This window comes from Pygocentrus nattereri, chromosome 8, assembly GCF_015220715.1.
Source record: "Pygocentrus nattereri isolate fPygNat1 chromosome 8, fPygNat1.pri, whole genome shotgun sequence".
Taxonomy (NCBI): Eukaryota; Metazoa; Chordata; class Actinopteri; order Characiformes; family Serrasalmidae; genus Pygocentrus; species Pygocentrus nattereri.
The window spans coordinates 13,743,190-13,880,013 of record NC_051218.1 but is presented as its reverse complement, the minus strand read 5'-3'; the positions used below and the strand labels follow the sequence as shown (position 1 = coordinate 13,880,013).

Genomic DNA, 136,824 nt, shown 5'->3' with positions numbered 1-136,824 from the left:
GTGTAATTTGCTAAACCTTGGGCCCAATGATCAAATATCATCAAATATGGCATTACAAACAAAAAAAAGGTGAAACTTAACATATGGTCAGTGGAAGCATTTCAAGTCAAGCGTCAACAAAGGATGATGATGGATGAAGTGCACTTGCAGGACGACACATGAGTTTGATCATAAATTCAGCGGCTGAGAATGCTTTGTGTGACGAATGTTTAGATCTTTGGAGCTCCTCTTACAAGTATCAAATGGTCATCAGGGTGCATGTTAAGGGACATTCTGTCCATTTGTGGCTGAATAGAGGATACGCATCATGGTGCAACTTAAAGGATCCATATCATATGTTCTTTCTCGCATTTAAATAAGATCCACTCATAATATTTGTGGGATTCTATGTCCCAAAAACATTTTCAAGTGAACATTTTCCACCCTCTCATTTTTCTTTACAGCTCCTGTTGTGTTTTAGATGCTGTTATGCTGATCAACCAGCATGACTATTCTGGGTGATCAGCTAAACCAGCACCAGACCAGCTTAGATCAGCATGGAATTAATGCCGTTTTTTCTTTTTCAGCTGTGAAAAGCAAAGAAAATCAGTTTTCTATAATACTGGTCATTTATGTGACTCGAAATTCAGCCGTAGCGCAGCGAAGGGACTCAGGTTTCGTGATGTGCAGTGCTTTTTCTCCTAGTGCCATAACTGCCTCCTGCTGTCTGGTGGCTTTTCTCCCTCACACCTGGGACTGTAGCACACGCATTAAGCAAGGAGGTGGCACTTCAGGTGCAGAGAGAGCGGAGCTGAGGAAGCCGGGGACGTGTTGTTTTTTTCAACCCGTATTCCCCTAAGCCACGCCCTTCCGCGCTTGGATTAACAAGGAGAGTCACGCTTGCTGCGCTACTATTGGCTGGTAGTATCGCCTGCTGCGCTATTATTGGCTGGTAGTAACGCCTACTGCGCTATTATTGGCTGGTAGTAACGCCTACTGCGCTATTATTGGCTGGTAGTAACGCTTGCTGCGTTACTATTCGCTGGTAGTAACGCTTGCTGCGTTACTATTCGCTGGTAGTTCCACACAAGCAGTCCGCTGAAACGGTGTTAGCCAATCGTAGTGAGAGAGGCCAATTCCTACTAGCCAATCCTCGTTCAGGAAGGCGGTGCTTGTCAGAATACGGGCGGGAAAAGACAAGTAGACTTCAGGCGCGCGGCCGGCTCTCTCTCTCTCTCTCTCTCTCTCTCTCTCTCTCTCTCTCTCTCTCTCTCTCTCTCTCTATCTCTCTCTCTCTCGCTCTCTCTCCTTCTCTCTCTCTCTCGCTCTCTCTCCTTCTCTCTCTCTCTCTCTCTCGCTCTCTCTCTCTCTCTCTCTCTCGCTCTCTCTCCTTCTCTCTCTCTCTCTCTCTCTCGCTCTCTCTCTCTCTCTCTCTCTCTCTCTCTCTCTCTCTCTCTCTCTCTCTCTCTCTCTCTTTCGCTCTCTCTCCGCTTTAAGTGGCGGTGCAACAGATGTGAAGAAGTTTTTTCACTCTCCGACTCCAGCGGTTTGGCAGCCGTTATGCGCGAGCAGCGATGAAAGAAGCACAGCTGCACTTCTATGAAGACAAAAAACGGACTTATGGACGAAGGGCTGATGACCATTCGAGGCAGAGGTTTACTGAAGTAACCGAGACGCTAACGACAAATACCATCTCCCGTGATTCTGGAGCGAGCTTTAATTTTGCTTTTAACGCTCAGATTTTTTAAAGTGTTTTTAAACATTTATTTATATTTTATGACAGAGAACGGGCATTTCTGAGCTCCACTGTCCCTGTGCGTAACCGTGCGCTTCTGTATAATCACTGCATGTCCATTTGTCGTGGAGCAGTGTCACAATAAAAGCCCCGCGCAGCGCTCGCGCTGCTCCAGAGCGCGTGTTTTGTGCGGGAGATGTGGCGCGCGGCGCGGCTGCAGCGTCTCGTGCCACTGAGCGTCTCCGATGAGAGCGGCGCGGCGCCGGAGGCTCGAGCTACCAGGCTGCACGCTCGCGCTCAATGCACGCGCGCCTCACTTCATGCCGGTGGCACGCGGGGCCGTGCCACTTCCCTCTGTCCCATGGCGCGGAGGACGCAGTGAGCATGGTGGAGGCGACGGACGGAGCTCTGAGGAACGCTTCAGTTGGAGAGGGGCGCAGCAAGAGCCTGCCTTTCCCCTGGGTGGTCACGCTACTGTCCAGCGTGCTCATCACCACCATCGTCGTGGACGTCCTGGGCAACCTGTTGGTCATCGTGTCGGTGTTCCGAAACAGAAAACTCAGGAAAGCAGGTAAATGGCAGGTGTGCGTTTTGCTTTGGGCCATTCTGGATACTGTTTACTCTTAATCCACAGGGAGCTAAAGGGGGTCTCTGCTGGCCTGCTGTGTGTCCACGCGTGTGGCGTGCCCACATTGTCTGTCATCTGGACACATCACATGAGTGCAGCACAGTCTGACCTTTCCCCATCGAGGTTTGGGTCTTGTTATTATGCCTGAGCAGCTATGACTGACATTTGAAAGATACAACCTGAGTGAAAGAGACAGGTGTAAAAAGGTAACTTTCTGCACCCAAATGTCATGTCAGGTCTTCCATATCAAGAGTGCCTCTCTCTATGTAATATGTGATTACTCTATGAATGTAACATCCAAGTCCATGCATTTCTTTGGAAGTATTTTGCCTGATGGTGAAGCTTCTGAAGGCAGTGTCCACTTTTGGTTAACTTTCAGAAGATTTCGATGCTCCTCCTGCTTCTGGTTTCTGAAGGTTTTAAAACTCAACATTCTTAAAAACAAAGGTGTCACAAATGGTAACTTGCGGTTCCCTAAAGAACACAGAAAATATGCAGCCTTTAAACTTATAAAAGTAAGTAACAGTGTTAACTTGAAATGAACGCTGAATTAATGGAATTTCATACAATAAGTTAACAAATGTACATCACAGACTAATTTCTGTTACTAGTTCAAGTTTAATGAACTCAAAATTTCATGTTAACCAGGTTATTTACTGTTTTTTTAGTGTAAAAGCTGCCTAATTTGTTTTAAAGTGAACTTTTTAGTGGATGTTGCTCCTCAATTCTCAATTCTCAGTTGAGACCACTCAATTGAAAGGTCCTTTAGGGAACCAGAAGTGGTTCTCCTGTTGTATCGCTCCCTTCATTTTTAAGCATCTCTGAAATGGAACTTTACAGGAGAAGGTTCAGGTTCTTTCAGTGCAGGTTAATGTAAAGAGATTTTATTTTTTTCATTTTCACTTGCCCAGTCATCATGGAATTTCCACAAAATGTGGACTGTATTCAAATGATGTAGTGAAATAAAGATACATTTTTATGACATTTTTATCACAGCTATTTAGATTTTTTTGACAGTGATGATGTTCAAGGAAGTTCTTTGGACAGAGACATTATCATATTCCAAAAATGTGCTTTGGGGCATATAAATCAGCAGCTTCTCCAGTTTCATCTCTTGCTCGTACAAGATTCTGTTTTAAGGATCAATACTAAGTACGCCCTTCAAATATTCTTCTGAACAGAGATCAGATTTTATGTTGTCAAGAGTCCAGCTCATATAGTTGGTGCAATCAGCACTGTTTGTTCTCCACAACGTGGAGTTCAGTCCCCCAATCAATGCAGTGCCCAAGCTATGTTTTAATCTAAATTGACCTTTAAAGCTATGTGGATGTACAGCAGAAAGTCATGGCTGATGCCTGCAGGAACGCTGCTCCTCAGACAGTGATTGATCATGTCTGAGATAGAACATAGGTCTACTTATTGGAACCATAATAATTACTAACGACCCTGGCAGGTGTTAAGTTCAACACATTATAAGTTAACACATATTTCAGTGATGCATGTTTAATACTCATCACATTCAAGATGACGTCATTTTTATTTTTACTGATCAGTTCCAGATTAAGGTAAAATGAAATATGTCATTTAAGGCTGGGCAATAACATGATGTAATGATATATTATTATTCTTTTTTATTACAAAACTAGATTAGATCCAATTTCAAATATATTACAATATATAATATTATTAACAAATCTGCATCACATTATGCATATGAATATCACATATGAATCCTTAATCGATTGCTATAATATTCAAGTCTTATTGATCATAGTTCATGATGGAGAGCATGAGTTGCAAAACTGTGCGAAACTACATGGAAAAGCAGGGCAAAAACACTGCTTTACCTAGAAGTGTTACATATGGTGTAATCTGTACACAGAAGCCTCAACAATTGAATTTAATATCTAATTTTTCAGTATTTAGAGCAGCTTCCATTCTTTTTGGAATATTTTTTTTTTCACTTCCCCAAAGTCCAGTTTTAGAAGTTGGTTGTATTTTTTGCAGTCCATTTTTCTGAGAACACCAACAGCTTCTTTGGTTGATTTGCAAGTTTTCTTTTTTGGTCTATTTTCTTTTCTCAGTAAGAGCTTCTTGACAGCTTCTCATCCTTTCAGATGCATAGTTTTGAGTTGTCTTCTCACAGTGGAGGGATGAACCGAATCTTTTTACAGATCTGAAGCAAGAGTGGAGTGTGATTTTGTCTTCTTTCTCAAAGAGGAAAGCTCAAAGTGCTGTTTATCTGATGGGGACAGTTTTGGTCTTGCACTTTTTTTAAATATTTAAAAATGTATTTTTTTATCCAGTTTTGTAAACTCTTTTCAAAACTATTTTTTCATTTATTTCCCTTCGTTTTTCGCTGTCCTTATGCAAGTGGATTGTCATATCTACTCTCCTGAGAAATATCTCCCGAAAAATGAATAACTTACTTAATGACTGCTTTGACTAGAACTTAATTAAATGATGTCTGGTCTCTGACTTTTGCACAGTACTGTATTTTGTAAGAGTATTTCAAATCTAGAAGTAGAATATATTTTAATATATTTTCAATGTAATATGTTTTGTAATAAATTGTGTGTTTTTATCTTCTGCCCTGATAAAAGACATTACAAAGACATTCACACTGTAATGTGAATTCTAACTAGCACACACTGAGTTCATAGAGGCTGTGAAAGTGGCGACTGGCCGCATTATCTAATGTGTGTCATGGTCACAAACTTGACTGACTCAATGTGTAGCACACATAGACAGAGAAGATGTTTCCTATTATTATTAGCACTGATTCCTACGCACGCCCCTGTTTTTTTTTTCAGTCCAAATGACGCACAACTTCTGAATTTAATTTGTGGCCCAAAGTGAGAAAACCTGCTTAATGTGAGATGACTTGAGCCCATTCATCAATTTCCACCAGATCGATTTAACACAAATGGGTTTATCAATAGGTTTGCCCTTCTGTGGGTACATTAAGGGTACAGAAGTAGTCCACATGACTGTCTGTCTAATCTCTGATAAAACTATGAACCTTACTTTATATCCTTCATTGGCTCATGATTAATACTAATGTAAACAACGCCTTTATGCCAAAATTCGTGTCAAGGTTAAAGCTACACAATTACAATGAGAGGATGAATGTTTATGACTAAAGCATGCATTGTCGAGAAAATCTGCTGATTATTTCTCATCTCCAGACAAGTCAACTGTGACTTTACTGTAGAAAGAAGATTACTCCAACACAGAGCTCAGCTATAAGTCAGTAGTCAATGCTGGCACACTTGTAGGGCCAGAACTTCATGCCTTCACCATACTAAAGTTGAGTTCCTTCAGAGCCTATGCCAGGCCTAATTTACAACACTCACATGAGAAATTTCTGTCCCTGGCTAGTCAAAGATAAGTGCAGCCTTGCATACTCAGTGTCTTGCTGTTCATACCAGAGACGGTGAAGTCCATTCCCAGCCGAACTATCTCTACTGTACAGCACTTCAACCATGAACCTTCTCGTTTACTCATTCAGTTGACCTCAGGCAGTGCATTAATTCTATGAAAAATTCACAGCATGGCTCAAAGATTTTCCCCAAGATGATTCTCTTAGGGTTCTATTTCAAGAACAGCACCTTCTCTCCTCTCTGCTGGTTGCCTTTTTATACCAATGTGGTATAGACAAGTTGCATTATAGCAAACATTCTGCTAATGCTGCTAATTTAGTACTAGCTGAGCAAAGTAATGGCTATGAATTAGTACTAAGCTAACAACAGCCAAGACAACCACTCTTGCTCCTTCATGAGGAGTATTTGTCAAGCTGTTCAGTGTTGTACGCGAACTAGCTAGCTAGCTTTCAGTGACCCAGCTGAGGAGACAAATGCACTGAGAGCTCTGTTACCTCAACTTTGTTTGAATGTAAAGGGCAACTGCTGCAAGATGATCTTCCTGTTTCTTTTTGTATGTGCGCCAAGATCCCCCTCAGTGTACTGTGTCTATCACGTTAGCGATGTAGTCCACGTAGCAGTCCAGCAGGCTCATATTGAAGGATTAGCTGCTGCATGGCTGGGTGTGAAATGTATGCTCAATAATTCTGGAAATTCAAAGCATTGCCTCCGGTCACACAGTTGGGCACCTGAGCCACAGCAACACTTTGTTTTCATCAGGCAAGCAGAAGAAATACTAATCTAAGAGGGATGGGAGAAATCACTTTGAAATTGAAAATGTTCTAATTGAAACAGTTATTTTAACGCACTGACATTTTATTTCTATCTAGGTGAGTGGGCTCAGGAAAGACTTTTAATTTCTGAAATTGAAACTCTGCGAGTGAACAGTACTGATCACTAGAGTTCCGCTTAAGTGATTTTCCTGCAATTTCACATACTTGTCAGTTGCTCACACGAGGCAGCCAAATCCCTTCTGGCTGAACAGGTGGGTTGTTCCTCTACTGTGTGTGTTGAAAGTATATCTGAACCTGTAGCTAAATACATCATTTCAGTACATAGCCCATGCAAAGTCTAATAACACAGAGACTTACTAATAGCCTTAAGCTTCCTTTCATCCCTTTCCAAGCAATCTTATTCATTTACAACTCCCAAAATCCCTCTGTTGATATGTATATCATATCAAACACAGCCTCTTCATCTTCAGATTCTTTCTCTAGCAATTCAAAATGTATTAATTTGTTCATGTGTACATGATATAAATGTGTATATTTTTACAAGTGTACCACAGAAGTTAATGATAGAAGGTATGCAGTATACAGCCTTCACAACCTTAGAGTGGCAGTAGGTTCAGGTCATGATTCATGTCATTTGTATGATAATAATGAACTTCTTAATCACGCCTCACTCAATGAGATTTGATTACAAATAATTTTGGACCATTTCCATTCATTATGAAATGTTCAGACTATAAAGGGCAGATGACATTTTCATGTTATGTAAAACAACAGAAATCGTTGCAAGGTTTTGATATGAGAAAGACAAAAAAACAAAATGACACGAAATAAAAACAATAAAAGAATACAAAAATACCTAGAGTGCACAAATCGTTTGTTTTTAAATCTTGAGCTGCTGGCAGTGAGAACAATGTGTGAAAGACAGAAAGAGCCCTTAATGATGTTTGGAGCCTTGTGGTAGACATCTTCCGTGGTGGAGGATCAGTCTGTGAGTTTCTGAGCAGCTCTGATAATTCTCTCTACAGCTTTGAGGTCCTGTGCTGTGCTATCCACACTAAATAGATGTGAAACCTGGTGGACTGGGTAAAACATGATAAGAGCTTTTTTGCACAGTCTAAATTTCTCTAAGAGAAAATAGACGCTTTTTAGTTTTAATGATAATGACCACAGAAAACTAAAGTTGTCCACGCCGTTCACAGGGGATGTAGGCTTTCCCAAAAGTCCATATTATGTTACTTGGTTTTAATGAATTTAAGAGCAATATTATTTTCTTGGCACTGCACTCCAAGATCCTGTACCTCTTAGCTGTCGACCATCTCATTTTCATCTCATATCAAGCCAGGCATGGTGGTGTCATCTGCAAATTTTATTATGATCATGAGCAACGAAAGAAGACAGCAGATGATTTAAAAGCCTTGAGGTGGACCAGTATTAAGAATTAATATAGTTGACAGAGCATCATCAATTTCATGTTGTGAGACACAATAAAGACTGTTCATGACATTCTCTGCAGTAAAAATATCTATATATTTAAATTAGCAAAAAAAAAAAAGGTTAGTAAACAAATACAAAATTTTCAAATAACCTGAACTTTCTAACTTATCTGGCCACATCTGAAACTATCACTAATTAACAGCAAAACTATTATAGATATATTTCAAACAAAAAGAAGATGAACTTGTACAGTGTAAGATACAGTGTGAGTTATTGTTCTATAGGCCAACTGTTGGTATGTTAAATTGCATATGCCTAATTACAAAGACAGCTAATCAAATCAAGGGGCCGGTGATTGAAAAATACTTGTTTAAAATGTGGATATTCAAACAGCAAAAATGGTTAATGCCCATCCATGATTAGGATCCATACAGAATTGCTGTGTCTACACAACAAGGGTTTGTGTCTGCACAGCGGGAGTTTTGAAAAGAAGACCATATATTCTAAGTATCCGCCCTATGCAAAGATCCCTCTAGGGCTACACTGGCATGTACTGATATCAACTAGTGTGTAATTTTGAATCTTTTTTCATTCTTTCTTTTGTAGGGAATGCCTTTGTGGTGAGTTTGGCTGTAGCAGATCTAGTAGTGGCCATCTACCCTTACCCACTGGTCTTGACTGCTATCTTCAATGACGGTTGGATTGCAGGTAACATCCATTGCCAAATCAGTGGCTTCCTGATGGGGCTCAGTGTTATTGGCTCTATTTTCAACATCACTGGCATCGCCATCAACCGCTACTGTTACATCTGCCACAGCCTTAAGTACGACAAGCTCTTCTCCAGCAAGAACACTGTGTGCTACGTGATCCTGGTCTGGTCACTAACCATCTTGGCCATCGTGCCCAACTGGTTTGTGGAGTCCCTGCAGTATGACCCACGGGTGTACTCATGCACCTTTGCCCAGTCGGTCAGCTCACTTTATACCATAACGGTGGTGGTGGTGCATTTCATCCTGCCCATCAGCATTGTCACTTACTGCTACCTGCGCATCTGGATCCTGGTCATTCAGGTTCGCAAGCGGGTCAAGCCCGACATCAGGCCTAAGATCAAGCCGCATGACTTCCGTAACTTTTTGACCATGTTTGTGGTGTTTGTGCTGTTCGCCGTGTGTTGGGCGCCGCTGAACTTCATCGGCCTGGCAGTGGCCATCTACCCTAGACTGGGCCAGGCCATACCTGAATGGCTTTTTACAGCCAGCTACTTCATGGCTTACTTCAACAGCTGCCTGAATGCGGTTATCTATGGTGTCCTCAACCACAATTTTCGAAAGGAGTACAAAAGGATTGTGCTTGCTGTTTTCAAGTTCCATTGTTAAGGATTTTTTCAAAGAGGAGACAAGCACTGTGACTTAACTGGACAAAGAGAACAGTATTCAAACAGACAGGCACTGACTGAAAGAGAAGTAATGGTGCAACTATTGACAGCGGTGTTTGGGATGGGTACACCCCTGTCAAATAACTTGTTTCGCTGTTTGCTTTTTATTACAAAATATTACAAAATACATGGACACATACAGTCTTATGTTTGAGTGTGTTCCTTGTACATCCTTATGTTTGCACAGAGTGATTAATGTATGATTCAAAAACGTATATTTGGCAGATTGTCATGATAACCATCTAAATGTGCAAGAGAACTCATCCTTATGATAAATGCTGCTGGAATCTCTGAGGAAAAGGGCTGGGTATCGGCAAAAAATTTCAATGTCAATACCAGTACCAATATCTTGAGTACAATACCGGTGCCTGAATGCTACTGTTTTCAGTACCTTCTTTTAAATTACAAAGCAGGTATGGCTTAAACCAGAAATTAGTGTAAAATGCTAGACATGAGCATATTAACTAAAAAGATTGAGGGGTTCACTTTACTGTAAGGCATTGTTCATAAGGCTACATTACACCCACAAAAACACATCATGACAACTGCCATAAACTTATATAAACATTTAAAGTGTTTGTATATCTTTTGTATACATAATGCTACTGATGTGACATGACATTTCGCCCCAGAAAAACCTAATGTCTAAGGTCAACGTCACCTGATTTAGATGTTACGACTTCAAATCTGGCAATGAATCCTTTATGACAAATGATGCTTACTGGAATAAGTGTTTTATGTCAGTTGTCATAAAATGCTTATGTAGGTATCAGCCTTATTAACACTACCCTGCAGTAAAGTGTCACCTTGCAGGGTTGCCTACGGGGCCTATCACAATCATTCGTTTTTAGCAGATGTTTAATTATAAATAAATGTGATTGACAACTTAATTGTCTTTTTGGTTAACTGTACGCAACTATTAGTACAGCCTAAAGTGGCTAGATTGGCTGATTAGTTAGGTCACTTAATCAGAGGTATCAAATCCAGGTTCAGAAAGTAAAAATCCTTCCCAGGATTTTGTTCCAACAGGCTGGACAGCTCTGCTGGTGGTGTGATCTAACTAGAGAAGCCAGCCTGTTGGAACAAAATCCTGGGAAGGACTTTTACTTTCTGGACCTGAATTTGACACCTCTGAAGCTGTCCGTACTTCCCAACTGACAACAGACACAGCTCAAGCTCAAAAAAAAAAAGAAATTACTCACTGCTGCCCTCTAAAGGTGTTATAACACCAATCAGAAGCTCCATGGTCTGTCAAATGTCATACAGATCTTTTGTATCTCTTTTTGCATATTATTTATCTCAACCCAACTGCTAAAAACACATTCTGTTTGTTTGTTTGTTGATGTATTCATAAGATTGTGAAAGCTAACAACTGTGGAAAATAACGGTGGCCGTCTTAAATAATTGTGATCAGCTCAAATAAGTGTGATCGGCTCAAAACCCGTGAACAAGTGGTTATGTAGTGATTGTGGCAGGCCTAGTTACCAAGAACATGCTTACAGACTGTAACTGAATGACATTTGATCACTCATTTTAAATGTGCATAACCAAATAGCAAAAATGGTTAAACGCCTAGCCCTATGCAGAATCCAGTCACAGAATTGCAGAAACCCGAAGCCCACAGTGTGATGAGCAGTTGCTGCTGCTATGCAACACGTATATTCAGCAGAGGTTTTGAAATGAAGACCATGTATTCAACATATCTGTCCTGGGCAAACAACACTCTTAGATTTGTCTAAAACTTTGATTGGGCCTATTTTGCAGTATTTGCTATAATGGTATATACTGGTCAGTGTGCCATTTAAATTGCAACCTAAAGGGAAACATGCAACAGTCTATGATTCAAAAGACTGTGATGAATCTTTAGTTGTTTTCTTTCTTTCTTTTACAGAAAATACCTTTGTGGTGAGTTTGGCTGTAGCAGATCTAGTAGTGGCCATCTACCCTTACCCATTGGTCTTGACCACTGTCTTCAATGCATTGCAAAGTGGGCGGGGCACATGAGAGTGAGGTGCTGGAGGTGGGTATATTTATTCATTGAAAGGAACCGCAGAGCAACCAAGCGCTAAAGTTAATAACATGCTTGTAAAATGTAATTTAGAAAGCCAATCACAGCTTGCTTACTCATCCTACTAAATTTGGTGTTCTATAAAATGGAATGCTTTTCAATTGTCAGTAGTATTGAAATAATGGAGGACCTTAAAAATTAAATATTGAATTTTGATACCCAGCCCTCAACAGAAACAGCAGCTGGCTCTTTTTGTTCTGCCTGTTTCTGTTAGTGTGTTATTTAGCCCAGTCCATCTGGGCGTCACAAATAGACGGCTCGTACATCTGGGATTTTATCAGTGCAGTCAGAGTAGGACAGAGCAGCAATTTTCTAAACCAAGAGTGGCTTGAAACAAATTATCGATCCGCAATTTTCCAAATGACTCTTGAGATGATATGTTTACTCATAATTGGTTTGATCCTATTTGAGGATGATTTCTCAGATCAGTCCGAGAAGTTGTGATCTTCATTTTTGTCTGATTTTACCTCCTCCAAGCGCACACTGCAATTACATGCATATTGTCATTAGACATACGTACATAGGCCAGGACCTAAGTGTCCAATGTAATATAAAGAACATACACACAGTATATTGGAAGATGTTTTCCACTTTGCACTATCTTCAACTAAGCAATTTAAAATATTTAATGTAAATAAATCAAAACGGATATAACGTAATACCTTTGAGAACATATTTTGTTGAATGAACCTTGTGAAACACTGTAATACCTCAATTGAATATATGATTGTATGCTTTACTGATGAAAACCTTTCATATACATTTAAGCATAATCATAATTTGTTCTTAAAGGAAGTAATGGCAGGAATGCATATCAGAGCCCACAGGCAAAATGCCCATTTAACCATCTTTCCATAAAACCACTAGGGTGATGCTAAATGTATAAGAAAAATGATCTAAAATGAATGTTCTGTTTGTTGAAAGGCGCAAGGAATGTTTCATTATTTTGCGTGTTTGCTTGTGTGCCTAAACCCTTACAGGCATAAAAGAACTGTGTGAGTGTCTGTGAGCGAGAGAGCCATGGATGTATTTAAAAGAACATAAAAGCGCTACTCCATTTTCCACTCTTTGCACATTTCAGGATGGTTAAGTGTTTATGAACAATCACATTTTTTAAAATGTAGATAATGCTATGACCAGAGGTCGAACTCGAGTGTTACATCTATAAAATATTGTCTTAATAAAGATCGATCACTGTGCTTCTCCTCTTGTACTGTTGCAATGTTCATATTAACTCACAAATGTGAAATGTTTGCCATGCATGGCTAAATGTAGATATGTTTATTTCACCACTTTCCCTTAATCTATAAAGGACAACAATTGTGGTAAATGATTGCTGTGAAAACTTACTTTCTACCATTTTCTTGACCATTAGGGGCCATAAACATCAGTAGCTGTTTGCTATCTTAAAAACAACCCATGCATCAATACCTTTTTGTCAGATCAAGTATGACTATGAATACATGTTTTAGTACTCCCTGATACTAATACCAGGGTCAAAGCACCAAACCTCCCAAAAAAACATAAAGAAAAGAAAAATCAAGGGTGTACTTCATAATGAGACTGTTTGATATGCATTTAAGGGTAAAACAGCTAAAAATCAATAAGGTAAGTTGTGCTTTCACTGCAAAAAAAGTGGTATCAGTGACACTCTGATAACCAGAGGGAATCCGTGGGTGAGCCTCAATGAATGAAGGTGTCTTTCATCAACACTCAACAGCAGTAATCACATCCGGAGCTAATTTGAGGAGCTAACATTTCAAGTTTTACGTTTTGTTGGGAGTCTTTTTGGCAGATTGAGCTGTAGCTGAATGTCCTCTAAAGCCTGACATACACTGTGTGAATTTAGAGATGCTTTTTTTCTGGTGACTCACACTGTAGGCAAGCAAGCAAGCAAGCAAAGTTTTATTTATATAGTGCTTTTTACAACAGGTGTTGTCACAAAGCAGCTTTACAGAACAATCAGTATTACAGAAAGAAATAAAAAAAGAAAAATCTGGGTCCAAGCCCCCATGAGCACAGCCAGTGGCAACAGTGGCAAGGAGAAACTCCCTAAAAGAGGAAGAAACCCTGAGAGGAACCAAGACTCAGAAGGGGAACCCATCCTCCTCTGGTCAACACCAGATAGCAAACACTGTTACTATGAAGTATTATAGAACAAAGTGGGAAAAAAAGAAAGCAGTGGCTAAATTGATTAGTTTATGATTATGCTGCAGCAGCAACAGCGGTGGTCAAGCCGATGGCTGGTGAGCAGTGGCACACGATCAGGGCAGAAGGGCCAACAGCATCAGATGCACAGGATGTGCAGCTGTTCAACTCAGCAAAGAAAAGAAGAAAACAAAGAGTCAGTTCTGTGAAGAGTGGCTGACCACAGATTACAGTATAACAGAGCAGCAAAGACTCCGGCTGGCCTAGATCTGACAGGGAAGACTATTCACCAAAGGCTTGACTATACAAGTAAGTTTTTAGCCTAGACTTAAAGACTGAATCCCGAACATTAACAGGAAGATTATTCCAGAGCTGGGGGGCTTTGTATGAGAAAGCTCTCCCCCCTGATGTAGCTTTATTAATTCTAGGTACCAGTAGTAAGCCAGCACCTCGTGATCTAAGTAGGCGTGATGATTCATAGTAGGAGAGAAGTTCACTCAGGTACTGAGGGGCGAGTCTGTTTAGAGCTTTATAGGTCAATAATAGAATTTTATAATCAAATTAACTGGTAACCAGTGCAGGGTTGATAAAACTGGGCTAATATGGTCAAATGTTCTGGTTCTTGTGAGGACTCTGGCTGCAGCATTCTGAATTAGCTAAAGCTTGTTGAGGCTTTTGCTGAGACAGCCAGACAGCAGGGCATTACAGTAATCTGGCCTTGGAGTAATAAAAGCATGAACTAGTTTTTCTGCATCCTGTAGAAATAATGCATTTCTTAATTTAGCAATATTGCGGAGATGCAGGAAGGCTGTTCTAGTGATATTAGTTATATGTGCATTGAAGGACAGATCAGGGTTCATCATGACACCAAGATTTTTAACAGATGAGCTTGATGCAACTGAGAAATGTTTAAGTTTAAGAGGTAAGTTAGAAAGTTTTGTTTCTAGATATTTTTGGACCAAGAAGAAGGAGCTCTGTTTTATCCGAGTTAAGTAGGAGAAGGTTACTCAACATCCAGTCTTTTATGTCTTTTACACAGTCCTCAATCTTGCCAAGTTTGTTTTTATCATCCAGTTCGCTTGATATGTATAACTGAGTGCAGTGGAATAGCAGTGGAAATTTCAATTTATATTTAATGTGTTTACTGATAATGGTGCCCAATGGTAACATATCAACTATGAATAGTGGTTGGATAGTGTAGTGGTTAACACCTCTGCCTTCTACACTGTAAACTGGGGTTCAATCCCCCACCAGGGCAAGCACCCTACACTATACCAATAAGAGTCCTTGGGCAAGACTCCTAACACTACCTTGGCCTACCTGTGTAAAAATGATCAAATTGTAAGTCACTCTGGATAAGAGCGTCTGCCAAATTCCGTAAATGTAAATGAAATGAATAATATAGGCCCTAAAACAGAGCCTTGTGGAACACCATACTTTACTTTTGTAAGGACAGACCCTTTACATTAATGAAATGATAGTGATCAGTGAGGTAGGACATGAACCAGAAAAGAGCTATTCCTCTTATCCCTGCAGGGTTTTCCAGTCTATCTAGTAAGATAGTGTGGTCTATTGTGTCAAATGTAGGCCTAACTAAATTTGAGTAGACCATCATGTACAGACAAAGCCTTTGATTTAAATACTCACACTGTATGAAAACACGTTCAAGTGAAATGCCAAGTAAAACGCAGCCTCTGCATACGGAATTATCAATAAATCTGTTTCATTCAAAAAAGCATGCTATGCACCCACATAACAAGCAAACACACTAAGAAACTGAGTTACAGCAGCTTTGCTAACTTGTACCACACTGTGCACTAAAACAAAAATCAGGCAGTGATATAGAAGAGTAGGAAAATACAGACTCTCAGCAGCCTGTTTTACAAAGATGATAAAAAAATCAATAAATCAGCATTTATACTTTGCAATTCCATTCAGTCAGAGTAAAGACTTAGACAGGCTTTACTGTCATTCAAATTTACACCATACAGTGCACATTAGAACAAAATTACGTTGCATTGGCTCAGAGTAGATCGGGGAGAAAAGAAAAAGAATAATAAGTAATACAATTTAGTGCAAAGTGCAATGTAGTGCAAAGTGTAGTGCATATGTAAACGTTTCATATGTTACAAAGTCAGCACACACTTTACCTCAAATATGGAGTTTTTGCTTCTGTTTTGCTGGCCTACATTTCTCCACCTGCTTTGGGGAAGTGACTGGGATTGTGTAAAATGAGCTAAATGAGCTACTATCAGCATATTCCTGATAATAATTAACCAAGGCAGAATACACTATATTGCCAAAAGTATGCGCGCACTTGTGAGGTCAGACACTGATGTTGGACGAGAAGGCCTGGCTTGCAGTCTCCACTCTAATTCATCCCAAAGGTGTTCTATTGGGTTGAGATCAGGACTCTGTGCAGGCCAGTCAACTTCTTCCACACCAAACTCGCTCATCCATGTCTTTATAGACCTTGCTTTGTGCATTGGTGTGCAGTCATGTTGGAACAGGAAGGAGCTAATCTGAACACCACATGAAGTTTGGAGGTCTGTAGCGATTGACTCTGCAGAAAGTTGCCGACCTCTGCAAACTATGCACGTCAGCATCCGCTGAGGTGTCATTCTACGTGGTCTACCACTTCGTGGCTGAGTTGCTGTCATTCCCAATCGCTTCCACTTTGTTATAATACCAATGACATTTGACTGTGGAATATTTAGTAGCAAGGAAATTTCACGACTGGACTTGTGGCATCCTATCACGGTACCACGCTGGAATTCACTGAGCTCTTGAGAGTGACCCATTATTTCACAAATGCTTGTAGAAGCAGTCTGCATGCCTAGGTGCTTGGTTTTATACACCTGTGGCCATGGAAGTGACTGCAACACCTGAATTCAATGATTTGGATGGGTGAGTGAATACTTTTGGCTATATAGTGTATTTCAAGTGACCAACAACTTTGTGTCTGACTATGGCGTCAGCAATACTACTCTGTGAGAGCAGACCCTCAATCACTGCCAGCTTGAGTCATTTCTTTATTAGCGCAGCAGCATAGACTCAACTAGGTATCAGGTGGTATCGGATGTTAGTATCGTGCATTTTTATGAATTTTATGAGAAGTGGTATCATTGCATCTCTTTAAGGATAAATGCTAGAAATCAGTCAGTAAACTTGTAACTCTGTTTCGGTAGAAACAATTGCAAAGGAATTTTGAAGTTTGCCTGTGGCTATTCGCTCGTAACATTGCCCCGGGTCATCGTTAGCCTTTCAGAGCAGGTGAAGCACATAGAAAAGCAAATTTTTGACATGGAACTTTTCAGGTCAGTGGAATGGCTTGGGCGGCAGATTTATGCCTCAGGAAAGGTGCAGACACTTCATCCAGATGCTGAGGTTATTGCAAAGGGACTGTTAATGCTGATCACACACAGCAAGCCTTCTTTAGGCTAATGCATTTAGCACACACACACACACACACACACACACACACACACACACACACACACACACACAGTGAACAGACATCAGCAATTCTCTTAAAGTGATAGTTTGCGGAAAACAAAATGTAATTTACACAGTGTCCCTCTTACCTCATATGTAGTCAGCTGGTTTTGCACTGGAGCTGTGGGGCTAATCTAGCTAATAAGTAATGGAAGCTTATAACCATTCATTAGCACTGGGTGAACTGCATGCCTAAATCATCACACACATGTCTTTAACCATGTTGTGTTGTTCGGTAATTCCAGATAGACTCAATGGGCTTCAGTCACCAATATCTTCCTAAGTCCATCCATCCATCCATCCATTTTCTAAGCCGCTTCTCCGTCAGGGTCGCGGGGGATGCTGGAGCCTATCTTCCTAAGTTTTTTCTTAAATTCATTCTTTAGAATGTGAAAAGTTCTACATCATATTCATGTGTTCTTACACTGTAGAGTTGTTAGCAGCTTTGTGTTCTTGAGCGTGCATAGATGCTGTACTTACCTAAGAACAAATTTCAAATAAGAAAACACTGGTGAATGTCAGAATCTTCGTGAAAGTGGGTTTTAAGAATAAATTTCTTCTGAACCATGGTTGATAATTTAGACCCAATATTACCTATAAAAACACTGTTACTTATAAAAATGGGTGAACTCCATAGTAAATGCTGCACGCTTCCTCCGAGATACGTGTTGCCAGACATCACATCTTTTCAAACTGCCACTAACACATCATTGCAGAGCTCAACATGCTTAGAGGAGAACAATAACTGCCAATTTTGTTTGTTAGCTCAGAAATGTCTGAGCAGATGTTAGTATTGCACTGAGTGATGGGGAGAAAGTCGTCTTACCTATACTTATACAGTTGAGCCACTCAGGAGCCCGTTTTGTCCATTTTATAGATGACAGTAGGTCGTACAGTGTCAGAGGCCACATACAATATAAACGAGTATATTAGGGATTACTTAATAACTTGACATTGTTTGAGGCAAGGGTATCATGATTTAGACATGCAGTTTGTGTGACTCATTTTCATTCATTGATACCATCCTTGTATTATCTGTTAGCTACAGTAGCTTTAGAATTGTAGTATAAAACTAAAGAAGTTTCAAACAACATACACGCCAAGCTATATATACTATATAGTATATTTGGTGGGAAATCATGTAAAATTCATGTCTAGCAAGAGTATCGCTTTAACTAAAAATCAGGGCTTGGTATCACCAAAGCACTGCAGCACTTTTCTATCAAAAAATGTTCTATCACAGAATGAAGGATGGTCGCAGGTGCAAAGCTTTTGGGGAAATGCAGGCAAGACTGGCTCACTGGTGACCAACCAAATGGCCCTGCTGCTGTAGAATCAGTCTTTGGCTACTGTTTTAAAGTGTTGTCATTACATGTTGATGGAACTTGTCCAGGTAAATTTATTGCATCAACTAACACAATGGTTAGGATATCAGGAGTGTGCATTTATAAATTACAGTAAACATAAGCGTTGTGCAAGTATGGGTTACTGTATGCTATGTGAATGACATCTGGTCGGTTTTCTAGTGGAGTAAAAGGACAGGATAAAGACAGAGGTTCAGGCATTTCCTGGTGTTTTGGTTGTTGTTACAGCTAAGGATGGCCAGATGGATACCAAGAAGCTGACATGGCCAACTGACAGCAAAATAATGACTGACACGCCTTTTAGCCAATCAACTGGCTCTATGTGCTACTTCTCCATCAAAAAGAGAAACACTCCGGCAGAACTCTGTGATACGGAGGAATTTTTCATTTAAACATGCTATCCTGACCAAAACTATTTGTGAGGTAAGCCACAGATACTCAAATACACTCTTTCTCTTAGACATAAATATTTGTCACTTTAACATGCAGTGACTCATTTCATTGGTTATATTAATGTAAACATGGTTTCCAGGATCGTGTATCTAAAATTTTCTTTATACTTTGGTATCTGCTGCATGGTTCATGTCTCAAGAGGAGTTAAAAGGGGGGTGGCATGCAAAGCTTGACTTTCCCTGTTATTCAGTTGCCTTTTCTGCTTTGTTTAATAAAATAGCATTTTCCTTGAGCAGAAAAATGGCATTCCCTGGTCTGAAGGGAAAACAGCTGAAACTGTACCAGACAATATAACTGTAATGTTGAAAAAAGAAAGTAGAGATTAGAATTCATAAAAATAACAATTCAACATCATTTCCAGGTAGGGGTGTAAAAAAAATCCCGATTAGAAATGGTAAATCAGTCCAGCGGTCTCTGACTTGCTGAGAAAACCCATAGAAACAATGTTAAGTGTTTCTGTTGGTACTGACGGTTTCGTAATGTGTTTTGGCTTTTTAATAGGTTGATTGCAATGTAAAGGATCCTGATGGTTTAACAGGTGACCTATATGCTGATTCTAAATGCGTTTGATAGTTTCCTAATGGGCTCTAGAGGTGTTCTACAGGAAACTAGACCTCTATTGGAATCCATTAAGACAATTCCCATCTAAAAAACACCACCAAGTTTTCAAAAGATCGGAAATACTTCGGACAAATCTCGGGCTGCATCACAAACCTTGTTACTGGGGCGGCCCAGTGTAATGCTAACCGAATGGAACCTGCAGCTTCACCTAAATTGAAACTGGGCAGCATGTTGAAATGAACGAAACAGCAACATATTGGACCAGAACCGAATAGTATCGTCTCAACATTAAATCAAAGTGTATTGAATCATAATATAACTACTGCTTTTCATCGTGTATTGATGGGCATCATCTCATCTCAAAGGAAGGGATTCACTCCCCTATTTCATGGTGATTAACGTTACCCATGATGAAGCTGAAGGCTGCACACCTAACTTAACCTAAAACCCTGAGAGGTTTCAAGACTCCCCATTTCTTTGAAGGACTAAAGCAGAACCTTTTAAAGATAACCATGTTTAACCAAAGGGAAACACAGGTTCATTTATTCGGCTGATTGTGACGGCTGAAGCTATGCTAAGCTAGGCTGAAGCTTTTTGGTCAGAGCAGTTGAGAGGCTGAGATAAAGAAGGTGGAAAAAACAAAAACAAAGGTAGTTAACTGGTTATATTTAACTGCTTTAACGGATCTGTATAGGCTATGAAGTGTTCCTCAAACATCAGTACACAATTTGGTGTCAGACGCTGAAATAACTCACCAAGTCATCACTACAGAATTTTGTTCCCCTTCAGTGTTTATAGCGCCCCCTTGTGAAGAATTGTGACAGACCTAAAAATGATTTCTCTTCAGTAAAATGAAATGTGTATTTGATGCTAAAAATGTCAAAGCCAGCCAAGAAACATGTTTAAAACTATTATTTATTTAATTAAAAAACACTACTATAATAGAATAAAAATAATAGAAAAAAATCCACATAAATATTAAGGCAAGAATTTAACACCTACTCAGTGGAATTCAGCCATTGCTTGTCACTAGCATGTCTGATTTAATTTAATGAAGCACTGATTAGCTGAAGGTGTTAGACAGCAATTACAAATACTGGACTGCTTTTGCGGTGAGGTTTAGAAGATATTAAGCGTTCACACGGACACATTACATCTAAATAATAATATATTTAAATAATAATGTATAATGGTAGCTTAACAGAAATTAGGACACTAGCCTTAATTTTACCTAAGGAGGGAGGGGCATTTTTTCTTCTCTAAAATCATACATGTTTCCGATGAACAGGAGGATCTGACAGCATGAGCAAGTCTGTTTTTTTGGGGCGTGAGGTTGCCAAGTCAAACCAGGAGATCTCTGTGAAGACCCTGCAGGGTGCACTTGTCATTTCCACCACTTCTGCTGTTTTCAGCTCACGAAGAGGCCTTAACTTTCTCTGCCTTGTACCAGTGGTGTTCTCTCTTGTCGGTACATAAGATATATTTTGTACACTACTATACAAAGCCTGAGTTTGGAAGTAAGCCAGCTCCTCAAAGAATACTGTAGTGCATCACACATTCTTTTTGTGTTCTAGTGGTAAAACTGCATCTGGCACAAAAATTTGAATACTCAATCACTGAATACTAATCTTTGTTTTAAATCAAGACAACAACAATTACAACAACAACAACAATAATAATAATAATAATACAATGGGGTACAATGGGGTCCTACGCACATGTGTGCTTGGACCCTAATAATCATTAATATTAATGCTTTTATTGGTTGTTCATTTTCACCAAAGCTTAACAAAAAAGAAGTTTATGGCAACTGTAAATGCAAAGACACAGTTCTAACCCCTGCTTCACAAGGGACTGGGATTATGTAACAAGCATGTAGCAGTCGCTTGCTCTCAGCACTCAACACATCTTCAGGGCTGTTGACATTATTTTATTCTGCAAGTACCCCACACAGCCTGCCAGTGATCTCTACATCTAGAGGCAGCACACTTCATACAAGCAAATTGAGGTAAAAAGAGACACCATTTCACAAGCACAGACCTTTTTATTTCACTTTGCATTTCTACAGAACACTTTCAGCACTTAGAGACCATGACCTACAGCAGGAGACAGCACGTAAGTACATTTAGATGCTGCAAAAAAAAACAAAACAAGCTATGGTGGTTTTAAAGCTCATGTTTAGATTCAGTGAATAAAAATAATATACAAAGTTGTTCTTATACTAACACTGATGAAACACTGTTGATATATGATGAACCATTAAGGGCAATAAGCCTAATGAAATTTACACGTCTTTACATTTACAGTATACATGTATGTAAATGAACAGTATACAAAAATCTTGCATTTTAAGGCTCCCCTCCCCCCAAAAACAGCATAAACTAACACCACCAGTACATGAGTGCAATGTGATGTACAGAACATGAATTAAAGTTTACATCAAGTTTCTTCCGTTTGGCACTGACATTGCAAAGCAGCTGAAAAGAACAATTCAAACAACTTATTACACAATCTACTTAGACAGTCCATTATATCTCCATAAAAAAAATCTTAAAAAACAAAACAAAAAAAGACAGTTCTGTTCATTTATGAACTCAAAATATGAGAAATATTCAAAATATATACAACTGTTTCATTAGCTCCCAAACAGACATTTAAAATGTTTTGGTAAATAAGGTTTGTTTTTGTTGATTTTTTTGTGTTTGTTTTTTAAAAGATCTGCTAACTATAATTCTGAAAAATCTCTTCTAAATTTCTTTGCCAAGTGAGGTGTGAAGTTGATCTTTGCTCTGTACCAGGCTCACCAAATGACTCATCTTTGATTCATCAAAGAACTGCTATTACATATGCAAGCCATTCAGTTGGTTCAAAGAAATTTCCAGGAAAACACAGATTAATAAACTGTTAAGCAACTACCAAATGATTACTGTTATTTTTTCTACAAAATAACAATTTATAAGTGTAAACTTTCTCTCTGTGATGGATTTCTAAAAGAGACACCTGAAGATGTCCTGTGAAGAAAAAATACTTCATACTTTTTCCTTACTATATATTGACATATTACCTCTTAAAGGGGAACTCTCTTCAACATTTCCACACAATTAAACAGCTAAGGTGTAAACAAAGTAATTTAATCTGGTTTGATATGCAGTACTCTGCTCTTGTTCAGAGTGGTGGTGATAGGAACTAGACTCCTTGAGTTTGATGCCTCTAAAAGCTCCCGTACAGGAAACCTATTAAATTTGAGTCAAGTCATAAAGACGCTGATGCCTGAGACATTGTTGTATAATAGTTTTGAGATATGATTTTGGCCAAAAACATATTAAGAAAATACATTCATGGTGGAGAGGTACATGCAGGTCATTATAAGGCAAAACAGTCCCCAAAGAAAACCTCTTTTTCCAGATTTACTACTATTTTAACAATAGCAACATTACATATAAAATGCAGGTTCACTGGTCATTCTGGATAGTAAATAAAATGGCTATGTTTGTGCTGTAGGCATTGTAATCCCTGGCTCCTATCACCACCACTGTAAAGAAGTCAGAGTTGGTAAGCTTCTCTAGAACAGAGCATTTCTTATCAAATCACTCTGAAGAACTTTGCTTATATCCCAACAACTGAATAATGTAGAAATTTAGAATAATCTGCAATTCCCCTTTAAGCAAAAATACATTAAACAAGGCCACTTAGTAAATAATGAGAATGAAATATCACAAAATTGTATGTGTCTACAATAAGTACCATATGAATTGTGAAAGACAAAAAAAATCGTTGACCAAAGATAAACAAAAAGGTAATAATATGATTCCTTTATGAATAAGGACAAGAGCCTTTTGGACACTATTAAACAAAACAAACTCAATATCATTCTTTATGAACAACAGTGCTTTTCTTTGTGGGAAATTTCTTGAGTATTGGGCTTGAAAATAAACACAGATGAATAGTCTGCAGATGTAACATTGTGCCATGACTATGTTAAAATCTGGTGAACTATATTCAATAAAAGACATGCACATATATAAAACACAGGTAAAAACCCAAAGTTAAAATAATTCTATTTCAGGAGCATTCAGTGAATCAGTTATTTACTGTGGTTTGTCCAAAACCAAGCTCTGAGGAATAAACAGACAAAGATGAGCCACGCAAGGTCAGTAGTTCCTCTCTAAATAAGCCAAGGTCATTCTTGTATTGACTAAAATAATCTCAAGTATAATTAAATTAAAATTGATGGGCCATTTAGTGAGTGAATGGCTCAACCAGTCTATAAACCTTTTGATTAATAGGGTTGCCATCACATGACCTGAAAGTAGACGTCAATTTGCTTGGTTCGTTGACGCGAGATGATCTCCACGATGGAGATGTAGGTCCCAGCCACAAATCCCACCAGGCCAAAAAAACTGATGATGATGTTCTTGAGCACTATCCAGCCTGAGAGGCCCTCTGAGTGGAAGGTGATGACTTGGAGAAGAGGAGGCAAGATCAGCGCAAGGGCACTGCTGCTGACTGACCCTACCAAGGAGATCACGAGGTCCAGCTCTGGAATCAGTATGGCCAGCACACCTGCAGAGACAGAGCACAGAGATAAAGTCACCCTTTTCTTTTAACTCACTGATTAATCATTTGAACTCTAGGCTTATTATTCCGTTCATCATGCCCACCCGCACATGTCAACTTTGGCCTATAGTTCTCGTGTGCACCTGTCAGTGTTTAGCCTTTGTAATCTGCACTACTTGCATAGGGCATGCCCACCCATTTTGCTGCCCACCCACTTTCACAAGCAGCAAATGACTGTTCAAGCCAGCCCCACACAAACACTTGCCCGACACCTGCTGGGACTGCAGTGCCTTAAAATTAAGCCCCCAAAAAAACAACCTCTAGCATAAAACCTGATACTCATTTTGAGATTGCATCATCACCAGAGTTCAGAGATTTTGGCAAAATACACTACAGATCAAACAACTGGAATCACATATTTTATGATCAGATATTTATAATCATTGTAATTTTCTATAGAAAAAATTGTGCATTCAAATATTACATAGTATCAAATATTTCAGGTGTTTTATTCAATAATTCAAGTTTTAGAACAACAAGAAGTCTTGAAGTGATAAGTAATATACTGTATTCAATCATTAACAATATTTTTATCAGTTCACTGGGCCACTGACCACCACTTGTTATACAAGGCATTCTAGATATTCATTTATTAATTTTGACTCCATAATGATGTTATACAGCTTTTAGTCATTTTAGAATAATAAATAGAGTTGCATGCGGAAGTTTGGGATGTTCCGGGTCCAATTACATGTTTTGTGATTTTATGAAAATAAGTCAACACACCTTCTACAGAGAACACACTTTTACGCAATTAAAAACACAATTACTGTTTATTTGCTGAAATTAATATACTGGGACAAAAAAAAGAAGCTATGACATATTTTATCACATTTTTTCCAATATGTTAAACTCAGTGCACTAGAATTTGCAGAGAAATGTCATAATTACATAATTACAATTACATAATTAAGTTCAAACATACAAAGCAGCTTTTCAGCTTTCTTAAAATGCAGTTTTCTTTTTCTTTTGAAAAACCTGAGAATTAGGGCCTGAAAAAGATCAGACCAGTTCAATCACAGAAACCAAAAATTACAATTATGTTAAAAACCATAACATGTAAAAATAAAAATAAAAAAAAACATATGGTTGCAGTCATATTACAAAAAATAGGGAGGTGATAAAAGTGTACGAGGTAGATGTGAGCTGTGACTTGGAGCTGCAGTGCTTTGTGTTTTTACTGAAAATACTCTACTGGCTTTGCCACAGAAGTAATTGTTTGGCTGGGGATGTCTCTTTAGTGTTGTGGGTTTTTTTGATTAATCTGAAATGGCCAAACCCCACAACCTCTAACTGGCCTTTTGTGTTAGTTTTATCACAAATCGACAATAATAACAAACCTTACTTGATATCTGCTTGTTTGTCATTGGCTTATCAGTTTGAATTGAACCACTCTGGTTGCTGATGCTCACAATCAATGAGCCGAAATAAAACGCGGATCTTCACCATTATTTTAAGGCTCGCCTGTTGTTTTTAACAGCTGCAGCTCCAGCTGCTGGAAAGACATGAGAGCCGATGAGAGCCTGTAAAGAGTCAGACTTTAAACTTGGCAGATTATACTGACTGAATGGTACTGAAAGTGCTGCTAGAAGGAAAGCAAGCTCTATTGATGAATTCCCTTGTTTGATCACAGAACAGGCTTCCATCAGCAGTGAACTGAACCAGGGTTTGTTTAGAATGGGACCCAGACCAGTTCAGCTGTTTGTTTGCAGACCCAAATATAGATGGAATATTCATATATATCAAAACGAAGCGAACTAAAGAAAGGGTGTGATAGGTCATCACCAAACAAGGAAGGAACTTCTCTGGTACATGCCTATGGCTGCACTGTCTCAAACCAAGGACATTTAATTGAGTTTAGCTAAGCTGCTACTACAATGTTTTATTTGTATGTCTCTGTCAATATTAATGTTGGTTATAATTTGAAAATAATTCATTCTTAGGTTTTTAATTATCAAGTTAATCGTTTTAACATTCATGCTTTTATGACTTATTGATGTTACTGGCCCAGCCCAACTACTGCCTCCCCCTAAGAACAGGCCTACAGACCACTAGAGGGTGCATCACGGCCCACTGCTGGTCCACAGGTTGAGAAACCCTGCTGTAGAGGACATGTTAATTTCTTATTTTTACTTGAAATCAATCATTGTCCAGGGGTGTTCAAACTTCTGCATACTAACCTCATTAAAATCAAATCACAGATTCAGATTCTGAAATGATCAGTAACTACTATTAAACTATTATGCAAGTTATGTAGTTATGAGAGTGAGGCAATGTAGTCTGAAATGAAAGGTCATTACAGTTAAAGGGGTTAACTAGGAGAGAGTGGACATCTGTCTAAAAAAATTCAACCACACTGATGGCTGCTTTTCATGCCTGCTTGGAACAGGACAGTGCTTGTGCTGGGCAGGTTGTTGGGGACGGGTCATATTTATCTGCTGCTAAACTGACTGAATGAAATTTGAGTAGGCAGCCCAAATAAGTTGCCTGTGTTGTCATGCTGTTCCTCTTCAATGTATCATTCCTGTTCCTCTTGTGCACAGCAGGAAATCCAGTAGAACTACCAAATCTACAAACGCTCACGTTGCAAAGTCTCGTCCGACACACATGAACACGCGCTCCCACTTACACGTTTGCTGTCACTTACAATTGCTTTTAGACGGTCTGTAAAAGACTCGTCGAGCAAGTCGGCTGATAAAAGACGCTTTGAACCATTACTCTATTGCCTGTGTTCGATTTCAGAGAATCTGTCAAATTAACTTAGAAGGGGAAAGGAAGGTCAGTCTTTTATGTGACCACTCTAAGGCACTGAAAGCTAACAGATAAGCTGGCTTCAAGCATTTTTCTGTTGTGTAAGGGGGTCTTGGGGCCAAATTTTATGCTCATGAGCTTAGAAAAAGACAAATGGTCCACTGGACCAAGGTATTGACCACTTTGAAGATTTGTTCACAGCACAGCCGGTGCTATACACAGCACAGCCAGTTGACAGAATCCCCTAGAAGGCCAGAGAAAACAGAATAATCAGAGTTTAAAGCAGGTGGAAAGTGTAGCCTCCTTAATCAGCTCGCAAACGCCTTACGTCTCACATGTTTATCAGGATAGAGACAGAGATAGAGCTTCCTTTTATCCATAGCTGTCTATCTGCATTTATCAGTGCTCTGTGATCTGTTGCAATTTCACATTCAAAGGACCTTCAGCCTGCTTTTGGCTTCTTGGTTTGCGAGACTCAGACAGCAGCTGGGGCTCTCGTCGCCTTATCTGCTTTCTCTTTTCTCTCTCTGTTATGCGGTTTTGTGGCCAGGTCAGATTGCGGCCACAGATGCAGTCACTGCACTCTATGGCGTGCCAGAGTCAGCAGTTTTATTCCGGCTCCAGCTGCTGGGAGGTCACTCCTCTACACTCAGTCAGGAATTGTTTGCACACATCATCGTCTAGTATATCAAGAAAAGCAGCCTCTTCCATGGGAATTCATAAAAAAATAGCTTTTGACTGGACAGGCCCAGCCCTACAATTAACATCACTCACTGCACTGGATCTCACTAAGTTCCTCTCATCCATTTCACAGCTTGGCTAACCTTGTCATGTCACTGTTGCACTGTGTAAAGTCAGCACATCTTTTCACTCTGCCGGGGAGAGAGAGAGAGAGAGAGATCTTTGCCTTGTGGTGCTTCCAGACTAATGAAGTCTGTTCTAGCTATTTTTGTAATGACAGTCCCAGCAAAAACAAGCATTTGACTTGATTAAGCTCCAGATTTGACAACTGATGAGTGTGAAGAGAACAAAACTGTTGAACAGATGAGGATGACCGGCCTAAATGTTATTTTATGGGCCAGTTTCTGGGATCCACATTCAATACCAGACTTGATCCATGTTTTGGAAGCCAGATCTAGGCCACAAATAATAGATAAAATTGGCAATTACATATTTTGTTGATTTTTGAAGTAAAAAGAAGTAACACAACCTATGCAGTAAACTATAACTACATTTTTCTTCACGCATCCTGCACAGTCACTTTTTATTTGCAGAAAAAAAAAATTAAATCATATTTGTCATTTGTGAAAGTTTAGACAGTTGAACAGCCTCGAACTTTAAATTAACTCGTTAGGCCTTAATCAAATAGTTTTGGCTGGCTTAGCAGGTCAAGAGTTGTCACTGACAATTCTGCAGCATGACAAATACTCTGACTCTTCAAACCTTGTTGTTACATTCAACAACCATGGACTACTTTATGCAGCCAACTGCAATATGCACTCACAGAGCATTTGAGATTAACATGCAATTTGATGACGCTACACAAAGAACTGCAAACTGCACACAGGACCGCCTACTAACTGCACGCTCTTGAGGTGCTGGGTTAAAAAAGTGCTGCAAATTGGGGCAAACTGTCAACAAGCTCGAGACAAACTAAAACATTCAGAAAGTTCAGTGATTGTGACAGTAGTGTTCATAAATGAAGTTATTTCTCACCAAAACATTGTACAGGGATGTAATTCTCCTCCACATAAAAAAGCAGAATTTATGAAAAAGCAACGGTGACTGCAAGTGCATAGTGCGCCGCATCACGGCACATTTTGTGCTTTGTCTTCTCACACACATACATTTCAACTACAGAGTTGAAACAGTGTTAGTTTGATGGTAAATGTGTGCTCAAAGCTTGTGCCTCTTGGTAGCTGCTATGACTGCTCCTAATGTTAAAGGAAGCCTCCCAACAACATACTTTTGAGACATTAATTCAGATTCATGCCTAGTTGTAAAAGGCAGAAAAAAAAAAACCCTCAAATCTGGCCATTGCTAATTGCTCAAACCAATAACTCAATCCAATTTTGTGCATGATCCTTCCACGTTTTCTTTGATCCTCCATCAAGTAGTAGGATCATGTGACTGGGCGAGTCCTAACTAGCGGGTGGAATTGGAGACGTCTAAATTGTGGAGAAAATGAAGAAGAAGAAAAAAAAAAAAAAAAAGAGAAGCATGTAGTACATAAACTGTGCATTTAGATTCACAGAACACATAGGCAAAATGCTTCTTAAGAGCAGAGGCTGCTACTGCAGCAAATTTCAGCAGATTTAAGAAGAAATGCTAGATAAACTATTTAGACATCTAGTGTTACACCAGCATATATGACTTTACAGCAATGGTAATGACTCATGCACATTCATAACAACCAACAGGCACCTTCTAATGACAGCTATCTTATAACAAACTTCTTAAATAGCACAGCAGCAAATGGTTTCAGTAGTAGCTTAGTTCTCATAAACAGCACATCAAGGAACACTGAGAACAACACACAGCAATAATTGATATCGCATTGATGACTCTGTTAAAGTTCCTAATAACAGCCCACTGCCTACGGTTTGTCAATCAAGAGTCAGAGGGATCTCGCAGTTAGTGCAAATGAGGATGTGCTTTATCCTCCGGGCTCATTGGCAGTCATCGCGGCCATGCTGAAGCAGCAGTCCTGGGTCAAAGCTGGGGTGCCCGTGTTGAGACTCCTGCCCATACCAATCTTCCCCTTTAAAGGGCTGTCAGATCTGACACACAGCAAATTGGAGTTGGAGAAAGGCCAGTCTAATTTGAGTCTCTGACACTTTGAAAGCTCTCAAGTCGCAGGGCCACAGCCGTGAGATAATTTAATAACAAGGCAATTGAAAGGCATGCTCAGTCGAGCCTCTTCTCAGGGCAGACCGGGGACAAAAGCAGCAAAGAGGATGAGCCAACTAAGCTATTACGCTCAGCTAAATCACTGCTGAAAAGAGAGCCAGAGTGAGCCTTAGATAAGAACCTCATGACCGTCAGAATATGGATTAAGTACATTGAATCTTTAAAACCTCTCTGAGATACTGATAGAAATACTTTCATTTTTTATCTAATTACTTATATCAAAGGCTGGATATGAAACTCTGCTTAAAAGGTCTGGTGCTCAAAATGCTCTGAACAGCAGCTATTATTTGATCTTTGCAGCTAGATTAATGTCATGCTCTTCATGTCATTCAGATTCAAAGATTCAAAGCATATGCTGAAAATGTTATTAAAAATCCATTCGGTTAATATATTAGGTATAATGATTCTGATGCGTATCAATAACTTATTGAGGTCACACGGCAGAATCACATGGCCGGTCACACAGGCACGCGTCTTTCCTGTGAATGAGTGTGGAGGCTGGTGCACGCTCTGTCCCAGTGTGTGGATCAATACAGCAGCATGACTCACCACCACATGCCCCATCAGAAAATCATACACTAATGGCTTAATATGTGCGACTGCAAGTGAGCCAATGACTATATAAATGTGCTTTGGACTGAGACGATGGTCAGATGTTAGATGAGGCTCACAACTGTAAATCTTAAACACAACGAAAAAGTCAAAATGCTGTGAATTCTAGCAGTGTCCCAAACAGAGTTTAAATAAGATTATTAGCATGGTAAATGGTAAATGACTGTAGCTGAGGATGAAATAATAACAGCAAATTTAAAGATTTTCAAAAATGTATACTGTTTATTTTTACCATATGCTTTTTAAAATACCTTAAAATATGATCCACAAAACAAATAATCAGCAAGAGCAGAAAAAGATTAATAGGAAGCTAATCGACAACAGATCCACTGAGATTTTCCAACATGCTGTTGCTGTCATAAAAAAAATGTGTAACTTCCTTTTTTTCTTTTTTTGGATTATTATACATTAAAGGAACTAGCTGGATTACATCATTTGGATACATAATTGGATACGTAATTTGGATACGTCATTATTCGTTCAATTGCATTTCTTTTTAGGATATGGTATTTTTAAGCCACAAACATTGTAGCCTAAAATAAATGTATAGAAGCTAAATGAGCTCAGGTGTCTCAGAAATCAAGTGGGGAGCACTTTAAGTGATCAGACAATAAAAAAATGCTTGTGGCAGATTTTGTGATAAGTTAGTAGACACGAGAAATTTGATGAAGTCCTACCAGGCGTTCGATCCAAACTGCCTCCGACTCAACTCTGTGCCATAATTCTCCTTTTCCTTTCTAATGAAAGAGTTTAAAATGTGACAGCACAAACAGCAGATTTGTATATTTTGTAAAGCAAAAAAAAAAAAAAAAAAAAGTTGTGCAATGCATGCGCCCCCCAGGCCCCAATGGTGAGGGCCACGAGAGTCGGCAGGAAGGCAGGGCCTGAACACCCAGCGGAGACGAAGACGGCAGGGAGAGAGCCGCGAGTGTGGAGGGGATGGAGTGCAAAGCCCAAGCTCCCCTCACAGAAGCGAGTCACGGGAGTGACGACGGAGGACGACGACGGTGCCGGCAAGGAGTGAATCCCGAGCTCCGCCACCTGGGCCCCGCCCACTGTTACACAGTGAAGCCGCTTCATTACACCTCACGTTCTGCCCGGGTGGCCGAGCTGCCAGTTGGGGGCGGTGATGAGGAGGTGGAGCGGCGAGCTCTCGTTATATGCCCTTAATGAGAGCCAGCTGATGCTGATCTGGCTGGCAGCGTGAGCGCCTTTTAAAAAGAGCTGAGAGGGAATAGCGAGAGATAGAAAGAGAGAGGGAGAAGCTTCAACTCTGAACCCTGCCTCCAGCGTCCTCCTTGAGCCCAGGGTAGCACATGCCATGCTACAACAGATTTTACTGCTACAAAATCAAAAAACAAGACTTGTGTTATGGTTTTGATAGATGTAAGACATGCATCTAGCACAGCTAGTGTGGTCTCTAACACTGATAAAACTGAAGATTTCTGTTCTGTCAGACAGGTGACAAAAACATACTTTAATTATTATTTTTAAAGATCATATCAGAATGTGTACACTGATATTTCTACATTTCAGAAATATCAATGAGTATTCTAAGCCTGTAAAATGCTGTTCAGTCCAGCATTACAACATTAAAAACCATCACATTTTATAGCTTTTTTTAATCTGGAAACATAATATATACACTATATATATATATATATATATATATATATATATTAGTGCAAATATTTTATGATAAACAGACCAACAGAAATAACCTAAAATTATATAAAATACCGTAACGTCATAACATCATAACATCTTAGGTGACAATGACCATTTTCAGAAATGTTTGTGCTCAATTTGTACTTTTATAAACTTTCTGTTTATTTATTTATTTATTTATTGCCTTTTCATTTATTTGATGGATAAAAATTTCATTTATTTTAAACTGGATAAAATGAAACATATGAAATGTGCCATAACTTTTGCACAGGTTACATTTTATGTTTATTGTATGTATGTAGTTTATATATTTTTTCCCAATATGTTAAATGTATCAAACAGAAATGGTGCATTAAACCGTGCAGAAGTGTGTTCTCTGTAGAGAATATGGTCCACAATGTTCTGTCTAGTAAAAGCTCAACCACAAGATGAGCTAAACACATTAAAGAGCCCTCAAAGCTAACAACAATTGTTCAGCAGCCCAAACAAAAAACTGTGAAGCAAACAAGGACAGTGATGGGGCGAAGACGTGGAGAAAGAAAGACGGGTTATGGAAATGGATTACAATGAGAAAATTTGTTTACATGGGAGAAAAGGTTCCCGAAATTACATGTGTCTGTGTCTGTATCGTACACAATTTTATGAAATGATCAGTTTCAGAAAGAGTGACTGAGGCCTTCATTAGGACAGAAGCATAACCACAGCTGCATGGCACCATTGCAATAGATAAATCAGAGGCCCTCAATTTCATGAATGGAGCTGTGGGAAGGAAGCCAGTAGCTCACAATCAATGGACCATATCAGCTCTGTACAGCTATAGTACAAGGCTGAGTGCAGTGCTACAACAGAAACAGACAAAAAGAAAACTGTTACACTTCTAGGATAAAAACAGTTTTTCAGCAATTGTTGAACAACAAACATCTTCTGTCTGCTCAAGATAAGTCAAAGGCTTAAAACAGTGAACACCAATTCTCTGGATGGAAAGACAGTCTACATTTTATAAGCGCTCTATAAATGGAAAGTAAAAACTGTGACTATATAATTACAAGCGAATGGATTCTATTATTCTCATTAGCAAGGGGGACAGTCTTGGTGATGTAGTACAGATCAAGACCCGCCAGCAGTAAATATGTTCTCATCTTCTCAGTTATTACTGTTAATGAATAGAGTTAATTAGAAATAACGCTAAAGACCATCACTGTATGCTTGACTTAGTAAGATGAAATAAATCTGCAGCACAGATCATAATATGGTACCTATATAAAAAAAAGCTGCATCTTTGTCTCCTTCTCTTCATTTGGGGGGTGGGGGTGTCCTAACTATTCTAACCTAGCTATTCTAGGACGTTGGTGTTGATATGGGCCATGATTCTAACCGTATCTCTCACTCACTTGAATTACTCTTGTAGATGGGGGTGGCTGGAGAGGCAGAAGATGCAGGGCTTTCATCAAGTAAAACATAAGTAGTACTTTGCTCTGTCACAGACATCTGAAGTCGTGAGCAGGGATGAGTTGATGCTGTAATTTTTCAGACTGCGTGTGAGTACGTTTTTCGATATCAATGACATTGTGTAACCTACTTTTTAGAATTAAGCAGCGGTTAGTGTAAAGGTGTACATAGCGGTTGTGATTGTGTGTGTTTTAGAGTAAATGAGTGCAAAGTGGTTGTGATTGTGTGTGTTTTTATAACAAACTACAAACTGCACAAAAGGGTAGTTCTTATGACACTCTAGCTGAAAATATAAAGAATTTTCCCCCAGATCCCACCACATCTCCTTGAAACGTTCCCTGGCTCTGCCCCCTCATTATCCCCAAACCTGCTGCTTGTTATGTTAGTCTGGCTTTTTTTTCTTGGCTGCTTTTGTGTAATTCTTAGCAGTATTTCCAAGTCTGCCTCGTTAGTTCTGATGACTTTTACCCGCTTTTTTCGGTGATGGTGGATTTGTCTACATTTTGGCCATCTTGTAGTCCCTGCCATCTCAAAATTGATTCTACTTATCTGATTTAGTATTTAATAAAAAAATAAATAAAAACAACCAAGATAATGCAAGTTTTGTTGATTACTTTAAAATTTACTACTACTGCAAAGCAAACCCTCATTCACCATCAGCTTGAGTCATCAGCACAGCAGTGTACACTAGGCTTATGCCACATGACATCAAGTGGTATTGGATGTTGGTATTAGTGCATTTTTGAGTATGAACACATGTAAATGAGTCAGATAAGTAGAATGAATTTCAGACAGATATCTGACGCAGTATCAGTATCGATGCATCCCCAATCATGAGTCAGTCAGCAACATCCCCTCATAAAGAACTCCAGGTCTAAACTGTTCTTCCGCTTTGGGGGGGGGGATTTTAACATTTTCAAAAATCGCCCCTATCAGTTTTAACTACTAAACCTCACAATTCAAATCACACATCTATGTAGGATCAAATGTGTGAGCTTCATTTAACCACCTTCGAAAATATAATTATTTAAAAATTGGCTTTAACCCAGGGATCATCTGGATGTTGACAGTAACCTACAGAAGGATAATACATCCTCAGAGGCCTCTAGCACCATACAGGTTACGGTGCACTGAAACATATTACATTCCTGTCCTCTTTGGGGGGGGACTATCTTACCTAACTTCATGATTTGCTGAGTACGTCATCCTTCCTAACTAAATGGTGCAGATGTTGGGATTACCTTGTGTCATCCATTGCCTCACCATCAGCCTCACCCACAAGAGCCTACGGCTCTTCCAAAAGTTGTTGATGACCTCTTTATAGCCTGTGATTACTCTCTTCTGTGGTGGATGATCTACTTTTAAGGAATGAGCTGTTCAGGGCAGGCTGAGGGCAACACCTTATCACTTTTTAATGATTGTTAAAAGTCAACACCTTCAAAGACAGAACATCGCCCTTTATTGGCCCTTTACTCTTCTGTCATTGAAATCCAGAAATTTAATTTCACCCAGGGAAGGGAACACTTATAAAGCACTGAGTGTCCACTATCTATTGCAGCTGAAGCCAAAGCGACATGCAGCATCCTTTTGAAGGAGGCTGGTTAAGAGAGATGTAAACTGCATCAATGTATCGATCTGAAGGCGGTGACTGGAGTGCTACAGTCCATTTTAATTGATTATATTTGATCATTTTTGCAAAAATAAAAAAATAAAAAAATCTTGTGCTGCTCTTCAAATGTAAAACATGATTGGTGTACTGTTTTCAGAGCAAGGACAATAAGCAAATGTTGAGAAATCAATAAATCCGGACAAATTCTTGATATTGTGTTTGTTCACCCCCATCACTCCACATGTGATAGATAAAGTCTTTACCACTAATAACCCTCAAAAAACTACAGGAGAGGATAAACGGGAAATTCCTTGCAGAATTCCCAGTATCTGGAAAACAACTCACATCATTCCTCTACACAAAGGAGGTGAGACATCAGGTCTCAATAATTATAGACGAATCTCTAAGTAGCCCTTGTAAATGATCAACTCAGGTCATTCCTTTATGCAAACTCTGTCCTGTGCAGTCATCAATCTAGTTTTAGAGAAAAACACAGCACTATATCTGCTGTCACACTTCATTTAAACGACCTTTTTACTGCCAGATACCAAATACTGCCTTTTTATTGATCTCTTTAAAGGTTTCACCACAGTTGATCATTGTCTACTTTTAAAAAGCTTACAAAACATTGACCTTAATGATAAAGCTACATGTTGGACACCTTTCAATGTGTGACCCTGGGACACCATAAATCTGATCTACTGCTAGTAACTAAAGGTGTGCCACAAGGTTCAATACTGGGTCTGGTCTTATTCAACATATACATCACTGTTATTCCAACCTCCATCTCAGACTGTAAAGCACACCTATATGCAAATTACACTGTTTTATACTGTTTCACTGATTCAGGTAGCAATGGAAAAATGTTCTTTTGATGCGTTCCAAACAGCTCTCTTTAAGCATGAACTAGTTTTTAATGCGAAGACCAAATACATGCTGTTTTCCACAATTTCTAACTTTTAACTCACTAAATCTTACTATCCTGAAGGGATCCAGAATTGACAGGTTTGCTGAATACAAGTACCTTGCTAAGCAAAACGTTTTATCCAGATAACACTGAGAAAGGATTTCTCTGTTATTAATAATTGATTGCGATAATGTAATATACAGACCTGCGCCTGCCAATAGCCCCAAGCCCTTAGACTCGTTCTTTCTTTCTGCTTTAAGTTTTATCACCAATACTCATTACTGCACACTATCAAAATGGAGGTTGGTCCTCTCTGGCAGTGAAGCAGGAAACACACTGCCTTCTCTTTAACTACAGAGCACTCAGCGGCCACATGCCATCTTGCATGCATCAAACAAATGGAAACATAATATAAACAATGGAAACTGATCAAACTCGTGCCAGTGACTGGATCACCCTACAGGTGCTGAGAGCTTTCACTGAACTGGGAAAATCTGCTTTGAGCCGCAGTGCACTGCTCACACAGTGAGCTGGAAATTATTACAGGAATCTCCAAAACTCCACCACTGCTGTGACTCGACCATTTAAACTTTTAATCTCCAGGCACCTCCACTCAGTTTTAGGTTTTTATTTATTTTTATTGTTGTTATTATTTAGATTTTTCTTATCATTTTATTACTTTATCATTAATTTTATTGTTCGTATTTTATCATTTTTTCATATCCTAAGTAGTTATTTTATTAATTTATTTTTATTACCAGTGTCCGTAAGTTTATTGTTTTAATAATAATTTTGTTTTATTTTTGTCTTGATTTACTTTTTATTTATTGTCTTTATTTAATTTATCATACATTTATATTCACTCCTTTTAATCCCTTGTTTTTTTGTATAATGCTCGTTGACATAGTAAGTGAGTACACCCTCAATCTACTTGGAGTTTGAATAAAGGTTGATTTGACTGATGTGTGTCACTATATCTCCCTGTGCTGTTGAGTAAAATGGGCTGTTTACCAGTGCCAATGTCTTTACACTGGCTAAAAGAAAAATGTTGACTTTGCAGCCATTAATACTTGTTGGATCTATTTCTTCCTACCCTGTGTCTTGTTTCCAGGTTCGTCTTGTAAAAAAAAGCACATTGGACTTGAAGTGAAAGTTTCAGTGCATTAGAGCAACATTATGTAATAATTTTACTGTACAATAACAGCTCAAAATCATTTGGTGGTACGCCAGCCTTTACTTACTGACAAGAGCTAAAAGAGATAAAAAGGATTCACAGCTAAAGGGAAAACAATGCAAATCTGACAGCAGAGTAAGTAAGTTGCATCCATGCCAATGTTATTTATGAAAGACTGCAATGCAGGCTGTAACCTTATCTGTGTTATTCCTGTCTCACAGAGTTGAGTAGTTTTTCTGGATGCCAAAAGTCATCTAACCTCAGTCCTGTTTCAGGCTAGTATGCAAAAACAAATTTATCTCACAGCAAACAGTTTGGTCAGTCTTTGTCAATCTCATGTCAAATAAGCCCTGAAAGTTTGCAACATTCTGTAATAAAACCTGTACTATTACTCTGCCTTATAAGTCAACATGGTTCTTTCTCTTGTGGTTTTCTTTGCCAGTGTTGTGCTGAATTGTGTCTCACCAGCAGAATCCCTGTTCTCCTGTTCACGTGTACACACACGACACTATAAATTACACTCACAATTTTGGGTATTTACACATAGAAACATTCCATAATCGGGAGTGTAATGTGTAGTTTCAATATACCTGCTTAGAAAATGGATGGATGGATGGATGGATGGATGGACGGATGGACATTTATGCACGCAAAAGTGAGTAAAGTGAAATACACCCTGCAACTGTAGGGGGAGCCCAAGAGCAAAAAAAAAAAAAACAACACCAATTCTTGCATAATGCTGATTTAAATCTGTAAAATTGAACTGAGTGTGAAAAGGCCTCAGTATTAAAAAGCATCAACTATAAGTAAGCACAAAAATTCACGCTGTGATAAACAGGGCAACTCACTGCTGCATGTGTAAATGAGGTAAAACCAGAACTGGGGTTTCAGACAGTGAAAGTGAGTGTATTGGCACATACAGTGCTCATCAAATGAAAAGAAAAAAAATAGACTTTGGTAACTATCACTAAACAGATAATTAGTCCCAGTTCTAATTGTTTTTTTCCTACTCATCAATTTCAATAAACATCAATAAACTGATAACTGGTCTCAGCCCTAATTGTTTTTCCTGTCTGTCCTCCCTCTGTGTGATATAATTCGTCCACCAACATGCAGAAACAAATTAATCTCACGCCAAACAGTTTGGCCAGTCTTTGTCATTCTTTAATTCACTGAATTCTTCCCTAAAGAATCATAATCACATTGAATCACATTAATTCTTAACTTAGGCGGGACAGCTATTTGTAGAAAAGTACATTAGGAAAGAAAATGTGATATTTGTGGATGAAAACTTTAATTAGCCACTCCAAATGGTTCAAAAAACACATTTTAAAACTTCAAATGAAAATATTTTGAATTTGCCAATTCTTGTCAAAGTTTGTCAAAAGTGAAAGGCTTAGCTGCTACTTGTAAAACTATTCCAGTGTCAGACAGAATAAGAGAACTAATTTATGTTCCTCCCCCAAGCAGCTTATTAATAATCACAACCAGGAACAGGCAGTTAGAGAATATTTGAGTGTGGATTCACCGTGAGGGGAGTCATATCGCCATCCTCAATGCCATTTAAACCTCCTTTCAGTCAGTCCAAGGACTGAACTGCAAAATCTAATTTAATGAAATGGAAACTGAAGTGTGTCTTTGGGGTACTCATCTTGCGAGTCTAGTTACGGCTGCTCAGAACTGAGCTCATTACAAAGAAGTACAATATTCCACAGTATCTTCATAGCTGTAGGAGAAGCACAGAGAGAATTTGCTCTTTGATATTGTTTAATCGAAAGGATGTTTCATCCCCTTTGGAATGTGATTCTGCCTATGGCAGAAATAACATGCATAAAGCCAGAAGTTTCAATATGAATAGTGGCTTCAAGGACAGATATACATATCTGGAAAAATGGACTGGTGGTGCTGAAATGTGTAACTGCCCACATACCTTAAGAACCCTAGGAAATTTAAATCAAAGCTTGACAGTTGGGGTGGGCAATATGGCAAAAGCATCACCATGCTTGAAGACATTTTCATGATACACAATACATGTATTTTTCGGAGGTACTTAAATCACTTTTGTGCAGCACTAAATCCGTTAAACAGAAATAATTAAGCTCTCTTGGAAATTAAACATGCAGTGGGTCAGTGTTCTTCAGTGACGTATTCACAATATCAACAATATATTTGTATTGTGACATAATTTATCGCAATTAGGATTAAGGTTACCTTCCCTCTAACAATACACATTTTAAAATCAGAACAATTTGAACTGTGTACTACACCAGAGGGCAGTGCAGAGCATGTGTTTAATGTTTTGGTAAGTTTTTCATCTGTGTAATGCAAAAAAAGGCTAGATCATCAAATCTGGTACTGGGCAGCAGTACAAAGTGTTACAAAAAAGCATCAATAAACAAGAAGCTTAATGTCATTTTACACTTTACTTGTGTTTATTTAATGGAATAAAACTTCCTTTATTTACTGAACTTATCACATTAATATCAGCTAACTTCACAAATTCCTGTTTTATAAAGTAAAATATTATGAGGCTAGCTGAGGTGAAAACAGATGCTTAACATGTGTCTGTATAACTTCAGATCGATACCTTTCACTGTGTAAATTTCACACATTTTGACACGTTTATCTATGGATGTGTGACCTGGTTCTGAGTTTAATTTAATACACAGTAACAGAGAGATGTTGAGTGGCATGTTTTTGCTGCACTAGAAGTGGGCAATATAATATATTATCATTATCATGATATATTTTGCTATCGTGATAGACAATATGCTTTTATGAACATATGGATGTCATCTTGCTTGAAGAAGACTGACCAACTTCATGTTTCATCATGAAGAGAGTATAATTAGTGCTGTTCAAAGGGATTTAGGTGCAGAATGGTATGTTCAATAAAAAATGTTTTAGCATCATGCTTTGACATTCTTTGCCATATCGCCCAATCCTACACTATGCACTATGTTTTGTATGCCTGATGCGTTTGGTACCTGTGCAACATTAATTTTCTGCCCTCTGTTTAATTTTGCTAAATTTGCCAGCAACATGAGCTGTCTAATCAATGTCATCTCGTTTGTTGGCATGGTGATAACCAAGCTGACAGATCACCTGTGTCCCAAAAAGTATAACTTTTCACAAACACCAAAAGAATTAGAATCTCTACAGCCAGCTTAAACAGGACTCAAACTGGGCTACGAATACCCAAGCTATATGTGGAAACACTCCAAATTCACCTTTATTCAGAAGCGATGAAGCGCTCTCTCATTTATTTTACAAAATAGAAAGCCCGTCTGCCCAATGTGAGTGTTTGCTTGTTCTGTGAGTAGTAAAGTATATCTTATTTGCAACTGAAGACATTCCATCCATTTGATTTGTGCTTTGTCTCGTGTGGAGCTTCATCTCCAAAAGCAGCTCAAACTGAGTTATGGAGATTCCAGGTGTGAGTGAAAGAGCTCAAAGTTTTAGCTTCTGAACCAGGCAGAGAAACTCTTCATTCTCTTTTTGTTTTTCCAAAGTGGAAAGAATCCTGCTCTATGGTCACCAAAATGGAACCAAAGGGTATCTTTTTACATCTATGTATGTATGTATGTATGTATACATCCATCCATCCATTTTCTAAGCCGCTTCTCCGTCAGGGTCATGGAGGGTGCTGGAGCCTATCCCAGCAGTCTTCGGGCGGAAGGCAGGATACACCCTGGACAGGTCGCCAGTCCATCGCAGGGCAGACAGACAGACACAGACAGTCACTCACACCTAAGGGCAATTTAGCATGTACAACTGGCCCAGCTGCATGTCTTTGGACTGTGGGAAGAAACCGGAGAACCCGGAGGAAACCCACGTAGACACGGGGAGAACATGCAAACTCCACACAGAGAGGACCCCGGTCGCCCGGCCGGGGAATCGAACCCAGGCCATCCTTGCTGCGAGGCAACAGCGCTACCCACCACGCCACCGTGCTGATATATATATATATACACACACACACACACACACACACACACACACACACACACACACACACACACACACACACACACACACATATATATATATACATATATATATACACACACGCTGCTCAAAAAAACTAAGGGAACACTCAAATAACACATCCTAGATCTGAATGAATGAAATATTCTCATTGAATACTTTGTTCTGTACAAAGTTGAATGTGCTGACATCAAAATCACACAAAAATCATCAATGGAAATCAAATTTATTAACCAATGGAGGCCTGGATTTGGAGTCACACACAAAATTATAGTGGAAAAACACACTACAGGCTGATCCAACTTAAAACAAGTCAAAATGAGGCTCAGTATTGTGTGTGGCCTCCACGTGCCTGTATGACACAAGCTCCTCCCAGACCTGGACTAAAGCATCCGCCAACTCCTGGACAGTCTGTGGTGCAACGTGACGTTGGTGGATGGAGCGAGACATGATGTCCCAGATGTGCTCAATCGGATTCAGGTCTGGGGAACGGGTGGGCCAGTCCATAGCTTCAATGCCTTCATCTTGCAGGAACTGCTGACACGCTACAGCCACATGAGGTCTAGCATTGTCCTGCATTAGGAGGAACCCAGGGCCGACCGCACCAGCATATGGTCTCACAAGGGGTCTGAGGATCTCATCTCGGTACCTAATGGCAGTCAGGCTACCTCTGGCGAGCACATGGAGGGCTGTGTGGCCCTCCAAAGAAATGCCACCCCACACCATTACTGACCCACTGCCAAACCGGTCATGCTGAAGGATGTTGTAGGCAGCAGATCGCTCTCCACGGTGTCTCCAGACTCTGTCATGTCTGTCACATGCTCAGTGTGAACCTGCTTTCATCTGTGAAGAGCACAGGGCGCCAGTGGCGAATTTGCCAATCCTGGTGTTCTCTGGCAAATGGCCAGCGTCCTGCACGGTGTTGGGCTGTGAGCACAACCCCCATCTGTGGACGTCGGGCCCTCATACCATCCTCATGGAGTCGGTTTCTAACCGTTTGTGCAGACACATGCACATTTGTGGCCTGCTGGAGGTCATTTTGCAGGGCTCTGGCAGCGCTCCTCCTGTTCCTCCTTGCACAAAGGCAGAGGTAGCGGTCCTGCTGCTGGGTTGTTGCCCTCCTACGGCCTCCTCCACATCTCCTGGTGTACTGGCCTGTCTCCTGGTAGCACCTCCAGCCTCTAGACACTACGCTGACAGACACAGCAAACCTTGCCACAACTCGCATTGATGTGCCATCCTGGATGAGCTGCACTACCTGAGCCACTTGTGTGGGTTGTAGAGTCCGTCTCATGCTACCACGAGTGTGAAAGTACCACCAACATTCAGAAGTGACCAAAACATCAGCCAGAAAGCAGAAAGGTACTGAGAAGTGGTCTGTGGTCCCCACCTGCAGAACAACTCCTTTATTGAGTGTGTCTTGCTAATTGCCAATAATTTCCACCTGTTGTCTATTCCATTCACACAACAGCTGTGAAATTGATTGTCAATCAGTGTTGATTCCTAAGTGGACAGTTTGATTTCACAGAAGTTTGATTTACTTGGAGTTGTTTAAGTGCTCCCTTTATTTTTTTGAGCAGTGTATATATATATATATATATATATATATATATATATATATATTTTTTTTTTTTTTTTAAATTAATAATAATAATAATAATAATATTATTATTATTATTATTTATGTATATCTTTTATCTATGTTTAGATGTTTCTATCTATAGAAACGTGTACATATATACACACACATGTAAAACTGTATGTTTTTGTATATTTTGCTTTTCCATGCTGTGTATTCACATTGCTTTTAATGTGTAAGACTTAACTGTTTTAGGTTGTGTAATAAATGATGAAATGCGCACCCTTAATAACAATAATGATACATTACCATCATATTGCCCATTCCTACTTAATGTCAACACAAATAAAAAAAAATGTTAGCATTGACATTCCACATTCCGACAGTTCTTTTTTTGGATTAGAAGGTCTAGGTCCAAAATAACGTCCCAGTCTAATTCCCCTCACACAGTGTAAAGGTGACCAGCACGCACGTGCTGCATAATCCGATCCTGAAGCCATTCACCCTTTATCAGCTGGCATTCTTGGAGACCCTGCAAACCTTCTAGCTTGTGTGTCTGCTTTAGTTTCACACAGGGGCTGGATGGCGCTGGTTTGTGATGAGATGGAGGGGAGGGGTGGTCTGCAGGAGGTCAGTTTCAGCAGCTTCAGGGCAGCGCCTGAGGGTCCGGCACACACCACGATCTCTGGCGCTCACCTGTCACTGTTCTACCAGCAGTGACAGTGCACTCGCAGACAAAGTACAGGACCAGAGGGGGCACACGCACTGTCCTCTCCACTTTCCATCAACCACACGCACGCACAGGTCTTCATGAGCCCAGCGGATACCTCATCCTTTGTCTACGCTGAGAGCACGCTGTGCTGTGATAACTCCCACATGAACAAGCCTTTCACACACAAAGAGAAACTGGCCTAATGAAAGAAGTGAGGTTTCACACCCACACCGCAATCCCTCCGCCTTCCTTTCATGGCCAATTCACCGCCGCTATCTCCTTTGAACCTTTACATAAAAGTCACAAACAACAAGGGTGTGCACATCTCTTTGTAAATAAGTGAGGATTAGGCTGACCACCATTTAATTATACTCTTTTTTTCCCAAATCCCTTTCCCCAAAAAAAGGACTTGGCCTGCAATTAATGAAAGTGCAAAAAGTAAAACTTTCCAAGATGCTCCATGACGCAAATCAACAGATCGCAACAAATACGAATTTTACTTTCTATTAAGCTAAACCAAGCCAGCAGCACATGTTGCCAGAGAACACAAAAATGCATCAGGGCACCGCAGTCTGTCCGGGACACATTAAAGTAATAATTGAGGCAGGTCTGAGAGCAGGACAAATAAAAAGTGTCCGCAATAAAGAACCTCTCTTAGGGTTCCCGAGTGGCTAAGAGAGTTGTGTTCTGTCAACGTGATCCGTGAGTCCAATAAAAAATGAGAGAATCTACAGAACATGGCAACGACAGAAAGAGATATCAAGCAAATCATTAGAAAAACAAGTTAGAGGTGGCACAAAACCACTTTTCCTTTTGCAGTGTTGAATGATTTGAGGGAAAAATCTAATTGCGGTTTTTCTGATCAATATTGTCAAAACTGATCAAAACTGTGATTATTCTATAAAATGTGCTTCAGGTATTTTTATTTGCCAAAAAGACCAGTACATTCATTTTTTCAGACTTGATGACTGAAAGCTGGACGTAGTATGCCAGACTAACGGTGTACGAGCTCTATTACAGGGGTGTCCAAATTTCAGCCCAAGGCCAAATGTGGCTCCCGGACTGTTTTTAATTGGCCTGTGGCATCTGTTTTATAGTTTGTTATAAGTGGCCTTCCAGACAGTACACTGCAGTTCTTCCTCTCACCTGATAGTGGCAGCAGTGCTGTAAAATCAGTATGATGTGCCGCACTGTGCTAACAAAGTTAGCTAAAGTTTAAGAGTCTTTCTTCTCTGACTAGACATGCAGCTTATTTACTGAACCCACATTTCACTGTTGTCAGAGCAAAACCTCATATTTCCAAAATGGTAACAGGATTACAAGAAATGGTAAACAAGTTTACAGGAGAAGCAAAAAACGTTCTTTACTTTGAATGCAAGTCAATGCAACCAGGCTTTTTTTCCCAGTCGCTTTGCGTCTTTTCTTATACCAAAAACTGAAAAACGACAAAAAAGGAGATGTGAAGTTTTCTTCAGACAGCAGCAATTTAGCACAGACTGCAGCCATAAAGCTCAAACTCAACACTGCTGACTAAATTTAATATCAATAGACAGCTGTAGTTATTACCCAAGTCTTATCAGAAGCTGATTCAACAGTTCAGTAAATATTAACCCAATAACAGCTATTCATGCTGTGTAATCTGCTCTTAATATAGTGATTCCTGAATGCTGTTGATGCATTTATTTGACATGCAAAGAACATTATCTAACAAAGCCAAAAATATATAGATTTCTGTTTAACAAATTACACTGAAAATGTTAACACAGTGTTAAATAATGTATAAATTGCAGCTGTTGCAATTTGAAAATTGTACTCTTTCAAATTGTGATTTTAATATAATAGTCATTATTGGTTAATCATTCACTGAAATGTATCAGTTACAATCTAAACAGATGTGATTTCTTCCTTGAAACCCACTTTAAAATGGGCTATTTTTAATTGCCCTACTAACAGAAGCAGTGTTTTTGTTGTTGTTTTGTTTTTTTTTTAAATACAAGCTAAAACTTTTATTTTTGTTTGGCTTTGGAAAAGGGCTACAAATCTCACTCTTTCACAAGTCTCCCAGGAACATCTTTTGACCATAACTTCAGCTTCAAATACAAAACATATCCTCAAAAAATGCTGTGTTTATAAAAAAAAAAAAAAACTCCAAGAATAATCAGATGCCGAATAGCAGTGGCTGTTAAGCAAAGAGTGGAGGACACTTTACATTTATAAAAAAAAAAGGCAGGCCATGGGTTGGATTTGCCTGATGCTGGCTTTGAAGTCATGTTTTATTGGAGCGATTAATGAGCAGTCATTGAAAAGTTGTCATCCTCCATGGGTTGGATTTGCCTGATCTTTCAGAAAAGGCATGGACAGTGTCACGATTTTAATTGATCATGATGAAATGATAGCACATAAGATGAATCAAATGTCTCTCTTAAAATGTCTCTCTTAAAAATCAGATTTATTTAACCATGTTGATCAATTAAATCAGAGTATTTTAATAACAAATGACCTTCAATCCCCAACATACTTCTGTAACAAAGTGCTATCTGAGGCATCGAATGTCACAGGTGTTCAATATTAGTTTTCAGCCTTGCCTTGATGCACAGATTTTAATTTTTTTTCATTTACAAAAAGTTATGGACTGTAGATGGAAAAATATGATCACTTTCTATAAAATAAGCTCCAGACCTTTTTGCTTGGCAAGATCTGCACCTCTATTTCTTTAAAGCTGGATACAGTGTGCCAGATGAGTTCACACACTGAAAACTTACTTGGCAAGGCAACGTTGAATAATGTAAGGTGCAATTAAAACTGCAGCGCTGTCGATTTTAAAAACTGCACTCTTTCAAATTACAATTTCCATATAAAAATGATTATTCAGTCCAGCCTCACAGGAAGAAATACAAAGCTAACAAAATAACATCCTAAATGGCAGTGTGTGCTATTTCAAGACAGATTTGTTACAGGATTGGATCAAATCCACTCTTTTTGTTCCTTCCAATATCAGATCCAGCATTTTCCACTGATGTGTGTGAAGACCATCAATACTAATGTCTTCTATCTGAAATCCTTTCTGTTGACTGCGATGCAGTTAAGACAATAGTAAACAAAGACCTGAGCAAAGGCAATTGCATTAACATTTTAACATGCATTCAGAATGCATACAGCTTCGCAATGCAAGTGAAAACACTTACTTTGGGGGAAAAAAAAAAACCTTAAGCTAGTCAGCCTTGTAATGCTCTGCATCCAATCATGCTGAGGCCTGCTGCAGTGATATCAAAACGCATTAAAAAACGATGCTGGCTTTGAAGTCATGTTTTATTGGAGCGATTAATGAGCAGTCATTGAAAAGCTGTCATCCGCACTTGTGAGGATAGTATAGCATTACATTAAAATGCTGCACAGCTCTCATCTTGCGCACTTCACACTGGATGAAGCAGCTGCTGGATGAATGCTCTGTGCTAATCTTTGACCCATGGCGGCAGACGGTATGTTACTGTCGGAATATCAGTCCTGTAAGAACAGAACGCTAAGTGTACATGACGTTATTTATTTGTGTCAGCTGGAAGCACACTAAAACACTAGGAAAGACTAATAGGGCAAAGACTCCGAGCCTAAACCATGCTTTTGTGTGAATGCAAGCATATTCAGGGCATATTTAGTGCAACACATCAAAATGTGCAATAGCTTTGTACTCAGTCTTAACAAATCTAATGGGGGCCTAATACAAAATGCATGCAAGTGCAACATGTAACAGAGAAGTCACATGTGTGCCAATCTACATAAAGCTTCAAACAGACACAAGATCAACTAGATCACCATAAAAGTACATGTCACATGTTGGGTCACCGCCAATCACGTGTCATGGGAATAGGAAAGAACCTTCAGTGTTTCCCCTATGAGAACATATTTAATATGACAGCATCAAATTATGATAAATAACCAACACGTTTCTCATGCTTCACAGACCATGGGAAAAAAGTACTAACTAATTCAACAGAATCACAAATGTAAATGAAAGGTTCACCACAACAACCGCACTGCATACGCATATGCAACTCTGCATTTAATTACAGTCCATTTCACCAGCACACTTCACTGCCTCCGAACAACACCTCCTGCATTTTCTGAAGATTTTATCCTTCAAATACAGAAATATATCAGAGAGAGAGAGCCCACAGTTCAAAGTATTAGACACTTTTGGGAATTCCAGTTATTAAAGTGTGCAGGCATGACAAGTTTATTGATCGCTGCTGCTTAACAAATTTCCTTTTGCCTGTTGTGGTCCTAAGATGTTATTAACATTCAAAAAAGGCAGTTTCAAAGTTAGTCACAGGGGCATCATTAGCCCCACTTTACTGGCACACATGCCCCGGTAAAATGTTGCTGTGCTCCACTAAAACCACAGCGATAAAAAAAAGTCAACAAGGAAGCCAGTAAGCTTTCTGTTTTATCCTGGACTGCTGAACAGAACTCCAGGACACGCCATACAAATTCACTACAGGCACTACATTTCCCATAGTGCCCCCAGTATCTTTCCAAAAGCTTGATTTGCTAACGCTTTCAGTCAGAGCCAGTTTCTTGCATTATTTCGCTTGTCATAATGGACATACATAAATATTTCAAAAATGTCAGCCATGCAGCAGACAAGGTAATGATAGCTACTAGCTAAACATTTAGCTAGCCTTTTATAACCTATGAAAGTTATGTTAGCAAAGGCTTTATTTGTGCTAGCTAGTAAAAGGGGCATTGATAACACAAGTCTGTGTTTTTTTGTTTTTTGTGTTTTTAGCTAGGATGAACTGATGATGCAAAGACAAAATCACAATTTCACATGTAGTTTTACGCCACAAGTGAATTATTTCACACGCCGGTGTGTGACAATAATACTAAAATCAAATATAAACAATTAAGATAATAAACTAATATTTTCTCAAGATGAACAAAACAGGGACAAGAAGAAAAACAGAAAATACAACAGGAAGAAAAAGGGAAAGGAGTATCAGGACACAGAGTGAGAAGAGAAGAGAAGAGAAGAGAAGAGAAGAGAAGAGAAGAGAAGAGAAGAGAAGAGAAGAGAAGAGAAGAGAAGAGAAGAGAACACAGAGGAAAAAGGAAAGGAGCATCAGTTCAAGTTTCTTCATGCTCACACATGCTGGAGGAACACATCTCTGCCATGACCTTCTTAATCCATAAGGCTTAAACTGGATCAACTTCTGAACGCTGAAGTGACAGGATGAATGGCCTTTTGCCCATCTCATCTCCTACTGTGCATTTCCCAAACCTCTGGGCTTCCCTGTATGTACAGCAGAGTGTACAGGGGAGTACAGAGATCTATTTCTTCATTCATCTGGGGTGATAAACCACCACATTCCCTGCTGACACACCAACTGCAGCTCAGAGGCTTTCTACAGAGACTCAAAGAACAGCAGAGAACCTTGAAAAACTTCCATTAGTTATAGGAGCAAACACGTCTGTGACTGACAAACTCAGGTCTCCAGCAAAAGCCACAGGAGGAGAGAGCAGTGGACAAAGGAATGTTAATTTATCTGCTCAACATGCAATTGAAGCTGTAGCTATCAGTGCCCCAAAAGAAGAGAAGCTGATCAAACAAATCCCCAGATTAATCAAATTTTATTAAAGTTGCAGATGTTCAGTTTAACCGTGCTCTGCACTGGCCTTCAATCAACTAGAATGGATGTTTTTATAAAAGAAGAAAAGAGAGAATTCTGAGAGAATTAAAATCTACATGACACCGATAGAAACTAAAACAAACAAACAAACAAACAAAAATCTAAATGACAGCCAATGTACTTCTCACTTTGCCATTAGGGCAGCACAATTTATTCTTTCTTAATCAATGTTACAATATTAGCCTTTGTAAAACTGATATTGCAGAGGGCTTCAATGTGCAAATGAGACTCCAATCAATCACTGAATGTTTTATTATATGTGGAGAGCATCCTGACCTTTTTAAATACATCGTTGCATTTACATAATCCAACAAGTGCCAATCATTTGGCTCAAAATAATGCGTGTCAGTCTTTAACAAAGTTACATAGAGAATTCACCACTATATTTCAGTATATTTCAGGACATATCACAACCACAATATATATCAATATAACTGTGATATGATGTACTACACTGACAAAAGAAATGTTGACACCCCTTCTAATTAGTACAATTAGTGGGTTTGGCCATTTCAACCACATACGTTGTTAACAGGTTCCTTAAATCAAGCATGCAGTTATGCATTTTCCATATACAAACTTTAGCTGAAGAATGGGTCATACTGAAGAGCTCAGTGACTTTAATGCAGCATTGTCAAATTTCTGCCCAGCTAGAGCTTCCCAAGTCAACTCAAAGTGCTGTTATTGTTAAGTGGAAATGTTACTACAGCTCAGCTGTGAGGTGCTAGCCCATACAAACTCACAGAATGGGGCTTCCAATATCAGCACAAGAATTGTTCATTGTTGGTTTCCATGTCTGAGCACATAAGCTCAAGATCACCATGCACAATATCCACTGTTGGCAGGGGTGGCAAGCACATCGCTGTTGGACCCCGGCACAGTGGAATTACCACCTCTGGAGTGATTAATCATGCTTCACAATCTAGCAATCTATCTCATAAATCTGAGTTTGGCAGATGAATGCTATGCTTGAGTGTATAGTGCCAACCGTAAAGTTTGGTGGAGGTGGAATAATGGTTAGGGGTTGTTTTTTTATGATTTTGACTTGTAGTTCCAGTGAAGAAAAATGCTATGATGCAGTGCTCTAGAGAGCTGTGTCCTTGAAACTTAGTAACAGTTTGGGCAGCTGTGTCCTTGAAATTTAGTAACATTTTGGGAAGGCCCATTTCGTATTTTGGCATGATAATGTCCCCATTCACAAATTAATGTACATAAAAATTGTTTACTGAGTTTGGGGAGGAAATGAGCGAACGATCTCAACAAAGCCCTGACCACACGCCCAATCAACATTGTTGGGATGATTTGGATGACCAACTATAATCAAGGCCTTGTGGTCTTGTAGCAGAATGTAAGAAAATCCCCAGCTATTTCACAAAACTTAGTGTAAAGCCTTCCTAGAGTCTATTGTAGCAGTAAATGGGATTCCAAATCCATATCCCATGCATTTGAAATGCGATATCCAGCAAGCACATATGGATGTCATGCCTGGGTGTCCACATACTTTTGACTGTGTAGTATTTTTCTGTCCATATTGTAAAACCCTACTTGTCATGCAGGTAAAGAATGTGAGGTGCATCACCACATGTTCACTGGGAAAATGATCAATTTACAAATCCCAATATACATTAATAACCTGCACCTCAGCCACAACTGGTACAAAAACAGCCAGGGGACTCAGCTTTTTCCCCACGACAGAGGATGAATGGTCCTCATAAATACGTCCTGCTTAATGTTCTCGCTACCCAAGAAGCAGCAATCATGCAGCAGTGCTCTGATTATAGAGCTGGAGATAAAGTGTCTTTATTCAAATCCTTTCAGAGGATCAGTCTCAATTGAAGTGATATACCCCCAACAAAATGCAAAATAGACACATTTACGCATTCTAATCTGCCATTTAAATGCATTTTAAATGAAGAGAAAATGAAAAGAAAGAAGACTGAAAGTCCAATTGTGGAGGGCTTGAAGAGCTGACCAACGGCCCTTCAGGGGCTGGATTGAAGACTGGCTAATAAGATCAAAACATGAGGTCCTTAAGGATCCACTTAAGGAAATGAAAACTAAATTCCCTGTTATTTTATACCTTTTCCCTTGAATACAAAAGGCAAGAGGATTAAAGATTGCAGGATAAACAAATCCTTGACAATGGATATGCATAATATTTATATACAGGCAACGTACAAACTGTGCTGATACTGCATTGGAATTAATAGCAAAGAAATGAGAAACTGACAAACTCATCTATATGCAGTTGGTGAAGAATTGTAAGTGGAGAAAAAAAAAACACGAAGTGACTTGTAATCTCTACATAGACAGCTCTATTGCTTCACATGCTCGGCTAGTTCACATGTGAATGAGGAAGCTATCATGGCAAATGTCAATGTTTCATTTGAATATGAAAATGTGATTGTCGTGTTGTTTTAGGACACAGTGACAAAGTCTTTGAGACTAGTTATTTTGAGTCAAGGGTAGGGTTACAAGCATTGTGATCTGGCATAATAACAACAACAACAACAACAACAACAACAACAACAACAACAGCAACAGCAACAGCAAAAATAACAATAAAAATACCAAATAATTTAGTAAAGTGAAAAGAATAATAATAGAATTTTAAGCTAGATTAAAAATCATGTTTTCATTTTCAGTTTTTTTCTTGTGTAATGGAAAGTATTGCAGAAGGTCAATAATGTCAGGACTGAAAAGTGTGGGAGCCCCTGGTCAAATGACATGTGTTGCTGATGTTTTCACACCTAGTTAATTCCTTAAAATCCAAACCAGAATTTGGATTTTTGTGATATTGCATCTTTTTCATTTGTTTCAGTTGGTTTTACACTGCAACAGCTGAAGGGCATCAAATTATACACGAGCACTTGTTTATTGCTCATAAATTCTGCAGGGATTCAAACGCTCAGTTACTCTCACATTTATCCCCATTTGAGCCAAAATAAATCTAAATTTGCAGGAAAATAGAGATATCTGCAGATTTAAGATCAGTATTGGAATTATAATAGGTCATTCAGAGCTTTAAAAACAAACCCAAAAAGAAGGAATGCATTGATATGCAAATCTTAAGCTGATGTCAATATGTTTCATTTACATATTTGTTGATATATACAAACATTAATAAAATGTAGAAACCTGGACTACTTCTACCTGGTTTGCAATTATAGGGAAAACAATATTTACTGCTGCAGAGTTACAAATACAGTAAAATTAATTTTCTTAAAAATGAAATTTCTTAAATCACACAATGCAACCTTTGTAAAATTATTTAAATGAGAGTTTAACAGATTCAAGTGGACCTATAAGATATTACATATATATAAGATATTACAGATATTACATAAAAAATATGTAATTATGAGAAATTAAGGGTCCGAAAACTAAATAAAACATTAAAAATGTTTTGGTGGGGAACTTTTTCCATTCATTTTTTCATCTCTGATTTTTTTAACCCAACGCAGTCTGTTACTCTTTCCTTAGATGAAACAGGAAAACATCTGACACCATCTGGTTTTAACTGCCAGATAAGTTTTGCAGGCTAAGTCAAGTCCTCCAGTCCTCAAGCCAACTCTTTGGTGGAGTTTCTATTCCGAGTTTTACTGCATTCTTACCGCAGCCTGCAATATTAGCTCAGTCCAGCTGCTGTTTTTCCTTTTAGTGGGTCCTATGTACACTTTGTGATCATTTCATCACTTTGTGATGAGGTGTGAACAGAACTCAAGCTCAGCATGCTAGATGAAGCCCCCTGGGATTTCTCAGGAGATCTGAGGATCCTGCAGCACATGTCAGCACATTTCTCTCATCTACCAGACAAAAGGCCTGCCCAACTCCACGCTCTCCACTCAGTAATCCAGCAGAGAGCCTCTAGTGTACAGATTCGGAGTGAGACAAGTCTGCCGAATCTTACAGAGCTAATACTACATAGTGAATATTCATACAGCGGCTGAAGGAAGTCAGGAGGAAGCATATGCATTTTTCAGTGTGTTGTGCCATCAGAAACCATCCTAATGGACTAAAAACTGAACTTTCACTATAATTGAGTGGAAAAAGTTGGAGAGGCACACAACAAAAGTGTAGCGCACAGTGCAGACATTGTACTGTGGCATATTTTGTACAGCTTTACTTCTGTAATGCACTGGATTTCAAATGAAATAAGGACTTAAGTGCAGACTGTCAGCTTTAATTCCATTAAATATATAAAATATATACTTGCATATGGGGTGAATTATGCAGGAATTAAAGCCCTTTTTGTTCATTTTATGAAATGCATAACATTAACACAATGTTGAACAACACAGTCATGCTTAGAACTTGCGTGAAAATCCTTTGCAGGTGAAAATTTTTGCCTTCTGTCTTTTCTTCAGTGAGTGAACTTTTCAATGGTGCTCAGGTCCATTAAGTGGCTTATCTAGTTAAGAACACTTTTCAGCCCAGAAATCTCAATGGTTGCTTTAGTAGTGTGCTTGGGATCATCTTTGCAGGTGCTTGTTTGGATCCAAGCAGTTCAGATGCTTTTGCGCACTTCAGAATTCATCCCACTGCCTCTCAGCGGGCACTTTATCAATAAAGACAAGTAATTCATCCATACGTGTCTTTTTCCACATATGTAGTATGTGAGCAGCATATGAGCAGCTCCCTACCTTCAGCGCTCCCCCCACACAGGGTTTACTCATTCCACCACTTCGGTACTCGTTAATCTTTCCTTCATCCCAGAAGACAAAAACCATCTACAGGCAGATTACAATTTAAAATGCCACACAAAAGGTGCTCAGAAAAGTTCACTCACTGAAGAAAAGACAGAAGGCAAAAGTTTTCACCTGCAAAGGATTTTCACGCAAGTTCTAAACATGACTGTGTTTAACATCATGTTAATGTTATGCATTTCATAAAATTAATAAAAAGGCTTTAATTCCTGCATAATTCACCCAATATGCAAGTATATGTGAATATATATTTAAGCACCCCCTGCAACCCTGAAGGAGAAGAGGCTTAGCAAGTGTGTGTGTGTGTGTGTGTGTGTGTATTTCTGATGGTTTGTACATATATCATAGTGTAGATATACTTTCAAATAAAACCTTTGACATGCTTAAGTAAATCTAATTTTGCAGGTTAACAGTGCCTTAATTTTCTGGGATGTCCTTTCACTTCTAATAAGAGGATTTTTTAACAACCAAATTCTGAAATATTTTACTCTGCAAAATACTAAAAACAAAACTGACAATTAGAGATAAAACTATGCCAACATTGCTTTCCAACACTAACGCTGTGAGCCTGACAAAAAACCAAACTACAAAAAGTTGTTTCACATGTTCTGCGAGGCTGAAGTTGGACTTTTATTCACCTGCTTTTGGTTTAAACTTTGTGTTCCACCTTAGGTGGAGCAGCAGTTACATTCTAGCACATGTACCGTGCATAATTAGGGCATAGTGTGGGGCAGCCAATCAGAACAGAGCTCATTTACATATATTACTCTTAAAGGCACAGTAACAAATACAGCCTGCTGAATTTAATTAGGGTTGCAAAAATGATCATATAAAACTGAATTATGCCTGTTTATGGTACTTAAAAGCACACAAATGTTATAAATTGAACTTTAAATTTCAAAAGCAGCATGGTAATTGTAAATACTGGGGTTTCTTGAGGAGTGCTTTGGAAGTGGTTAAGCTAACAAATCGCAATGTTTATCGGTGTTCATTTCAAAGTTAGTGTTTCTTTGAACAAATAAATGTTTACTGTTCACATCACTTCTAAGATGCATTCTCAGACTGCTGTATAGGACAGGACAGAAATAGGACAGAAATGGACTGAGCGTAAATACAAATGTGTGCATAGAATAAACTTCCGTACAGTATATTAGCAACAGAATGTGCCTATGAAATAAATACACTCGACAACCATGAACAGTTGGTCAAGACAATGAATTCCATATTTTGTTATTTGTACATTGGCCTTTAGTGAACCTATTCATTATTTCATAAATTGAGGCTACAGATGGTGTTGGCGCGCTAGCAGGGGCTTTTTGCTTCTGTTGTTTTGCTGTATATTTCGTGCCGAGCATGATGTGTTTTTAAACTGTATAAACCTGTAACGAGAGGGTCTTAGGTGTTGTATCTCTCTAGATATTCAGCATGAACAGTGATTACAAATCTCTTGTCTAATGTACTTCATAGAAACCATAAATGTTCCACACGCTGCTGTTTTTCCTGCTGTTTATCTTCTGCCACTTTAACTGTTTGACTGCGTCTGCACTGACCAGCCCAGCAGAGTGAAAGGAACAAAAGGTTTCATTATCATTCAACTGATTTCTGTTCAATTATGACAGCTCGTTGTAGACTTACTTAATATGGAGTTTTGGTTTTTTTTGTTTGTTTTTGTTGGTTTTTTTTTTTTTGGGGGGGGTTGTTTTCAGCTGTTTCTTTTCTGATTGACAAAAAATACAGATTTTTGATCAAATGTTGAGTGGCTGAAATTTCAGTGCATCCCTATCTCAAACCAAATGAACAAACCAAACCAAACCAAACCAAAACTGTGTTGCTATACAATTACTTTAACTTTTAATATTTAGAAATACATAAGAATAATAATAAGAAGAACCGAATAAAGGTGTCAATGGTAAAAAGTAGTGCTGGTCTTGACTCGTGTTAGAAAAAGCAGTCCTAATGTTTGCTAGGAAACAGCATCATTGCAGAATTATTATTCCCATTGCACTCTGATTAAACGTGTAGATTGCAGATTCAATAAATGGTCTGGGAAAATGATTGACGGACAGACTGCATGATTGGGCAATCAGTGTACGACTTGAATCAGAGATTGAGCAAACAATTTCCATCACAACTGTCCTCTCTATTATTGATTATAGTACTGGCCAAGTTCTTTTAATCTGGTGCTGCTCCTTCTGGCCTCTCATAGAAACGCTTTTAAGGCTGTTCTGGCCTCTAGCCTGCTCTCTGCGACTAAGGGTGATGAATGTTTAAAAATGTGAGGCAGCTAAAGATTGTCTGCACCAGATGGCTACTGGAGCATCAAGCACTCTGTTAAAGTATCATTCTGAGGAAATGACAACAGATTGCAGTCGGCGCAAGCCATGATTAGGTATTCCCAAAGATATCCATCTGAAACTCCCAAACACAACAAGAGCAGCAGACTGTGAAGGTGGCTTGATGGCGATGTCACTCCAAACCAATTCACATACAATAACATTAAGATTCAGGAGGCTGACCTACAATGAGAGTTTGCACACCTTTCAGCTGATCCGCAGAACCAAATGGCTTGTTTCTGTATAGAACTGGCCCACAGAGCTCCATCCAAACTTTAGTAGTGTTTAAACTAAATTTGAATACATTTGGGCTTTAGTGGGTGGGGTTGGCAGGGAATGTAACAAGGCGCTCAGACAAAAATAATTTCCAAAGGATTTGTTATTCCCCTTCGTCTGTACAGAAGTCATAACAACCTCAATCAGCAACTGCTGCACAATTTCCATGTTTTTATTGAAATGTGCTTGCAAGCCTCTGCTTCTTTGTGAATGATTACTCAAAATGCAAAATAGCAATTAGATTTTCAAAACTAGTGTTGCATTGAACAATCTTTTTATCCAGCATCCATGAGTCCATATTTTATCATTTCTTTCAGAAAAGGATGGCAGCATTGTGACTTATCAGCCCTGTCATTCAATGCAATCTTGTGTAATCTTGTCATTACGAAAACAGTAGAGCACCAAATATGTGAAGTTAAGGTTGTGCTGCTCTCAGAATACCATATTTATACACCCATGAGAGAATACATATTCAACCGAATGAAGTTGGGATGTGGTTGGGATAGTGTAGTGGTTAACACCTCTGCCTTCTACGCTGTAGACTGGGGTTCAATCCCCACCTGGGCAAACACCCTACACTATACCAATAAGAGTCCTTGGGTAAGACTCCTAACACCACCTTGGCCTACATGTGTAAAATGATCAAATTGTAAGTCGCTCTGGATAAGAATGTCAGCCAAATGCCATAAATGTAAATAAGGAGAAAATGTTAGGAATAAGGATGTTATGTAAAATATAAATAAAAACAGAATACAATGATTTGCAAATCCTATTCAACCTATATTCAATTGCATACACTATAAAGACAAGATATTTTATGTTCAAACAGATAAACTTTATTGTTTTTTGCAAATATTCACTCATTTTGAATTTGATGCCTGCAACACGTTCCAAAGAAGCTGGGACAGGGGCAACAAAAGATTGGGAAAGTTGAGGAATGCTTGGAACATTCCACAGATGAGGAGGTTAATTGGAAACATGTGAGTGTCAAGATTTGGTATGAAGGGAGCATCCCTGAAAAGCTCAGTCATTCACAAGCAAGGACGGGGCGAGGTTCACAACTTTGTGAACAACTGCGTGAGTAAATAGTCCAACAGTTTAAGAACAATGTTTCTCAACGAGCAATTGCAAGGAATTTAGGGATTTCATCATCTACAGTCCATAATATCATCAAAAGATTCTGTGAATCTGGAGAAATCTCTCGAAGTAAGTGGCAAGGCAGAAAACCAACATTGAATGCCCGTGACCTTCGATCCCTCAGGCGGCACTGCATTAAAAACCAACATCATTCTGTAACAGATATTACCACATGGGCTCAGGAACACTTCAGAAAACCATTTTTTCGTCAGTGAACACAGTTCGTCGCGCCATCTACAAGTGCAAGTTAAAACTCTGCCATGCAAAGCGAAAGCCACATATCAACAACACCCAGAAACACCGCCGGCTTCTCTGGGCCCGAGCTCATCTGATATGGACTGATGCAAAGTGGAAAAGTGTCCTGTGGTCTGACGAGTCCACACTTCAAACTGTTTTTGGAAATCATGGATGTTGTGTCCTCCAGGCCAAAGAGGAAAAGAACTGTCCGGATTGTTATCAGTGCAAAGTTCAAAAGCCAGCATCTCTGATGGTGTGGGGGTGTGTTAGTGCCCATGGCATGGGTAACTTGCACATCTGTGAAGGCCCCATTAGTGCTGAAAGGTACATACAGGTTTTGGAGCAACATTTGCTGCCATCCAAGCAACGTCTTTTTCAGGGACATCCCTGCTTATTTCAGCAAGACAACGCCAAGCCACATTCTGCACATGTTACAACAGCATGGCTTTGTAGTAAAAGAGTGCGGGTATTAGACTGGCCTGCCTGCAGTCCTGACCTGTCTCCCATTGAAAATGTGTGGTGCATTATGAAGTGCAAAATATGTGCTTAACAACAGAAAATGACACAAAAAGGGACAAAATTGCCACATTAGATTGATAATATTCACTTAAATCAAATGAAAACAACCCCATTTGCTTATGTTTACACATGAAAACTGACCAAGTTAAAATGGAAAACCTTCTGACTGCATTATTTAAATTGTATATCTTATGGGTCCGCTGTCCCTATAGCAGATGACAGAGCTATTTTGCCATGTATTTACCTACTGGGCTTGCAACAATACAACATTTACAAACCTCAATTTTTCCAATAACCTCACACAGTTCCACATCACAGAGCACATCACAGTATGCTGCACATTAGAATGCTGACAATTTCCCCATACAAGCGAGAGAGAAAGCCCTTAATGTGCTGGCGGTAATTTTTTGAGCTAATATTGTTTTAATATCGGTTTTAAACCTGCTGAGAGTATACATAAAATATACTACAGCTCAGAGAGCAGAATTTAAAATAGCACACAGGGAGGTGGGGGGGATAAGACAGAGAGATAGAGAGCATGCAAAAGAGAGAGAGACAGAAAGAAAGGGGGAGAGAGAATGGAAAAAAGACAGAACGAGCGTGCAAGAGAGAGAGAGAGAGAGAGAGAGAGAGAGAGAGAGAGAGAGAGAGAGAGAGAGAGAGAAAATAAGGCAGAAAGAGGAATAGCATGCAAAAGAGAGAGACAGAAAGAAAGGGGGAGAGAGAGACTTTGGCTATGTTTACACAGCAGGTAAAAGTGGCCCAAATCCGATCTTTTTCCTCATATGTGACTCTTCTGTCTCTCTCTCATTTGTGTGGCAGTGACATTTTCAATTCTGATTTAAGACGCGTTCATACGTGGTACTGAAATCCGATCCGTATCCAATCTGCGGCTCAGTCTGAACAGCCAGATCGGAATTCATGCGACTTTTACGTCAATCCAACTCGACATTCATCAAAATTTCATGCTGCTGAGACTCCTAAACATTTAGGCTGAACCAAACAATTAGAGGAGACTCATCGCAGCCGCTCCGAGTTTGAAGAGGTTTCGAATGGAGGAGCCCGAGGCTGCAACGCCAGAGAACAGTTTCAAGAATCCGAAGACACGGAACCAAAGAAGCGGCCGAATAACGCGCCCTTTTAGGCTGAACTCGAACACACTGTGGGTGATGAGTCCAGCTGTCAACCACTAGAACTTCATAACCGCTCCTGTGATGCTGGCGAAGACACTGAAAGCTCCGGGAGCAATAGGCGTTCACTGGCCGTCATGACTGTTTACCTCTGGACGAGCCTCGTGAAGCATTGCTCTTTTGTGCGTGTGGGTCTGTTTAGGAGCTGGTCTATTCAGACTGATGTCGCATACAGGTCACATTTAAAAGATAATGTGAACAGCCAAACAAACAAAAAAAAAATCGCATTTGGTGAGAAAATCAGATTCAGGCTACTTTTACCTGCTGTGTAGACCTAGCCAGAGAGAGAGAGAGAGAGAGAGAGAGAGAGAGAGAGAGAGAGAGAGAGAGAGAGAGAGAGAGAGAGAGAGAGAGAGAGAGAGAGAGAGAGAGAGAGAGAGAGAGAGAGAGACCTGCAGAGCCAAGAGCCGAGCAAGGAAAAGATTTCCCTCACACAGATGGTCCGGACGGAGTTCACTAACAAACAGTAACACCGTTACACGTCAAAATGAATCAGTCCAAACCAAATTCTAACAAAAACAAATTCTTCAAAAACAAAACTACATCAGCCCCTGGAACACAGACACATACACAAAGCAGAACGCAGTGCTAGCAGGCCCTGAAACAGCAGTACACTGTAGCAGAGTATCTGACTAATATTAAACACAAAACCACGCTGACCAAGAACAGACTCAACACACTCAACACAGCAAGGTCCACTATAAGAAACCCTGATTACCCACAGAACAGGGAATCTGCCAGTAGTGCAGCAGGAACTCCGTCAAGACAGAGAAGTACCTTTTGACTAAATGTGAAAAATGTAAATAATTACGCAAAAAGTACTTTACACAATTTAAGAACAATTTAACCATTTCTCTAATAAAGACAAATGTCATCCTTTTAAGAGAAAGCAGTACTTTAACAGGACTATATCCACTTACTGAGCACTTTATTAGGGCGCCTATAGTAATACTGGGTAGGGCCTCCCTTTGCTCTCAAAAAACCTCTGTTGGATTCAGATCCAGTGACTGGGAAGGCAGATGAAGAACACTGACACTCAATGTCAGGTTCATGAAATAAGTTTGAGACAACTTTTGCTTTGTGACATGGTGCATCATAAGGCTGGATGTAGCCATTAGAAGATGGTAGATGGATTGTGACCATGAAGGGATGCACAAGGTTAGCAACAATTCTCAAATAATGATTGATTAGTACTAACAGGCCCAAAGTGTGTCAAGAAAGCATTTCCCACATAGTTACACCATCTCCACCAGACTGGACTGTTGACATAAGGCAGGTTAGGTCCACCGATTCATGCCACTGTTGTCAAATTCTGATCCTACCTACCGTGCCTCAAGATTCATCAGACCAGACTACGTTTTTCTATTCTTCAACTGTTTAATTTTGGTGAGCCTGTGCCCACTGCAGCCTCAGCTTCCACAGTCAAAATCAGTGAGCTCATATTTTTTCCCCTATTCTGATGGTTCCTTGCGTATCTGCATGATTTTTTGCACTGTACTGCTGCCACATGATTGACTAAGATAACTGCATGAATGAGTAGGTGTACAGGCGTTGTTAATAAAGTGCTCAGTGAGTGCCTGTCACAATATGAGGGATGGTGAGTGACCCAACTAAACTCCATGCACACTACACACACACACACACACAGACACACAGACACACACACAGACACACAGACACACAGACCACACAAGATACCAAAAAAAAAAAAAAATGTACGGCCCTGTTCATAAAAACCTGTAAATATGTATTTTTTAATGTATTATTTCCTCCTCCTTTATTATTTATTAATTTCACCTCATATTGTTCATGGTTTTTCATTTTATTCATTTTATACTCCTTAGTATTCTAAATGTTCATTCTTGTTATTTCTTAATGAAGCTCTGGCAACGCATGTGCGGTCATGTCAAAAAAAGATTACTGAAGTGAATTGAGAGAGAGATTTCTGGAGTCATTGATAAATCACCTTGTAAACATTCAGTAAACAGTCCTGCTGTGCATGTTCCTTTTTCACATATCACTGTGTTCTGGTCTGATCGGGTTGTGGTGTGTTTTTCTGCCTCCTAGTGATGACACTGGCCACGTGAGCCGCTGCAACCAGAACAGAGCGCTGTCTGCTGTTCACGTGAGGCACTCAGAGACAGAGGAGAATTAAGAATCTCAGGCTGCAAGAGGAATCAATATTATGGAAAAAAGGAAAAAGTCATCCTCAGATGCTGCTAAAAATAGGCCGTCTATAAAGGGAACGGGGCTCAATGCTGCCCAGCAAACGGGGCAGCGGCACGAGAGCCACGTTAATCACTGGCACTAAAAAGAGCGATTTCGCACGTTCGGCAGCATGAAACGTGATTCCCTTTACCCGAGGCAACAGAGCACACACTCACTGTGGTCTCTGTACCTGACAGCCCCCTGCAGTGAACACACACATGCCTCACACACTGCCGTACACATGCCTGTCAGCCGGAGGTCACACAATATTTCATTTCACCAGCCCTCCATCCAAATTCCTCGTTTATTGGGCAGTGTTCAGTCAAAGGCTAGACAATCGAACATGAAATGTCAGGCTTGTGAAAAAAATGAATGGTTTAGAAAAAAAGAAAAAGACAGAAACAGAAAATACACCTCTCTTTGATTTCATCCAGAAATAGATGACACATTCATATGCATACACAACCTTGAACATGAACAAACTGACGCAAGTGCATGTTTGAGCAAATGAGCTGCGAAGAAAATGCCACTGACCTCAGAAAAGAGCACAGCCTCCCCAGCATTGAGGCACTACTGGCTCTTGTCAAAGAACCCCTGGTGCGTGTGTGTAGGTTTGCTTATAGAGCAATGACATGGTACATCAGAGCTCTAAACCCTGGATTCCATTCATATAAAAGGATTATAATATGATGCTGTTGTTGTACTGCTTCTTAGGTTTCAAGTAATTTGCAGGAATCAGTTTAAAAAAAAAAAAAAAAAAAAAAGAAATTTCATATTTGTCCAGAAATCTCAATGGAGCTATAAAGGACTGCATAAAGGAGAAAGCTGCAAAACGTTTATGAAATAGTAATATCCAGAGTGCCTTGTGTTTCAAGAGTGATTATAAAAGTTACATTTAAATAACTATTATACTATGTAAACAACTTCTTGTTGTTCTCCAAACAATTAAAATATCTAATAAAGATATAATAATACATTTTAAATGATACACTATATTACCAAAAGTATTCGCTCGTCTGGCTTCACACGCATATGAACATGAGTGACATCCAATTCTTAATCCATAGTGTCTAATATGATGTTGGTCCACCCTTTGCAGCTATAACAGCTCCAACTCTTCTGTGAAGGCTAGGAGTGTGTTTATGGGAATTTTTGACCATTCTTCCAGAAGTGCATTTGTGAGGTCAGACACTGATGTTGGACGAAAAGGCCTGGCTCGCACTCTCCACTCTAATTCATGCCAAAGGTTTTCTATCGGGTTGAGGTCAGGACTCTGTGCAGGCCAGTTAAGTTCTTCTACACCAAACCCGCTCATCCATGTCTTTATGGACCTTGCTTTGTGCACTCGTTTGCAGTCATGTTGAAACAGGAAGGGGCCGTCCCCAAACTGTTCCCACAAAGTTGGGAGCATGAAATTGTCCAAAATCTCTTGGTCTGCTGAAGCATTAGGAGTTCCTTTCACTGGAATTAAGAGGCCGAGCCCAACTCCTGAAAAACAACCCCACACCATAATCCCCCCTCCACCAAACTTTACACTTGGCACATTGTAGTCAGACAAGTACTGTTCTCCTGGCAACCGCCAAACCCAGTCTGCATGCCTAGATGCTTGATTTTATACACCTGTGTCCATGGAAGTGATTGGAGCACCTGAATTCACTGATTTGGATGGGTGAGTGAATACTTTTGACAATATAGTGTATTTTCCACTTAACCCAGGTGTAGTCAATCAGCCAAGCTGTTTGGTGTCCAAATTTTGCTTCTTTACATTAGTGCTGGACCTATAAGGTGTACATTGCCAGCAAACACTTGAAGTCAGTAGTGACTCAAAATTTTTCTGTAAATACGTCTAAATTTCTCAACCTTTCTCAACCCTCTCAAACTACAATCAAGGTCTCATGTCAGGCTACACAGTGAAGATTTTATTTTATATTTCACAGAAAGTTATGCATGCAGTTTGAGCAAGTTGAGACAAGTTTTGAGGATGTATTAACAGAAAGGATTTGGGTGACTAATGATTTCCAGGATTTGTTAGCTACATTAGCCTTGCAGCTCCAGCATTAAACTAAATTTGGTCGTCTTGGTTGATCAGCTGTATCTGGAGTGTCAAACCAGTCCCTTAATGTCTACTTTACAATATTTCAACAGGTGTAGCTACTGTCTGTTACTGTCCAAGTACTACTGCTGAACAAAATAACAACATCTATTAATACAATAAGTGGACTTTGTTTGCCTGTGCGAGAGAGTTTCCTGTGGGTGAGATTTTTGTGCTTAGACTCACATGTGAAGATGACCAGACCCACACGGATGCTGAGGTCCACTAGCAGCTCCCACCGGGGATCCACCCGCTCTACAGCCAGGGGAATCAGGATCTCAGCCGGGACATAAAACTGCAGGGCGTATGTGATGTAGATCCCAAATGAGTACAGAAGCTTCACTATCTGATACATCCTACAAACACACAAACAGCAGACTGTAAACAAGGTCAGCGTTCACAAAGCAAGTATTCTACTGACCTATAATACTACGGCAATGAAAAATACATGCCTACTATTGCGTATACTGACCCACAATACAGGCACAACACTGACCCTTCAAGAGGGATCAGTACTCAGAAAGCATGTCAGAGGAGAAATGAGGATTGAGGAACTGATTATTGTCAATTGTTTGAACAGTAGTGAGCAGTGCAGGAGAGCAGAGGAAACAGCTTCTTTTTGAAAATACAATCTTTTTGGTCAGTTCTTGTCAGTGAATGAGGGAGTGATGAAGGTTTTACGCAGCTCAAAACTGATTTCTATCAGAGCATGCACTAAACTCAGCCCCATCTTCAACACCCAGGGCAGTCAGAATAATTTTCCTATAGCTCTGGACAGCTAGCTGCCACACATTCTTGCTAATACAATTGAGCACTTGCTAGCAAGCTATCAATCCAGAGCAGTAGGAAATGTATGTGTACCGCACCTGGAGTTGACCATCTCCTCAAACACTGTGCCAAATCACAATCTCCAATGAGGCCAGTGTGCAGAGCCAGCATCTGCATGCTGCTGGCGACTAGCTAGCATTTAGCTTGATAAAAATTTGCTTCTCCACAGAGGTGCAATGAGCTCATCAAAGTGGTAAATGTATCAGTATTTCAAACAGCTTTTCCATTTTCCAAATATTTTAATTAGTGAATGTATCAAGTATTAAACATTTGTTGCAAATACAGTGGAAATTGCAACAAATGTTTAATACTTGATACATGCCGTACTAAGTCGTGGCCATGCATTAGGATCTCGTTCCCATGCCTTACCAAGTCATGGTCACGTATTACATTAATTTAGATGGGATGTTACCAGCAGGGCTCCATGCAGACCATAAAACAAAGAGTTGACATTTAGACCTACTTGCTATATCTTCAAAGACTCTAAAAAGACTTCAAAGAGTAATCCCTGGGAAAAAGTTACAGGGATAAGCTTCAAAAAAAAAGAAAAGTTTAACCTTAAGTCAAAACCTAAACCTAATCCTGGTTCTGATCTAATTTAATATTGTCACTGTCAGATTTTATATCTCTGAAATTGTAACTTTACAGGACAAGGAAATAAATAATATACAAAAATTAATATACAAAATATGTGTACAAACATATTTTGTATATTAATATATGTAGCATATAGTAAAATAATTTCAACAAGACTTCAAGAAGTGATAGATTCTATGTGCCTCACAGAAACTGTTACTGATCTAACAAAATGGCATTTGGCAAAATGGCTAAATCTATGTGGAGCAATATATTTACATTTTTAAAACATAAATATGACACATAACAGTATAATTTGCTTGAGTTTAGATACTGTATCTATAGTCAAACCTTCAAAGTTCAAAAATCAAACTTTGATCACCAGGAAAAAAAAATGATTTTAAAAGGAAGAGAATAATTTTTAAAAATTGGTACAACGAGACAAAGACTAAAATACAGTTAAGTAATCAAATGTAGAATGATCCAGTACTTGGGATCAAATGCAATATATTTAAAAACTATACTGCTCTCTTGGGACTTTTCATTAATTCTTTGTTAGAAATCAACATTTAACATGGCAAAGTCAAAAGATCAGTCTGGGAGAAATCTTATTTTGAGATTCCTCATCAACAATAATCATAAACAGAGGTTGTAAAACTCTAACTGTCCATCATGTATGTTCTGTCTGCTAAAGGGCTGAACTGCCTCATGAGGCTTCAAACTGGAGAGCCATGCTCGGATATTGATGATCGTAATTTGTAGACGCTCCTTAATCAGCTCTCAGTAGTTTTCCATGAGTTTTTCCATGAGAATTAATATATTGCACTCAACATTCTAAAACTATTGGAGAAAGAAATCATACTTGCAAAAATGAAAGTAACTTTGCACCTCATGTGACTAAAGTCACTCTATTTACGTTTCAGATCTGGCAGGTTAGGGTTAACCAGAGTTTGACTTATATCAGCAAACTGTAGAATTTTATCAAGCAACAAATGTGGATAAAGAGTTTACCACCAGACCAGATCAGTCTGCTGCTTAGAGTCTAGTGATGTGCTTCACTGCACACTTTGTTAGCCCCCTTTCACCCTGGTCAGGACCACCACAGAGCAGGTGTTATTTGGCTAGTGGATCATTTTCAGCACTGCATTGACACTAAACTGGTGGAGTTTTTAAACACCTCAGTGTCACTGCTGGACTGAGAAAAGTCCACCATCCAAAAATATCTAGCCAACAGTGTCCTGTGGGCAATGTCCTGTGACCACTGATGAAGGACTAGAGGACAAACTGTGCAGCAACAGACGAGCGATTGTCACTAACTCCAAATGATAAAGACTGTAGGTTAGAACTCCCACTCTTACATACTTTTTGAATGCTGGCCCAAGCTTTTATAAAGACCATCTGTTTACACAATAGCAATTGATAAGTGCTTTGGAGATGTTAACAAAAGTAGCATTATATATGACTCAGCTTAGTTATGATTCTAGCTTTCAAGGAAGATGACAGATCCAGTGAAAAGAGGGAATAAAGTCAGTTTTGAAGTCTTTTGAAGAGATCATAACAGCAAATTTGTCTGACAGACAGAGCGACTAATACACATATACACATGCAACTGTCAGTGATGCATTATATAATCAGCAGCATTACCTCGTGACTCATTTGTTTACTGTGAGACACTTGAATCACCACACGTCCCTAACTGCTCCTAGCTGGGAGGGTGATTGACGCCTCTGCCCCAACTATTATTATTTACACAGAGCCTGTGTCTTTATCGTTATCTGTGGGCTCTCGCATGCTGACAGGCCCAATCTCAGCGGATGCCTTTCTGGGCTCTGTGCCCAAGTTTCTATGCTTTTCTGGTCAGCTCTTTTATTTCCTCGCACTCAGTGACCCGTTTGGGCAGCATCCTCTTGCCGCCATGTCCCAGGCCAGAGGGAGCGCCTAAGAGCCTAAAGCTGCCTCCTGCCTCCACAACTCGATTACGGAGAGCAGCGGTAGGCTCACTCCTGTAAATTGAATTCTTCTATGATCAAACAGTCCAAGTGCGCCCGCCTTCAACACCTGAAAATTCACTCAACTGATGGCGCATGTAGCGTCCAGCCGTAAAGTGTATTAGAATGCACGGCAGAGCCTTGAGGAGATTAAAGTCGAGAAGCAACGGCAGGCAGGGGGCTTGCCGGGCCGCTCTGGGCTTGAATACAGCCACTCCCTCAGATAATTCAAGCTTCTTCTTGACAGCATATTAAGACCTGGCTGTTTTCATCCAGCCCGTATGCCTCTCGTTATTGTAAAACATTTTAATCTCTTCCAATTCAGCATGTGAGAGATGGACTGATAAAAAGTCATGCCAGGGATGAGGCACTTCCACTGAGAGTGGAAGAAAAGCTCATCAGAAACACAGCGATGCACTTGAGAAACTCACCAGCAGTCCGGTAAATTGAGGGTGATGCTCCCCTTGATGTGATCTCCAAAGGTGATGTAACCAATGGTGCCCAAGGAAATGTATAGCATAGTGACAATGCCCATTCCGAGGTACAGGACCAAACTGAATTTTTTAGGTTTCTGCATTTTGTTCTCAAGTGGAAGTACCTACAAGATAAGGTGAAACATTTTAACAATTAAGGCTGCTTTTGATTAAGGAGGGGAGAAAAAAGGAATATCATTCAATTTCATGTGAATTTGGGTACATTTTTAGTTCTTAGCTTAATTTGATATGCCTGCAGTGGCCATTCTGCTGGTGGAAAATAAGTGGGATTTTTTAATCAATGCAATCAAATGGTTTTCTTTGTAAATCTGTTATCAGGTAGGCTGTACCAGTACTGGTACTGATATAATTTCTGGTTCTGCACTCATACTGGCACTTAAAACACAGGATCAGCAATATTGAATGCATGACAATGAAGCAATTTCTGATGCATTGCAAAAACTGTAACACCAGTATTTGCTGGGAAGGCAATAGTAGTGGTATACCAGTTAGGCCAGATAGCACCATGTGCACACACATTTACAGTAGCTCCTTAGCTGAACAGCTGAGTCAGGCTACTTTCAGTAAATCAGTTACAGTCTGAGTTAATGTTAGTACAGCTTGTTATTGAGGGAGTGAAAGACATATGGAAAAAACTGTCAGACTCTAATGATTTTACTTTTACCCTTCACCCTCCTTTAGCTTTTACTATAGCAGCCTGCTAGCTGGGCTAATGTGTCCATTAGTCCCACCTGCGGTGTGCCTCCATTGGTCAACTGCATCTGATAGCGACATGGTGTCGTTGCCAGACGCTTCCACCAAGCCAAGAGGTCTGTGGTTCAATTAAGAACACATTTCACCAAACACACTAGCTGCTTTTCAGCTGCAGTTCAGCCAAAATAAACACTGAGCACAGCAGCTCAGAAATTGATACCAAGAATGAACTTGCAGCAAAGAATAGACACCAGGTGTCTAGATCAAGCACATAGGTAAGTTTAAAAGACCTACTTGTTCACGGTTTACTAGAAGTGCCTCTATTTTGCTCATGACATTTTGCCATATTTTGAATAAACAATGGCCAGTTCTGATCACAGCAAAATGATATTTAAAAATGAAATAGAAACATAGGCCTTCTCTGGCCCACAGATTTGTTGAGATTTTTAAAAATATGGTACTTTCAGTAGTTAAGTTTGACACTCCTGGGTTAGATGGAGTTAGCAGTATCAGTACCTGAGAGGGAAAAAATGGTATGAGTGCATCCCTAGTTATCAGATGAACTAGTGCACTGTTTACTTTCTGTGTGTGAAATGCTATGACTGTTTTGACCAGCTACTGAAACCAACAGAGGTATAATTTTAGAAGTATCCTTTGCAGCTATAGGCAATAAATTGTAACAAAGCTCAATACATCCAGTACATTATATCACAACAAAATCACATCATACCTCATATACCTTGATAATATTGTTATGTTTGGCCTCTACTTTTGATGACATAATGACAAACATTGGTGAGGTGCTGTCGTAAATACAAGATTAGGAAAACTCACCACACCGATTCCCTCAAAGGCAAATATGGCTGTCCCAAAGAACAGTGGGTAGTCTACGGCTCTTCCAACCTTCGGTAGGTCAACAGGGTTTGGAATATGCTGAGGATAAAAACAGAAACACATGGACAAGCCTGAATAATATTACAAATTTGGAAGATAGGAAGATAATAGTGGTTTTGAGTATAGACAGTTATGGAACACAAATGTGCCAGAAATGTAAACATTTCCAACATCAGACAGGTGACTTTTGATCAAATAATGTGAGAGGCTTGTTAGATATCTGTGCAGTAGTGGTTCCCCTGAGTAGTGTCACAAGATTGCATAAGAGATGGAGAAACAAGCTAACTAATCCACAGGGTTTCATTTGAAACACAATTTGAAAGGGGCGTATAATCGGAAAATCCTCAGGCATTTAGATGCATTAATTTTTCCAGGCAGTTACCACCACTGTAAACATTTCTGAGGCTGATCTCCCCAGTGTGGAGCTTATCTGCTAACATTGAATCTTCCAATACAGAGATGAGCCACGCTCCAGGCATCTATGTTCAAATCACAGCTGTAAAATGTTCAATCTGTGGCTAGAATCCTTGGGAATACTCTTTGGGAATGAAGGACAAATAGATTTGTTCCCCCCCTCTCATTAAGCACATGTAAGTATGGGTTTTGGCTGGAAGAGTCAAGCCCTTCTCCTTCAAGCAGCTTGAAGCACTGCTTGAAGCACTGACTGTGGAAAGGTCAGTGCTGTGCTGCTGCACATGTGGAGGGAGCATGTGCTGTATTTGCCTCTCAAAACCTAATACTGGAGAAATAGTGTAGATCATTATGGGATCACACTCTTAAGAATCTCTTTTAAAAAATGTTAAATAAAGTTTTGCTCCCATTCATTGAGAAGGAGGAGCGAAAAACTGACTAGCGGTGTGGCAAAAATGTTGTTGAGCCATCTTTATGTTTTTACATAGTATTGACCAATCAAAGAAAAGCAACTCTCCACAGTTTGTGCATAACAAGGGTTTGCCTACATAGTTCTGCCTGGAATAACTCTCTTCTTTTTTAGATGAACAATGCAGCATTTTCAGGACATTCAATTTCTGTATTTACAGCTCAGTACTCTTTAAAAAATAGCCTATTTGTATTAAGCATTTAATGTCACTGGGTGCTATAATAAACAGACCAAAAACTGAATGAGGAGTGTTTCCAGTACACATCTGTTTTTGCTTACTTTTGGTCAGATTAACTAAAAGATACTTATCTGCTAAGAACTTCCATGCGAGTGAACACAGCTGCAACTTCATGCTTAACACATAAGCATGAACTATATAACCACGTGCTTTTTGTTTGGAAGCCTGTTTCCAGCAGATAGGAGAAAAGGCTGCGTCCCAAATTACACACCGCATCACCAAATAGGGTTTAAAAAGCAGCGCACCACCATAAGAAGTGCATTTATTAGTGCAGTATGTAAAGTATAGAAGTGCCAGGGGATGCAGCCAAAACCTTTTTTATCCTCCAATTCTGGTTCAAATTGTAACGCACTAGATTGAAATATTCACTTATTTGTTGTTTTGAGATTGGGTTTTGATGTACTAGGTCAAAATGGCTTTCCTTATTGAAACAAATGTTAGTTTCGGCTTTTGATCTTGTTAGTTTGAGCAACTATTAAACTAAAGGACTAGGCAGAAAAAAACATCTTGAGAGGCTGTCTCTTGCAGTTGCCTCTTCATCCATAACCACCAGCATTCAATCAAGAGAAAGAAAGAAAGATGCGTGTCCAGGGGGGATTGGTCTGAGGTGTGATCATTTATAGCCATTGTGCATGTTTCAAAAGTTCACTGAAAACAAAATGAAGCACTGAAACATCTGGTATATGCATGACCTACAGATATAATTACAATTTCTTTTAAGATCACAGCCAGGGGCCTCATTTTAAAAGCGAGGGGAATACAATTTTCAGTATGTAATCCAACCTAAACCCTTGCCTCACCTACCCCTACCCCCAACCCCCCACCCCCCACCTCATAGACAACACACAAAATACATACTCAGATAATAATACATACAATGATGAAATGTCAGGGGGGTTATTTTCTCCTCAAAAGAATTTTGATTGCCACTCTCAGGCAGACAGAATCACATTGGGAGGATAGTCAGCAGCCTGTGTGCGCGTGTGTGTGTATGTACCGTTAGGCAGAAGTAGTAGATGAGAATCAGGCTGGCACTCATGACCAAGTTGGCCACGAAGGAGAAAGGGGCCAGGAATTTAAGGTTACGGGTGAACACCAGCAGGATGATGAAGGGGAGGATGAAGAGCATGTAGAGACGAGAGTCGTAGCTGGGAACGATCACTGCAGTCTGGTTGGTGTTGCAGTTCATGGTGGTCCCGTTGGCGGCCTCTACAACCTGAGCAAAATAGGGCAACATGAGACTTTAAAGGAACAGTTTTGTGGCAAGCTACGTTTACTCAACCCCTGTAATCAACCAGCCGAGATGTGTTTGGTAAAGTTTTCGTCTTTATTTTTGCACTGGAGCTACAAGGATAACGCAGGTAGCAAACAATAAAAGGCTTAAAACCACAAATTTTTATCATGCCTAATTAGCATCAGGCCTAAGTCATTACACACTTGCCTTAAATCATGTTGAACTGTTAAGTAATCACAGACTTGCTTATGTGGTTTCTATAAAAGTAGGTATGTTGCACCACTAATCACACTGCATAGCAGTATCTTAAAGTCTAAATCTTTCTCTGTATCTTTGTCGACTTGTATAGATAACAGTATATCATACAGAAACCACTAAAGCCCAGCGGTTTAAGATAACACCTTGATGTTTGTGATGTTCTAATCTGGGTGACACAGACTTCCATTCTTTGTTAGTGACGTTAGTCTCATCACTCCAGTGCTAAACTAAAGAAACAAACTTGGGATGCTAAACATGTCTTGGTTGATTGACTGTACTTGAGCTAAAGGGTCAATTATGTAAAATAGATTTGTGGCCGAACCTTTCCTTAAACCAAAGGGCAAAAGTGATATTAAAAATAAATCAATAAAACGCCTTAAGCTAAAACACATCAGAGCATGATATTCAATTCTGCCTTTCCTTATTTAAATGCATTCCTCAGCATTTTGCAAAACCACCAATCTCAACAACTCTCAAACATACACATAGTTTACATACCTGTCATTTATCTTAATCTTTGTGAAAAATAAGACTCTTTGATTTGATAAATGAACTGTGTTTTGTATAAAATGCACATGCACGGTGTGGTCCACTAGTCACCACTAGTGCTTCTATTTTGCAATATTTTCTAAAGTTATTAAGCCATTAGTTGGATAATTATATAATCGGCAAAAAAAAGTTATGAAAAATAGAGCCTATTATATATGTACATGAATTTCAGAACTTCAGTATTTGATACAGTGTGTCCTCATTATGCTTTAACAACAGCACACACTTGAGCTGGATCTTGAACGGCACAAGTTTAGGCAAAAGCCTCTGATGAAAAGATCAAATCCACTCGAGAGCCATCTGAAAGCACACTTGTTTCGAGTTCTTATCAGTTGATTTCTGTGTCTCAGCAAAGTAAAATCACTCTGCTATGTAACTGCACTGGCTATGCAGACCCCAGTTTCACTTAACTTGATATTAGAAGGTATATGAAAGGCCAACAGCGCACTCTTGTGGTGATAAAAATAACAGCAGCAGACTGGCCTGGCTCAGTTTATATTCTCGACACAGTAAAGCCTTGGTCAAAAGTTCTTGTCACCACATTGTTTTGTAAACATTTTAAATACAGTAAATTACAAAATTAACATGCAGACATTTTTAAAATGCTCCTCCTTCTTTCATATTTCATAAATGTGTGTGCACATTGCCTACAAAAAAAAACAAAAAACACGTGCAATGTGTTAGTCCTACATGACTAGATGACTATAATTACTGCACTGTGTATCTCTTACTTGACAGTGAACATGGGAAAATTCTGTCCTTTAATTATTTACAGAGCACATCACATGTATTCTGTAGACAAGATGATCATTAATGCGTGGCTTATAACATGGCTTATAACATTTTGGGAGATTATGAAAAAATAGACAAGGTTTTGAATTTAAGAATAAAATAAAAATAATGGTTCAGGTGGCTGACGTTGGGTATGAGATATCTTTGAGATGTTTCTCACCTGTTTGACATTATCACTGAGAAATACAAAGTACACACAGCAGAAGCCCAGCTGAGTGATGATCAGGAACAAATTCACCACTCGTCTAACAGGAAACACAGAGGGTACCAAAGAAAGAGAAAGAAAAAAAACTGCTTCAGTACATCCATGAGCCAGCACTTTTAACATTTCTGAGAAACAGGCAAAGCAAGTAATGCAAGTGAATGACACAGGATCTGACTGTGTAGCTACAGAACCTTCCAAACTAGTTTGATATAAACCCACAGCGCTGTGCCTTCATCTATTTAATGCCCAGTCAAAACAGACAACAAGTGAAAGTTATTTGGTTTAGCAACAGGGAAAAAAGCAAACATATATGCACTGAAAGTGACACAGAAGCCTCAACTTATCAATCATTTTGCATTAAGTGGGTTCAGGCTTTGCATTTAATACAGCTTCCATTCTTTTTTTGGGAGACTCGTTTTCAGTTTCTCAAAGAAATCTGCAGGGATATTTCTCCACACCTCCAAAGGTCAGTCTTAAAATTTAGTTGCATTTTCTGCTTCTCATGATCCACATAATCCCATAAGACACACTGAGTGATGTTAAAGTCTGAACTCTGTAGCTTTTGTTCTTGTTCCTGTTCCTTTTTTGCCTATTTTTTTTTCCCTCAGAACCTTCGACATCTTTTCAGACCCATAGCATGGTCTTCTCACAGTGGAGGGATGGACAGAAATACTTGTGGATTCTTTTCAGATCTGAAGCAAGAGTGAAGCTTGATTGTCTTCAGTAATAAAACTAAGTGCTGTTTATCGGATGGTGACAGTTTTGGTGGTCTACCAGATCTTGTATGGTTGTGAGGAGTCCCATTTTCTCTGGATATTTTGAAAACCCTTTGAACTTTTTTCACTTCTTTTCCTTTCGTCGATCCCATCCTTATGCAAGTGGATTATCTTATGTCTAATCTCCTCAGAAATATCTTCCTGAAAAATGAGTAACTTCAGAGACTTAACAGCTGTTTTGACTGGAAATGATTTTTGCACAGTCTACAATAATATTATTTCTTCTAATGATTTATCTGTGCTGCACCTCTCCTACACACACACGCATCACAAAAAGCTTTACAGAAATGTGGATCTAAACAAGACTGGAAGAAATGAAGTAGGGTTTTGGGCTGGAAAGAAAGGAAATAAAATAAGTCATAAAATTAAGTAAAAAGAGGAACATGAAAAATTAACATGAAACAAATGGAGACAAAAAAAACTAATCCATCACCTCCCCCAATGAGAGTAGTTCCTCAACCAAGATACATTCTCCATTCCATACTCCACTGCCTCCCCATAGGTCAGAAACGGTTTGCCAAGCCTACAGAACAAAAGAGACAGAAAAACCTTTAACCAGGACATTTCTATACAAATTCCTGTTCAGCTAAGCACATTAAGATTCTCATAACATCTGGGGAAGCATATCACTTAAGTGTGTTGATTATTAAAGAGAACAGAACAATACATTAGTGTACTGGTAGCTTCCGGCATGTTATTATTCAAACACACAGGGTCTCTGCTTCACTGAATGGGTTCTTACAAGCAAAATCTCACGGCACTGCTCGGACCAGATCAGTGTGGGGTTTTTTTTGTTTTTACTGGTGCTGAAAAATGAACAACTTGTATTTAATGGCCTTGTTGACTGGAAATTAAATAAAGGATGTTCTCTGACCTTTGTACATGTAATGTATAACTTAGAAGCTCTTACAGTCGACAAGTATAAACATCCAAGTCAGGCAGAACATGCAAAGGCTGTCATATAAAACTGAGCAAACAAACTCAGATCAAACAAACAGTGACAGGTGGTTCACAAAGACTTACTTATCACTTAGATGATGCGCACATTTCACCAGGATGTTCATGCAATGTACAGCTATAATACCCATCACGAAGAGACTCAGTGGTCCCATCTGTTTGGAAATGAGGAGAGATGGATTAGTGACTGGAAAAGGTTTTGCATTTGTAATATTCACACGTGAAACAAAGGTTGTATTATATATAACAGGCACTGCAAAAACCTGTTTTTCTCTTGTTACACTACAATTCAAAAGTTTTGGAGAACTGAATAATTTGTGTTATTTTATACAGTTACATATTTTATAAAGCATGCTTTCTTCCATATGTTTAAACTTAGCAAATAAACAGAAATTGCCCAATAAAACTTCAGAAAAATACAATATTTACAATTTAAGCTTGTTCCCTATAAAGGATGTGTATTTTCACCTACAAAATAAACAAAACATGAAATTTGCATATGACTCTATATAACAATAAGATATTCAGTGAAGACTTAAATCTGATGAACTAGACAATGAGAGGTAATTTTAGATGTTTCATTCAAATTTTCAGGGACTTTGAGTTCATTTACTCTGAATTCTAGACCGTCATTACCTATTGACATCATTGTCCAGTTGTATGCTGGATGCTACATTTATTGTAAATCCTCAATGTTATGCAGTTTTCTCAGTCATTATGAATTCATCTACACCTCTCATCTCAACTGACTGAGAGCATGTACTTAGTTTCAAGCCAGAGCAAGACAAAACAAGTATCGTGCTCAAAGATAAAATCTGCCATTAATGCTAGTTTTAAAAGTGCAGTGGAAGGATAACAGAGGAAAACTACACAGCAGACATGTGTATCTGCAAATGTAATTTGTTTAAACTGATGATGACATCCTACCACAAGCCCTGCGTTCTTTACAGCCAGAGGCAAGCCGAGAAGACCAGTGCCGATGTTTCCTTTCAGTAAATGAATTAACGTCTGTAAAGACCTGCAAAGACGAGAATCAGGGCCTGAGATCAGTGGCCAAGACAAAACAACTTCAAACCATTCATGCAAAATAATCGCTGTGATGAGACTTACGAGGATCCCGATCTGCCCCCAATTCGCTCATACTCGTTCTGCATGCGTGAGGGTGAGTGGACAGGTTCGTCATCCTCTGTTGGGCTCTCCTCTATTCGGGAGAACACAGGGCCTAAGAAAAGATACAAACAAATCCATAATCATGTTTCCATTGAATATGACAAGTTCTAGACAAAACTTCTTTATTGTTGCTGTTGTAACAAAACCTTACAGCTCCACAGCTTTTTAAGATGGGAAAAAAACGTTCTTTAGCTTAATGAACGTTAATGCAACTATATTTTATTGTATGTACATTTGGACCAGTTCTATTGGTCTATTCAACATGAAAAGTAACAATTTATCATATTAAAGTATGTCATACATGATATAGACAATGTATGACATGAAACAAGGTTAGAGTTTTGCTACATTGGATATTGTGAGGGGGCAAAAGCATCAGAGAGATATTACAGAAAAAAAGCACATTTGAAAGAATGCAGTTTTTAAATAATTTTAATTTTAATTACAGCCCACAATAGTGAATATTGTCATAACAAGTTTTAAGTAGGGAAATTTAACTTAATAACAAAGACAGTCTGGCAAACTGCATTCAGCATTCATCCCTCAAAAAAATTGATGTGTTAGGCTTCTTGGGGAAAAAAGGCCTGGAAATTAATTTGTAGAAAATAATCTTATTTAAACCTCAATATTCACTATATTGGCCAGAAATATTGTAATTGGGAATTTTCTCCAAATCACCCAGCCCTACCTCTGATCTGCACTAGAAACAAGCACAGTGACAGCTATGCACATGAGCAAACTATAGTTTAGCTCCTTAAAATCTCAGGCGTATTACATATTAAAGCTTATTATTCAGTAACTACATGGACTACGGTGCAAACTGCCTGATTTATTCCTAGGTTACAGAAGTGTGTTGTAAAACCTTGAACCTACTGAGAGTAGTGGCCATTTAAGGGGTTAATTTAATAAAACAAAACAGACTGTAGCTGAAATGGTCTCCTAATGCAGACTAAATTTGGTTACCATCCTGATAGTTGATGTCTGAATCCATGGCTGTTCTGGTTGTCTAAACGCTTTACTGGTCCCCAGCTTCACTGCAGAGACAACACATCCACAGTCACTGTGATCAAAGAGAAACAATCCATTGTTATTACATTTATTACTCTTCCAGTACAAAAGTATGAGTGGCTTAGAAAATGTGTGTGTGTGTGTGTGTGTGTGTGTAGTACAAAATATATAGCACTTGTTTCCCTTTGCTCTTATTCTCTCAAATCTACAAAGCAAGACAAAGATCACTGTGCATGTAAAATGCTGTTCTTGTCCAGTCATTGCACAGCGCAGCTTTTATATGTTGTGCATGATGCAAGGACCAGGTGCACTACTTGTCTGATTTTATCTACACACCAACTTTCATATAACCCAACAACTAAGAACACTTAATATGACAGTGACAATGCAACTCTTAAGGAGGTCACATAATTCTGACACTCGTTTAGAGGGAGAAGTAGGCCTACATTAACAAAGATACAACACTCATATCAACATTTTGAATTCATTTGCACTAAATTATGTTGCTGATTATTCAAACTGCATGCTTTTTTGTATAAAGACAAAAGCAGTAACAGTCATGTCCCACTTAGGGTCAATATCAGGGCAGTCTATATAGTTGTTTAATGGCTGTAGGTCTAACATACTACTATGTGTATACATAAAATCACTGTAAATAAATTATCTACATATTGCCAACTAGACAATCTTTGTTCCATGTATCAGCTGACAATAACAATATTCACGTAATCACATATTGTGGTTAATGACATCTTCATAATATTGTATTAAGATAATACATGCACACAGAGGTATTGGGAATTGTTGCATCCTTGATGGTTCTTTAATCACGGCCCAGCAATCTTGATTAACCTTCTGGAATCTTGTTTTCTGACATTCTTAATGGACACGGTGTCTTTGGTTTCCCCCATTTTCTGTTCACCCAGGCTTGTGACAGACCCCCTACACAGTATATACAGCATGAAAGGACAGCACTGTGACCATTTCTGTGAATTATGAAGATGCTCAAAACAAAAATACAGTAAAACAGCTGTACAAACATCAAATAAAGCCTGAGATCAGTATGTGACCACACAGTTCTACTACTGTGGTCTGAAACCAGAGCTACTCTGTATGTCTAAAAATATATCTGGTGAAAGAGCACTTGTTGTACTAAAACGCAATAACAGTATTTCAAATTGTTCATAACAGTATCACCGAAATGAATATTGTGTTGTTCCTTATTATTAAATATCAGCACATGTCTAGATGAAACCTATGTAAACTGATAGATATTACATTATTGCTGATAGGGTCCAAAGCTGAAGGCAAGATACTGTGACACATATTCAGAGCATCACCTTCTTGGATGTGAAGAGCCAACATTCCCGTCAATGTGAACGCTGTTCATGTGTGCAAGTAACACTGAAACCAGGAAGTGTGTCATGCTACACAGCTCAACTGACCATGTTATGCAAGATTTTTTTCACATCTCTGTGAACCAGCAGCACATACATCAGCACACTGTGCAAAGGGATGCCATAGAATACCTGCTGACCACTGCAAATGTCAAAGGCATGACTAGTTGGTTTTACATTGTTACTTAACCAAACCCTCCTTTTAAGATCTCTCTATAGCCTCTTTCTTCTTCTTCTTGTTGTCACAGCTGCATCATTATAAACCAGAGAATAAGTCTGGACTGTATATTCATTAGTCAGCATTTGCAGACACAGATTATTTCTCTTTGACAATGTTGGCTCTCCACACACAAAAGGCTTATATGCTGAAAATATGTTCTGATATTATTTCATATCACAATATATTTTCAGGTTTTGAAATATATCAGCAGAAAGCACGAGATATTCCATATTTCATATGTTTCACTTAAAGCAGAAGGGACGGTTTAGTTTCTATATGAAACAAGGATTGTCTGGATTACAGCACTAATGAATACAATGCCTAGCAATTTATATTAACACCACATGCAGGTCAGTATAATAGGCTTACAGGCTAAAAACTACAAAGGCTACCCAGGTACAGCACAAACACCAATAATGAACATAATAACTGCTACACCTACTTTCGCCTCTCACATTCACAAGCCCCCAGCTAATCAGCTTGTACGAACAGCAGGTGCATTAATAACTAAACTTTAAACTCCCTAGATATAATCTGTCCAGTCCTTTCACTGGAAGCCCGGCTTCTATTCACTTCCTACTGCAACCAAATTCTACTGTAAGAGACGCATTGATTCTTTCAGTGAAGTGACGCTGACTTACCACAAAGTCCACAGCACGCTGGCACAGACTGAAGCTTATTTCACTAGCAATGATGACCGGCCCGACACATTTTCCAGTAATAACTTATGCAGACATCCGTTCATAGAAGTCTGGTCCGGTTGGGTCCTCCCTTGACCCTGTTTGAAGTCCACTGATCCACCCGCCCGCTTTCTGCTTTCTGCTGCGGCTTGTTGTTTCCTCTGCTCAGCCCGCGGTCACATGATTGTGTTGGTCAGCTGGTGCAACTTCCAGGGAGCTTCTGTATAAAGCCTGAAAAAACGTGCAGAGAAAAAACTCGCCCAGCTTCCACGTGCAGCTTCAGCTTTTACTAAAGGCCTGTTCTCCAAGCTAGCAAAACAAAAATGTTATCCACGTCGTGTCAAAGTTACAATCATCTTACACGCGGTAAGTTATAGGCATCTGAATAAATATTGAGAGAGAGAGCCTTAATAATATAATCTGTATATCTAGCCTTAAATGATGACATCAAGCCTTAAATAAAGGCTGAAATAAATTAAAGGCTTAAATAAAGGCTGAAAAAAATGTGTGTGTGTGTGTATATATATATATATATATATATATATATATATATATATATATATATATATATAACTATGTACAACACATTCTCCATCAATCTGAAGAACAATTTCCCCTGTGAAGACACCATTAAGCATGAAAACAGTTCTTTGAGTGTTCATGGTTTTAAAACCAAAACCACCGTTTTTACTAAAGAATCCTTGATGGAGCCACATCTTTCTGAGGGTGCAATAATAGAAGAACCCTTTTTGGTGCTACATAGATTCTATTTAGAACCATGAAGACTACAGTGTTCACAACCCTGGTCCTGGAGGTCCATTGTCCAGCCATTTTAGTGCCATTTTCAGCCACTTTAACTCAGAAATTGGATGTTAATGAGCTGATTATTTGGATCAGGGGAAATAGAAAAAGAGAGCAGAGAAAATGCTAAAAAGTGCAGGTCCTCCAGGAACAGAGCCGAGAAACAGTGGGCTACAACATATTCTGGTTCAGTCTCAAGAACCATTTCACCATGCAAAGAACCATTTGAGCATGAAATGGTTTTATATAGAACTCGTGGTTCTGAATAGAACCATAGTCTTTACTAAACAAGACTCGAAGAACCATTTTTGAGTGTGCATGACGGTCTGTGTTGTACTAAACGCTTCAAGAAAGCTGCAGTAATTTATCGATCATCCCTAAAGTCACACGTCTCCGGTCTGCTCGGTGTCAGACTTTAGTGCAGTGTTTGGGATTCATTGCGTCTCTTTGCAGGAGAATTGGTGGACTTGAATGCTTTGATCGTCTGCAGGCTTTGTCGGATCATGGCTGTAAGTCTGTTTTTATCATTGATAAAAGCCGATATGCTGTCTGTTCTGTTCGGATTTTTTGGGTCAGTTTTCCCGGATTGTTCAGTTAGCTAACCTAGCTAGCTCGCTAGCCTGTTGGATTTGATAACTTCAGTTTGAGGAGTAACGTTGCTGGTGACCAGCCTGAAATAACGTTAACGTTTACTTTTTTTCCACAGACCCACGAATTTTTTGTTGATATGACATGCGAGGGATGTTCAGGTGCAGTCACTCGAGTCCTTAAAAAAATAGGTAGGTCTACACTTTTGTGTGTTTTTGAGAAGATATTTTCAACCTATCCAACGGAGTATGATTTATGTGAGCTAACCCAGTCGAACTATTGCAAATAAAGTAGTGATAGAAGTGATTAAGTCTTAAACTGAACTGGGTCAAACATGTAGCCAAAAGCAGCTTCTCACATAAGCTATCAGTGTAATGATATTCCATAGCTATTTATTTATTCAGAGGAGCTGACCTATTGAAAGTTTTATATATTTTTAACCTCAGTGAGGTAGACACACAGTAAAGGAGCTGTAACAGGTAGAGGTCAGCGTTCAGTTTCAAATGAGGGCTGTGTTTGTGCTCTAAACGCGTTTCTCATTTGAACAGATGTCAAGTTTGACATTGACCTTCCTAACAAGAAGGTGTTCATTGAGTCCGACAAAGATAAAGATGTCCTTCTGGAGACGCTGAAAAAGACGGGGAAAACGGTCACCTACATCGGCACAAAATAGACAAGATCGAAAACCTACAGATCTGTCTGTTTTGAAGACCACGTAAGCCTCTTGCCCTTCGTTAATAAAGTCATCGCAGCCTAATAGTAGCATTAATGTTTTGTCATGTTATGTAATATTCTGTAGCGCAGTATTATATCCCTCAGCTTCATCAGTTGGACAGAATTCACAATTCACACATCCTTTTTGTTTTTGTTCGTCTTTACACTGCCCGGCAAATGCATCATGTACCCATTAAACACTGACGTAAAGGCTAAAAAGTAATGTTATACAGTTTCCTTGCATTTGTAAGCCAGTGGAATAGGGCACAATTTCAAGAATTTTGAACTACTACTTCAGAGTGACTGGTTTTATTTAGTTTTCTCCCATCTACAAGATGCATCATCAGATGGGGGTTTTCTACTCTTCAAACTAGAAAATGTCACTGCAGTGGGGCTATTGTAGGGTGCAAAGTAGGCCTTTCTACAACACGTGCAGTAATGGTGACATTTTTTGGGCCCGGATTGGTTCTTTATTTACTTGTTGATCTGCATGTGCATTTTGAATTTTTTTAGTGTGTGTGTGTGTGTTTGTGTGTGTGTGTGTGTTCAGCTTCAGTTTCCCTTTCATTTGTACTTATCCACTTGACAGGAAGGTCATGGCCATCTGTGAGTTCGTACACTTCAAGAATGAAGGTGTGACTTTGGGGACCAGTGGAAGGAGCGTCTTAAACCTGTCCAGCTGTGTACCATGAAAATAAAGTCAAATGCTAATCGATGTAATGAAATATTAGTATCTAATGCTTAGATGAATATATACAAATATATATGAGTTTTGTAGTTGCATTAAAACAGCTTATTAAATAGACATACACTGCTGCTTAATTGTCTAATCATGACCCTGTTTACATACACGCCTGCAGAAATAAACACTGTTGTCATGCCCTGTTTGGAGTTATAGACTTTTGTTTTTTTTATGCTCATAATTTTGATTAAGATCGGTTATAAATGGATCTAAAGCTCTTGAAGTTTAGGCAAACATCCTGGTCCTTCACTACTGTTTCAGTAGTGCAACAACTTGCAAGCAATCTTACATTCATCATACGCTCTCAGATAAAAAGGTACGACACTGTCACTGGGGTGGTACCCTCAGAGGGACATCTCTGCACCTTTATTCAGAGAACATGATTATACCATAATCCACTGAAATTATATATTATTATATTCTAAATTGTATTGACTCCACACACCCCATCTTGCCTCCAGGCTTTTTATTAAATGGTTCTGTTTTAAAACATTATAAAAAGATACAAATATCTGCTTTTCTACTAGGAAAAACTTATAAGTTACACAATTGGACTTTAAAACCACTGCTGTACCTGTGAGGGAACGTTTACACTGTTTGTACCTTGATAAACGAATCACGTACCTACATGGTACCTTCAGTTCTAACGGTGTAAATGTATATACTGTGCAAAGGTATTGGGCACCTTGGCACTTATTTAAAGCCATTTATCTTGGCAATATGTGTGTTTGAAAAAGTATTGTGTACCATTAGAATAGATGAAAATAAAACAAAGCTTGGCTCAAGATTTTGGCCATTTTTTAAATTCCATCATCCACACACCTTTCTGAGGAAAGATTGACTAGCTACACCAAGTATTGTATGATAGCTGAAAATAATTAAGGGCTTCCTTGAGGAGAGGTTTGGAAATGATTTTATGAATGCATGGACAGACTGAATGTTGTTTGTATTTATTGTACCATTAAAGTTTTCCTGAGCAAATAAATGCTTACAGTAAAGATAAATAACTTTTCAAACAATTTTCTCAGGTTTTTAATATTCTCACAATGTTGCGTATATTTCAATGCATCTATATCAGTTTTCCAAACTATCCCAAAGAGTTCAACAGTTGTAATTTGCTGAAAATGTATAACATTTGCATCTGATCTAACAATTGACTGACAATATCTTACAGTTAAAATAGACTGTAAAATGTAAAAGTGAATGTGTAGAATTTGTTTGATAGTTTTGGTGTACATGGGCAAATTGCAGATTTCTGTTTCTGTATTTTATGAAAATTACTTGCCCTCAGTTTGCCAGTTGGGGGCAATATTACACATTACTAAAGCAACATCACTATCACAGCATTAATCCTGCTGCAGGATTGCTTTACTAGACAATGTATAGGCTTAAAATATTGAATCACATTTGGAAATTCGTTTTAGTCTAGGAAAATACCCTGATGTATATTATCTTGTATTTTTGCCAGTGAAGAACATGGTAAAACCTTTAGCAGTTTATTGTGTTGCAGTACAATGTATCACACCCACATATACATTTTCAAGTGAACAGGCTGCGATTTTCCTTTTGTGGAGCAAAGCTGTTTCCCAGAGATGGATTAAGCCTTGTCCTGCACTCAGTCTCAATAAAGAAGTACATATTCAGAATTTCTTTTTGGTCTAGATTTTGGCTTAATCTGGATCTGGGAAACTAGCCCTTTAGGGTTTAGGGGTAATGGTGTGGTGGGCTAAGGGGACACAGGTGGCAAGCCTGAACAGTCGTGTGGGCTTACTGGCTCAACACTTGAGGATCCTCCCACCAGTCCGAGGCCCACAGACACTACAGATGCATAGAGGACTGTAGCACAGCAGATGTAAAAAGCCCAACCAAGGAACTTGACCATCTCGGGCAAATGCTCCTCAATGGACAGCATGAATGCAATGAGGGCACACACACAAAATGCCACTGTTAAAATAGAAAGATTTTGAAAATGTCAGTCAAAAACAATAAAAAAAATTCCAGTCAGTACGCACAACCTTGCTTTATTACTGCTGATTGAATCATAAAGGACACATCCAAGGACAAAGTTGGTCACATTGTCAGGATCTGAGAGGGTTATTTTGATTTTGTAATTGCGTGCTGCCAGATGTGGGTTGAATCACGCCAGTCAACGCCAATGCCTGGCTACCTTGTTCTGTTAATTGTGTAAATCACTTCTAGCAATTCCTCCCACATCTGGTAACACACAAACATACGAATGGGCCATTTGTTCTTACCTGACATGACGTTTAAAAGAAGGGCTACAATGGCTCGCTTTCCTTTGCGAAGAGCTGGTTTAATGGCAACAAGCGTTGCCAAGGAAAGTGTGGAGGAGCTTGCCAGGAACATCCAAGTCAGACTGTACGAGCCTAAGCAGGAAAGAAGTAATACAAAGGCCTTTGTTACATATCAACCACAAAATATGTCAACTTCTTGTACACTGAAAACAGTGATTTGTACATTTTTTGACCTGTATTACATTGAAAATAATACAACAGTAAATTATTTAATATTTTTATTGGATTTTTTTTTCAAAATAAACATTTCAACTTTCAATTTTGATTCTTGCAACATATTTCAGAAAAAGTTGGAGGAGTTTACCATTTTGTAACGTTACCATTCCATTTCACAACACTTGTAAGATGTTTAAGTACTGAAGACACCAAGTGATGCAGCATTTCAGGGGTGATTTTGTCCCATTTTTAATGCAAACAAGTCTTGAGGTGTACAGGGTCACCGATGTCGTATTTTTCATTTTAAAATAAGGGGACAGGTTGGGACTGCAGGCAGGCCAGTTCAGCACCCACACCCTCTTTTGGGCAGCCATGCCTTTGTAATGTTTTCAGACTGTGGTTTTGCATTGTCTTGTTGAAATATGCATGATCGCCCCTGGAGAAGTTGTCTTGAAGGCAAGACTATTGTCACTGTCCTAAGAAAAAACATGTATCCCTTTTTTTAATTATTATTTTTATCTTACTGCATCATTTGAGCATGACAGCTGTCCATGACGTTATGAGAAAATGTCATGATGAATGGGCCAATATAAATGTTTTAAAAATGCTTGGAATAAAATCTTTGCACATTAACTTACATTAAAAGTGAAGAATGTTTTTGCCCTCTCCTGTAAACTTATAATTTTGGAGCTATTTCTTTGGACAGCGATAATATATGTTCCTCCAAAATCTCTATGCACTTTTTGGCATTAATAATGCCATCACAGAAGTGTGAGTTACCCTTGACACAACTCCATACAATGCAGACCCTGATATACTGATTCGTCTGACCATAAAACACATTTCCACAGTGTGATGTTCCATCATCTAGGATGTGTCATCTAGAATGTCTTCATGGCTTTTGAACAGAAGGATAAAATGCAAAGAATGCTCACCCATCCAGGCTGGAAGTGTGGTGCAACTGAACAAGCCTTTGTAAGTGTCACAGACAGCAAAGAGTCCTTCGCATGCACCCCCTGGCCGCACCAGCCACTGAGGGGCACACAGGCACACAGTGTACAACAGGAACTCCACACAGACAAGGGTGCTCAAAACGTTTACTGAATTCTTCATGACAGTTTCCAGTCCTCCTTTTTCCCCCCCAAGATGTCAGTCTTGATGTGTGGAATCTTGTTCAAAAATGATTGTGTTGCTGCATTAAAGTCTCCTGAAAGCTGATGCCTGTCTATCCATTAAGATGCTGACAATTTCAGTAGTATCTCTCTGGATGATCCATTGCAGAGACGTGATTCTGTTTCAGCCGTTGCGAGGCAAATGCAGCCCTTTCTTGTTTACATGATGATAATTCAGGTGAGCTTTGATGATGACGACTTGTTATCCAAATGGCTTGGTCAGCACAGAGACAGCCAAATCAAAAAGGGAGCCAGATTTCCTCACAACCTGTTTGCTTCCAGTATTTTCAGCAAACAGAGCCCACCAGATAAGCACACTGCAAACACAAACACAGGAACAGAGCTAGCAGGCATGTAGCCTTTTTCTGTTATCTGAGTAAGGATAATAGTGCCTTCCTTATCTGCCTGAACGTTTATAACACTCCATTACACTTCAAAACAGCCTGGTAACCACATTTAACACTCTTTACACCATCTTTATGTAAGTTATGCAAGTGATCAAGCAAAGGTGTATTAAGCAAATTGCGCATAGGTTTTTAGTGAAAACTGTAATTTTAATAGCTGTGCTGTTAGTATAGTTACAATAAATGTAAATAGAGAAAATTGAACTACACCCGAAAAAAAAAAATACAAACAATAGTTTTGTGCATATGTCTTCAAAAATCGCTCTAGGTTTTGCCTGATGGAAGACACACTAAATTAAAAGAGACAATATGTTACAATAAGGTAAAACACAGTTTTCTTTCCAAGAAAAAAAAAATTAATTTCCTTTCTGTTCATATGAAGCAGGGAGAGGATTCAATAATCTATCAAATCAATGAAGGGGCCCATTCATTGCGCTGGACCATCCTCATCTGGCCAGCAGGCTGCAGTGTGTAGCTGAATGGAAAAAAGGTAAAGTAAAATCAAAGGATGTACTGTACCTGCAATGATAAGAACAAACACGCAGCTTAAAATCATTTCAGCTTTCTATTTAGATTTCATTTCAGCTTTCTATTTAGATTTCATTTCAGCTTTCTATTTAGCAAGTAAATCCACACATGGGAGTAGAAATTACTGTGTCCTCCATGCATAGTGATTTAGTGCATTCTAGTTCTCAGAAGAAAAAAATCACATTAATTCACAGCATTAATCAGTAAATTAAAATAATGATATATACCTTAAAACCAACTTCTAAGACTGAAAAAAATCCTTGCCAATTTCTGTTGTGAAAAACTCAAAAGATTGGAAAGTTTAATAAAGGCAAATGATGGACAAATTAAACACTACATTCCATTGTTGAGGCTTCTTTCCAATTGAAATGTTCAATATGTGTAATACATGAAAACATGTTTTCTGCTTTTTTCCCAAATGCTGACATATGAACAACATGTCCCTATAAAAAATATCTGGTTGGCTAATCTGTACTTCATTAAGCTCTGGTTGTGGAATATAGCAAATCCACGCAATGGCTAGGAAGGAAATCTGAAACCAGACGTTATTCAAACAAGCTCATCAGATATTAGCTACTTTTTACAGTATTTTTGTTTGTATGCATTTGTTCTAATGATATGTCCAAAAGCGTATAGACACTTGCTTGTCCATCATTTCTTCTGTAATCAACAGTAAGGAGTTTGTCCTTTGTTGCAGCTACAGTCTCTGCTCTTCTGAGAAGGATCTGCACTAGAGGTTGGAACACTGTGAGGATTTGATTGCATTCAGCCACAAGAGCAAGTGAGGTCAGGTACTGATTAGGTCTGGATCACAAACATCACGCCAGCTCATTGCAAAGGTACTGGATGGGGCTCCATCACTCAAAAGAACACAGTTCCACTGCTCCACAGCCCAATGATGGTGGTCTTTATACCCTTCTAGGTAAAGGTTGGCATTGGGCATTGTGACCATAGGCCCATGTCCAGCTGCTCCAGAGCAGCCCATTCTATTTATAATGTTATTCTATGGAAATTATACAAGCTGTGTATGCACACTTGAATGCCTGTGTGAGTGATGGGGGCACGTTATAGTAGCTAAATTCACTAGTTAGAATGGGGGGTCTGGATATTTTTGAACATGTATTGTAAATGGGCTTTTATAAACATTTATTACCAAGATAAATGGTTTTAAACAATGTACTGTATGTATGTATATATGGTAAGTGTCCTTGTGATCAATGAGTATAGGCTAGACATTGCAACATGCTCTTTTTGTATCTGATAACTGCCTCATCTTGAAAAGTTCAGACCACAGTCTGAACGTGTGTTAATATATGGCATTCAGATGAATGCATTCAGATAGTGTATTCCATCTAGCCAGAGAGTCAACAACAGCTTGTTTAGACTGCCCTGTGTTCCAACGTAATCAGCACTCCATCCACGAAAAATAAAAAAGAAATAAAAAAATGAGACACTGGCATCTGCAGACATGCTAGAACAGGGCTGTCTCTGTTTAAAAGGAAACCCTTATATTTCCACGGCTATCACAAGATCAGAATTAGACTGCAACATCAGCGCCAAGAAGATGGAGGAAAAGCAAGAGACAGAAACTTCACATAAACACAAAAATGACCTAGTCTTTCAAGCCAGCATTAACTGTCATGGTAATTAGCATTAATGAATCTTTTAAGATTTGAGTTATTGTTTCATTCGTATCATCAAATTTTCAGTTCCAGAATACTGATGCGCAAGGCTGAAAAAACTTCAGTTGATAAGTCATGGCCCAAGGACACAAAGAAACATTCCTTCTTCCTTTTTAAAGTGCAGAGTGTGCACAAATGTGTGCACTGGCATGCTGTACAGGTAGAGGCAAGTGCAATCATGTGAGTGAATCAAGAAGAAGACTCAACTAAGTCCTTTACAAAGTACAAAGTCCACTCCTTGGCATGCAAACCTTCAGTTCCTTGGTCTGTTCCATCTCAACAACTCATCGTGCGGATAATCCTTGAGTTTATTGTAGAACGAGAAGAGCATTCTATGTTCAGTTCAGATATTAAAAGGGCCCATAAAGGGCTTTTTTTGAAATAAAAGGGTTTGTTAAACAGTAACACTATCAATAAATTTACCCAATATTTCCAAATATATCCATGCAGCCCATTTTGGATTAACTGTTTTTGGGTTAACTTGCATTTATTTTATTTTCACCTACTCAGCAGTTTAGCCCTGCACATTCATGCTGAAAGCTGTCTTCAGGTCTGCTACCAAAGTTTTTATCCATCTAAAAGCATTGTGTAGCATATCATCACTTTTGAAAGAAAATCTCATATCTCCCTAAAAGTACCTCTACAGGACAAACAAAAAAACACTCTTAACTTGCAATATAAGAAAATGTAGTACGATGTTATTGTAATTGTGGGCTATTACTTTTGGTCTGCTTGCCATAACATTGTGACACATTTTAAACAGCAACTGGTATTTCCAAATTAATTGTTAAAAGTGGAGACTTGACAGCAACAATATATTTGCTTGTAGATGAGAATAATACATTTTTGTCCTTCAGTGTTCATGCATGAATAAAATACACTCAGTTTGCAAAACAACTACTACAGTGGCTACTGTTGCTTTTTTGCTGGCACATATCCCGTTTGAAAAGTCAGCTTTCATCGAAAAATGCTGCAAAAAATTATGAACTTCTTAGTGGGTTTTTTTGTTATCGTTATTGCTATCGTTCATCATTCGTCATTCATTTTCTAAATACGATACAACACGACTTGAAGGTACCAGAAGTTATAAGGAGTGTTTCCCAGGACTGCTTTTCTGAAGTAGGCACAATACAGGGCAGCCAATCAATGGTCATTTACATATTCCAGGCTTAAAGCCATAACAAAAACAGCCTGTTTAGTTAAAAAGAGGGTGGAAAACAGTCATGTAAAAATTAAAGTATCTATTTCAGGTTTATAAGTCTGCACAAACATCACGTGGTAAATAGAGAAAGAAGTCAAATGCAAAATAATGTTTATATCATGTAGGCCCTTTAAATTTCAAGAGCTTTGACATGATGCAATTAACCTTTATTTTCAAGAACATAGTTGCATTGCCTACCAGTTGCCAAAGTTACAGACAACATTGCTAGAGTTTTTTATCTTTGAAAAAGTGCACCCAGTAATTCAAAGGTATTCTCTTTTAAATGTCACTCAGTGGACAGACTTGCTGGCTCAGTAATTAAATGCAGATTAGGCCTTTGAGGTAAAACTGATGATGTAGCAATATAAGGGCATTAATGGGATATCACATTTTACTCTTTTATATTCTAATCACCAACCTATTAAAGCGTTTTAATCTACCAAATGCCTTTTCTATTGAAGAACAAATGAGGAAGAGTGAAATATTGAAATTAGGTTCCTGCAAGCCTGTTTTTAGGGCAGCTGACCTGCCAGTGGCCAAATTAAATATTAGACATACATCACTGTGACACTTTTATTTTAATATTGTGTACAGAAAGGAAGAAAAAAACAATATAGTCATCTAGAAATGGAAAATGGATGCAATTATAAACAGATGAGAGAGAAGTAGAATATAAATGATTAGCAGTCATCTAAACTAAAAAGACATAAATCTTCAGGACACTTGAACTGATTCTAGCTCAATTCTACATTTTCACGTAATAAAATGTTAACTGTCGAATTTCATCTCATCCTAGGAGGCCATCAAAGCCTCCGCAGCTGCAACATATGCACAGCTTTAGCATGGGCTTGACAATGCTGCTTGCTTCAGTCGTCCACTGAGCTTTTGCTGCTTCTGCTCGTGCTGTTTCATCAGCCGGCTGTGGGCAGCCTTCTTGCCAGAACACAATATGTAGCAGTAGCTCAGTCTCCTCTGTACACGTCACCTCCTCTACAGTAACCAGGCCGAACGCTGGCACTGGTTGCCGTCCCACCGCATACAGCCCTTCTTCTACCGCTTCCCCCCGTCTTGCCCTGCTGCCATTACACCCACTTAACAGCTGCAAGAGAAAGTTACAGACAATGCAACCTCACCATGCTCACCATTCCACTCACTTGCTCCATCTGTCTCCTAGTCATTATCCTCCAGCTTGATTGATGCCCCACATGTTTTCATTTCAGTTCTGTCACTCTCATTGGGAAGTAAGCAGAGGAAGGAAAGGATGAGCAGCCATTGTGTTTCTCAGGCATGCATCCTGCAGAAGAGTCTTTCTCCTTCAATCTCCTAGCAACAAACCGGGTTCCTCCAACCAAAGTTCCACTGCACTCTCTTTACTTTGTTTACCTGTTACTGCTGCTGATCTTCAGAATGATTGTTTTATAAACATCCTCTGCGACAGTGAGATATGGATTTTGGCAATCTTGACTGAGATCCTTACATAGAAATTCCTCAGAATCTTCACCATTTCTGCGTAATTAAACTGATCAGAATAATTTGATGTGAAACGTTCCATTGTAGAGAAACTTGTCGAGTCCAAATTGCTCACATTGGTGATGACAGGAACCAGAAGTCTTAATTTAATGCCTCTAAATGCTCTCTCATAGAAATACATGCAATAGTTAAAAGTGTATTCATATTGGAGAGGTACATGGGTGTTGTGAGGCAAAATAATCCCCAAAGAAATCCCCTTTCAGATTTACCACTATTTTACCATCAGCAACATTACATACGAAAACTGAGGCACGTTTAGTTTGGTTGGTTATTCTGGTCGTAAATAAAATGGCTATATTTCACCACCACTGTAAAGAAAACAGAGTCAGTCAGACATCAAACCACTCTGAATGGCTTTATTTACATTACATTTATTCTCAGTAATTTAATTATGCAGACTTTTAGGAATGGACTTTCATAGTTGCCTCAAACTGTGAAAAGTTGTTAAGCAGCCTCAAATAAACTTGATTGTGTGTTTTTTCTAATAGTTAAACATACAATTTTCTATAAAAATGGGCAAATGTGGGCATATGTTGCACAGCCAACAGTAGTAGCAATCATCAGTGTCAGAAACTACAGTGGTGTGAGGTAAGCATGTGGTCATGTAGCTATGCAGTTTCCATGATGCTAATTTGCAGCTGTGATCTTATTAGCCTTGAAGTACCATTGAAAAAATTAAAGAAGCAAACTTTAGACACCAAAAATGTCTAGGATGATCCACAGTATTCTGGGAAACGGGGATGTTGGGTACATTTGATATTTTGATGAAATTGTGACTCTGTATTCTTAAAGCCCATGACTCATTATCGTGAACTATTGTCTGTCATTTTTGTGATGATTTTTACTGTGAACTGGCAGAAAGAGAGGTTTTTGGAAATTATTTGTTTCTGCCTTTTTTTCTGTTTGTTTTGAGTTGGGTGGGACTAAGTTTGAGACATAGGTGAAGTCAGACCTCCTAAAGTACAAATCAGAGTATTCCTCTCCTTAACATAAAGTGACTGCTGTCCCGCACGTCTCAGCCAAAACTTCCAGCAAGTAGCCTATTTAAGCTTTTCCAGTAGCTTTTCAAATTTACAATAGCTAGCCATCCACCCTAAAGCAGCGCTATATAGTACTTTCGTTAAGTAGCATTACTGAGTATGGAGAAAAAAAAACACACTAAAATATAGTGTGCCTGTGCCACCATGAGTGACCTTGTAAAGCTTGAAATAATCTTCTAAAGGTCAGAGGTACTAGTATCTGTCATATGACTTTACGCATTGGTGTCACCCAGTTTTGACTGACTTCTCTTCAAATACTTTTTCAATGCACTCACAAAAGTCAGATTCATCCATCTGTGGGGGTCTGAGCACAACCGATGTTACAAAATGTTCTTTCACACGTTGCATGTAACTACATATTTCCACCAGAGAGGTCTCCAAATCCCCAAATCCTACATAGTGTTGCTTTAGGATTTAGGAGTGTAGGCTTGAAATGACATGTTAGCTTAATACTGCTTTAGCTACACCCCAACTTCAAGTAAAGTAATTGTAATTTACAGGCATGGCACACAGAAAATCTCTGTTCCACTGTTCTACAGTTCCACACCAACAACAGCAGTTTATATGACCTTTGTTTCAGAAGCATGGTCCAGCTGTTAGCTAGCTAGCTATAGGGCATGGATTTAATGACAGTACAGCCTGAGTTCTGTAACATTAAGTACAAAATGTCTCTAGGTTTCTAATATGATCATTAGACAGCTTGTTCTCCATTTTACACTTTTTCCTCACCATTAAATGAGCGGTCAAGAAGAACAAAGTGGTCTGTTTTCCTGTGGGGGATGTTCTTCAGAATCACATGCTTAGGGCTGGACCACATCGATCCTGCCTGCTGCATCCATCTTTAGTATGGTTTACATTGCCAGAAAGATGCCACTGTCGATCATTATATGATCTGACATGCCCACACAGTTCTGAGCAGGCAGCAGCTTGGAATTTCTTTGCAGCATATATCTGCTATTAAATTTTTCATTTTATGTATATTCCTTTAATAGAATACTGCTAAACATTTTCCTGTTAAAGATTAGAGCATAATTTTAAACACAGGGGGCTTTAAGTCTCCTTTCATTTCTCCTTGGTTTCCCAAAAGACTTGTGCATTTTGTATGATTATTTCTCACTTGTAGCTCAAGTTGAAGAGTTTGAAAAGTCATTTGTATCTACAGTCATGCTTTGTGAAAAGAAAAACCAACCATTATATTATTGCAATGTTGGTTTTTTCTGTCATCGAAACAACCAGGTCTATACACTTCAGAGTCACTGCTGAACTGAGAATAGTCCACCAACCAAAAATATCCAGCCAGTAGCCTGTGACCTGAAGGGCTAGAGGATGACCAATCAAACTCTGCAGCAACAGATGAGCTACTGTCTCTAAATTTACATCTATAAGATGGTCCAACGAGATAGGTGTGTCTGACAGAGTGGACAGTCAGTGGTTAAAAACTCCAGCAGCACTACTGTGCCTGATCCACTCATACCAGCACAACACAACAAAACACCACCACCATATCAGTGTTACTGCCGTATTGAGAATGATCCACCACCCAAATAATACCTGCCCTGTTGGTGTCCTGTGGGGGCCCTGGCCTTTGAAGAACAGGATAAAAGAGGAATATGTAATGTGGAGTGAGGAGGTGGACACATATGCTGAGATAAGTGACTTTTATTGAGGGCAAATCCAGGGTTGTAGTCATAACAGTCTAGGTTCAAAGATCCAACAGATCAAACAAACAAATCCAAACTATACAAACAGCATGTCAAAACAAGACCAGCAAACACAAAGGGCAAACACAGGGCTTAAATACAAAGAAGCAGGTAGGAACAATCAGGGGCAGAGTCACTAAACAAGGGGGCTGGACTAAAAACCAAAACAAAGAAAATGTGGACTAAACCAAAACACAACACGAACACATGGACAGGACTGGGAGGGGCCAATTGTGACAGTAGCCCCCATGCCCAAAGGCGCACAACTCCGAGGTGCACCAAACAAAACACAACAGAACAAAATGAAACACAGACACAAGGGACCAAAAACAGACAGAACTAAAAAAAAGACAGAACACGGAACACGAGGAACAGAGGACGCAACAGGCACAGGAGCAGACACAGGACACGGAACAGGACCAGAAGGCACAGAAACGGGAGCAGAGACCAAAGGCACAGAAGCAGGAACAGAAACAGGCACAGAAGCAGAGACATGAGAATGCAGAACAGAAGACAAGTGCACCGACACAGAAACAGGAGACACAACATCAGACACAGGAACAGAAGACACACGAGCAGACTGACGAAAAATGGGCCGGGAGGGAGGACAAGGAGGAACAACACAAAACGACGCTGAGCGAGGGACAACCAGAGGCACAACAGGATGAAGGAAACAAGAAAGTAACACTGACCACGCAAAAGACAAGAACACAGGAACCAAGACAGACATAGGCACTGAAACGCAGACAGAAACCGGGACAGAAACAGAAGGACACAGGAATGGGAATGGGCACAGACACGCCAGAAGGGAACAAGACCACACCAGGGACTGAGGAGGGCAAAAACAAAGGGACAGAAAAACCAGAAGCAGAAACAGGAGACCAACGGGGAGCAGAAGACACAGGAGAAACAGGAGGCCCACAGGGAGCAACAGACACAGGAGAAACAGGAGGCCCATGGGGACAACAACAGACACAGGCAAGGGCGGGACAGGTGGGAACAATGGGGTAGTGACAGGAGAGCCTGCTGCCATGGGTGTGGCCATGGGAACAAGAACTTGGGCTAGGCACAGTTGCTCCAACCTGGAGGAACACAGGACCCTCTCGGCCGCTCCCAAGGCTCACTCAAGCTATGAAAAGCTTGCAGTGATGCTTGAAAACTAGCCAAGTACCACAGTAAGGGTTATCTGCAGGTTCCTTCCGTCTTACCACGTCTTGCGCTGCAGGTCGCTCCTCCCCTCAGTGTTTCTCAAGCTGGGTGGACCCAAGAAACTTACCTGAGCTCTCGTCATCCAAACCGAAGACGGGATGGTCCTCCGACGAGACACTCATGTCCCCTCAGTGCCAGGGGATTTGCTCTCACCGGCTTGGCGGCGTTGGGACACGGGTAACTCAGGCTGCGTAGTGTTACGTTCTGTGTTTTGTAGGTCTGTTTGTTTTGTTTCTGGTCTGTTTCAGGTCAGGTGTAGTGGTAGTGATTGGCTGCTCTGCTGAGTTGGTTGCTTGTTGCTCCGCCCAGTTGTGCAGTTTCTATTGGCTGGATCTGATGGCGAGAAAATTCAAAAGGGCCCTTTGTCTGGCAGTCGGCGAGCTGCACAGATTCTTTTTCCTGCTGAGCCGACATGTGCTGCTCCAGTGGATGCCCACCAGCACAGACCAAATTTCTTATGTTGTTTGATGTTTAGTAGCAGGATTCTTAGGGGTGACCTGCCTTTTTTTTTGTTGGGACTTTTACCTCTGTTTTTTGGAAAAGAGTAGGCAGGGTAGTTTCTTTGTAATTTATTTTCTTTTGGTTTGGTTTTCAGGGCAAGTTAAACATCTCTTTTTTTTTTTAGGTGATTTGTTTGTTGTTTTGGCCTGGGGTCATCCTGAAGCTTTTAAAATCCTGTTATTTTTGGTCATTTGTTCCAGAAGTTGGTGAATCTCGAGAACTGTTAAGAATAATAAAACAATCTGCTCTACTTAGTTTTTGGTATTGTTTGTTTGGTCTGAGGCTAAGTGGGCACTCACTCAAACCTTTTGTGCGTCCTACCCCTAGAGGACGTAATAGTAGAAACAGCGGGAGCGGAACAGCCACATCCCAGTATGTCGCTTACTCGCTGCATCCTCTGCTGGCGGCTGATCTTTATGTACCGTGGAGTGAGGAGGCAGACGCATACACTGATATAAGCGACTTTTATTGAGGGCAAATCCAGGGTTGTAGTCATGACAGTCCAGGTTCAAAGATCCAACACAGATAGAATGGGGGACAGACATGACGAAACACAACCAAACAAACAAACAAATCTTAACTATACAATCAGCACATCGAAACAGGCTTACGAACAAATAACAATTCAAACAAAGACCAACAAACACAGGGCTTAAATACAAACAAGGATGACGAGGGACAGGAGGAAAACAGGTGGGAACAATCAGGGGCAGAGTCACTAAACAAGGGGACTGGACTAAAAACCGAAACAAAGAAAACACATGGACTAGACCAAAACACAACACCAACACATGGACAGGACAGGGAGGGACCAATTGTGACAAATAACAAAGTATGCAAAGCAACAGATGGACTACAGTCAGTAGCTGTAGAACTAGAAAGTGCAGCTATATAGTAAGTGGAGCTGATAAAATGGACAATGTGTGTAGAAACTAGGAGGTGGTTTTAATGTTAAGGCTGATCACTCTATGTATTATAGCAAAGCAGCAATTATAGCTCTTCTAAGGGTTAAATTCTCAGACTGCTAAGGGTTAACTGCAGTTCCAATTACCAGGGTTGAGCTGTCCGTTTCAAAATTACAGACTCAGACCAATAACCTGAGACAATGCAGAGTCTTGTGTTGCTTCTTGTGGGCTGCCTTTGAGGTGATGTAATGAAAGAAAACCAGCGCTCTTCCTCAGGCAGCTTATGATATCACACATGCTGCTACTGTGTTAGTTTATCATGATTTTAAATGGAAAATGCTCTCCGTTAACACCAAGTTTACACCTTTACGCTGCCTTTGTTAGCGCCTCACAGAGGTCGGAGGTGAATCTGTATTATTGTTTACCGAGCGGAGGTGTGGTGCACTGGTTTATCTCCCGTGTAAACTCAGGTGCTGTAATTTATTCCAGTCCCATGTTTAATATTATTTGCTATTGCAAGGTTCAGTCTGCCCAGCGTTTACGCAGAGGCAAAACAGGAAGCAGAATGAATAGAGGCCTTGTGTCCCCCTCTGTGGCTGTGATCCTTTTAAGGGTCTGTGGAGTTTTATTGAGGAAATGATGGTCAAAATCATACCATCTGCTGTGTGATTCAGATTCTATTTTCAAGCATGGCCCCAAAGGGAGGTATTTCCCATAAAGTGGCCAGAGAAAGTGTACAGTCCAAAATAACCATGTCCCCACATTTATGATACAGTACATAAAAGCTGCATTCCAAAGCCAACATAAAACTACTTTTGTTATTGAAATAATGTAAGGTTATTAAGTGTTGTTTTTGCATTGACATTTTGTCCATGTGGCCAAAAATGAAATTTATAGTTTCCAGCTTCCTTAGCCAAGAGAACCTTGTCAGACTGTGGGTTTTCTTAAATGGAATTCTAGGTCTGTCACAATCATGAAATTTTAGCAAACAATGAAGAGTCTTATAAATAACTGCAATTAACAATTGTGTTTTTAAATTAGCTGATTAGCCTACTTGCATGCGCCACCATGAGTCGCCCTGTAAAGCTCGAAATAATCACCTAAAGGTCAGAGGTACTAATATCTTTTTCAGACAATGTCATATGTCCAGCTCAAAAAAAGGTCTGACTCAGTGTTTAAGTCTGAAATGCAAAATCAACATACATCAACATACATCCTACACCAAGTTTTGACTGACTTCTCTTCGAATACTCTTTCAGTGCACTCGCAAATGTCAGATCCATTCACCTGTTGGAGTCCGAAGCACAAGCGACGTTACAAAATGTTCTTTCACACTTTGCATGTAATACATATTTCAACCAGAGAGGTCTCCAAATCCCCAAATCCTACATAGTGCTGCTTTGTGATTAATAGTGTAGGGTTGTAGTTGTTTCCTAGCTGGCAATACTTAGTAGCTACCAGCTGGTAACACAAACTGTTTGAGCTCAAATAAACAGACATTACTCAACGCTGCCCTCTAAAGGTGTTATAGCTCCTAAGTAGCTAGCTAAGTCAGAAGTTACAAGTTTTGTTATAAATGCATTTTCAGCTTTCTTTTAATTCCATGTATTTACTTCAAAATGCATTCAATTCACTGTCTGTCACTCAGTTATTTAGACAATCATATGTTTGGAGGCCTGATGCACAGTGAATAACATTAGTAGACCAGTTAGCTCAGTCCCTAACAGTTTTTCACTTTGGGTAAATTAGCACATTAGCTATTGTGTTACTTTACAAACAATCCAAACTTTACAACAAATCCAAGTCTCATGAAAATAAATAAATAAATAAACAAATGAATGAATGAATAAAGAAATAAATAAATGTTTACTGATACCACCAAGGAACCTAGAAAGTGAGTAACAACTCATATTATCAATTGTGGAGTTTCTTAACTGCTTTTGTTGTACTTTATGAACACATGGAAACTGCTGTAGAATACGTCACCATGGAGACTGTGTGGCCAGGCTCTGCTCCACCGCAGCATTCCCTTGGCTGAGTGAGCTGAAGGCTGGACTTGGGGTGCATTCAACACCACTTTAGTTCATGCATATGCTTTAAAAACTATGTAAAACCACTATATGTGGTTCTCCCAATAAAAACAATTGCCTGCAGAAGATGGTTCTTCAACAGTTCTTTAGTAAAGACAATGGTTCATGCTTGAAGAATTTTTTGCGTTGTGAAAAGATTCGTCAGATTGATGGAGATTATGCTGCGCAAGGTTCTAAATAGAACCTTTTTGAAAAGGGTTCTACATAGCACCTCTTCTTAACTTCTCTTCTTACAATGTCAAGCTTGTAGCAGTAGTAGAACCATTTTTATTTCTATATAGAACCTGTTTCAAAAAGGTTCTGCATAGAACCATAGGTATAAATATCTACTGAATAGCTGAAAACAAGGCTTGGTGTCCCAAACTTTCTTCTTTAGTTTTGTATTTGAAATATAAGGCTAAGTAATGGAAGGTTCTATTTTTCCAGCAGGGACGCCACTAGGGATTTTGGGTGCCATGAAAAGATCACATTGGGCCCCACCAAGCTAAAGGCCATACCAACCCAGTAAATATAACACTGCGCACATTTTGCATAGGGTGGAATATTCCATTTGATGCAAAACTGACATCCTCAATAAGAAATTAATTATGAATTAAATTATTTGAATGTAATTATTTAAATTTAATTTGTAAAATTATTTAAATTAACTGTTTAAATTGAATTATGAATTAATTAAATTATTCATTAAATAAATAATAAGAAATAATTACAGCATGTACATTCTTTTAAAACGATTTAATCATTTTTCTTTTTTGCATAATAACAAAGAAGAAATTCCCATGGTCCCCCTGCAATTGTGCCAACTGACAGGCCGCTCAACACGATGCTGCACACGTCCTTCTTCAGTGGGGAGTAGAGCTATAGGGCCTGAAGCTGCATCTGTTGGGCCTGGCACCAGGGAAGGGCAGTGATAACTGATTTAGTATGAATAGCTTGCTATAAGTTTGCCTATATTGATTCAGGCTAAAAAAAGGGAGAAATGTAAATATTCAGAATTTTCTGTGAAGATATGAAGTAAATGATATTAGGAATAGCCTATTTCATGATATTCATTTCATTGCTATTTTAGCAGTACAGAGCCTCTCTAGATGTTTATTTTGTGCCACAAATAAGAAAAGAAATTGTTAGTTTTGTAATTACATTGTAAATAAAACAATCTATTCCAGATGATAGGTTAATACTTTAATATGGAAAAAAATGACCTAATATTCTAATCATTTTTAGAGCCCTTGTAGTCACAGGCCCATAGAATCGTTCTAGCTCCTTCACCCCGATTCGGAACCCCTGCCTACCAACTAGCGTCATGCAGGGCTTCTGAGGCAAGTGAGTGATTATTTTAGCAAGCATTTTGTTAACTCTTGAGTATCACCTTCCATTACTTGTCAGCTACGTTAGCCTTGCAGCTCAAGTGGAAAATCTAAACAAGCAAACTTCAGATACCAAACTTGTCTTAGCTGATTGACTACATCTGCAGTACAGACTGAAACTGTGTAAATTTCATTGTTGGGTCAATCATCCTTGAATCAACTAAAGTACACCACACCCAGACTAGAATCTGCAGAGATGTTCTATAAAGTTTCCAAACACAGCTCTGGTGCTTCTGCTTGTGATCTGCAGATGGTAGTCACTACAATTAGAAGTAATTGTAATTAGATAGGGTGTTCCAGTGAGCCGATGGCCATGTGAAGACTTGTTAGGCTGCGTAGACAGCGCCACGTCTACAGCTTGAGAGAGGCTGAGTAATTACACCTCCTCCATCGCGGACTGCTCCCATTTCAGCTCGCTCAGTCTGCTGCAGCCAGAACGGAAAATGCCACGTTGCATAGCTGCTGTTTTTTCCAGCCTTTTCTCATCCAGATGTTTCTCTCCTTACTCATCTGGAAGCTGGGAGAGTACAGACATTAGCAATCCATAGCAGACCAGTCTCTCTGAGGCAAAGATGCCTAAAGCTAAATAGAACAGCTGCAGTGATTACTTTAGCCTGATGTACTTTCAGCAACCCACAGCTTATACAAAAACAAAGAAAGAATAGTAAGAATGGAGGAATGTGACTGTATGACTAGGCTTTTAAAGAATTAAACCAAAAAAAAACATTCACTTCTTAAAGGTCTTGCACATTGAAATATATCTAGAAATGAAATTTTCATAGATGCGAGAGCCATGCGTGAGTTTACTTGAAGATGAGTCACATGAGGTAGAGAGTTTATTTTTATGTCCATTATAGGCAGTGTGGTCAGTTCAGGATATTCATTTGACTCTGACTGGACAAAACTTTTTCTATTCTTTAATCCTTTCCGTGGAAATCATAAGACATTCATTCAACTCAGCATCAAAGCTGATCTTTAAAATAAGAACACAATTGTCCTGTTGTCTGCACCTATTGCTCTGTCGTCCTGTCATGTATGGTTCTGTCCAAACTTCACACAGCCTATTGTTTCACTTTTGATTAATAACCTTGTTGTGTGGCAGTAAAGCATCTTGTATCTTCAAAACCAAATTAAGGGGACACTAGACTCTACGTAGGCCATTAGGATTCCAGCACTAATGGAAGGTTAAAGTGAAATACACCATTACGTTATTTCAGCAGCATTAGCATATGCTACAGGCAAACATGACAAATAGAAAGTAGATTATTACTATTTAAAAAAGCACAAAACACATGTGATTTAACAAATAGCAATTAGCATCATATAACATTACAATCAAACTATATACAGTACTGTGCAAAAGGCAGGGACCATATCTCATTTCTTTCATGTCCAGTCAAAAGGGCCACTGAGAACGAGTCATTCATTTTTCATTCATTACTTAACTAAAGAAAAGGGAGACTTCCTCTCAGTTTTTCAACGAAATCTGGAGGAACATTTTTCCACACCTCTGAAGTTCAGTCTTAGAAGTTGGTTGCACTTCCTACTTCTCATGCTTCAAGTAATCCCAAACATTCATTGATGTTGGGGTCCGGAGTCTGAGGTTGTCAGTCTATTGTTCTGATAACACCAGCAACTTCTTTGATTGATCTGATTAAACTTCTTTTTTAGTTTTTTTTTGGCAATGCCTTCTTTACAGCTGCACATCCCTTCAGGCCAATAGTGTTGATTTGTCTTCTCACAGTGGAAGAATGGACAGAAAAACATATGTATTTTTTCCGATCTGAAGGAAGATTGGAGTTCTTTACAGATGAAGAAGTACTATTTATCTGATGGTGACAGTTTAGGTGGTCTGCCAGGACTTGTATGGTTATTAGAAATCCCATTTTCTCTGTATCTTTTAATCATTTTCTTGAACTCCAAATCTAAAAAGATGGAACTAAAACACTTTATTTCTTTCACCTGAAACACATTTTAGCATGTCCTCCATGATACATCTTCCTAAGCAGTTTCTCTAAGTAGCTAAAACCTGTACCCAAAGCATTCCCATTTGACTTTGTCTCTCATTAATTGTGAGCACAACATCAAACTTTAAAAAAATTAACTGCACCCTCTGTCTAAACAAACACAGCAGATCTGATCTGCATGGCAAGAAAGATCTTTAACTGGATACATAGAGTTAACTGTGGGACGTCCCACTCCAGTGAAGTGAGGGGGGGGGGGGGGGTAAACTGGGCCTGCCCACTGCAAATGTCTTCTGTGTGAACTTGTGTTGCTGTTAGATAGTTCCAGACCCCCGCACCAGCTGACTTCTCTTTGGCTTCTCGGCTTGCCGAACAGAAGGTAAGAGCACTGCGCCCCATCATCTATTATTACTTCAGAACTACATCTTCACCTCCAGCTCAGATCCACTTCCAGAGCCTTGTTTGTTTCAAACTGCAAAAAGAAGACAAATGTCAATTCACTGATTTGATGTTTGCTTTAGATATTCAGTGACACATCCTAAAACATATTGCTGTTTTCTTTTTGCTTTTTTTTCTTGTCTTTTACCTTTATTACTGCCTTATTATTCCATAAATGTTTATATTTCTTTAAGCCACAGGTGAATGTGTTTATTGTATATTGTACTTTAGTTTATTTGTCTATCTAAATTTTTCATATCGCTTAGTTATTAAATGCATTGTTCAAGAAGTCTTTGATAAACTTAGAAAGACAGTTGCTGAGGGGTTTTTATCTGTTTTCTTGTGCCGAGCACATCTCAGTCTAGTGATGATGCTCAGTTAAAGTGTAGCACAGAGTTAAGCATTGTGCCACATAGGCAGCAGAAGGTGGGGGGGTGGGGGGGCGCAGAGAGAAAGGAGGGGCAGGGGAAGGGGGGATTGAGCTACAAAGCCTGAGAGAAAGACAGAGAGAGAGAAGAGAAGGAGGGTCAGTTTTCATTCAGTCCCCCCCCCCCCCCCCCCACCCCCCCCCCAACTTACTCCCATCAAAAGGAATGCGAGTTGCCATGGCAGTTCTCACCAGCTGTTGGCCTGCATTAAGAATGTACAGATGTCTATTCTCTTGACAAACAACTTCGTGAGAATGCACATCCACAGCTGCCGGATGAAGACTGTCTACTGCTGCCAAAGAACAAAAAGCGCTCAAGTTCCATAATACATTTATTTATTTGAAAAAAAAAAACCTATGTTAGTTTCAGATGCTGTGCTACCCGCTCTGGAGTTGGTTTGTAAATCAAACAGAGAGATTCAATATTTCACTCCTTTGTTCTTTTTCTGATGACCGCAAGGTGAAGGCGCATTAAAACAGGCTGAAAGTGTTGCACGTCAGCTGATGTTTTAGTTGTTTTTTCCATTCTTAACAGAGAGAAGGCCTTTATTTAAAAGCTCTTATGTGTTTTGAAAGTTGCGTCTAGCTTAAAATAAGGCAAGAATGCAGCAAGTCAGCTTTTAGGCAGTTAGCACCAGGCTGTTGCCAATATGCTGTCAGCGCTCCGTTTGGTTGACACTGACATGTGAATCAAAATGTTACATTTGCTCTTGAGCCACAGTGGGTTAAATAACGGCAAACAGAAGTAAGCAGCTTTAGCCAGGAAAAAGAAGACTCTCATGGGTGCAACGGAAGGCCGGGTGAGAGAGAAAAGTTCGCTGCTGTCCCAAAGAGAGAATGACCAGCAGATCAAAAGTCCGTTGGCGTCGAACCAGACAGCACAAACCTTCAGGCCTGGAGAATTCACAGGCTATATGGAGAGGATTTATAGTAAACATAGCTACTGATTTGAAAAACCAGTTGGGGGAGGTACAAATACCAAACAAGAATGTGGATTAGCACCAATCTGGTTTTAGCCCCATTCTTGACCTCTATCATCATCAATTCAAGCCTTGACAAGAAGTCAAATTCCTCTTTAACCTTTATAGAGACACACTGACTAATAGTGAAAAAGTAATAGAATAAATATTTACTTTCGCATAAATAAAATATAAACATCAACCCAATTGGGTCTTTCAGTTTGAGAGGTGGGTTAAGTAACCTAAACCCATAGCTTTTAGTTATCAGGTCAAAAATCGGCTGCAGTGGAACTTTTCAGTACCTCCATCTATCAGCATGAGAGCCAAAGTCTATTTGATGTTATTCTGATCTTTGGGGACCCTTTTGTTTTAAAATGAGAAAATATGCTTCAGAAGTAAGAAAGTGTGAACAGTCTCTGCTTCTGTCAGCCTAAATAAATAAATAAATAAATAAACAACAGACGTGTCACAATGAACTAATTAGTCACCAGTGGTGGACAAAGTTCACAGCTTCAGTACTTGAATCATCTCTAAACTTAGAGATGCCCTGTAACTCAAGTAAAATAAGAAGTCCTCTATTTATGTCTCAAGTGAAAAAGTATTTGCTTTTAAACATACTTAAATATGAAAAGCAAAAGTCCTGGAAGTTATTCTAGCTTTAAAAGTTATTGTTATATTATTCTATTCATCATACAACCTGTGTGGCAGCAGACATGAAAAATGGAATTTAAAACACAGGCAAAGATTTCTAAAGATTTCTGATATTAATCAGAAATGACTTTAATTTCCAGTATTTCAGTACTGCTTTGGTGAGGGGTTTAATGCAAGGTGTTCTATGATTGGTTTGCTTCAGTCTGAAAGTATCATTTGGGGCAGGTGGTATTTTAAAAAATCAATTTTTACTCACTTTAGAGCCACAGGGGGGGTTGTTCAGAATGTAGTGGAATGACAGTAAACGTCTCAAAAATGTAAATACTTTTTTACTAATACTATACTAATACAGCCTCAAAAAAGTACTCAAGTGCTTCATTACTATCCACTATTGTTACTAAATAAGTGTTAATGACTAAAAAGTACCTGAGTAGGAGGTACTATTTTTCTGCTAAATTACTTAAAGATATTATAATTTTAACACAAGTACACATCATTTAAATTTGTAACGGAGTTATTACCCACATCTGCTTTTGCACAGAGTTATTTGTAAATGTAATATAAGAATTAATCAACAACTGTCACTGTTGTAAGAAAAATCCAGTAATCTTGTTGTATCCAGTTACGTTATTAAAAAACTTCTTAATATCTGTTAAAAAACATCAGTTGTGGTCATGAAATGTTCACACGATCTAAAGGGAGGCTAGAATTTTCAGGGTGGATTTGACTTTAGAAGAAAAAGATGGAGACATTGGAGTGAAGGAGACAGATCTCCCAATAGAAAAGCTTCATTTCCACTGATAGCTGTTGTTCTTTTGGCTCGGCTCTGGGAACAGGATGGAAGTGGGGTGAATCACTGGGAGCTACAAGTTAGCGCTGGGGGGATGGGCAGGAGGGCTTTGAAAGGTCAGGTGACTGCAAAACTCAGGTTACAAGGATTCCACCACTCTGCTCTGACTCTCTTTTGTCTGCCTCAGAGCTTCCTTCAGGCATGTCAATGGCAGCCTTTTCAGCAGAGGATGGGATTTCGCATTGTGGCTACTGCCCACCTTTCTCTTTATAATGAAATGGAGGCTTAGTACCTGAGGGGCCATCTGAAGCTGCAGGAAAAAAGCGGTTGAGGTTACGTGGAGAGAGAAATGTTAATTTCCTGCAAACCGCAGACCATCAAAGGCAGCCTATGACCAACACACCTGTGGTGTTTTTTGGGCAGAACACCCAGAAGGCCATTTATGGTCTTTCTTTCCATGCCAGTTTGAAAGTTGCTTTTTTTAAAAGCTTCTCAACTTTTGTCAAGTTTTTTGGATCATTTTATTTCCACGTGGCTGCCCTGCTGGCATGTTTCTTGTTTGTTTTTTCGATGGGATGGGACCTGTTTTTCGGCTCAGTGCTGAACGCTGCCTAGACGCAGGGGAATAATTGCCTAGTAATGGACAGGTGGCTTGCGCAGGAGTTTACTTTTTTAAGCCATGTGGCTTCCTGCACCATAAATCAAAGCTGCGTACCACCCCCTGAGCTCATGGGCCTGCGACTGGGCACTGATTATGGTACTCAGTGTTTACTGAGGGGACTAAACTTTAGCTTGGATCTTTTTTGTGGGTTTGATTTATACAGCCAGAGTCAGCCTCCCAATTCTGACCCTATTACTGCATATTATTGGATGTAGCATGTTGTTTTGCACATAACCTTAAGTTTGTTCATGCTGAATTACTTAAGCAACGGGAAAAAGTGGTCTCACTTATTTGTGGCTACGGTCTCTGAGCTCCACTGTTTTTCCAGTCTCTACACCACCTGTTAAGTCACTCCAGAAGAACAGACAGAATTCCCTAATCCTTTGCCTGAAAAAAAAGGCAAAAGCAGAGCACTGTGTTCTGTTTTTCTCCTGGGTTGACGCCCCACAGCTTGCTTGCTTACCTAACTAACCCCTAAATCAAATATTGAGCGAAAAAGACGGCCTTTATGCAGCTGCCGTCAACTAATTTCAAGCCTGTTTGATTATGAGCACTACTTTCCAAATAAAACAGCTTGTTTTGCTGTTACATCAGCAAAGTCCACCCAGCAAACAGCCTTTTGCCTCTTTCGGGGGAAAAGAAATAGCGTGCAAATATGTTAAAACTTCTCTCGAAGGGAAAGGACTGACCCCTCCAGGCTAAACAGACGGAGACGATTCTAAGTCATTTCCTTCACTCTCTTGCCAAGGTTCTAACTGTCTGCCTTAACAGACGCCGCTCATGGTGAAATAACACCTTCTTCCCCCTCCCTGAGCAGAGAAGATTTCTTGTGTGCCACGTTTGGAGACGTCAACGTTTCGCAGGGCGAGCCAGGGCTTCTGTATTTTTCCACTTCTAACGTCCGTCAGAGCTGCAGGCTGTCTGCTTGACATCAGTTTCTGAGCTCAGGCCCTTTTTTCCCTTTCCAGTGAAAACAGAAAGGGGAAGAAGCTTGGTCTGAGCTTGTCCCAGGCCTGGTTAGCCTGGCGGGCCGATGTCCAAGCCCAGTTTCGCAAATCTTCCCCAGCAACATGGAGAAATGTGAGATCGTGCCACATCGACACAGCAGCAAGCATCTGCAGCTAAAGGATTGGGCTGTGGACAGAGTGCTCATCAGCTCACCACCATTATAATGACACTCCTTCTTAATAATGGGCTACTCCCTGGAGCTTCATAATATTGAAACAGCATGTGAATACTCGTTCCAGTTTCTTAGTTCCAACTAGCCTGAGAGCTAAAGCTTCAAACTGCACCTTTAAAAATAAAGGTGCCAAAAAGATTCCTTAGAGGGATGCCATAGAACAGGTGTGGCCCATTAGGATGTTTGATTTGGCCCTCCACACTAACATCCAATGAGAAGGAATATATTTTTATACTATATAGAATTCATTCAATCCTTTCTTGTTTTAACATTGCAATTTAGTGTATTACTAGCTAAATACAGTGCATAAAGCAATAAAATATATTAAAAAAAAAGATTTTGTCTTTTTCTCCCTTGGCCCAAAACAAGCATTGCACCTTGGGCCTCCAATACCAAAAGCTTGGGTAGTACTACTAGTAGAACCTTTTAGCTTCATGAAGAAAAAACCTTTCAATTAATGTTCCTTAAAGAACCACTGAGATCATTCTTTATAGAGTGTGAGGAACATTTTTGGCCTCCCAAGACGTTTTGTCACCCCTCCTGTAGTAGAACCTCCTGTAGTAGAACCATGCCATAATTATTATTATTTTTTTGTTAAGAACCATCTCACTGGTACTTTAAAGAGTATAAAGAACCTTTTTGGGCCCAAGACAAATATTTTAGGTACCCTTGCTCCCTGTTGAAACCTTCAGTCAATGTTTCTGAAAAACCATTGGTTCCTTGAAGAGTGTTACAAGTGCTTCATAGAACTGCACATCCAAACCAAGAAACATTTAGGAACCTTTATTTTGAAGAGTGAGTCACAAATGTGATAAAACAGTTTATGGCTGTTTGTAAATATGTGACATTTATGATATCACAGTCAAAAGAACTCTAGATTCACATTGAGAAGCATCTCTGGCTCCTTTCTGCTGAAGAATGTGAAGCGTGCTATGAGCTCTTTGTTAGCCCCACAAGAATTCCACCATCCTGAAACGTGGCAGAGAGCCAGGAGAGTTTTTCAGTTAGTTGCTGGGCAAATTGTTCATGGGTCAGTGCTTTCAAGGAGCCTATAAATCCCCCCAAGAACGTTACAGCTGGGCCAATTATGAACGAGGAGATAAAGCGCAATAATCCCTCTCCATATTCAATCATGTGATAACACATCCATCACAGCTTCAGGAGTGGCAAATAATTGTGGTACTCGTCACATAAGAGCCTCCACAGCATATAAGCTATGGTGCATCACACTGTACGGCCTTTGAACAAAGTCTGAGGGCCAGTGAATGCTTCTGTTGTTCAGCTTTGACACAGATACTTATTATACATCAGTGCAATCTCAGTCATTTCATTCGAAGGCAAGTCTTTGTCTTTCATGTGCATAAATGGCAGGCTGTCTCATTGTGTTTTCATAGCAGCCCTTGCAGCTTGCCTCGGTACATAGTTACAAGACAAAACAAAGTGCTGCTGGCTTTCATCTGCATTGCGTTTTAGATTTCTCACATTGATCGTGTGACACCATCACCCAAATGACAGCAGGCTCGTTGCTTCTTTGAACATCCAGCCATAAACAGAGTCTGCCAGGGCTAAGAGGGGGGCAAGCTAGAGGGAAAATATCTGCTGCAGAAGAGAGGAAACTAGGCTGGTGAGGAAAGAGAATGCAGAACAGTTTGCTTTCAGTCAAAGGGCCTTATCGACCTACAGGATAGTGCAGTTTCTAGCCCCTCTTGGAGGGGCCCTCTGAACCACAGGCAGGCAGAGGACAGTCTGCAGAACGAAGGCTTTTGGAGCTGTTACCTCAATCATGCACTGAGTCTGGCATCCCTTTAGATGCGTGTGTCAAGCACGTTCACTGCTGGGCACCTAGACGTCTGTCAAAGAGTATACGGGGCAGGTCTGATGGGAAACTGCTAGCTGTTATCCCCTCCACAAAAGGCTGCTACAACGGTGAAATCTGAAGAGTGAACAGAAGTAATATTGATTTCACAGCACAGACAGACTTCAGCGGGAATGGGGTATGAGGCACAGCCTGAAGTTTGCTGCCATATCTGTGAATAAGAGCAGAATGGGCCTTCAAACTCCAGCCTCTCACTGTCCTAGGAATGTTTCATATTCAAGGCTCAATTTCAGGCAATAAATGACAAAAAACACTCCCCCTTTTACAGAACTGACAACTGATGTTGTCACAAAGCAGCTTCACAGAATTCCAGTAAAGACAAAATGCCTGTGGAATGATGTACAGAGTTTATACTTTGTTCTATTCACAAAATAATGAGTTAGTATTACATAATGATGACATATAATGACATAGTATCTTGTAATAATGTCTTTCTACATCTAAATAATGACAGTATCTCTTAACAATGACTTTGACTTATGCCAAAAAATGACTTTTTGTATCAAAATATTGAAGTGCTATGTCTAAATTATATCTTGCATTATCCCAAAATAATTATTAATTTCCTCAGATTTTATAACCCATTATAAAAGTCTTGAGATACTAAGTAAATACTTTGAGAAAATCAGTCATATTTTGAAATAAATATTTTTCTACTGTTCCAAGTCTTCCATATTTTTCCCATAAAACCCCAGGCTTATTATATACTAAGGCTGATTATTCACCAACTACAGGGACTTTAATGCAATCTGTCTGAGCTATTCTTAGGTGACAGAATTGTGTGATAAAACTGGCCATTTAAGGGCTTAAACAAACAAAAGTTTCTGTTAGTGCGTTTATCAAGAAATGACGCTGTAAAGGGCAGCTGGCATTTGTAAATGATATAAAACTGTAGTTTTTATATAACAGTGACAATATACAAAACATGTGTTTCACTAGCACTCTCTCCTCAGCACCATAGCTTGCATGTAGATGATTTAGATGTCAGATCTTTGCTTTTGTATCATTGTTTTGTTTGTTTTGATTGTTTCACTTGCAGGCTGAATCCCAACATGAGGGTGTGGATTGTCTTCCTTTTGTGCCTGGCTGGAAAGGCCTTGGCTGCTCCAGTAAGTTCACAACCTTTACTGAGATGTGTGTGTCTGTGTAGCTATGGTGTACAATTATACAATGTGTGTGTGTGTGAGTGTGTTTGGAAGATGTAATAAAAGTGAACTTGATGATACAATGGTTTTACAAGCAGCTTTATTTATTTAAACTAATTAAATTAATCCAGACCTTCAACTCCTTTGGTGGCTGAAGTCAGCAAAACTGATACCAACAAATGTCGGCATCTAATCACACAGAAACAATTTACAGGCACTGATGTTCTTTTGCACCATTTATTTTGCAGGCAGAGGAGGAGCCAGTTGTTGAGGAGGTAAGACCCATTTAATTTGGATGTAAATAGGCTTCTAGTAACTTTGGGTTTCTAATAAGAATTAATGGGTCTTTTCTCTGTATGGCACCACATGTTTTAATGTGTATATGTACATGCATATATGACTTTGCATGCAGCTTCCTATTATAAGTCCTTGGAGGCTCAAAATCCACAATAGTTTGTAAATATAACTGAAAAGAAGCAATTAAGTGTCATCACTTTCCCACATGTGGGCATGGAGCCTGTTGTTTTTGCCTTCGCTTTGCATGCCTGTTGAGAAATGTAGGACATTTAATCCCATTGGTTTCCGTTTGACATTGTCTTATGATATTTTCAGCCATTTCAGCCATTAAATGTGATGGGCAATATGTGCAATTCCTACAGCGCTGATTTTCTCTTTCCTCACTCAGGAGCTGGAAGTGGGAGTCAACCCAGTCCAAGTGGAGACCGGGGAGTTTGATGAGGCCATTGAGGTTGTGGAGGATGTTGTTGCAGAGAGTAAGTGTAAATATCATTAAGAATGTCAGGGGGTTTAGCTAGGTCTGACATTTTTCTTGTATTTATTTGCCTTGAGGTATATTTATGCACCAAAAATAGTCATGGTTAATTTAAATGAACATTTTTAAACTTTTCTTTAGCCCTTAGAAATAAATAGGCTGTTTTTGTTGCTTTTTCATAATTTTCATAATATCACAAAAACTTTCAAAAAGGCTTAGCTTAAATGTGGACTGAAACTATGAAAACTATTTTATTTAAAAAGAAACTAGGAAAACTATTTGGTTTTCCATGATGTGGGCTTTATAAGAGTGCAGCCACACCATATAAGGGCCAGTGATTTTGTTATGATGACTGTATATTGAAACACTTTACTTCAGAAAAACTGAATCCCCACTGCCACTCAGCAAACCACATTGTGTTAGAATGAGTAAATTATACAGCAGTAAACTTATGATGCCTCTGGTAATGACAGACTGCACATAAGTCAAATCTAGACAGCTATAATTAAGAGTTACCCAGGCTATGCTCTTAGAAAACCATGTTTAAGTGCCACACATCCAGAAATGTGATGTGTCTGCCAGCCATAAAAGAGCTAAACCAGAGAGGGGAAATTGAGAAAAGGATTGTGTGCCTGTAAAAAACATGCTAACTTAACTGTCACATCTCTTCCCCCCCAGACCCCTGCGATAACCATCACTGCAAGAAGGGCAAGGTGTGTGAGGTTGATGACAGCAATCAGCCCATGTGTGTGTGCCAGGATCCTCTGAACTGCCCCACTGCCGTTGGAGAGTTTGAGCATGTGAGTCTTTTGAATGGTGGTTCATTATGGAGCTCAGGCACTGATAATAACACATTATAATTTACTGGTGTAGCAAAAGAAAAAAAAAATCAAGTTTTCTTAATTTCCCCCTTACCCCAAGTGTGATCAGTCATGGCTGTGTTATGCGGCTACGTAGATGACAAGCAATGGTTTATATCTCACAAGTGCATAATTCAATTCTCAAGATGCTACTAATGCTGTATTAGTTAATCAAGGTACTTTTGTCCATTATGGTAAAAGTGTCCTACAGTGTCAGAAATAACAAAACAGGTCTATTTTAGTTACACTAACATCTCCGTGTGGTACAAAACAACTATGTGGAGATTTAAGCAAGTAACTTGATGCTCACAAGCTTCCAATACTTGTTAGCTACATTAGGCTTTGTAGCTCCAGAGTAAAGAAGAAAAGCAAGGACACCAAATATGTCTTGACTGTTTTTCCATTATTTTTGTCAAGCTCTCAAACCTAGACTATAAAGACTGACAGCAATACCTAGGACTTCAGGGACAACATTCTTTTAAGCCAGAATTCTGATTGAAAAGAATATTTGTGTTTCATAGTGAGACTTTTTTGCTGCCAGGCCAACTTCTTTGATGAATAGTAATCTAAATCTTCCAGCATGGAAAGTGTGGCATTTAGAGTTGCCTTCTTGCACTGTAGGTCTGTGGCACTGACAACAAGACCTATGACTCCTCCTGCCACTTCTTCGCCACCAAGTGCGCCCTGGAGGGCACCAAGAAGGGCCACAAGCTGCACCTGGACTACATTGGACCCTGCAAATGTAAGTGTGCATCACTAGTCAGATATAAAAAAAAAGTGATGAATTGAAAGTGCAAGGTGTTTGCCGCAGAGGATGTTTAACATTTAAGCCAGTCATGGTGTGGGTTATAAAAGCCAGGCAAAGCTGAGTGCTTCGCAATGATTGATGAGCTCCAGGCTGGAGGCCTCCCTCGCAGGGTCCTGCACATGCTGAGCATGGGGCAGGCCCTAGCATGCCTGTGTTACTCTACTCCACAAAACAGAGAAAATCCCTCTTAAATCTCCCTGGGTTTGGCCACGTTTCTGGACTAAAGGGCTCAGATGGAGATCCTGCTGTGACTAAAGCCTCACTGCAGAGCAGACAAAGCAGTGTGCCTGAGCTGCAGATGATTTGAGAAAAACTTTTTGATACTAGTGAATTAGTTAATAGCGATGACATAGTTGCAAGCTATGAAGTAAATCATCCTTTAAGGATATATTTAGCACCAAAGGCACCCTTCACGGTTTCATAGCAGACTGTTTGCTACACAGCCAGTCGAGACCTTTAGCATACAGTGTGTATTAAGAAGCATGCGGGTATTTGCCGCGTTTTGATTTTCACTTGGTTTCTGCTAACTGCTTCTGCTGCCTCTCTTCCCCAGTCATTGCCCCTTGCCTGGACAACGAGCTGAGTGAGTTCCCCCTGCGTATGAGGGACTGGCTGAAGAATGTGATGGTCACTCTGTACGAGCGCGATGAGGATAACAACCTGCTCAACGAGAAGCAGAAGCTGAGGGTCTGTCCTTATTCCTCAATGTTGGTCTCAATACATTACTTAATGTGCCTATGAATTGTTCAAAACCATCAGTCTGCGGTCAGTGCAGTCAATAAACAACATAGTTTCATCCCCAGTAAGGATATAATGTTAAGCTGCCAAAAAGGGATGCCGTTAAAGAAACACATTTAGTTCCATAAACATTTCAGTGAATGATTATTTAGAGAAGCATTTTTGAAGTTTCTATATCAGGTTTCTATACCAAAGAAAGGTCTACACATCTAAGCCTAGAACATTTTCAGAACATTTATTTTTAGGAATGACTCACATACTACGCACTACAATAAACTATGAATGCTTTGCAAATTATTGAAAAGCACAATTATTTTAATTAAAAAAGGTACCTGTGTTCCATCTTCAGGTGAAGAAGATCTATGAGAATGAGAAGAGGCTGCAGGCTGGCGACCACTCCCTGGACCTGCTGGCCCTGGACTTCGAGAAGAACTACAACATGTACATCTTCCCTGTGCACTGGCAGTTTGGCCAGCTCGACCAGCACCCCGTGGACGGGTATGCGCCCATACATTTTTTAAAAGCTATTCTCTTAAGGAGTGCCCAAATATTTAGTCTTGGGGGCCAATGTTTTTGGTGGGCCGATAGCCAAAAAAAAATACAAATAAAGAATGTATTTCATGACATCACACTACTTTTTATGCATATAAAAATGGACAGAAAGAGTAAACAAGTTAACAAGTATATTTAGTATAAACATGTTTGTTCTCTTGTGGAGTTGGGGTACCTTGCCTGACGGCCAAATTAAATGTCCCGACGGACCAGTCTAGCTTATTTAGCAGCAGTTCTGGCATGTTCAAGTCACATCTATTTGAACCTGTAGAACAAACTGTTCTCTGCAAACATTGACATTCATTTTTGGCTTTCCTGCTAAATACCATGGAAGAAAAAGATGGTTGGTGTTTCCATCTCCAGTGCTTGAACGAAGCCTGTGTTTTTCAGGTTCCTGTCCCACACTGAGCTATCTCCCCTGCGTGCCCCTCTGATCCCAATGGAGCACTGTACCACCAGCTTCTTTGAGCAGTGCGATGCTGACCAGGACAATTACATCGCTCTGGAGGAGTGGGCCAGCTGCTTCGGCATCAGAGAGCGTACGTCATGCTCATGCTTTTAGGCTTTTCTGAGGTTGAATAAACTCATTCACTAATACTTTTTTGTGTTTCTTCTTGCAGAGGACATTGACAAGGACCTCGTCATCTAAATCGTGGCTACCATCAACGCTTCCTAGTTAGCCTACTATTGGGATGAGGTGCTAGCCATTAAATTAAAATCACATTAATGGTGCTAATTGCGATTTCCAGTAACCTATGTATACCACTAAAATTTAAACTGTAAAAAGAACATGCACAGTCCACACTAAGCATCACAGTAAGTGATAAGTTCCCATTTTTTTTTGTTTTGTTTTGTTTTGTTCTTGCAATTTTTCCAATATTGTGCAAATGCTTAAGCCAGCTGATGGAACTGAGTAGACGTTTGAAATGTCAGAGGAGGATGATCTTAAGGATATGATGGACTTTGTACGTCGAAAGGCTTTTTTTATGGATGCACAAAGAGTTACATATTTTTCAAGGAATCAGGGCTTGAATTTAATGTCAATTCGGAGTGACTGAGAAACTTGTAAAAAGACAAAAATAAAGTTTCCAAATAAATATTCTTTCTGCTTGCTTTATAACCCTTTACTTTTGTTTGTTGCACTCTTTTGGTGGGGGATACACTGTTTTTGGTTAGAGCTTCTTTAAATTTGAGCCCTGAGTAATAACAGTAATAATAATAAAGTCTGTTTATTTGCCTGCTGTGTCTTGAAGAAATAGGGCACCATGTTGAGTATTTAGAAACTATAACAATACAAGAAAATATTATTTGAACTCGAAGGGAAAGAATCTCGCAGGATGAGACATTTCTCCCTCTAACCTGTTCGCGTACATTTGCAGTATTTGCCACAATGTGAGCACTCTTTACATGAATAAAGCTACTGAAATTTCCAAACCCAAACATTGCATGCATTTTCCTCAATGATTCATCTTTCTGCTATGGATATCTCTCTGCCCTCTGCTTCTACAATTACAATTCTCATGTCTTTGTTCAAGTTCAGCGAAGCCTGTAGAACATTGAATAAGCTGAGCTTCGATTCATATATGTTCAGTTCTCCTTGTTTGAACTTGATTAGGTTAAATTTGTATGTGCTTAAATTTCATACCAAAGCAAAAAGCATTAATGGACACGTCACAGATGTGAAAGCTGCATGAAAATAGGCTATCGTATAAACATGAACGCTAAGAAAAAAATAAGATCTGCAGCACACATGTTTGCAATTTCCCTGAGGGTGGAGTGGGCATCTATGTAATGTTTCTCCTGTGCTTTTGTATGAAAGGGCATTTCTATATCCTACAATTAAGAGGTTATTTTTAAACAAAAAAAGCCAACATGACCCACAGCTCAAACGTTTATGTGTAATACAGGGTGTGTTGAGCAAAGTAAAGAAAGAAAAGGCCACAACAGCTTTTTAAAGATTTGCGCAGTAGACAGAAACTAAAGTCTGTTGTGACTGTGCCTGGGTATTACAAACTGCAATTATAGTAACCATTCAAAATTCAAAATACTACTCATATAAAGGATATATATTATATTATTATATAGGATTATATAAAGGATGTATAGAAATACAATTGGAAAGTAAACCATTTCTATATCATTGTAATCCTTCAATAAAAATCTGTAATACTTTCACCTTGGCATAATATTCCTGTATCTCTGTCTTAGCAACAGTAATAGTAGTCTATAATACTAGTATTATACTTTATTATCTCTATGGTAATCTATAACACGTGGGAAGTGACTTGTAATAAACTACAGTAACAATCAATGGATTAAATATAATAATAGCTCTTTATATAACTACGGTACATCCTGATTGGTTAAGAAGCATTCTACCCAAGCACAGGTTCCACGGAGAACTGGTTGCTAAGTAACAACTTGTTTAATGCTGCAGCCAGCCGTAACTAATTTTATACTTAATCATATAAAAAATCTGAAAATTAATATATTGCAACCCCACTTCCAAAAAAGTTGGGACACTGCAAAATGTAAATAAAAACAGAATGCAAGGACACTGAGATCATTTAAACCTAATATTTAATAGAAAATATTACAAAGACAACATATCAAATGTTGAAACTGAAAAACACATGCCCAATTTACACACACACACACACACACACGCACACGCACACACACACACACACACACTATATATTTATATATATATATATATATATATATATATATATATATATATATATATGCAACTTAATTTCCCAAAAGGTTTGGATGCTGTGCAGAAAGTAAATAAAAATAGAATGTACTGATATGTAAGGGAACTCAGTTGGGAACTAAGGAGACCAATTGCTTTAGTTTTGAAAGTGAAATGTTTTCTAGCTCTTGTTTGATATAAATTTTCAGCTACTCATCATTCAGGTCTCCTTTGTCATATTTTCATTTCATAACATGCCAAATGTTAACAGTGGGTGACATGTCTGGACTGCAGGCAGGCCAGTTTACCACCTGGACTCTTTTAATACGGAGTCATGCTGCTGTAATATGATATATATATATATGAATATAATATAATCAAGGCCTTCCCTGAAAAAGACATTGTCTGGATGGCAGTATGTGTTGCCAAAACATATATATACACACACATACATATATATATATATATATATATATAATCATTCAGCATTAATGGTGCCTTCACAGATGTGCAAGTCTTCCATACCTTGTGCACTAATGCTCCCCTATACCATCATGAATACTGGCTTTTGAACTGTGCACTGATACAAGCCTAATTGTCTTTATCCCTAATTGTCTTTATCCCCATGATTTCCAAAAAGAATTTCAAATGTTGATTCATCAGACCACAGGACACTTTTCCACTTCGCCTCAGTCCATCTTAAATGAGCTTTGGTCCAGAGAAGGTGGCAGCATTTGTGGATCCTGTTTATATCGTTTATTCTTGACATTTTAGAGTTTTAATGTTTGTGGGTGCAGTGATGAACTTTTTGAGCCCATGCAGTGATTTCCACTACAGAATCATGTCTGTTTTTAATGCAGTGCCACCTGAAGGCCCAAAGATCATGGCCAACAAATACTGGTTTTGGCCCTGTTCCTTACATACAGAGATTTTTACAGATTCTCTGAATCTTTTAAAGATATTATGTATTGTAGATGATGAAAAGCAAAAGCTCTTTTCTATTTTAGGTTGAGAAACATTATTCTTCAATTGTTGCACTATTTGATTGTGCAGTCTTTCATAGAGTGGTGAACTCCTCCTCATCTTTACCTCTGAAAGACTCAGCTTCTCTGTGATGCTCTTTTTATACCCAATCATGTTACTGATCTGTTGCCAATTAATCACCATGTGTTTTTTTTGCATTACACAACTTTACCAGTCATTTGTTGCCCCAGTCCCAACTTTTTTGGAATGTGCTGTTGGCATCAAATTCAAAATGGGCAAATATTTAAAAAATAAATAAATAAAATTTGATGTTGTACTTTTTTCAATTAAATATAATGTTGAAATGATTTGCAAATCATGGCATTTTGTTTTTATTTACATTTTGCACAGCATCCCAACTTTTTTTCGAAGAAGGAAAAACATGCTTTACTTTTAATGTTAGTCAATGGAACCAAGTAATTTTGGCCCATTAATCCTGAAATTTATACACAATATAGGACAGCATTTTAGTCCACAATTTGCTTGTACTTGCTGATATTAACTGCTGAACATGAAACACAAAACAAAAAAAATATGCCAGAATTTTTGCACAGGCCATATTTCATGACGTATTCTCCATTATTTCAGATTAGCAGAGCAAGCTATCAGGGCACAAGTCACTGATTATTTTTCCAGTGTGTTAAATGTATTAAATAAACGGTAATTGTTCATTAAAGTGTGCAGATAGTGTATTCTCTTTAGATGATGTTTACTTCTTTTCACTTAGAAAATCTAAAACATTTGCATACAACTGTATATATGCAAAATACACCTGTTCCTTTACTATAGTTGTTTTTGTCACAAGAGGATCCTCTAGAGCTAAAACCAACAGCAGGCAGGTCATTGCTTAATTTGCTGAACACATGTGTGTTGCTCAATATCCTGGGAAATATGAGCCACTGGTCCCTGTAGAGTGATGAGCTTTAGTGCAGGCATGGGAAAAGCCCTGCTACAGTGTGCTGATTTCACCCAGTCACCAGCTTTACCCTTCTAGCCAGGCACTCTGTTCAGGAATCTCCAACAATGGCAGAGCTCCAAGCACAAAGATCCAGAATGGCCCAACCCCTTCCACAACAGGGAGGAGGAGAAAACCTCACATTTCCAATCCTCCCACGAGCCAGAGCCAGACAGTGCAGATAACAAGTTTAACCCTGTACGGAGAAAGTCAGAAACATGTGAGTTCATGCAAACCCATACATTTATGCAATGTATAAAGAGTTTTCAAAAGAATATCATTGAATAAATATGAGTCAATTAGGTTAGGAGTAAGCCTAATAAGTGGTTAGTAGCCTAGTAGTCAACTAATGCAGTTACTAATACTGATCTGGCATTAAGTTATTATTCATTTCACAATAACATGTTGTAATGAGCCAAAATATGCTGCCTGACTGACCTCCTTTAATGGTAATGTAATGGTGACCTTTTCAACGGCCTGTCCTATGTCCCCCTCAATGGGAAGTGGCGTCCCCTAGTGGACAATCAACATTCATTACAATTATTTAAAATAATGGTTCCCAAATCTGTGTATCCCTGTTCTGCACATTTTAGCATTTATCCAGCCCCAACCCACCCCATTCAAATTGTCAGCTAATTAACAAAAGTTCAACTGTGTATACTAGAAGGAAAATACTATACGATGCAGGGCAGCAGTGCTGTAGGACTAATATGGAGAGCCAGCGTTTTATAGGTCCATGTCTACAGGTAAATAAAGGCCAGGGGTATCCAATCCTGGTCCTGGAGCTCTACCACCCTGTAGAGGTTAGCTCCTACTCTAATGTAGCATACCTGATGCAGGTAATGAAAGCCTTCAGAGACACCTGAATGTTAGAGTCAGGTGTGCTGGCTCTGAGTTCATCAGGGTGGTATATCTCCAGACCTTGGATTAAGCACCCATGACTTAGGCCTATGCATGTTAATGAGGAACTTAAAGGGTTACCCCAGTGTTTTTCAACCTAATCTCCATCCACTGCATCTGTATTATATGAAAGATTACCAAAATCTCTTCATTTCTATATGTTTCTCTGTACTTAGAAAGGAACTCAAAAGCTGCCCACTCTAAACTCACTTGAAATAGAAGACATTGTGCAGTTGCTGAATTCTGCAAATAAACATTTGAAATACATAACTATGTTGTGCAAATTCAAAACTACAGCCATTATATTCGAAAGTAACAGGTTTTAGGAAGAGATAGACATGAAAGAATGTCTTATCAAAGCTGTTCTTTTGAAGTTTTATCCAATCTTTAAACATTAAAGCAACACAGTAACAAAGCAAATCCAGTCACATTCGTTTTTCCTAAAATAAGATAAGACATCCATGCATCTTGCTTTAACATCATAGTATCATATAATCTAATCTTGCTTTTAGATTATGGTATTACACAGCTAATGCTGTGTTTACATGTTGCCGTTTTCAAACAGTGCTCTGTGCCTCATAGCAGAATTGGTGTAATCAGTGTATGTGGCCAATGATGGCATGCAACCATGTAAATGTTGCCATGGTGATAGCATCATAGGATGTACAGTGGCCCCTATAACCTTTATTGAGCCCTTCATATAGATACTGACATAATTCTAACAACAATAAAATCTTAAATTATCAAAATTATGTCATTTCAGTGGTTCTCAAATCAGTCCTCAGGAACCACTAGACCTTTCCATTATTCCTTGATCCCTGTGTGCTGTGAGTTGGGTTAAAGCAAAAATGGGAACTGTCTGGAGGGTCACAAGGACCGGGTTCGAAAACCAATGATTTTATCAAATTATGTACGACACACAGCAAAGGTTCTTGGCGATCTCTTTAAGCTTCTTATTTGGCCACTGGCATGACAGACAGGTAAACATGACATATAATTATTGGCCTAACAAACACTTAGGTCATGTCACTGGGTGGAGTGGCATGCTTTTACAGCACCAACATATTTGTTATAAAATTAGTGAGTAAATAAACAGATTACATTGCTATTTGTAACCCATTGAAGGTAATTTTCTAATAGGCACACATTTTATATACTATATTAACCATCAATTTTTTTAAACAGTGTGACTTTTGTTCACAGTTTCCCATAGTTGGTTCGAATTCAAAGCGATTCTGAACAGCTGTTGTGACATAAGGCTTAGAAACAAGCTAAGTTGAAGCTGATGTGTTTTTGTTGATGTGTTTTTACTGTCCAGGTAAATGGGGCTCTGCATAGGCAAATAAGCCTAAAAGTATTATATATAAACCAGTTAACAGTATAATTATATGGGTATTACTACTGCAGTAAAACAAAATATAAGAAAGTTTAATAATAACATTGGTATTAAGCTTATAGAAGTCTGATAATGACCTAAGCTTGCTTGTTAATGCTGCTTTTGGATTGCAGCATTACATAGCCTAACATTGCTTTTTGACTGCGGTATCAACCAGAGTGCAAATGTTTTTGACTGCAGTTTTCAGCTGTCATATTTAATCTCGTTTTGATCACAGTATTGTACAGTAATCCTCTCAGATCACAGTATGGTGTAACTGCTTCACAATACCACTGACCCAACCAATCGGCCATAATGGACCAAACCTCTGCACGATTACCCAATTAAATCTGACTGTACTCCTACATCACAGGCTGAGCTGTGTCACATTTGATTGGGTGAGCTTGGGGGTGCATTCTGACCGCTCGATCGCTGATTGGTTGGATCGATTCCTTTCCGCAAGTCTATTGGCCTCCATTAATCGCGTGTAGCTCCGCCGGAGCCGCAGTTAGGGCGAATTTGAAACCGGCTAAGCACGCGCTGCCATTCTCACTGTACCCGGCGCAGGAGGCGATTACATAAACTCGCTAGAAATTTCTTCACGGAACCTACGACATCTTCCCTCCTGGTAAGATGCCTCAAAGTGAATTGAGAATAAAATACAAACATTTTTCTTCATTTCTAAAAAGATAACCTACATATTTAGCGACGCGTGTTCGATAACTAGCTAACTAGCTAGCTTGTTAGCCCTTGCTATTTAGCTTAGCAGCTTCGGTTTGCGCCGCTAGCTAGTTAATTAGCATTACCGCCCCATTCGTACGGCGGATCTCACCTTTAGATGTGTCGGTTGGTTTAATTTCGGTTACTTCTATCCCAAAATAAGTTTCATTACTAATGTATATAGCTGAGCGAACTACGCCGCACGAAATGTCCGTGGGTGTGCTCAGGAAGAGGCTGAACGCGTTAGCGTGCTAGGCTAAAGCCATTGTAGTTCAGTCAGAGCCTCGTCCGCTTATCCGCTAACGTTAGAGCGCTGTCCGGTTAGCCGTAGCATACGAGTAACGTTAGACAAAAACGCTAGGATTCGACCTAATTTCGATGTACGTTTTGCGGTTTTGGGTGTATGAACATGTTACTGTAGTCTTTTAGTTATTGTATTCTAATTATGTCTGTCTTAAGGTCTCCCATGCAGACCTTACTTCGATGCGACTTGTTCCTGATAGCTTGCTCTGCTAATCTGAAATAATGGAGAACACGTGCTTATTTTCGACATAACCCGAAATATTACGGGAATCACATTCGGCGACTGTATTTACTGCCTTATAAAACCGCTATAACGATTATTTGATAGATTGATCGTCTCGGTTAACACACCTATAACAAAGCGTACCTCAAGCTGGCAACGAGGCATCATTGAGCATGGCTTAATCACACGGGCCTGGTTAGCGAGACGGCTAGCAGCGTCTCACGTTATTGCCGGCGTGCAATTGGAGTACTGAAAGGGTGTGCCGTGCGCTGCTATTGGAAACGAGATTTACTGATAGAAACGATTAGCGACCATCGGTTACCTAAGCGAAGGGCAGTTCGCGCTCCTCCATCTTGATGGGCTTAACTGAGGGTTTGATTACACAGGTAATGTAGCAGATTGCCTTGGTTTTTGCCTGATGTTTGTTTTACTCGTGGTCTTCTCTCAGTTGAAACCAGCTGACCAAAGAAATGGTGATGGAGAAGCCAAGTGCCCAGCTTGTCGGGCGAGAGTTTGTCCGACAGTATTACACCCTTCTGAACCAGGCTCCTGACTACCTACACAGGTAAAATGTAATGAATAATATTAATGTAATTTTAAATAAAAACGATTTCTTCATAAGCATGAATTAATAATGAGTATAGTTGGTGGGTGTGTGTCAGGCTAATTTTTTGTTTTGTAAGTCTTAAATGCTCATGTGATTTCTGAATTCATAGGTTTTACGGCAAGAACTCATCTTATGTGCATGGAGGTCTGGACAACAATGGCAAGCCAGCAGAGGCAGTCTATGGACAGTCGGTATGTAAAGTAGGACTCGTAATTCATGATGCATGCTGGTCTTGGAGTGTAACAGTACAGCATTTTACATTGTATACAGTGCACGTTTCTCAATTCAGTACACATGGGCATTAAACAAGTCATTAGACTTAAAGTACTCATTTTAACTGCTTTATACACCGTGTGCACAATTATTAGGCAAGTCCTGTTTTTGAGGATTATTTTTATTAATTACCAACTACAGTGCTCTTGGTTAATCCAAAGTGTTAATAAACCTCAAACATGAATGTTTAAGAAAGTAAAAGTGAAGTTTTGGCTTTCTTAGGAGAATATCTATACGTGCACATTTATTGGGCAACTATAATGGTGCAGAATTATTACGCAGCTAAATGAAAAACACACATTATCCATCTCACTTTTTATTTTCATCTGTTCAAGTGTTGTTATAAACAAACAACTCAAAGCTTTCCAATGAACATTTCTGAGAAATTAAAAAAAAAAAATAGTGACCAATACTGCCCCACTTCTTTTCAATAACAGTGATAAGCCTTCCATTCATGGAGTCAGTTTCTTGATCTGTTGACAATCGACTTTTTGTGCAGCAGCAACCACAGCCTCCCAGATCCTGTTCAGAGAGGTGTACTGTTTTACTTCACTGTAAATCTCCTATTTAATAATTGCCCACAAGTTCTCAATTGGGTTCAGGTCAGGTGAGGAAGGGGACCGTGTCAAGTTTTTCATCTTTAATGCCTTTACTGGCGAGCCATGCAGAGCAGTACTTGGATGCATGTGATGGAGCATTGTCCTGCATAAAAATCATTGTCTTTTTGAAAGATGCAGATTCTTCCTGGACCACTGCTTAAAGAAAGTGTCTTCTAAAAACTGGCAGTAGGCTTGGGAGTTGATTTTGAGCCCGTCTTCAACCCGAAAAGGTCCAACCAGCTCATCTTTAATAATACCAGCCCATACCAGTACCCCACCTCCACCTTACTGGCGTCTGACTTGAAGTGGAGCTCTGTCCCGTTACTGATCCAGCCATGGGCCCATCCATCTGGTCCGTCAAGAGTCACTCTCATTTCATCAGTCCATAAAACCTTTGAAAAATCTGTCTTCAGACTCTTCTTGGACCAGTCTAGAGACTTCAGCTTATGTGTCTTGCTCAGTGGTGGTCGGGTTTCAGCCTTCCTTACCTTGGCCATGTCTCTGAGCACTGAACATCTTGTACTTCTTGATACTCCAGCTAGGTTGTAGTTCTGGAATATGACAGAACTGGAAGATAAAGGGTTCCTGGTAGCTTCATGCTTGATTCTTCTCAAATCCTTGGCAGTTAATTTTTCTCAGCACGTTTCTTGCGACCCTGTTGACTATTTGCAACAAAACGTTTGATGGTTCTGTGATCTCGCCCCAATATCTTAGCAATTTCAAGAGTTCTGCATCCATCTGAGAGACTTTTGGTAATTTTTAACTTTTCAGAGTCAGTTCAATCTTTTTTTTGGCCCATTTTGCCTAAAGAAAAAGCTGCTTAATAATTATGCACGCCTTGATATAGGGTGTTGACCTCCTTAGGCCACACCCTCCCTCATTACACAGATACACATCACCTGCTATGCTTAAATCCATTAAGCATTCAAGTTTATCCAGCTTGGAGTTAGAAAATATGCCTAAAAATGATAATATGGTCAAAATACTCACTTGCCTAATAATTGTGCACACGGTGTATGAAATCTAAATAAATGTAAACAAGCAAGCTCACAGTAAGCATTTTTAAGGGGTGATATAGCAAAAATATTGCCAATTATTTCAACATGTTTTGCATGGCACAAAATGCATCCAGCATTTAGTTTATCTGAAATTTAATAAGTTAGAACATAAAATGGAACCTATTGTGCCACATTTTAAAAAGTACTACTACAAATAAGGTGATTTTAATGTTTTAAATTTAAACAGGACTAATTGGGCTAACTTTGTAATGAAACAGTGTTCTGTAAGTTCCGGTGAGACCAAGAATTGCTTCCTTTTTCATGAGAAGTATGTCATATTGCCCATCCTTACACTTTAAAAGGTTGAATGATTTAATAAACAACATTAACCCAAGCCACATCTTCCTTATTTTTGTTATATCAGGTTGTATTATGAATTCTGTCAAGCGTGTCACCCCTCTGCACTCGTATGCTATGGTAGTAAACATTTTCAGAAGGTTGTTGGACACATTTTTTGTTCCATGTACAGGAAATTCATAAGAAGGTGATGGCGCTGAGCTTCCACGACTGCCACACTAAAATCAGGCATGTTGATGCCCATGCAACTCTGAATGAGGGGGTTGTGGTGCAGGTGATGGGAGAGCTGTCCAACAACATGCAACCCATGAGGAAATTCATGCAGACGTTTGTGTTGGCCCCTGAGGTATATGATGCGTACATGTTTTTTTTTTTTTGCTTTCACATTGATCTTTATAAAAACATGGTGCTATTGGACTTTGAAAACAGATTGGTAATATTATTAAACTGAATTTTGTTGTTAGTGCTTTTATAAAGTATAAATGTATTTGTAGGTGCAGCCATTAGTGTCAAAACAAGTTGCTCACTTATTAAAGTGCTAATTTGAGTCCATTTTTGTTCTGAATTTGTAATATGCTAGTGATCTGACGTGCTCCTCATACTGTTATTTCTAATGTCATCTATTTCAGGGCACTGTTGCAAACAAGTTTTACGTACACAATGACATTTTCCGCTATCAAGATGAGGTCTTTGGAGACTCGGACTCTGAACCTCCTGAGGGTGAGTCACTAAAATGATAGGGACTTAGTGTAGGCAGCCCCATTGCATAGCAGATGGCATCATACATCTTTTTCCTTTGCAGAGTCTGAGGAGGAAGTGGAGGAGCTGGAGGAGAGAGTAAACTCTCCTGAAGTACCACAAGAAGAGGCTGCTGCATTCTACGAACAGACACCTTGGTACTACCTTGTTCTCTTTTCTCTCCATTTGACAAACATTAAATCTCAAAGTCTGGCAGATATAACATTCGAATGTGTGCACTATTTCAGCCCAGACCCGGAGGTCCCCCAGGAGGAGGTGGTTGTGACCCCAGAGCCCCAGGCCGAGCCAGAGGCGGAAGCGGAACCTGAGCCAGCTGCAGTGGAGCTGAAACAGGAGCCAGTCATTCAGACAGAACCCCATCCTGTGGAAAAGACCCAGAGAGCTCCCCCCTCACCCACACCTGCTGACACCGCACCTGCTGCACCAGAGGACAACCGAGTATGCCCACCTTTTTGTTACTATTTGGTTCACAGTGTGGGCTTAACTAAAATCTATGAAGTAGCTTTCAGAAATCTAGTTCCAACAGGGTAAAATTCAGACCCCTTAAGTTGTAGATTTAGGTTAGAATATCTGGGTTATGCCAGAGAATAACTGAAAAGGGGCATTAATATTTTTTGCCTAGGAAATTTGTTTTAATAATAAAAGAACAACACCTGAGGTTTTCTTATTCTGTCCCTCAGCCTTTCTCCTGGGCTTTAGTCACCAGTAAGAATCTCCCCCAAGGAGGAGTGGTGCCACCTTCAGGAATTCCCCCTCATGTAGTCAAAGCTCCAGCAACTCAGGTATACTGTCATAAACAGCTTTTTGTTCATTAATTTCACATCCTTCGACTCTTGTGAGAAGGAGGCCAGGTTGTGTGGGAAATGGGTTGTTCATTTTTAGGTTTGAGTTATACATGGACTTGTTTCATTTTGGAAATGTTTTTTTTCCCTTCTTTATGGAGAAATGTACAAAATGTGGCACTGAATGTGTGTTGTTTCCGCAGCCCCGTGTGGAAGTGAAAACAGAAACCCAGACCACAGCACAGAGACCTCAAAGAGACCAGAGACCACGTGACCAAAGACCAGGACCCTCTCCAGCACAGAGAGCACCAAGACCAGGAGGTATGCAGTACTGTGTATACACCATGTATTGATCAATTCTGAATACTTTTCAGTGTAGCTACTTTTAGACTTGCATGAGAAGTGCGCTAAGAGAATCAGAAGTTAGAATGAGGTCCATATGGCAAACAATTCCCAGTGTAGACATGCAGTTATACAGCCAGTATAGGTAACCACTGTTGCACTTAACATACACAAAGCAGAACGGTTTTCCATGTGACCATGTGGATACATGCTTTGCATATCCCTTGTGGCAGCACAAGAGATACTATTGGTTTCCCCCAGGTTTCTTTCTCTATATTAAAGTGTACATGTGGCATACTGTAGCTAGTACCCAAAACTGAGCTGTTGCATCTTTTTTTTTTTTTTTTTGCCTTTTGGTAGAGGGATGCCTTTAGGGGAAGTAATTGTCTTTTTAATCAAAGTAATTACAAAAGACCCACACTTGAATGGCTTTTTTTCCCAGGCAACTTAATTTAAAAATTTCCTAGTTATGAGGTGAAACTGCCTGCAGCATGTTTTCAGCTCTGTGCAGTACCCTTCCTCTGTCCTTACTGAACAAATTACATCTCTTCCCACCAAATTAAGTTTTTGTATTGTAAATTAGTAGGTTATTATGCAGATCATGGCATCATTTCAAAAATTGCTGTTGCGCATGCTTGTTTGCAGTGCGAGAAGGTGAGAGTGGGGAGTCTGAAGTGAGGCGGGCGGTCAGGTATCCCGACAGTCAGCAACTCTTTGTAGGAAATGTACCTCATGACGTGGACAAGGCTGAGCTTAAGGAGTTCTTTGAACGTGAGTCTTTTAAATATCTTCATCCCTTGCAACTTTAACTTACATGTTGCCAAAGTAAAATCAGATTTGCTTTGAAGTGGTGTTAACAGCGCAGCTTGTCTGTCTTCAGAGTATGGCACAGTACTGGAGTTGAGGATCAACAGTGGTGGCAAACTGCCCAACTTTGGATTTGTGGTCTTTGATGATTCTGAACCAGTACAGAAGATCCTGAGCAACCGGGTATGTCTGTTCAGATTTCAGTATGTAACTGACCCTCTGTTCTTAGCGAAGTCAGGCACACCAGTAATGCTTTTTAATCTTTACTTGTAGCCCATAAAGCTACGAGGTGACGTGCGTCTGAACGTGGAGGAAAAGAAGACCCGTTCCGCTCGTGAAGGAGACCGCAGAGACATCCGCCCCAGGGGCCCCGGAGGACCTCGAGACAGGATAGGAGGGCCGAGAGGTCCACCACCCAGAGGGGGCATGGCTCAGAAGCCCAGTTTTGGTGCTGGCCGCGGAGCAGGATCTAGTGGACCACGTCAATGAAGCAGCTCTCATGTCCAATCACTGCTGATGCAAGTCACCCTGAGTAACAAACAGCTTCCCTCATCCCTGTTTCCAGGCCACTCCTGGGCTGTGGAGTGGCGTTTCCCCTTTTATCTGGACTCCTTGTATTTGAGTTTGAACTTGAATTTGTTGTAGACAAACAAACTACTTGAATTGTGGAAAAGGTAAAACCCAACGTTTTTTGGTTTTAGCGTTCTCTCCCTGTTTCTTAAAGGAACGTGTTTTTACTGCTCGGGCAATCCTGTGTATTGCTAGCGCCCGCTGTCAGGTCAAAGTGCAAGTATGGTTTTATTTGGATTTGTTGCCAAGTCAAATCATGGTTGTGTACGAGTGACTATCTAGCATGTAAAGAATCCTGTTTGCCTTCTACTGTTGCACTTCATCAAGAATGACGACATATTTTAACAACTCTGCTGATGAGAGAACAAAAATAAACTTGATGTACTGTTTTCAATTGTGTCTGGTCTGTATTTAAAGGGTGCACTGCTTGCCATATTTGTTCCAAACACTAATGATTCAGAGATGCTATTGGTCCATCACAGTGAAATAGAAAACATGCATGCATTCAGACTAAAGGAAAATTATAATTTTGAGGTGCCTGCAAATCCTCAGGGCATTTGTTTGTATTCATTTATTCCTTGCCCCCTTCCCCTTACTGCTAGAGCTGTCTTGGCTGTCTCAGTTGTAACACAACAGGTCTCTTTATTCACATGTGAAATCAGCCTGTCCCCACAACCTGGAAACAGCTGGGGGTTTTGTTTTATTAAGAAGTACCTAATGCATGTTGCACATACTTTGAATTTTGAACAGGTTATTTTATTTGTTAGCAATGGTAACTTCATGATTCACAGCCCCGAGTCTCCCTAATGGATTTCTCTGCAGTTGTAGATTTTGAACACAGAATATAATCAGATCCAGGGTGAAAACATGTTGGATAAATTGAACCCTAGTGAGCACATAAATTATTTAATTTACAAATTACATTGACACCTACTGCTTCATATTTAAAAGGTTTCCCTTTCGTAATAAGGGCAGCCTCCATGGTTCATGTAACTAACGATCAGACTCCTGCTGCTGTTAGAAGTGCAGTTTTATAGCACAAGCTGCATCACTGGGATGTCAGTCTGAACTTTACCAGATTTTTCTAAACAATTTTGCTTAATTTTCAACCTCATAAACTTCAAATCATTGTCTTGATGTATATTGCAACTGCATTGAAGCCTAATGCTATGCTAAATACTTTGCACAGGATTCTTCATTAATGAGCACAGCTGTGTTTGGAGTACAGCAAAGTGCCCCCATCCTGATGCTCCCAACACCATGCTCAAGTATAAAGAAGTTCAGTTTAGTTTTCCTGTCACTCAAGAAGTTCCATTCTTTAATTCATCTGTTCATGGAATTTCTTTCCAGCACACTTCATGGTCATCCATCATCCAGGTGTTTGATTTTTTTCTTTTCTTCTGCCGGCCTTGAGATAGACCTTTGTTTTATTCTTTTATAACAAGGCAAGGAGCTGACTGGTATTTTTCTGATGGTGTTACGTGAGGGAGGCCTTGTTTTATCTGAAGTCTGTTGTGGGGAAGGAAACTTGCTATTTTGTCAGAATGTTCACAGTGAAGATTCTTTGTGAAGGATAGAAATATACCACATTAGTCAGTGTGAAATCAGATTCACCCTTTTTTGTTTTAGCTTTGTTATACAGTTCATGTCCCCAGTCACTTTGAGCACAATTCATCATACACACACTATATGTAAGCTTATATACATATATATGTGTGTGTGTACACACACACACACACACACACACACACACACACACACACTGTGTGAAAGGATCAATAGAGACCATTTCCTGTAAATGAGATGTGGAAGTGTTTAAGATTTAACAAACTTTCACATAATGTAAAAGTTCTATATCAACCAAGACTGACATCCAAACCTAGTATTGTTGGCTCTCAAATGAGATGTACTATTACAGCAACCATTTGGGCAGTAGAATGTGGGGGGTAAATGACCATAACCTCTTCTCTCAGAACTCCTGTACTAAATAACTTAAATCCACAAAAAGTGCAATAATTCTGCAAATTGGGCAAACATTGTATGAGGGCGAAGGCTTATTTACGGCACCGTTTGACAACCAGCACTAATGAGAAATCCTGGCTTGCATTATATTACTTAAAAATTATGAAGCTGGCCAAATGTATCACCTGAAAAACTGGATTAGGAGTGAGGGGCTGTGTGCTTGATAGGCTGCTATGGGTAGATGATATGGTGGGGGAGGGTGAGCCAGCAGGTGGTTCCAGCATTGGTATTCCAGCAGAGGCCCAGACCCCTGTGACCAACATGAGCTCAAGATGTCCTCATATAGCCAGCAGCGACCCACCAAACAGACTCAGGCCCCCCAGCTTGAAAAGCACAAAAACCCTGGGCCTGCAGAGCCTTCAACACAGTACTGGTTTACAATTTCACTCATTTCAGGAGCTTCTGTCTCAAACCTTATATTTCACCTTTGTAAAATTGTGACTACCCTATTCACTATTTCATGCACTCTTTTGGGGAACCTCCATTTTGTAGTGGTGACCGAAAACATCAAGTGCATTCCAATCACCCTCGCAGTTCCTTGCAAAGTGTACTGTACAAGATTTTCAGACATTTTAAGGGTGTTTCCAAACCATAGACAGTAGAAAAGTGCCGTGGTAAGAGAACATACAACTGCACAAAGAGTAGTGAACAACCATTTATCACTTCACAGGAAGCTGCAGGAAGGTTTACCCATCAGTCATTGCACATCTCTTGAAGATGTGTGTGTAATTATGACACTGCAAGACGTTGCAAATGAACGTATTTATCAGCTGCAGTTCCCTTAACCAGCATCCCGTGCTCAAGTGTGCAGGGAATATAACGGAACTGCTTAGGGACCCTGTGAAATGGAATGCAACTATAGTGCAAAAGATCCAGCGCGCTTAAACAATCCCATAGTGCATCACAACAAGCACTGTGCAACTGATGCACTCTAGAGGACAGGGGATACTCATAATTCAGTCAAAGTCAGCACTTAATTTGGACTTCTGGCAGGATATTTATAATGTTTATGCAACAGAATATGCTTTTGCACAATAATGAGCAAACCTGTATAATGTGATCATAACACTACCATAATGTGAAAATCACTACCATCACGAGCTCTATTCCTTGTAATAGAGTGCTGTACAATGCTTCAGACTATCAAATGTATGAAATAATGATTAGGCTACCATTTCAGGCACAGCATCTGACACAACTCCTCAGAATAAACCTGCAATGAGAACAATCCAAAATGTTAGGCATGTGAGAAGGTGTTGCTGAGGGATGCTCAGTTTAAAGACATGCTCTGCCAATCCTCTGGAAGATAGCACTGTTTTTGTTTCCTGAGGTTGAGAAAGTCCATCCATCCATCCATCCATCCATGCTAAAAATAATTTAAATAACAATAAATAATGTTACAGAAATAATACCAGTTGGATAACTAGTTAACTTAAGTTAGCTTAACTTGGTGTCTTCATTGTGGAGCATGTTCAGTATGCGCACAAACTATATGCTATTTTTGTCTGATTTTTCTGATTTCTAATATGTATATAAAATTCAAAATGCTGATTTTATTTTCAGTTGTGGTCTCTTCCCACTGAAATACATAGGGGCCTTGTCCTGTATGACTGGAAATAACTCCCAGGCCACGTTGCTGAGACGGCCATCCAGTGAACAGACTTTGCTATAAGGAATTTGGTAGAGTGATGGCAACTTGCATTAAGGCTTCACACCATAAAGCCAACCTTATCGAAGTACTTATAGGAAAGTCTGACCAGGCTCCCTCCGTATGGGACCAAAATATATGAACCTGAAAGCCAAACTCGGTTTCAAAATATTTTAAATCACTAAATAATCTGACAAAAACCTCAGAAATACATCTCCACAGTAGAGGGGCTTTCTCAAAGAACGTGTAGAGAATTTTCCTACCTCTCCGTAACGTCTTCTGGGTCTCTCAAACGTCCTGCTGCCCAAAATCCGTTTGCTGTAGAGCTTAATCATACACGTAGGGTTTCATTGCTTTTATGTGAAGTAGAAGCTTCTACTTTCTTAAAAGAAATTTCTAGGCAAGTGATCAGACGAGCTACTGGCTTTCGTCGTTCACTGCATAACCAGGAAGCTTATTTAGTACTTTTACTGAAGGACGGGAGTTTCTCCTCAAACATAGGCCATATTGAGCTTTACGAGCTTTCCCATTTCCCATCTAGCGACTTGTCTCCTGCTCTATAACGTCTCTGGCGTGTTTACTTACGGGGAGGTAGAATAAGTGCACGGCTGTGGGAAGCGTTAGAGTGAAGTAGCTACGGTTCTGAAATATCACTGTAAAGTCCACATAATATACCACGTTACCTCTTCTACTCATTAATATTACCACTTAAAGACCAACATGTCGAAGTTAGGATTCTCAGAATGAGCTATTTCAGTCATTTTATTGTTGAAGGTTCATGAGGCTGTGCTAACTTTAGTTTGTTTTAGGCTGAAAGATGAGTTACGGAAAACCGGACGTGACGTGGCCGATATTGGGGGACCCTCACCATTCTAGCGATGCTAGTCAAAGTAAACAAAAATGTTATTATTAGATATCTACTATATTATATATATATATTATTATATTATATCTGCGCATGTATCTCTCCCAAAAAACATTGATTTGGGTGAGTAAAGTGCTTTAATTTATTTACACTTAGCTTAGATTCCCGATGTGTTGTATCGAGGTTACCTACGCTAGCCAGGTAAACTGACGAAATTACGAATCAAAGTGGTTATATATTGTCATGGCCATAGTGTTTACAGCTAGGCCATTTCACTATATTTATTATTTTATTTATACTCTCATCCTATATAACTCCAATTTGATTTGTGAGCTGTAGGTACAGGCTAGCAGGCCAGACAGTTAGGCTAGTCGTCTGCTAGGTTGTTATCTCTCTTGTTCGTGTTTCTTAACTCCATGTTCTGAATTGTAATATTTTGTTAGGGAATAATTATTTAGCAAATCGTTTTAAACGTGGATGATTAAGTGAATTATATTACATATATGCTGTTGTAACAAGCTCTCCTATCTCCATTTCTGTGTAATGCAAAATTCAAACTACAACCAACAAACTACAATCTACCAATACAGGTTTTCAGATGACATCATAATGTCTTATTCTAATAACAGTTTCAAATAATGAAGCAACACAGTAAAGCTGGTATCTTTGCATGATGAGTAGTATTAGTACCATCTCTGAATAACCAAATTATACATATTTACAATATGATTTACGTACCTTTGACCGACGAATTCATGAATGTGATTGTTTTTTGCTTAAACATGTACTTTGACCAAATTCAGCAGCTCCCCATTGGCTTTTATTATAAGTGTGTTTAAAGTAAATGGGCTATTTGTTCTTTTACATGTAGAAAAAACGCACAGAAATGATTGTCTGTGGTAATCAGCCGTGTGATACAAATGCTGAGAATAGAGGTTGAAAAATGGTGGAGTATTCCCTTAATATGGAAGTATACAAACCACAAATTATCACACAAACCAAGGAAAGTTTAGGGAGCTGTACCTAATCGAGTGCCCTTCATTGTTTGTCATCCAAATTTGTCAGCGTGACTAGATGCTGCGTCCTAAAAAAAAGCCATCTGTTTTTGTTCTCGACTGATAATTAAGTGTTGTACAGGAAGAAAATGCAGCTGTGCCTGAGCGAGGATGGCAAATATTCATATTTCATACACAGAGAAACAAATTTCTGTCCCAGCCTTCATGTTTCAGTGGCTCCGGGCCCTGGGGTGATTTTGGATGTCAGCTGTAATGTAATTCTAGTGGCAGTGTAGCGGAGTGCAGTGCGGTCAGAGGGACCGGGTGGTCTGGAGAGAATGGGGGGAGGGTGGTCTCGTCCATGCTATTGAAGCAAAGGAAGAGAAATTGATTGAGCGAGTCCTTTGTGGGTTATAATCCACTTGCATAATTTGAAAGCAATGGCAAGGAGAGCCATGAGAAAAAGTGGGTGATTTTTACGTTTAGTCAAACTGTGCATCTATCAAACACGGGTGTTCCGTTAGAGCCAGTGATTGAGAACATTTTCACCAAAGAAATAATAATGCATAAATGCTCTAAAACTGCAAAACTGCATTTAATTCTGTTGTAACTCCATTTAATGTTTAAGATTCAGTTAAGCACAATACTGGCAGTACTTTTCTGCGATTAAGCAATATTTATGAGTAAACCTGAATGATGTAAATGTTTAACATCACACTGAACAATAAAGTGGTGACAATAACAAAAGGAGCAGGAAATATCGGGCGGTCAGTTAGAGGCTGGCACGATCACAAGGCCAAATGCTGAAAATGGAGGAAGACACAGCGGCCTAATAAGCCGAGAGAAAGTCATCCTCGCTGCCTGTGTGGAGCCTGAGGCACTCTGCTCAAAAATTATGACTGTGTGACCAAAATATATACGTTCTGTGCTCCTGTACCCCACAGCAAAAACAAGACTGCAGGAGTGCCCGCTTTTAATGAAATGGCGCAAAGGAAAATGTGTATGGTCGGTTTATTCTAGAAAATATTTAACATTTTTATGTGCTCTGTTTTCCTGCAGGTGAACGTGTTCATTTTACAAAAGAATCATAACATACAGTGCTTTGCAGAAGTCAGAGCCCAACATTTCATTTATTCAATTTCCAGTTAAAATGGCCTTTAAGTAGGAGACACACATTTAACAGAAAATCACACAAAAGCCTACAGGACTAAATAGAACATTAAATCTGTCAGTAATGAATTTGTTTACTCTTTACTTTTGTGTCACTTTAACTCCTACATCCTTTCAATCCTAAAACTAAGACAAAAGCTGTTCTCAAAGGTGTCACTGGCATGACGTTGCCCTTCAAAGAGACACTAACATTCACACAAGCAACAAAGTGCGCAGATTTCTTTCGCATGTTCATCTGAAGTGGCTAAAGGAGATATTTCTTAGAAGACTGTACATAATAATCCAGTTGCATAAAGAAGGAGGAAGCCAACGGAAACAAAGTGAATAAAAGGGCTTCAGAAAACTGGAGTTCAAAAATGATTAGAAGTTATAGAGAAAATGAGATTCTTAACAACAGCATAACCTGGTGAACCACAACTGTCAGATAAACAGTACGTTGAGAGAAAAGCATAATGACCCCAGACACACTGCTGAGGTCCAGATGTACTTATCAAGTCCAGACCTCAACACCAATGACTGTGTTTGGGATTACTTGGATCATGAGAAACAGAAAATGCAGCCAACTTCTAAGACTGAACTTTGGAGGTGTGGAAAAATATCCCTGCAGATTTCTTTGACTGGAAGCTGTGATAAAGGCAAAGGGACAAACTAAATACTGAAAAAAGTTATACCACGAGTAGATGTTGAGGCTTCTGTGCGTTTTTCAGTGAAATATATATGTTCAGTTGTTTTGCTGATGCTGAAAAATAAAGAGAGTTTACTTAATGGCTATTTTTGCCTGGAAATTAAATAAATGAAAAAAAGAAAAACATTTTGCATAGTACTGTACATCACATTAGGGGAAAATCCACTCAAACACACCAGAAAGCCTCGTTTCTTAGGTCTTTCTCTGCTGCCTCTGAGACTGAACACAGCTCTGGGAGCTGCTTTGGTTTGGACGCTTTTTAATCTTTCATGATTACAAAGACCCTCGAGTTCAGTGACAATAACTCCCACAGTCTTAACAATTCTCATAAATAGTTTGGAGATTTGTTTTCTTTTGTTCAGAAAACCTTTAATAGTAGAATTAGCTTTAGCATAATGACATAATTCAATAAATATTTAATTATATACAGATACAGCAGAAATGGTACATTCCTTTTTTTTTCTTCAAATTGCTCACATTTCTGTACAAGCCAAAAATATCTGCCATTGTAATTTAATATTCATGCAAAATATTCCATGTTTCAGATTTAGAAATGAAAAAAAAAAAAGGATTTGCTGAAGTTTTCACTGCCTGGAAGTGCACTCTTGGGTTATGAGAATTAGCAAATGAAGAGGTGCACTTAGTGCCAAATACACAATATAAGCAAGTAAACCCAAAAAATTAAGGCCATACCAGCTTGTGCAAAAAACAAAACCTTCTCCACAGTTTTGTGTACAGAGGTCAAGTGAAACGGCCATGCCCATGGTCACTCTCAGTGAATCGTTTCTTGGTAGTTAACAGGATAAATGGCAAAAAAAGGTGACAATAGAAAATACAAAATCATACAGAAGTAAATAAAACCAACATCATGCCTCATAAATTTAACATATCAGGAACCGATGCAAACATTTAATTGATATTTGCATGATCACTTCGCCTCATAAGGGTTCACTGTTGCACATTATCAGATGTTACGCATTGCAATGTCCTCTTCTTAGGTCAGTATTAGTTTTCTATGAACCTGGACCGCTC

The 136,824-nt window shown here is 39.3% G+C and overlaps 6 protein-coding genes and 1 long non-coding RNA gene across 9 annotated transcripts in view; 4 read left to right on the top strand and 3 right to left on the bottom strand.

Annotated features, from left to right (window-relative positions):
* The first annotated feature begins 1,472 nt into the window (after positions 1–1,472).
* On the top strand, positions 1,473–10,257 carry mtnr1al (melatonin receptor type 1A like). Its single transcript, XM_017689509.2, has 2 exons — positions 1,473–2,285; positions 8,539–10,257. Exons 1-2 carry the CDS (start codon positions 2,015–2,017, stop codon positions 9,306–9,308), a joined length of 1,041 nt encoding a protein of 346 aa, XP_017544998.1. The 5' UTR covers positions 1,473–2,014; the 3' UTR covers positions 9,309–10,257.
* A 12,673-nt stretch (positions 10,258–22,930) lies between these two features.
* slc36a1 (solute carrier family 36 member 1) lies at positions 22,931–79,832 on the bottom strand. Of its 2 annotated transcripts, none has more exons than XM_017689515.2 (12): positions 79,612–79,832; positions 77,309–77,405; positions 76,286–76,397; positions 76,103–76,193; positions 75,242–75,330; positions 74,652–74,741; positions 73,398–73,482; positions 71,402–71,620; positions 69,227–69,325; positions 67,637–67,803; positions 64,000–64,169; positions 22,931–24,019 (listed from the first exon to the last, which is right to left on the bottom strand). In XM_017689515.2, the coding sequence occupies exons 2-12, from the start codon at positions 77,334–77,336 to the stop codon at positions 23,751–23,753; spliced, it is 1,419 nt and encodes a 472-aa protein (XP_017545004.1). In that variant the 5' UTR covers positions 77,337–77,405; positions 79,612–79,832; the 3' UTR covers positions 22,931–23,750. The 2 variants fall into 2 exon arrangements, with proteins under 2 accessions (XP_017545004.1, XP_017545012.1); XM_017689523.2 differs by having other exon boundaries at positions 77,309–77,379.
* Positions 79,833–80,823: 991 nt separating this feature from the next.
* atox1 (antioxidant 1 copper chaperone) lies at positions 80,824–82,638 on the top strand. Its single transcript, XM_017689529.2, has 4 exons — positions 80,824–80,960; positions 81,158–81,230; positions 81,588–81,754; positions 82,343–82,638. Exons 1-3 carry the CDS (start codon positions 80,955–80,957, stop codon positions 81,710–81,712), a joined length of 204 nt encoding a protein of 67 aa, XP_017545018.2. The 5' UTR covers positions 80,824–80,954; the 3' UTR covers positions 81,713–81,754; positions 82,343–82,638.
* Positions 82,639–102,540: 19,902 nt separating this feature from the next.
* On the top strand, positions 102,541–115,556 carry sparc (secreted protein, acidic, cysteine-rich (osteonectin)). Its single transcript, XM_017690042.2, has 10 exons — positions 102,541–102,638; positions 110,281–110,350; positions 110,635–110,661; positions 111,072–111,159; positions 111,837–111,958; positions 112,640–112,760; positions 113,380–113,513; positions 113,914–114,062; positions 114,507–114,655; positions 114,737–115,556. Exons 2-10 carry the CDS (start codon positions 110,294–110,296, stop codon positions 114,763–114,765), a joined length of 876 nt encoding a protein of 291 aa, XP_017545531.1. The 5' UTR covers positions 102,541–102,638; positions 110,281–110,293; the 3' UTR covers positions 114,766–115,556.
* Positions 115,557–118,163: 2,607 nt separating this feature from the next.
* LOC119263801 lies at positions 118,164–122,582 on the bottom strand. The gene is made up of 3 exons (XR_005130532.1): positions 122,458–122,582; positions 119,231–119,305; positions 118,164–118,988 (listed from the first exon to the last, which is right to left on the bottom strand). It is a non-coding gene; the product is annotated as an uncharacterized LOC119263801 (long non-coding RNA).
* g3bp1 (GTPase activating protein (SH3 domain) binding protein 1) lies at positions 121,540–128,801 on the top strand. The gene is made up of 12 exons (XM_017690044.2): positions 121,540–121,695; positions 122,762–122,878; positions 123,030–123,111; positions 125,320–125,493; positions 125,777–125,867; positions 125,950–126,043; positions 126,134–126,344; positions 126,587–126,688; positions 126,892–127,009; positions 127,676–127,801; positions 127,911–128,020; positions 128,111–128,801. The coding sequence occupies exons 2-12, from the start codon at positions 122,784–122,786 to the stop codon at positions 128,324–128,326; spliced, it is 1,419 nt and encodes a 472-aa protein (XP_017545533.1). The 5' UTR covers positions 121,540–121,695; positions 122,762–122,783; the 3' UTR covers positions 128,327–128,801.
* A 7,398-nt stretch (positions 128,802–136,199) lies between these two features.
* glra1 (glycine receptor, alpha 1) overlaps positions 136,200–136,824 on the bottom strand; it is a 73,760-nt gene continuing 73,135 nt past the window's right edge. For both annotated transcript variants that reach the window (XM_017690047.2, XM_017690050.2), the window contains one exon: positions 136,200–136,824. This exon is cut by the window's right edge and continues 3,411 nt beyond it. The gene's annotated coding sequence lies outside the window, so the exon portion shown is untranslated.

What these genes read in the sequence shown, in the direction of transcription:
- mtnr1al (XM_017689509.2), top strand. Translation starts at nt 2,015, where the DNA reads ATGCACGCGCGCCTCACTTCATGCCGGTGGCACGCGGGGCCGTGCCAC. An exon ending in CAGAAAACTCAGGAAAGCAG is followed by an intron (nt 2,286 to 8,538) that starts GTAAATGGCAGG and finishes TTTCTTTTGTAG; the next exon opens with GGAATGCCTTTGTGGTGAGT.
- sparc (XM_017690042.2), top strand. Translation starts at nt 110,294, where the DNA reads ATGAGGGTGTGGATTGTCTTCCTTTTGTGCCTGGCTGGAAAGGCCTTG. An exon ending in CCGTTGGAGAGTTTGAGCAT is followed by an intron (nt 111,959 to 112,639) that starts GTGAGTCTTTTG and finishes CTTGCACTGTAG; the next exon opens with GTCTGTGGCACTGACAACAA. An exon ending in ACGAGAAGCAGAAGCTGAGG is followed by an intron (nt 113,514 to 113,913) that starts GTCTGTCCTTAT and finishes TTCCATCTTCAG; the next exon opens with GTGAAGAAGATCTATGAGAA.
- slc36a1 (XM_017689515.2), bottom strand. Translation starts at nt 77,336, where the DNA reads ATGGATTCAGACATCAACTATCAGGATG. An exon ending in AACTACTCTCATTGGGGGAG is followed by an intron (nt 73,483 to 74,651) that starts GTGATGGATTAG and finishes GTTTCCTGTTAG; the next exon opens with ACGAGTGGTGAATTTGTTCC. An exon ending in TCAGTGATAATGTCAAACAG is followed by an intron (nt 71,621 to 73,397) that starts GTGAGAAACATC and finishes TATTTTGCTCAG; the next exon opens with GTTGTAGAGGCCGCCAACGG.
- g3bp1 (XM_017690044.2), top strand. Translation starts at nt 122,784, where the DNA reads ATGGTGATGGAGAAGCCAAGTGCCCAGCTTGTCGGGCGAGAGTTTGTC. An exon ending in AGGCAGTCTATGGACAGTCG is followed by an intron (nt 123,112 to 125,319) that starts GTATGTAAAGTA and finishes TTCCATGTACAG; the next exon opens with GAAATTCATAAGAAGGTGAT. An exon ending in AGAAGATCCTGAGCAACCGG is followed by an intron (nt 128,021 to 128,110) that starts GTATGTCTGTTC and finishes CTTTACTTGTAG; the next exon opens with CCCATAAAGCTACGAGGTGA.
- atox1 (XM_017689529.2), top strand. An exon ending in TCGAGTCCTTAAAAAAATAG is followed by an intron (nt 81,231 to 81,587) that starts GTAGGTCTACAC and finishes TCATTTGAACAG; the next exon opens with ATGTCAAGTTTGACATTGAC.